The 138,754-nt window shown below is 56.8% G+C and overlaps 1 protein-coding gene across 3 annotated transcripts; it reads left to right on the forward strand.

Moving 5' to 3' along the window:
• The first annotated feature begins 4,245 nt into the window (after positions 1 to 4,245).
• ACTN1 (actinin alpha 1) lies at positions 4,246 to 106,451 on the forward strand. 3 transcript variants are annotated; one of them, XM_062181686.1, is made up of 22 exons: positions 4,246 to 4,580; positions 59,027 to 59,141; positions 65,086 to 65,205; positions 74,838 to 74,924; positions 76,227 to 76,314; positions 77,127 to 77,205; positions 79,920 to 80,001; positions 82,337 to 82,422; positions 89,279 to 89,371; positions 90,263 to 90,493; positions 93,309 to 93,456; positions 97,017 to 97,167; positions 97,616 to 97,724; positions 98,201 to 98,341; positions 98,820 to 99,002; positions 99,277 to 99,411; positions 100,516 to 100,695; positions 101,259 to 101,405; positions 102,254 to 102,334; positions 102,721 to 102,786; positions 103,767 to 103,925; positions 105,728 to 106,451. In XM_062181686.1, exons 1-22 carry the CDS (start codon positions 4,476 to 4,478, stop codon positions 105,884 to 105,886), a joined length of 2,745 nt encoding a protein of 914 aa, XP_062037670.1. In that variant the 5' UTR covers positions 4,246 to 4,475; the 3' UTR covers positions 105,887 to 106,451. The 3 variants fall into 3 exon arrangements, with proteins under 3 accessions (XP_062037670.1, XP_062037672.1, XP_062037671.1); XM_062181688.1 differs by lacking the exon at positions 102,254 to 102,334; XM_062181687.1 differs by lacking the exon at positions 102,721 to 102,786 and having other exon boundaries at positions 4,248 to 4,580.
• The last annotated feature ends 32,303 nt before the right edge of the window (positions 106,452 to 138,754 follow it).

Raw genomic sequence — 138,754 nt, forward strand, 5'->3', positions numbered from 1 at the left:
GCCTGTGTTGCAAGTATGCTCAGCATCACATGACCAGTGGGAGGGTCATCACCTTGGGTCCATCCCTCAGGGCCTCCTCCCTTAGTGTCAAGACCAAGGTCACGAATTGTTCCAACCTTCTGCCCTCTTCCCACACAGCCTCGCCTGGCATTGCTCCTCCTCCTCCTCTCTCAGAAGATGGGGGTCTCATTCTATTCATGGCCCATCCTATAGCTGTCAGGGGTCTCTCTCATTACTATTCATGGCCCATCCCATAGCTGTATCCTCCCTCCCCAAGATTTTCCTATCATTTTCCACTTTCTTCCACTTACATTTTCAGCTCTTTTGGACTCCGAGGACAGACAACTCAAGGTTCTCCTGTTTCAAAAGAATTCCTTTGGCCCCAGGTCGCCTGCCTCTGGCCACCCCCATTATTCCTCTTCCTGTAGATTCACTGTCACTTACTCACCTCCTTGTGTCTTTTTTTTAAAGATTTATTTTATTTATTTGAAAGTTAGAGTTACACAGAGAGAAGAGAGAGAGAGAGAGAGGTCTTCCATCCGCTGGTTCACTCCACAATTGGCCGAAATGGCCTGGAGCTGCGCCGATCTGAAGCCAGGAGCCAGGAGCTTCTTCTGGGTCTCCCACGCAGGTGCAGGGGCCCAACGACTTGGGCCATCTTCTACTGCTTTCCCAGGCCATAGCAGAGAGCTGGATTGGAAGTGGAACAGCTGGGACTAGAACTGGCAACCATATGGGATGTTGGTGCTTCAGGCCAGGGCAATAACCCGCTGTGCCACAGCGCCGGCCACTCCTCCTTGTATTTTAAACTCACAATGTTGCCTGCATTGTGGTGCCACAAGTTAAACCTCTGCTATGATGCTGACATCACCAGTTCTAAAGTCCCGGCTCGCTGATCCAGCTCCCTGCTGGTGCGCCTGGGAAAGCAGTGGAAGGTGACCCAATTGTTTGGGCCCCTGCAGCCACATGGGAGACCCAGATGGAGTCACACAGGCTTCTGGCTTTGGCTGTTGCAGGTTATTTGGGGAGTAAACCAGCAGATGGAAGATAACTCTTATCTCTCTCCCCCCACCCCACCCGCTCCTGCCTTTCAAATAAATAACATTTCCAAAACATTAAATTCTGTGGTTGAGAATCACTAGTTAAAGGCGGGGCCTGAGAGTCACACATACACGTGTGACTCTGGATTGGCTACTAGCTCCTGGAGCCGGAGTCTGATTATTCTGTAGGATGCAGACAGTTCTCACCTCCTGGGTGGAGCCTACTCCAATAACACAGTAGAGGTGAAGTCCCACAGTGGAGCTCTCAGTAAACCCTGGCGCCTGGCAGGTGTATCTCATGAGTATATCCTTTCTTCCCCATTCCCACTGGCTGATGGTCGCAGCTTTGCGCTTGCTGTCCTAGCTTCCAGTCGCCCTTGCTCCCTTCAGTGGCACCTTCACACAGCACACAGCCTCTGTGATCTGGCTGCTGCCCGCCTGTCGGCCCCGTCCGCCCCCAGGGCCTCGGGCCTCCCGTCCAGCCACATGGAGACGCCAGTGTTCCTCTGCACCATGCAGTTTCTTGCCCTTCTGTGCTGGCTCATGTATTCCTTCTGCCTGGACGAGCATCTGAGCTCTTTATCTGGCTGACTTGCTGCCTTTAGGCTTATTCAAGTTTCGCTTCCAAAAAGTTAAACCTGGAGCTTCCTTTCCCACGCACGCTCAGCGCTCCTCCTCTGGGTTCCTGCAGCGCCTGGACCAGACCTTTCTCCCTGCTTCTGTCTCATTGCATAGTGGGTTTTGTTTTTAAAGATTTATTTGATTTATTTGAAAGCAGAGTTGCAGAGAGAGGTAGAGCCATAGAGAGAGGGCTTCCATCCACTGGTTCACTCCCCAGATGCCGCAACGGCCAGCGCTGCGCAGATACGAAGCCAGGAGGCAGGAGCCAGGAGCTTCTTCTGGGTCTCCCACATGGGTGCAAGGGACCAAAGACTTGGGCCATCTTCTGCTGCTTCCCCAGGCCATAGCAGAGAGCTGGATTGGAAGTGGAGCAGCCGGTACTCGAACTGGCACCCATATGGGATGTAGACACTGCAGGCGGCAGCTCTACCCGCTGGCAGCAGCTTTACCTGCTACACCAGCCCCTGCATAGTGTTTGTGTGTCTGGGTTTGTCTCTCCTGAGCTGTGTGGGTGCAAGGATTGTAGCTTTTTCCTGTCTATATACGTAACATCTAGCACTTTGCCTGACACACAAGAAGGTGCTTAGCAAATATTTATTGAGGGACTGAATGGATGCGGTGCCATCATTGCCCTTTATGTTGGGTTTAGAGCCATAGTTTAGAAATGGTTATAAAATAGTCCATAAATCTGCTCTCTGGCTCGGAAGCAGCGCTCTCTGTGCCAGGGAAAGGCACGGAGCTGACGGGTGACACTTGCAGGAACGTGCATGGCTGACTAATGATTCAGGGAGAGAAAACATCACCCATCTGCTTACAGCAGCAGCCGCCGGCTCTTCTGAGAACAGAGGCACCTGTGGCCTTCCCAGGCATCCTCTTCAGGGCCCTTCCTGCGGGCGAACCTCTTTCCCTAATTCCTCCCCTCACTTGTGGATTGACATATTTGCAGGATTCCCTTAGGTACCTGTTTACTTTTGCCATTGACTCACCATTCATCCTCCAAATACAGTCGGGCCTGACTGAACCCACAGCAGACGGAACGTGTTGGGGAGCAAAGATGAGGGACATCTACCTACTCTTCTATTCGTTGCCATTATCCCCTAAAAGTAGAGTCTAACAACTATTCCCGTTGCACTGGCATTCTAAGTCATCAGGGGTGACTTAAAGCACCCAGGAGGACTGTGTCTGTGCAAATACTGTCATTTCAATAAGGGCTTTGAGCATCCTAGGATTTTCATATCCTCGGGGTCCTGGAACCAAGCCCCGACCCCATCCCCCAGGACACAGAGAGCCCGCTGCGGAAACCCAGCGCTCCTGCGGTGCACAGCAGTGTGCATTAACCTCTGGGCAGCTGGCTCGCTCCTCTCCTTCAGACCTCGCAGACCTCGATGCCCGCCCTCCCACCCCATCCCCCCTTGTGATGCTGGCTTCTTCCCCGGGTCTCTCACGGCCGGTGCAGCACGGTTGAGACCTTCCGCTTCCTACGTCCAAAGAAGGAAGTGCAAGCAGGTAGAAGCAGAAGTTGGAGGTGCTGAGTCCATCTTGACCTCTTTCCTCCTCCAGTAACAATGAGGCTTTGTTGGTCAGGCGTTAGGTTGCAGGACCGGCTTGCGGAGTTCGAGCCTGCTAAAGCATTCTCTCTGGGAGCTTAGCTCTCGCAGCCTCGGTTTCTCCATCCGTGAGGTGTGTGCTGGTGGCAGGGGGCGTAGATAAGGGAGGTCCCTGCGGGCTCTCGCTCCCAGTTTTCAGGACGGTGCTGGGGTCTGCGGGAGGACGCTGGCCACACGCTGGTCGCCCCCGCCAGGCCAGTCTGCGGGGCGTGCCCGGGGGTATTCCGGGAAGCGGCCACCTGGGAAGAGGCCGGGGGCAGAGGGGCTGCAGCGAAGCCACTCGCTGGCCTCTAAGAGCCGCTGGCCGGCGCGAAACCTGGTCCCGCAGGGCGGGGACCAGCCGGGGCGGGGCTGGGGGGTGGAATCAGGAAATTCCCAGGAAATTCCTTTCCGTGGCAGCCCCTCCCCGCCCCCCTTCTTAGGGGCCCGACCTGCAGGGACCCAGGTGCCCTAGGAAAGAGAAAGTGAAATGCTCGCGGTGGTGGTGGGGGGTGGTTCCCTCGCACCTCGGGGCCCCCGCCTCGCCTGGGCTGGGAGCTCACAGCGCGCGTGGGAGCGCACGAACGCCGGCTCGCTCCAGCCCGGGGCCTCCCCGCGGGTGGCTCCGGGGGCTCCCCGCGGGCGGCCCCGGGGGCTCCCGAGCTCCGAGAGGCGTCCCCAGGCATCGGTCCCGTTCAGCTTAAGCTGGTGTCACATGAGCCGCGGGGGAGTGGGAACCGGGGAGTGGGCGGGGCCTTGCGCGCCGAGAGGGGGGCCGCCAGGTCCACCTATGTGCACCGCGGCCCTGCTGACGGATGCCAGGAATTCCCAATGAGAGGCGATGGGGGGAAGTTTGGGCAACTCGGCCTGGCCAATGGGGAACCTCGGGAGGGCTCTGCCCCTGCCCCCGCCCCCGCCCGCCTCGGCTCCCGCAGCGCGAGTGTGTCCGCCTTGCTCAGTGTGCGTGGGGATTTGGTCCGAGCGCCCGCGCCCAGGCAGGCAGGCAGGCAGGCAGCCCGCGGGCTCCGGAGATCCAGCCGCCGCCGTCGCCGCCAGCAGCAGCACCCTCCGTGAGCAGCGCCGCGGCAGATCCGGGCTTAGGGGAGCCAGCCCAGCCCAGAGCCCGGCTAGACGTCCTCTCCACGCCGGGGCAGCCGCCGCCGCCTGGGTCCCCCGGGGAAGAAGGTGGAGGAAGAACTCCAGCCCCTAGCACGCGCGCACCATCACCATGGACCACTATGATTCCCAGCAGACCAACGACTACATGCAGCCGGAGGAAGACTGGGACCGGGACCTGCTGTTGGACCCGGCCTGGGAGAAGCAGCAGAGAAAGGTGAGCAGCCGCCCCCACTCGCCGCAGCCCCCAGCCTAGCCGTGCTGCGCCCGCCGCGCTCCCGGCTCCCGGCTCGGAGCGGGTTCCGGGCGCGCACTGGCGGGGGCGGCGCGGCGGCGGCGGGCTTGGGTGTTGGGTTACAGGCGCGGGGCGGAAGGGGGAGCGCCCAAGCCCCAGAGCCCGCGAACGCCGAGCCCGAGCTCGGGGAGCTGGCGTAGCCGGCGGGCAGGTCGCCGCGGGGCCCGCGAGCCAGGCCGCCCCGCCGCCGTCGCCGCCAGCATCCCTGCGTGGGCAGGGCGCGGGGGCGCCGCTCTGGAGCCCGGGGCCGGGACCCCGGCTCGAAGGCTGCTCGCTCGGGATCGATTTTCCATTCCCTCCCCCGCCCCCTGGCCGGCTCTCCAGATGGCGTGCGGTGGCTGCGCGCTTCCTGGGCAGCGGTGGGTTCAGTACCTGCGGGGCCAGCCAGCTGCCTGGGACGCTGTGTCCCCAGCCCGCGGGCCGGAGGGGCTGGGGTCGCCTCGAGACCCGCCCGGAGGTGAATCCGCTGTGGTGGAGACCCCCGGGGGGCGGCCGCGGGCTCCGCTGAGGGCCCTGTGGGGGCGGGGTCAGGGCTGCGAACGGTTTGGTTGCCTCACTCCGGAGGCTGGTGGCTGCGAGCCGCACATGGCTTGCGTCGGCGTCCTGCTCCCCCGGCCCCCCGCTCTTTTCCCGGCTCGATCCGAGCGGAGGGGCTGCGGTCGGGCGAGGGTCTGTCCCCGGGGGATGTTCGGGGTCTGTCAGTGGGGATCCGCGCTTAGCCGCGTGCGGATTGCTCGCTCCTCCACGGGGCTGGCAAGGGGACCCCCGCAGAGTGTCCAGGGGCAGGAAGAGGTCGGAACCCACTCTTGTTGCGGGGGGCGGGGGGCGAGGAGCGGAGAGGGCGCCCCAACCCTGCTGCGGTTTCCTGTCCGCGCGGTGAGCCCTAGCCTCGGGCAGCCACGTACCCTGCACACCCCCCGCCCGCTGCCCGCTCCCATCCGGTCCCCCCCCCCCCTTCACGCCGCCGACCCGGGGATGGGGGGGGGGGCAGGATGGCGCGTCCCTTTGGATAGCGCGGTTAGGGCTGGGCTTGTGGGAGAACGCTCATGTCCAAAAATGGTAACATTCATTCCCTTTTTTAAACTTAAAAGGGGGGGAGTTTAGAGAGCCGACTGAAGTTTTTTTTTTTTTTTTTTTTTTTTTTTTCCTTCGGCCGAAGGCATCCTGTATTAGCTCACTCAGGAATCCTAAACCCTGAAGTGGCGCCCTTTTACTCCCCTCATCAGACAAGCAGAGGTAATTTAAAACACACGCACGGTGGGCTTCCTCACCGGAGACTACCTGCGGCCGCGGGGCCAGTCCTCTGCAGCGACCGCGCAGGGTCCCCTGGCCTTGAACTGCCTGCTTCCCAAGGTGGCAGTTGCTTAAACACTCCCTCCCTGTCCTCCTGTGGTCCCTGCGGGAGAGCTGGGCGCTGGGGGTCTGGGCACAGCCTCCCAGCTAGGTCACATTGTTTCCCGGGACCACTGAGTTGAAACTTGAATGTTGATGTGAGATCCCTTTGGGGGACAAGCCAGAGGGCTCTTCTCCCCCCCCAAAAAAAAATCGAGGGTGACACTTTTTGACAATGATCTTCAATTGGATGGGAAAAGTGAGATGAGCATGGTGATGTCTTGGGGGTCTTCCATGGAAGGAGAAGAGAAAGAGAAGTCCCAGCTTAGGATTAGCCTGCCTGTGCCCGGAAGGGGCCTGAGTGACAGAGCTGCCCAGGAACCAGGCCCCCATGAGTACTGTGAGGTTGAGCTCCCCCAGGGACACAGTCGGGCTTGCACACAGGTGCACCCTGGAATGAATGAATGGGCATAATAAATGTGGTTGGGGGGAAACATAGATTTCCAGAACTCTGCCCACATGGTGATAGGTATGAGGGGCTCTGCACAGCCAGGTGGTCGCAGACCACCTGGGGAACTGGGTTCTTTGGGGAGCAGACCCATGGAGCCGGCACCTGCTGGTGAGTGAGTCCCAGTCGCTACTGCCCACAGCTCTGTGAGTCAGGCCACATGAGGATGCAGTAACCAGGGCCAGAGAGGGGAAGTAGCCTGCCCAGCGTCCTGTGCTGCTGAGCCATGGACATGTGCAGGGCAGGCAGCTTCCCCTCACTCAGCCCTGTTTGCTGAGGGAGGCAGGCAGGGCTGGGCCTGGCACCCAGAGCCAGAGGCTCTCCAGACCAGGCTGAGCTGGCACCTGCTCGCTGGGGTTGCTGGAGGCAGATCTGGCAGAAGGAGCCATGGGTCTGTTTGGAAAATCGGCTCCACAGTTTCTTCCCGACCGTGGATTCCCTGTGTGACCTTTCGTGGGGTTCACTTTCCCTGTCTGTGGCGTTTCTGCCTTGCCTGGTTCTCATCAGGGTGGTGATGTTATGTGCCCGGGGCGGGGGGGGGGGGGGGGATAAGACTTAAAGAAACTTGTGGATTTCTATTCCCTCCTTCCTGACTGTGGGAGGCTGGGGTGGAGTGGGACCAGGGCTGACAGAGTGAGAGGAGGAGACAGGGGGATACTGGGTGGAAGGAGAAAGAGCCTTTAATTTTTTAAAAAATTTATATAGGAGGCAGAGACAGAGAGAGCTGCCATCCACTGGTTTGCTTCCTACCTGCCAAGAACAGCTTTGACTGGGCTAGGTGGACATGGGGGAAGCCAGGGACTCAATTGGGTTGGCAGAAACCCAAACACTTGAGCCACCATTGCTACCTCCCAGGGTGCACGTACGCAGGATCCTAGAATTGGGAGTGGAACGACTTAAACCTAGGCACTCTGACATGGGTTGTGGGCATCCCAACCTGGCTGTTAGTCACTCAAACAGCTACTCCGAGACCCTGTGTTTTTTTTGCCCTGGCAAAAACCACAGTTATTTGTGAGACTTTGGGCAAGTCATTTCCGTCTCCTAAGCTTGTATTAGAGCCTTCAACGAATACAAGGAGCGTCCTGTGCTGCCTGCCCTGCCCACGCACTCCTGGGGACTGCAGAAGTGCTTGGGAGATGTGCGTTAAGAAAAAGGAAGCATGGGTTTCCGATTTCTCTATAAAAATAAGCCTATCTTTCTATTCCATTTTCTGTGAACTCTTTGAAGTGCCCTTGTGCTTGGTGAGCTGCTGTGCTGTGCTGGGCACGGTTCAGGGTGTTGATCCGAGGGCAGTGAACCAGACAGGCCAGGCCTTGGTGCTCATGGAGCTTCCATTGTGTTTCCTGCCTGTAAAAGGACACATTCCTGCCGCTCCCTCCCTTCAGGGCTCCTGATGAAATGACACAGGAGGAAGGGCCTCCTGGGGGAAGGCAGGGCCTGATGCAGATGAAGGTAGAAGTCTGAGCAGGCGGGAGGCACGCATGAGTCAGGACGTTGCGGCAGGTGAGCTGGTCTCTCTGCTTCCAGATGTGAGATGCAGTTATCTTAGGGCCAGAACCTGTGAAGGAGCAGTGACCCACGCATTCTTCAGCCTTTGCCGTCTTTCTGATCTTCTGGACTGAGCCCCTGAGCCACCTCTGGCAGGGTCAGTGCTACTCTTCCAGGATGACCATGGCTTCCAGTATGTCCCCTCCCCTGGGTCTTGCCCAGACTCTTGGGCATTTGTGTGTGCAGGTGTCGGGCAGGTTGGAGAGAGTGTTGACTTGGGGTAGGATCGTCGCTCTGTACCTTTAGCCTGTGACCTCGGGCAGGTTCCTCTAAGCCCTGATTCCTTGTTTGTAATAAGGAACTGAGACCCACCTTGCAGGCTGGCGTGAGAATCTGCTGCTACTTTTATTTATTTATTTATTTATTTATTTATGGAAGGCAGAGTTACAGAAGGAAAGGAAAGAGAGAGAGAGAGAGAGAGATCTTCCATCCACTGGTTCACTCCATCCACTGGTTCACTTCCCAGATGGCTGCAATGACCCGGGATGGGCCAGGCGGAAGCCAGGAGCCCATCAGGCACAAGCTTCTTCTGGGTCTCCCACGTGGGTGCAGGGACCCAAGCATTTGGGTGCTGCTTTCTCAGACCATTAGTAGGGAGCTGGATCCAAAGTAGAGCAGCTAGGACTTGAACCCATGGCCATATGGGATGCTGGCACAGCAGGTACTTTTAACCCACTGTGCACAGAGCCAGCCCCTGCTGTTAACTTCTGTTCTCTGCTTCCGTTTCAGACCTGGGGATTCTGGTTGAATGTGTATTCCCACAGGTGCCAGCCCTTGGGCTTTTTACATGTAGGAGCTTCATCAGTATTTGTTGGGTGGCTGAATGTTGAAACAGAGAGGTGGCCTCAGCATGTGACTAAGGGTGGCTGTGAATAAGGCCCAGATCCTACACTCACGTCAGGCCGGGTCCCAGGAGGACAGGTTGCTCTGTGCACACTCGCTTCTGGACAGTGAGACCATCACAGGCTGGAGGACTACCAACTACCAAGAAGCGGGGATGTGTTGGGGGAGGCGCGGTCTGCCGTGGACAGGTTTACTTGGGGAGGTGCAGGGCGTCCAAAGCCAGAGAGGTGCCTGCTGGGAATTTAGCTGGGGGGGGGGGGGAGGTTACCAGGCTCTTGTCTCTACCCCCAGACGCCTCACTGTTCTGCCCTCTTGCCTGTTTCACTCCATGCTAGTGCCCATGGAGCAGGGGCCCAGCCTGTTCTGTTTGCGACTGAATTCCTGGTGCCTAGCACAGGCGCAAGTGTGTTGTAGGTGGCCTGGTCAAGAAATATGGCTGAAAACTTAGATAAATGGCATTGTGCCTGGCTCCCATCTCCAGGGTGGGGGTGGGAATGAAATGATGAATCCCCATCCTGCCCTGTGCTGCACCTGTGTCCTGGCTGGAGCCCTGGGCACACTGGGGCCTGGATCTTGGCCCCTCCGCTGACTAGCTGTGTGATCCTGGACAAGTCACTTGCCCTCTGTGGCTGGTGATAGCAGGGGGACATGGGGATAATAATACTTCCTGCCCGATGTAGTTGTGTGGAGGTTTAGATGAAATAATGTATGTAGGGTACTATATTGTTAGCACCTAGTATACAGTGAGTGCTCAATAACTGTTTATTCTTTGGGGGACTCTGCCTGCCTGTGACCTTATCACAGGCTTTGAGACAAGCTGCAGTTATGAACCCATCTTCCAAGGAGCCATGGTAGGCTGGGGGTACACAGGAGGCTTGTTTTCCTTCTGACTTCTGACCTCTGACCCTGAGCTCAACGCTGGTTCCTTCTAAGTCACTTCACCTCTGATTGCCAAGTTCCTTCCGCTGGGGAATGCTAGTGCCTGCCTTGCCTACCCTCTTCCCGCTGCCTGGGCATCCTGGATGAAGGGGTGTATGCTGAAGCGCTTACAAACCGTGTCAGCTGGATGTGGTGCAGGGAAAATGACTGCACCGTATGAACGTGCTCGAAAAGCGATTTAGCCCCGCAGTGTCTGCAGACCCCATCATTAAACAGCTCCGGGCGTGTTGGGCCCTGCCCACTCCTCCCGGCAGCTTCGCCAGCCCTGCTGTACCCCAGGACCCGATGTAGCTCCTTTCTGTCCAAATCCTGCCCCACGTGGGTGAGCTGTGAACAGATGCCCCGCTGGCTGGTGAAGCCGTTGATACAACCTGAAGGAGAGAGATGGACCGGGGTGGGGTGGCGGTGGGGGAGCAGAGGCTGGGCTGCTGGGCTCCAGAGGCCAGCAGGCCCTGGTCCAGGCAGGTAAGGGCTGCTTGTGGCTGCTGCCTGGACTGCCCTTGGGCAGGAGCGCATGGGTTTTTCGGTCTGAGTAGGAGCTCAGGCTGCACGCTGATGATGGGTCTGTAGGACTGAGAGACTAGGAGGCTCCAGCGGCCTTCTGAGAGCAGTAGGGGGACCCTGCTTCCTCATGGCTGACTTGGTGGGGAGGTGCTGCCAGCTGTGTTGCCTCCCCTTCCATCTTCTCTAGGAAGGCCTGGGGCTGGGCGTCCGGCCAGTGGCCACAAACCATGACTCTGGCTTGAGGACTTGTCATATACAAGACCTGGTGCTCCTTGTGGGTCTGGAGCCAGGGCAGGCGGCTCCAGTCACCGAGGTGACCCAGTCAATGGGCCTGCTACTGGGCATCTCTGGGGCAGAGCCTAGCCCCTTAGTGGAGCGAGATTTGCCCTTGTGGAGCCTGGGGCTCTCTGTGGGGTCATGGAAAGCAATTTAGGTGGAAAGGGGAGACACAGGGTCGCCCCAGGCTGCGCCAGTGCTGGCTGGGGGTGTGGCCATGACAAACACGGGGGCCCTGGAGGGCAGCGGCTACCCCTTGGCCTATGGTGTGGAGAAGGTGGGACAGCTGTGTCCCAGAGGATATGTGGGATTTGAAGCCGGATTCGCTGGGATGCTCAGTTTTCCCTGACATTTAGGCTGTGTGTGCGTGCGTAATGGACAACAGGACAGGGGAGGTGGCTGGAGGCCTGAGCAAAGCCACAGTGCGTCATACCCCTCCTGTGTTCTCTCTCCTGCTTTCCCTTTCTTCTGGGCCCTGTCGCCTGGCCGGGAGGATGGCCAGGCCGGGCTGGCTGTGCAGGTGGCTGGTTGGGCTCTCAAGGCCCACACCTCTGCGTGGGTGGTGTTGGGATATCCTCACCAGCTAACCCCATTTGAGCTGTTGCCAGCGTGTAGCCCAAGACCTGGTGGGGTGGAGGGGCACCTTCCTCACCAGCCCTACTTATGTCCCCCTTGGGAGTGGTACATGGGCCGCATCTCTGCAGGAGTGGCCCATCCTGGGACTCCCCAGCGGGCAGCGGTTTGGACAGTGCCAGTCTGTGGCTCCCCAGTGAGGTCATGGCTGAGAGGCCGCAGGCAGAGGAAACCCCCTGAGGCCTGGTTCCTCAGTTGTGGTCAGAAGGGTGAGCCTCCTTCAGATTCCTGCTCCAGGCTTTCCCCTTCATATGCTAAGTCTGTTCCCCCAGGCCCAGCCCTGACGGAGCCTTGGAGGTGGCAGGGGCAGGAGACCCAGCCTGCCAGGGTCTCGGCCAGCCCAGAAACCCACCTGCCATCTCTTCCTAATGACACAGTTTCCCACCTGTTCACAGGCTGGGCATCAAGCCGTGCTCCCTGGAGTCCCAGCAGGTGGAGGAGCCCAGGGCCTGCTTGGAGCTTGGTGGGCAGGGCACTGTGTGTCCTGTCTAGGGAGGCTCCCAGACCACATGTGGCAACATTCATGACCCCAGCCTGCCCCTCTGCGTGCCCCCTTCAGTCACCCTGAAGTGGCGGCACCATTGTAGTGGGATGGGCAGATTCAGCCCCCTTCCAGACCAGTGAGTGAAAGCTGAGGGTGTCCCCAGCACCATGGGCAGGATCATCTTCACAGATCAGAGATGGCAGTGGGGCCGAGTTTTTATAGAAGTTGAAAAAGATTTCTCAGAATAATTATAGCGTCTCCCCTTTCCTGAGTGTGTGCTAAGTACCAGCGGCTGTCTATGTGCGAACACAACTGACCCCAGGAGGTGGGTACCACCATTAACCCATTTTACAGTTGGGAAAACTGGCTCCGAGTGGCTACAGAGGACTTCCAGGATCGCGTGGCCAGCGAGTGGTGGTGCTGGGCTCCAACGCTGAGCTGTCTGGCTCCAGCATTTTCACTCCTCACTGCTTTGCTCTGCTGCTTATGACACAAACGCATGTATGTGTAGGAACATTTAACCAAAGACAAACGTATGCAAACAAAACCCCAGTGATGGAAGGGGTCTGGAATTCGGTAGTGGTGACAGTTGCACAACCTTGTGAGTGTATGCAAAGCCACTGGGTTGTGTACTTTAAACCGTGGCCTTTGTGCTATACGAGTTACATTTTTTAAAGAGCTTAAGAGAATACTAAGTAATAGAAAGAAGGAAATGGCAATCGCCTGTCAGTGCATCTCCCAGAGTGGCGGTCACTCCCAGGGGTCCTGATGGTGTCACGCTGTGTGTGCATGTGTGTGTGCAATGTGTGTGCACATGCCCGTGCACGCACACACATACGCGTGTCTTGCTCATCTCTCCTGCTTACTGCTCGGGCCGGGGATCTCTGTTCCTGGGGAGTGAGCAGAGCCTAGAAGAGGAAAATGGTTAAGAAGAGTGGCTTTTGTGCAAGGCGTGATGTCTGAGGTGGCCCTTCCCTTGGAAACTGCCTGGGCATAGATGACTGAGCAGCCCAGAGAGCAGCCTGGAGAGGGGTTGGTCTTCCTCATTTCTCCAAGTCCCAGTCATCGGGGCGCGTCCCAGCAGCCCTGCCTGTGCAAACGCTGGTGGCTAGCATCGCTTCTCTCCATCTGCCAGCCCCAGGGCTCCTGGGGGAGGGCCCGAGGCGTGGGCAGGGTCCCCCGCCCCAGGAGGCAGCCGCAGGTTGCCTAGCAATGGTGGAATGGTGGGGGAAAGGTGACTTAGCCCACTCTCCAGGCAGCCGAGATGCTGAGATGCAGAGGATGCTGTTCCCCTGGAAACTGCCTGCTTGGTCCTTGGCTACAGCCGTCTGCTTCTGGGACTGGGGTCTGTTCTCCGTGGAGAGGGAGCGGCCTGTCCCCCACAGGGTCGGGGGTGGGGGACGTAGAGACAGCCCTGCATGGGGTGTGTGTGTTAGGTGTGTTCTGCCGGTGGCTCCATTTGACATTCACAGCAGCCTCGTAAGGTCTGTGGGATGCTCACACTACAGACGAAGCCCTGGGCTCGGAGAGAGAGGGCAACACGCTCATGGCCGCACAGCGAGAAAGGACTGAGAATGAGGGTGCTGGTTCCTGGGACCCTGAAAGGGAGCCATTGCTCTTGGTTCAAAGCGTCTCACACGCGTAAGACACTGGGGCCTGAATGTAAATGGTGTCCATGGCCGGGAAGGGTAGGGAGGAGGACGGACGGGAGAGTGACAGGAGGCTTTTCTGTTTTATGTCAGTCGAGCAACCAGGCAGGACTTATTCACAATGTCCTGGTGCTCCCGTCAGTGTGAAGACGAATCCTTCATGCTGGTTGGAGGCCAAAGGACTTGTTTTACCTTAGTCAGGCGCGCGGTGCTTTGAGGAAGGTACTCTTAAGTTTTCTTCTTATGGATGGGAATTGAGGCTCAGAGAAGGTAAGTGACTTCCCTGAGACTGACCAGCTCATTAAGCAGGGTCATGAATGAGCCGAGGCAAGTGACCTCAGAACCCTGCTGTTTACCTTCCAAAAGCTCACAGAATGTACATATTATGAAAAGATTATGCACAGATTTCAAAGTTGGGTTCCTGCCCCCCCCCCCATGGGAGTAGGCATTTGGGTTAAGAAGCTGCTGGGGGGGGGGGGCGGGCGGCGGCGCTGTGGTGTAGCAGGTAAAGCAGCCGTCTGCAGTGCCGGCATCCCATATGGGTGCTGATTTGAGTCCCGGCTGTTCCACTTCAATCCAGCTCTCTGCTGTGGCCTGGGAAAGCAGTAGAAGATGCCCAAGTCCTTGGGCCCCTGCACCCATGTAGGAGACTCAGAGGAAGCTCCTGGCTTCAGATCAGTGCAGCTCTGGCTGTTGTGGCCAACTGGGAAGTGAACCAGCGGGTGGAAGATCTCTATCTCTCTCTCTGCCTCTCCTCCCTCTCTCTGTGTAACTCTGACTTTCAAATAGACAAATCTTTAAAAAATAATAAAATAAAGAAGCTTCTTGGGACACCTGCATCCCATACTGGAGTGCATGGGTTCGAATCCCGGCTCTGCTCTTGGGAATCGTGGGAGGCAGCAGGTAAAGGTCAAGTGGTTGGGTCCCTGGAAGACCTGGATTGAACTCCTGGTTGTTGTGGGTATTTGGGGAGTGAGCAAGGGAAACATGTCTGTCTCTGTGCCTGTCAAATAAATAAATAATATTTACTCCCAAGTAAATTTACCGATGAACTTTTTGAAGTGCTCGTGTCCATATACACTCTTGCTGTTAAAGCAGTCTATGGTTTATTTGGGAGACAAGGCTTATATATAAATGAAATAAGAACACCCCGAGGCGGTGTGCAATCAAGTGCTCAGGACATGATTCATGGTTTTTAACATTTATACATTCACGTGTGGTTTTCTGCCCATTAATCATGATGAGCAAACTTGTGAGGTCTTATCCCCATTATGTAGACGGGGAAAGTCAGACTCAGAAAGATGGTTTGACTGTACTGGGCTCTGTTGCAAGCCAGAATGGGATGGTATGGGATTTGAATCTGGGTCTTTGCAGGGTCTGGAGGCTAAGGGGGTGGGCATTGGCCTTTCTGAAGTGGCTTTCCTTGGTTGAGAAGGTAGCGGGGATACTGGTTGTGTCTCTACCCATTGTTCAGTAGAAGTGGGGGTAACTGTCGGGAGTGGACACAGAGCTGCTGAGCCAGGAGGGCCCCGGGTCCCTGTTGGCTTCTCCTAGCACTGACCCCAGCTTTTGGGTCTTGAAGCTCTTTGGCTTTGAGATTCAGCAGCACCCCACTTCTGCTGTTTGGGTTCCTTCAGTTGCACCTGCTCTGTCCTTCCCCTTGGAGTCACCAGGGGAACCAAGCCGACTTTGAACCAGGTGGCCCAAGGCCAGCTTTGTTTTGATCTTTAAAAGCCTGTGCAAGAGAAGCCCTTGGAGTTCCTTAAGCCTCACGACTGTTCAGAGAGTTGGCAAGGGTCAGTCTGGGTGCAGAGCTGGGGGTTTCCGGCAAACTGCACCTGGCAGTGCCATTTCCTGGGCCCCAACTTTGAATGTTAGGGGGAGGGGTGGTGCCAAGAGACTAAATCAAAGGCCCCAAGTGGCTGGGCCCAGGCAGGAAAGCGAGGGGTGGGGCGGGGGGGGGGCAGGTGGGGCAGGGCGCTCCTCCGCTCCTCCTTCTCCCTGTGTCTTGGTGGTGGGTGCTGAGGGGCTGCCTGGAGCGTGGTCACAGCACTGTGATTTGAGGCCAGGCCGGGGCTTGTAGAGCAGCATTTTTATGGGCCTGGAGATTTATTTTTTTCAACGCCCTCTGCAGAGCTGATTATAACTGACGGGAGTGAGACAGAGCGGTGCCCGGCTCTATTTTCAAATCATCTGTAGGTGCAGTGACATGAGGGGAGGCAGCCTCGAGGTGGGTGGCCTCCTTCAGGCTGGGATGGGAGAGAGGCACCAAGGCGCGCACGTGGGTGGGAAGGGTGCTGTTAAAACCAAGCTCGCTCTTTCCTCCTCCCGATGGCCCATGTCGGGCTGTCCACGTGGTTCGGGGAAGGAGGCAGAAGGAGGAGTTCTCCCTTCTTCTATGTCAAGTGCAAACCAGGGTTAGGATCCTTGGGCCCCTCCCAGTGTGCCGAGGGCCTGCTGTCTGCGGCCGGTCCAGTGTCTGTCCTGGTCTGCCTGTGCGTGGGGGTGTCTGTCGGTGTGTCTGGCTGCGTGTGTCTCTCCGGCTCCCAGAAGCCCCTCTGTTGTTTTTGGCCCCCGCCTTGACCTTGGCCGAGGAGCTCCAGATAACACGCGGGCGTGCGCCAGGCAGTTCCCGCTATTTCAGAAGGGCCTTTTTTTCCAGGAACCCAAAGTGCTTTTCCAGACTCAGCCCTGGGAGCTGGGCCGTGGAGGCGGCGGCCCGCGGAGCATGTTTTCCTGCCGGGGAGGAAGTGGGGCCAGGCCCCTGGTTTCCTGCCCCTTCCTCCTGGATGCTGGTGGCCAGCACAGTTTGGGTGTCTTTGCGAGCACAAAGTCCTGAGGCCTCTCTGGAGAAATTCAGGTATTTTCCCAACTGAGGCCCAAAGAAATCCTATCATTTTTTCCTTCTCCTTCCCTTCTTTCTTAAAGGTTCACTGTCCCTTTGTTAATTTTGTAAAGATTTATTTTTATTTATTTGAGAGAGTTACAGAGAGAGAGGTAGAGAGAGAGAGAGAGAGAAAGAGAGAGAGAGAGAGAGAGAAAGAGAGAGAGAGATAGAAAGGTTTTCCATCCCCTGGTTCACTCCCCAAATGACTGCAATGACTGTAGCTGAGCTGATCCAAAGTCGGTGCAGGGGCCCAAGGGCTTGGGCCACCCTCCACTGCCTTCCCAGGTTCATTATCAGGGAACGGGATCAGAAATGGAGCCGCCTGGACTCAAACCGGTGCCCATATGGGAAGTGGGCGCTGCAGGCCAAGGCTTAACCCGCTGCACCACAGTGCTGCCCCCCACCCTCTGTTAATTTTTAAAAGCATTAAGGAATGGCACGTTGTGGCCTCAGTTTGGTGTGTCTGGCACCTTTGGGTGCTTGGCGTGGACAGTGATGCCACACTGGCACCCAAGGGTGCCCATCTGAGGATGCTGCCTCTTTCCTTGGAAGCCACTGGGTAGAAGGCCCAGGTGAAAGGTCGGGCCCACCTTGCCAGCCTGGGGACCGAGCCTCGTCCCGCCCTCTCCTCGTCCCCTCCCCGGCCGAGGCAGCCCGGTGCTCAGAGCTTCACGTTCAGTGATTTATTGCATCCTTACACCCCGTGTGGCTGAGCAGGAGGCAAGGGGCAGCTGAGGGTCTTCGGAGACCTGGAAGAGTCAGGTGCCTACAGCAAGTATCGTTGGGTCGTCTGGTCTTGAAGCCAGTGCACAAAGCCCATGCTGCCTTCTGGCTTTTATTCTAAGGAAATCGTGCATTGCAGAGGTGAGGACTAGGTGTCCCCTCCCCGGTTCTACTGCCTTCCCTAGCTGGAGACCCCGAATTTGGTGTTCTCCACCCAGGGTGAGTGTTGATAGCGCTCCTGCCTCTGTAGCAGGCTGTGATTCTGTGCCTGTTTTAAAACCTCATATAGGAGCAGGCGCTGTGGTGCAGCAGGTTAAAGCCCTGGTCTGCAACACCGGCATCCCATATGGGCACTGGTTCAAGTCCCAGCTGCTCCACTTCCCATCCAGCTCTCTGCTGTGGCCTGGAAAAGCAGTAGAAGATGGCCCAAGTCCTTGGGCCCCTGCACCCATGTGGGAGACCTGGAAAAAGCTCCTGGCTCCTGGCTTTGGATCAGCTCAGCTCTGACCGTTGCGGCCATTTGGGGAGTGAACCAGCGGATGGAAGACCTCTCTCTCTGTCTCTACCTCTCTCTGTAACTCTGTCTGTCAAATAAATAAAATAAATCTTTAAAAAAAAAAAAAAAACCCTCATGTAAACGGTGTCACGGCCAGTTCCTCTGCTCCATCGCTCCTCTCGCTCACACCCTCCTGAGCCCTGGCTTGTCCCGATGGACTTGGCGGGAGCGCTGATTGGTGGTCTCTGATTTCATGCAGAGACCACTGAGGCCTGGGGGGCCTGCCTGGGAGGACACAGCTCCTTACAGGTGGCAGGGGGGGCTAGAAGAGGCAGCTTCCTGCCTCTGCACCAGCTGCACCCGCTGCCCTGCGCCCCACCCTGTCGGAGTTCAGAGACCCGCCGGCCTTTGATGAGCAAGGCAGAAGTTCGTTGCAATGTTATTTTCTTTCTTCCCATGTGAGTTCTTGGCGTGTGGCTCCTGTCGCCTGTGGGTGTCTGCCCCCTGGCCTGCTTTTCCTGAGGTTATGAGAGCCAGGTTCTTAGGGACACACCCTACTTTTTCCATTTTTTTTTTTCTTCCTAGGGTAGCAGTTGGGCTTTTATTACCTTATTTGTTTATCTGAAAGAGGAAGACCAAGGGAGAGCTTTCATTCACTGGTTCACTCCCCAAATGCCTGCCAAGCCAGGGCTGGGCCAGCCTGAAGCCAGGAACCTAGACCTCCATCTGACTCTCCCGCAGGGGTGGCAGGGACTCAAGTCCTTGAGCCACCACCTGCTGCCTCCCAGGGTGTGCATCAGCAGGAAGCTGGAGTTGGAAGCCCGGCCGGGACTCGAACCCTGGCACTCTGATATGGAATGCTGGCATCGTCAGCAGCTTCTTCACCGTGTGCCAAATGCCTGTCCCTCTTCCTACTTCTTGTGGAAGCAAATACGTAATGACAGAGCTGCTGGGGGCTGGGAGTGCTTCCTCTAAGTGAATTTATATTTTCTGTCTCACAGTAGCATCTTGCAACACTTGGAAGCTAGTGTGGCGTGCTGGACAGAAGCTGTGCTTTTTGGATGTGGGACTTGGGCTGCATGTTGAATTTTGGAAGAGGCCAGAGGTGGGGTTGCTGACGGGGTGGGGGGGAGCTCTTTCAGCCAGGCCCATTCCCAGGCCCTGAGGGCAGCCGGCGGGGTCATGGTCATGCTGCCCTTGTCGCTGCCTTGTCCTGTCTTCTCCCCTGGCTCTCAGCCCCTCAGTGAGTGCCTGGGCAGGATGATGGGCTGGTGAGAGCTGCAAGGGACAGATGTGCTGGCAGCTGGCTGGCAGCCCTCACTTCCCTCTCGTTGGGCACTGTTGCGAAACTCTTGGCTCCAAAGACATTTGGAGGCTCAGGGATGTCCCCGATCTGTGACTGACAAGAAGCTTCTTGGATGGTCCAAGGTGGGCTTGCGGGGTATTCTGGGGTCCCTAGGAAATGTGCCCTGAGCAGCTCATTCTAGCTCCTTGCAGAGCAGGCAGGCAAGCTTGCACATAGTAGGAGCTTCTTGGATAGCCGGGGAGGGGGTGGTGCTGGTGGAGGGACAGGGGCGTGGGCAGCCACGGTCCAGCAGGAGATGTCTGGCAGCCGCTAAGGGGCTGGGTGGCAAGGCTCTGAGTCACCAGGGGATGCTCCAGCAATGGGGCTGCTTCCGGGGCCTGGAGCTGAGGCCTGGCTGGCTCCTCCTGGAGTCGGGAGCTGTCAAGTGGCCTTGTCAGAATGGGGTATGGTGCGAGCCTGGGGTGGCCTCCGTCCCTGCCATGCCACTCCGCGCCCCTCCCCTGGCTGGCTGGCGGCTGCGTGGTGCTGTGGAGCCAGCGTGGGCCTCCAGCCCTGCTAGGCAGGCCAGCTGTGAGTGTCCCTCCTTGGGCTGGCTGCCTGCCTCGCATTCCTGTCCCGAGGTGCTGGCCCCGCTGACTCCTCCCTCCACACTCTGCTCCTGCCCCCGGAGGTGGGGTTGTTACACTTGGCCTGGGGCTCCTGCTTTGGCAAGACTTAGAGAGCTTCTGGTTCTCTTGTGTGGGTTTGGGGACCTCAAAGGAACTAAAACTTGGGCCTGGGTTTTCCTTCTCCTTCCTGTCCGTGGCGGGGGTGGGGGCTCTCTCTCTCTTTAGGGCTGGGCATCAGCAGCTTGGGGGAGCCAGCTCTCCAGCACGTGGGGTCCAGCAGGGCCGTGGTTCACCTGCCTCCTGCTCCCTTTCTGTTGGAACTTTGGGGGTGCCCTTTGGGACAGGGGATGGGTATGGAAAGTGTCCTGTTTTAGTCCTTAGGACCAGAGACTTGTCTGGTTGGAGCAGGAAGGATGATCGAGTGTTATACACCAGGGCCTCACGAGACATGTGGTCTTGTCACAGAGCTGCCTGTGGCCACCAGGTGATGCTGGACCAGTCACACCTGTGCCTCCCCTGGAAGCCCAGTGGGGGCTGGGACCACCGGGAGACCACCGCTAAGGTCTGAGGCTGCCGCCTGGGCCTGCAGGCCGGCCTGGGAACACAGGCTCTTATCTTCCGGAGGCTTTGTGTCCTCAGCTTTCAGGAATTTGCTGCTGCCTGCTCAGCGGGCGTGGGTGGGGTTAGGTGAATGTACTCCCCTTCCAGGCAGACCCAGGAGCGGGGCTGTGTGCATCCCCGGGGCCCTGCCTCTGTGGGGTTCTGGAAATGCCTCCCCAGGGTGTGGCCCTGAGCGGGAAGCCCGTGGCTGAGGAGGAGGAGGGAGAGCAGAGCAGGTGGCCACCTCCTCTGTCTTCCAGCCCCTGCCCTCCAGGGAGGAGTGGGTCAGTGGCCTGGGCCGGTGCTTTGGGTTGGCTCTGCTGATCCGCAGACTCGGAGGAGGGAGCTCAGAGAAACTCCGACCAGAGTTGGGGAGTGAGGCTTCCAGCCTGGACTCTGCCCCGGGACCTGCTCAGCGGGCAGCCTGGTCTTTCATCTGTTTTCTTCCAGGGTCCAGCCTTAGCCCCTTCTGCCCCTCGCCGTGGCTTGAAGACGTCAGATCAGCATGCCCAAGGCAGAAGGGAGCCACACCGTCCTAACTCTCCCCACTTAGATGAAGACGCTGGGGTCCCTAGTGCTGATCGGATTTGTTCGTGAACTCACTCCTGCGGGGCCGGACTTGCTAAGGGTTGTTTATTCTGTCTGCTGACGTCACCCTTGCAGGAGGGCTGCAGACCTCCTGCAGAACCGCTGCTGGTGGGCGCACGTGGTGGCAGCTGCTCCACAGGCAGATGGAGCCGCTGGGGTCTGGCTTCCGCGTGGGTGGTCAGTCTCACGTGAATTCCACACTTGGAGACAGCTGTGCCCTGACAGGTTGGAGGTGGTGATGGACAGGTGGGCCCTCCTGGGATTGGCTCCTGAGCTGGCATTTTTTTTTTTTTAAGATTTATTTATTTATTTGAAAGGTAGAGTTACAGAGAGAGAGAGAGAGAGAGAGAGAGAGAGAGAGAGAGTCTTCCGTCTGTTGATTCACTCCCCAGTTCCCCAATGACTGGGGCTAGGCCATGATGAAGCCAGGAGCCAGGAGCTTCTTCCAGGTCTCCCACGTTGGTGCAGGGACCCAAGCACTTTGGCCATCTTCCACTGGGACTAGAACCAGTGCCCATGAGATGCCAGTGTCGCAGGTGATGGGTTAACCCGCTGTGCCACAGTGCCGGCTCCCTGAGTTTGTCTTTGAGGGCGGCCATGAGAAAGGATCCTGAGGGTCCGTGGCAGCCCTCCAGTGGTGGTGGTGGTGGTGGTGGTCCTAGTATGAACGCCTCACACTCACTCCCCCGTGTCTAGCCCTGGGGTGCGTGCGTCCCTTGCGTGCTCTGTGTCAGTGATCAAGCACAAGGTGCTTTGACATTTCACAGAAGGAACTGATGCCTAGGGTGGGTCATTTGCCCCAGCTCACACAGCTCTTAGTGGAAAGCTGGGCTCTGACCCAGGCTGCCTGTTTGGAGCCTGCTTTCCTAAACCCTACTCCAGCCACTTCCTCTGCTGGGTCATCCCAGCTGGCCGGCGGAACCAGAGGCCAGCCCCTGTTAGAGATGGAGCGGCTTCTGCACCCTCCCAGGGCCCTATACGCTTCTCTCCTGACTCCACATTCCAGTGCATTCCTGAGGAACCAGGAAGTGGCCCCTCTCTGGTCCTGGTCATGAGGCTGAAGTCCCAGTGCTGTGTTAGCTAGCAGAGGTGGGAGCGTCTCAGGGCCAGGTGGAGGCTTTTAAACAATGATTTAAGGGGCCAGCGCTGTGGTGTAACGGGTAAAACTGCCTGCAGTGCTGGCATCCCATAGGGGCGCCGGTTCGAGTCCTGGCTGCTCCACTTCCAATTCAGCTCTCTGCTATGCCCTGGGAAAGCAGTAGAAGATGGCCCAAGTCTTTGGACCCCTGCACCCACGTGGGAGACCTGGAAGAAGCTCCTGGCTCCTGGCTTCAGATCGGCGCAGCTCCGGCTGCTGCGGCCATCTGGGGATGGAAGATCTCTCTCTCTGCCTCTCCTTCTCTTACTGTGTAACTCTGACTTTCAAAAAAAATCTTTAAAAAAATGATTTAAATACATTTTTCTTTATTAAATTTGTTTATTGGATAGGGAGAGAGAGACAGAGACAGAGATATTCCATCTGCTGGTTCACTTCCCAAATGCCTGCATTGGCCAGGGCTGGGCCAGGCCAAGGCCAGGATCCCAAAACTCAATCTGAGTCTCCCATGTGGGTGGCAGAAACCCAAGTACTTGAGCCGTCGCCTGCTGCCTTCCAGGCGCGCAGTATCAGGAAGCTGGGATCAGGAGCAGAACCAGGACTCAAACTCTGATTAAGGAACCCAGGTATCCCAAGTGATGCCTTAATTGTTGTGCCAAATGCCTGCCCCTTAAAGTTTTATTGATTAATTTGAGAGACAGAGAGTCAGGGTGCTGAAGCTGGGAGCTGGGAATGCCATCTAGGTCTCCCAGATAGGCGACTGGAGCCCAGATACTTGAACTGTAGTTCAAGTTCACTGCTGCCTCCCATGGTCTGCATTAGCAGGAAGCTGGAGTCAGGAGCGGTGCTGGGACTTGGACTCCGGTGCTCCAGTGTGGGATGCTGGAGTCTGACCTGCTAGACCCAACTCCCAGCCCAGCTTGGGCTTTTGGCCACCCTGCATCTTTCTCTTCGCCCTTCTCCCGTCTGCCCTGGTCTGTTCTCTTGTCCCCCATTGACATCCCAGGCACTGGTCACCCCCAAGGATGGCCTTGGGAATGAGACTCTGCTAGGCCTAGCCTCTGGGCCTCCCTGGGATCCTGGGGTTCTGGCCCTGCCTTTGTTGGCTGCCGCTAGTAGGGCACCTTCCCGGTCATGTCAAGGTCAGGTTCAGGGTTGACTGTGGGTCTGTGCAGGTGCTCCAGGCTTGCATTCTCTGATGCAGCTGCATTGCCCTTCTTTCCTGCTGTTTGTCACATGTCGTCTTGTGTTTCCCCACAGCGAGGCAGGATCTATCGGCCTTACTGATTGGTGGGAGAAATTAAGTAGCTCGCTGAGGCTAACGTATGGCAGACTGAGAGCCACACGCTGCTCTGTGGGACTAGTGTGTCACCCTCCTGATGCCTGGAGTGAGCACAAGGCCCCCAAACAACCACAACACGCCACTCAGCCTGGCTACGCATCCAGAGCCTGGGAGGGCTGGGGCTATCTCCCCAGGGAAGGGGGCGCTGCTGGCCTCCGTGGACAGAAGAAACCTGATGGAAGGACTCAGGGCCACCTCCTGCTGTAGTGACAGTAATGACACGAGGAGCGTCCCAGGGCTTGCTGTTCTGATGCCATGTGCCACCGTCCCCAGCTCATGGGTGAGCCCTGGGACGAGGGCCTTCACGAGGTAGCCTGTATGATCCGCACGGCAACACTGGGAAGTGGGCACCAGCACCCCCCACTTCTCAGATGGGCCCTCGAGGTCCAGAGAGGTTGAGCAACCTGCCTAAGGTCTTGCAGCCAGTCAGTGGCTCACCTGTGATTTGAACCCAAGGATTTCTAGCCTGTAGGATCAGACATGTTTCAGATTTTAAAGTATTTGCGTGTAAATAATGAGATATCTTGGGGACGAGTCCCAAGTCTAAACATGAAATTCCTTTGTATCTTATATGCATTACACACAGAGCCTGAATATAATTTTATAGTGTTTTTGGTGTACATTTTTAAATTAAATTAGCTTATTTGAGAAGCAGAGAGAAAGAGCTTCCATCTGGGTTCACTCCCCAAGTGCCCATTTGGGGCATTCCAGCCCAGGCTGGGAGAAGAAGTTGGCAACGGTGAACTCAATCCTGGTCTCCCGCGTGGGTGGCAGGAACTGGATCACCTGAGCCATCAACGCTGCCTCCCAGGGTCTGCCTTCCAGGAAGCTGGAGCCAGGAGTGGAGCCAGGTATCAAACCCAGGCACCCAGAGCTGGGGTGTGGGCATCTTAACGAGCGTCTCCATCACTAGGCCAGACGTCCACTCCTGCACCTGCGTTTGACTGTGATCTGTCACTGGAGGTCCAGTGTGGCATTTTCCACCTATGGCATCCAGTAGGGCTCAAAAAGTTGCCGATTTTGGATTTTCAGGTTAGGATGCTGAGTTTGCATCTGGTACCCCAGTGGGCTCTTGGAAAGACCGTAATTCTGGAATAGAGAGCCCTCGGACTCTGCCTTTAAGTCTTGTGGACCCTGGCATGGCTTCTGTGGGAGAGCAAGGCCAGCAGCGTCCGCTAGGACTCCCAGGCCACTTCCTGTCTGGGGGGAAGCCCCTGTGCATGGCGTGGCAGGGCTGAGAAGGCCCCTGCACCCCACAGTGTGGGAGACGCAGTGCCAGAAGCCCCTCCTTCGGGGTTTGTCCCTCTGGGGAGGTCAATGTTGCTTTTGTGTCACCAACGCCAGCGCTGTCAGATCTTTAATTCCTGGGGAGGGATAAGAGAGCAAATAACTGAATTTATTCAAGTTGTCAGCTCAAGAGGCGAGGTTGATTCTTATTTCTGTGTTTATTCACAGTGCATTTTAGTTGCATGTGTGAACGGATTTTTAAAAACTTGTAGCATTTGTGCATGGGAGTAGAGAGAGCAGTGTAATGAAGTCTCATGTACCTGTTACTGGGCTCCAGTCGTTAGCAGCTGATCCTGCCTGGATAGTACAGGTGCTCATCTGAGGTTTGAACTCCCTGGAAAACTGGCCAGGTGATGTTGGGCTCCAGGCCCAGGCCGGGAGGGCCGTGTCTGTAGCGTGAGTTCGGGCAGAAACTGGAGATTGTTGACATACACGTAGGGCTGAAGGCACTCGGCCTGTGTTTATTGTAGATTATGGTTCTCTCTCCTTTTTTTTTTTTTTTTTTATGACATTTCAAACAGAAGAAAATGTTCAGAGAATAGTGTAACAAAATCCTTGGGCTCAGCGGCTGGATTTCACATGTCCACGTGTCACTGAGCGATGGGATGCTCTCCAAGAAACGCATCGCAAGGCGATTTTGTCACTGCGTGAGCTTCATGGAGGTGGACTTAGACAAACTAAGAGGGCTGTAAGGTCACAAAGTGGAGGGAGGATTTTAGCTCCGTGATAATCTTAAGGCACCACAGTTGACTGCACACTCTTTTTTTTTTTTTTTTAAAGATTTATTTATTTATTTGAAAGTCAGAGTAACACAGAGAGAGGAGAGGCAGAGAGAGAGAGAGAGAGAGAGAGAGGTCTTCCATCTGTTGGTTTACTCCCCAGATGGCCACAATGGCCGGAGCTGGGCCGATCCGAAGCCAGGAGCCAGGAGTTCTTCCAGGTCTCCCATGTGGGTGCAGGGGCCCAAGGTCTTGGGCCATCTTCTACTGCTATCCCAGGCCATAGCAGAGAGCTGGACAGGAAGTGGAGTAGCCGGGTCTCAAACCGGCTCCCATATGGGGCTTCAGGCCAGGGTGTTAACCCACTAGTGTTGTTGACAGAAATGTTGCTGTGTGGCTGGGGACCGTATTAAACACTTACACGTCCAGGGTCAGCTGCATGACCTTGGCCTTGGAGCAGACCAATGCACTAGAGACCCACGGCTGACCTGTTGTGTGCAGAGGTGTTGGGGCCAGTGTATAGTGAAGGAAGCCCAGAGGAAGACCACAGCCCCGCTAGGAGGAGCCAGGTGAGGCTTCCTGGAGGAGGTGACAACGTGAGCCAAGAATCAGACCTAGACTATGTAGAATGACCAGAGGCTGGGACCGGGAGTGCAGTGTGGACATGAGTGAAGGAGGCAGTGGGCCGGTGCAGCTGCGTGTGGGATGCCTGGGGGTGGGTAGCGTGGGTACTGGGTCTATCAGTGGAGGCACAAGCTCTGGCCATCTGTGCGGCAGTACAGGCACCAGGCTTGCCCTGGGAGCTGCTCGGCGGGCGTGTGGCTGTCTGAGTCGGACACCACACGTGGAGAGGCCCGTGTGCAGGGCCCACGTGGCAGGTGGGGAAGGTGGAAGCCAGAAGAGCATTTGAAGGTGCAGAGAGAGGGCCCAGGGTTGTGATATGGGAGAGGGACTGGGTTGACTTGCCCCAGGGCCAGCAGTAGGACTCGGTGGCAGCTGCGTGGCCAGGAGTCCCTGTTCAGTCGTCCTACCCGAGAAGGGATGGACCCGGGGGGCATGCGTGGTTCTGCCTCGCCCAGCCTGCCCAGGCCCCTCCTTCTTCTGTTCCACACGCTGAGGCTGGGGAGGGCGGCTTAGTGACCGTGGGCACAGGCACAGGCGCTCCGAGGAAGGCGGCTGTGGAGGAGGTGCTGGCTCGTTGCCATGGGAACCATCTCGGCTGTGGGGTTCCAGTTCCAAGGATGCCCTGGCAGAGATGAGCTCACTCCACCTGCACCTGAGTCAGCCCGGCCTGCCTCTGCTGCTGGCTTTCCTAGGCCGGGCAGAAACCCAACCCCAGCCCCAGCCTCTGTAGACTGCTCGTGCTGCCCTGCCCTGGGCGGGGCTGTCGGCCTCAGGGAGGAGGCCGGGCAGAAAAGGCAGCCCCCAGCCGTTCTGGCTGCGCTGGAATCCGCTTCGGAGGGACCCTGCAGCCCAAGCAGCCAGCCACTTGGCCGATGTGGCCTGGGCACCAGCACCTCCTGGGGTGTGTGTGTGTCTGCCGGTCTGGTGGGAGCAGTCCTGGCGGTGGCTGGGGACTTCCTGGCAGGTGTGGCACCGGCGTTACCTCCGTGGGCCTCCATTGTCGTTGGGGGACAATAACTTCAGTGTGGGATTGGGGGGCCCTGGACCCAACGATGTGTGTTTTCAGAAACCCGTTTTTTGTGTGTGTGTTTATCCTCACACACCCATTATTTTGATAGTGACCTATACAGTTTCATTCTGCTTTTCCATTTCCCTACTTGGCATTTTATCAAGCTGATTTTTGCTCATGTAGCCACACAGCCTTAATGGCCCTTCCCTGGAGACAGGCATGCAATGAATGCGCATTGATTTGCACACTTCCCTGCCTCTTGCCACAAAGCATGTACAGTGGACATGTGAAAAGCCTCCTCTAGGGTGGGCCCAAGTCCTTGGGCCCCTGCACCCACGTGGGAGACCCAGAAGAAGCTCCTGGCTCCCGGCTCTGCCTGGCCCAGCCCAGGCCATTGCAGCCATTTGGGGAGTAAACCAGAGGATGGAAGATCTGTCTCTCCTTCTCTCACTGTAACTCTGCCTTTCAAATAAGTTAAAAATGGTAATTAAAAAAAAGCCTCCTCTCCAACAGAGTTTTAGACTGAAGCTAGAAGATCTAGACCTTTTTTTTTAAAAAAAGATTTATTTAGTTAGTTGAAGGTTAGAGTTAGAGAGACAGAGACACACACAAAGAGGTCTTCCATCTGCTGGTTCACAGCCCAAGTGGCTGCAATGGCCAGGGCTGTGAAGCCAGGAGCCAGGAGCTTCTTCTGGGTCTCCTATGTAGGTACAGGGGCCTAAGCATTTGGGCCATCTTCCGCTGCTTTCCCAGGCACATTAGCAGGGAGCTGGATCGGAAGTGGAGCAGCTGGAACTCAAACCAGCACCCTTATGGGATCCCGGCACTGCAGGTGGAGGATTAACCAAGTGAGCCACGGTGCCGACCCCCAAAATATTTCATTTTCCATGAATTTCCTGAAGTACCCTTGTATATATTTAAGGTATAGAATGTGATGAGTTGATACATTATAAAATGATGATCACAATTCAATTGAGTAACACATACATGATCTCGCATAGTTACCGCGTGTGTGTGTGTGTGTGTAAGGGGGGGTAGGAGAGATGAGAGCATTGAGCTCTGTTCTGTTAGCAAAGTTCAAGTAAGCAGCTGTGAGCAGCTACAGTCGGGCACCACACTGTCCATTAGACCCTCAGGACTTTTTCATCTGAGGACTGAACGTTTGTGCCCCCTGCCTTAGTGCCTGGTAGCCACTGTTCTGCTCCCAGCTTCTATGCATCCAGCTTTTTCAACTTCCTCATCCAAGTGAGGTCCTGCGTCATTTGTGTTGCAGAAAAGGTTAATTTTTGTAAGTCAGCGCTGACCCTTGTTCTGAGCTTCCTGGCCACCAAGGCAAAAAGGGAAACTGGAAACAGCACAGTGTTTTCATCCCGGTAAAAGGAAGTAAACCAGCTCACGGGAAAGAGATGCTTTTCGTCAGCACTGAACACTGAGGGCTTTGCCACGTAGGAGGAGCAGTGTGGTGCATGGTGCTGCCGGTGTTGGTTTCCCAGAACACACAGACCTTTCTTGTCTACTCGGTTCTTAACGCGTGTAAAAGCCGGAGGCTGGGTGTTACACCACACTTGTACGAGGGCGTTCCTGTGGGGTGCTGGAAGAACGAAATCCAGCCCTTCTCTTTCTGGAGGTCTCAGAGAGAGCCCAGTCCTTGGAGACAGTCTGTAGCCTGACCCGCAGCCTCCGGCCCTGCCCGGGTTCGACAGGCCCTGGTGAGCAGGCTGTGTGGACTGGCGGCTCGCGGCTCCCAGGTTGCCTCGGGCCTTTGCTTATTATGAAGAGCACTGGTCGCTGCGGGTGCCGGGCATGTGTGGGGCAAAGCTGCAGTTTTGCTATGAAAACGCGAGCTGGGCCCCTGCCCCTTTGCAGAGGCCAAAGCTGTCTTCTAGAAGCGGTTTCGGGTCTACCGTGGTGTCGGCCAGGTGCAGCTGGAACCCGGCTGCTCCAGGTGGGAAGCAGGCATCCTGCCAGCGACTTCCTGGCCTGGCCAGGCCTGGCGCCCACCCCTCCTGGCATTTGCACTTTGGGGAGGAAATCGTGCAGCTGGTGCACCATTCCACGCCTCGCTGGAGGAGCTTGCACGGGCGAAGCGGTCAACAGGTGCATGGGGGTCTGAGGCCGTTTTGCTCGGTTCTGGCTCCTGGCCAGTTGCCTAGGTTCCTGCCTGCGCGAGGCGCCTCTGAAGAGCTCGCAGCAGAAGGGAAGTGGGAGAAGTCACAGCGGAGAACCTGAGGCTGCCGTCTGCGCCCTGTTCTCACTTCCTCATCTGTGCCTCTCACCAAGTCCTCCATGGCGCCGGTAGCCGCTCTCGTGCACTCCCCATCCCGGCCTCTAGGGCAGGGCAGGGAGAAGCCCCTTCCAGCCTTGCTGGGCAGGGAGAAGCCCCTTCCAGCCTTGCTGACTCTTGACCTCCCCAGCCCAGAGTGTGTCGCCTCCGGGACCGAGCAGATCCACTGTAGCATGCGCGGTTGTTGGCCGTCTGAGTTCTCAGCTCCGCCAATTACCTGGCCTCAGACAGGGAGTGAGGGCTCAGCATCCCTAAGAACCTGCTGGAGATTTCTGAGGAGGCCCTCGGATGCTGAAATGGGCGAAGACGTTGGGTGGGTTGGTGCTGTGTGCACGGCAGCAGTGCCCCTGGGTGGCTGGGTCACTGGTTAGCACGCAGAGCTGACACACACGTGGCCCTGTCTCCGGTGGCTCTGCCCGTGTCACCGCCACTGTGGGTCTGCAGGTGTCTGGGGAAGGAGATGAGCACTTCAATGATGGTACCGTGGAGTCAGCCACCCCCCCACCCCCACCCCCACCCCGTGCACCACGGCAGAAACCTCAGGCTCTCTTTCTTGGAGGTTGCTGGGGCCCCGCCCATCTGATGCACAGCTGGGAGCAGCCGTCCCCTTGGCCAGAGGCTGCGGGCGATCAGTCCACCGGAATGTCTCAGCTGCTGTTGGCATAGTTTGGGTGGAGAGCTCCCTGCTGGGGCTCACGATGGCCCCGGCCTGTGGTCGTGTGGCGGGGCTGGGGTGGGTTCGTTCCCTCTGGTTTAGGAGCCACTCTCCCCTCACTGCCCCTCACACCCACAGAGCTGCACCGAATGCTGGCCCAGCTCCAATGGCTGCCTCTCAAGGGGAGGTTCCGGCGTTCAGAGTAGACACTTCTACACTCCAGGGTCCCCTGGGCGCCCGTGGGTGTCCTCGTGCCCCTGGGCACGTCCACCCTGTGCCACGCAAGTGCTGTGTCCCTGAAAGGTGGTTCACGAAAACTGTAGCCTTCTGGGCCTGGCCCAGTCCCACCAGACAAATGCTCTAGCCAGAGCCCCGGGGATCTGCATTCCAGCCAGCACCTCCTTTAACTTTTAGATGCATCTGGAGAACTCTAGAACCCTCTAGAAGAGTAAGACCCTCTGGAGCAATGCATTGCTTAAGTCTGAGTAGGAGGAGCTTAATTCGTGTTCCGGAACCTTCTAAAGAAGTGTTGTCCCCTTGAGACTGAGACCAGCCACCCACAAGAGGGACACAGTTTCTCTCTTAGCCCCTAATGCGCGTGCGCGTGCCCACACACGCACACACACACACACACCGTCACTTACAAGGAAGTAAAGAAAGGCTGGCAAGGCTGGTACTGCTTTGCTGGTTGTGGGCTGCTTTTCACCTCGGGGTGGGTGGGCTGGTTGGCTACCGGCAAAGCTGCTTTGGGTACTTCTAAAGGCCCACGGGAGGGGCCAGCATCGTGGTGCTGCAAGTTAAGCCCCTGCCCGCAGCGCCGGCATCCTGTATGAGCACCAGTTTAAGTCCCACCTGCTCCACTGTCGATCCAGCTCCCTGCTAATGCGCCTGGGAAAGTAGCAGAGGATGGCCCAAGTGCTTGGGCTCCTGCACCCACATGGGAGACCCAGATGGAGTTCCTGGCTCCTGGCTCCTGGCTTCAGCCCGGCCCCAGCTCCGGCCGTTGAGGCCATTTGGGGAATGAACCAGTGGATGGAAAATTTCTCTTTCTTTCAAATAAAATAAATCTTAAAAAAAAAAAAAGCCCCTGGAAAATGCCTGTCGTGACACCCCAGCAACCGGGGTTCAGTGATTCTCCGTGTAGCACCTCCACCTTTACCATAAGATTAAGTAAGCCTCCCTCTTCATGCACTACAAAGGAAAAAAAACTCTTATCTTTCAGTATTGCTATTTTTAAATTTTCAGAATCTATTTTCATTTTATTTAAGAGAGAGAGAGAGAGAGAGAGAGAAAGGGACAGGTGGAGAGAGATCTAGCCACTGTCCACTCAGATGCCCACAGCAGCCCAGGCTGGCCCAGGCTGAAGAGCTGAGTGCGGGTCTCCCACGTGGCGGCAGGGATCCAGGCTTGAGCCATCATCTGCTGCCTTGTCCCGTGGGCATTAGCAGGAAGCTGGATTGGAAGCAGAGCCAGGACTTGAACCCAGGGACTCCAGTGGGGGTTGTGGGCGTCCCAAGAGGTGACTTAACTGCAGTGCCAAATGTACACCTCTAGTTTTTTATTGTTAAGATTGCTTTGTGTCTTGTTTTTTTTTTTTAAGATTTATTTATTTATTTGAAAGTCAGAGTTACACAGAAAGAGGAGAGGCAGAGAGAGAGAGAGAGGTCTTCCATCTGATGGTTCACTCCCCAGTTGGCCCCAACTGCCAGAGCTGCGCCGATCTGAAGCCAGGAGCCAGGAGTTTCTTCCGGGTCTCCCATGTGGGTGCAGGGGCCCAAGAACTTGGGCCATCTTCTACTGCTTTTCCAAGCCATAGCAGAGAGCTGGATCGGAAGTGGAGCAGCCAAGACTAGAACCGGCGCCCATATGGTATGCCGGCGCTTCAGGCCAGGGTGTTAACCCACTGTGCTACAGCGCTGGCCCCTTGTGCTTTGTTTTAAAAATGATTACCAACGTACAGTGTAAAGCAGTCAAACCAGGCAAGTAGCCTATATCCCAATCCTTTCTTTGTGTGTGGAGGCTACCAGCTACCTTTTTTTTTTTTTTTTTTGACAGGCAGAGTGGACAGTGAGAGAGAGAGACAGAGAGAAAGGTCTTCCTTTGCCGTTGGTTCACCCTCCAATGGCCGCTGCGGCCGGCGCACCGCGCTGATCCGAAGCCAGGAGCCAGGTGCTTCTCCTTGTCTCCCAAGGGGTGCAGGGCCCAAGCACTTGGGCCATCCTCCACTGCACTCCCGGGCCACAGGAGAGCTGGCCTGGAAGAGGAGCAACCGGGATAGAATCCGGCGCCCCGACCGGGACTAGAACCTGGTGTGCCCGTGCCGCTAGGCGGAGGATAGCCTGTTGAGCCACGGCGAGGGCTACCAGCTACCTTTTAATTCTTTTTTCCACGAACTCTTTGAAGAGCCTGCACAGTGTGCCGATAGCGGTCAGGGTCATCCTGGTGGGGATTCTGAGGGCCCAACCTTCCCCTCGGTGATCCCCCAGCCTGTTTGATTTCCTACAGAGAAAGGGATTTCAGCTTTGCACGGCCTGCCTCGTCCGAGCTCCTCCCTGGCCCACTTTAGGGGCTCTGGGCCTCCTGGGGTTTAGCTTCCATGGGGCAGCGCCACGGTGGGGCTTGGGGCTGGCTCTGGATCTGTGCACACCTCCTCATTGTCTTGAGACAGAGCCGTATCAGCCTGGGGGCCTGCCTGCAGCCGTGCTTCCTTGGGACAGGGCCCCCCCTCCCCCGCAAGGCCTGTAATGATCCATATCCACCCCCCCACAGAGTTCAGTTTGGGAGTTATAGTTCAAGAAAACTTCTGGTTGCTTCTTGGTGTGGCAGGAGCTTTGAGGGAGAGATGTGGCATGCAGTGCAGATGGGGTCTGGGAACTAAGATGTGCACTGAGACTGGGGATGGGGAGAGGGGATTCAGGGGCACCAGGAGTCCACTGACAGAGTGGACTAGAGTTTTGGGTAAAGGTGAGGTAGGGCCTGGAGCCAAGATTTCAGAAAAAGGATCTCCCCGGCTTAGTCTGGAGGCCCAGAGAAGGTGAAATCTTTCTTTCAAAGCAACTTACCTGAGAAACAATTTCTAAAAAGAAAGTGATTGGGGCCGGCACTGTGGCGTAGCGGGTAAAGCCTTGGCCTGCAGTGCCAGCATCCCATATGGGTGCCAGTTTAAGTCTTGGCTGCTCCACTTCCAATCCGGCTCTGGGAAAGCAGAAGATGGCCCAAGTCTTTGGGTCCCTGCATCTGTGTGGGAGACCCCGAAGAAGCTCCCGGCTCCTGGCTTCAGATTGGCACAGCTCCGGCTGTTGCGGCCAGCTGGGTAGTGAACCAGCATATGGAAGCCCTCTCTCTCTCTGTCTCTGTATCCGTCTCTCTTTCTCTCTCTCTCTCTGCCTCTCCTTCTCTGTGTAACTCTGACTTTCACATAAATAAATAAATCTTTAAAAAAAGAAATGGTTGAGGGTGGGCACGTAGCTATAGCAGCCAACATGCCAGCTGAGGGCCTGTGTCCCGTGTCAGAGTGCCTGGTCCAGAGTCCTGGCTCTGCTCCCAATTCCAGCTTTCTGCCGGGGTGCACCCTGGGAGGCAGCAGGTGATGGCTCAAGTACTTGGGTCCCTGCCACCCATGTGGGAGACACGGATGGAGTTTGCCCAGCCTCAGCTGTTACGGCCATTTGGGAAGCGAACCTGCAAATGGGAGCTCTCTGTCTCTTTCTTTCCTTTTCTTTTCTTTTTTCTTTTAAATAAAGGAATAAGTAAACAAATAAATGTGTGTTTTTAAAACAGTGATCCAAGGCAGTTTCTAATGGAACCAGTAAATGCCCTTATTTCTAAGGGTGTGGCAGGTTGGTACAGCCATGGGGGGTTAGTGTCATGGCTGTTGATGTAGCAAAGCCATGAAAATGTTCGTATCCTTGTTTAAGTGATTCTACCCCCACCCCATTATCACGTTCTAAGGAAACTTCCAGCAAAATGAAGTCGCACTTACAAATGCTCTCCGGGCCCTTTCCACAGGGCCAGCGCAGGGGGAGGAACGTACTCCTCGTCTAACTGTAGGGGAGGAATTTAACCAGCCATCATGATTCATCGTGGTGGAATAATTCTACAGTCTAATTTAACAAGGATGATCAGGAAGACTGCAGGAGCAGAATATTCAGTAGGTTGTTGGAAGTAGGAGAATTACTGATTCGAGTGGTCCCTCCATCCAGGCTTTCCCCATTCCCTGATTTCAGTTAGCATGGCCAACCACCGTCTAATAATATGAATGGAAAATTCCAGAAAGAAACAATTCAATTCAATTCAATTCAATTTTATTTTGTTTTTAAAGATTTATTTAGTTATTTGAAAGGCAGAATTGGGGGGGGGGGATTTTCCATCTGCTGCTTCACTCCCCAAAGGGTCACAACAGATGGGGCTGGGCCAGGCCGAAGCCAGGAGCCTGGAACTCCATCTGGGTCTCCCACGTGGGTGGCAGGGGCCCAAGCACTTGGGCCAGCCTCCGATGTTTTCCCAGGAGTATTAACAGGGAGATGGATAGGAAGTGAACCAGCGGGTGGATGATCTTTCCATCTTTCCCTGTCTGTAACTCTGACTTCCAAATAAATAAATAATTTTTTTTAAGATGGGTAGCATTACGTTTGATATTTACATGTAGGAGAAGCAGCACATGTGGGCTTGGTACTTTGTGGCTTCAGGTGTCCACTGGGGGATCTTGGGAAATGTCCCCTGTGAGTAGGCGAATGATGGTGGTATGGACATGACTATCGGTTACAGCTGTCAAACTAGTGTAAATGAGCCAGGTAATATGCAGAACTGAACATGGCTATGTTACGGTTACAAGATTAAATACTTCTTAGAGCCGGCACCGCGGCTCGCTAGGCTAATCCTCCACCTGCGGCGCTGGCACACCGGGTTCTAGTCCTAGTTGGGGCACTGGATTCTGTCCTGGTTGCTCCTCTTCCAGGCCAGCTCTCTGCTGTGGCCCGGGAGTGCAGTGGAGGATGGCCCAAGTGCTTGGGCCCTGCACCCCATGGGAGACCAGGAGAAGCACCTGGCTCCTGGCTTTGGATCGGCACAGCGTGCCGGCCGTAGCGGCCATTTGGGGGTTGGGGGTGAACCAACGGCAAAGGAAGACCTTTCTCCTTGTCTCTCTCTCACTGTCTAACTCTGCCTGTCAAATAAATAAATAAATAAATACTTCTTAAAGAGTATCGGAATTTCATAGCAGGGAGCTGGCGTTGTAGCACCCCGTACTGCAGCGCTGGTTTGAGTCCTGACTGCTTTGCTTGTCATCCGGGTCCCTGCTCCTGGCACCTGAGGAGGTGGTAGGTGATGGCCCACGAACCTCACCCCTGCCACCTATGTGAGAGACCCAGATGCATTTCCTGGCTCCTGGCTTCAGCCTGGTCCAGCCATGGTTGTTGTGGCCCTTTGGGGAGTAAACCAGCGAGTGAAAGATCTCTCTCTCTCTCTTTTGCTCTGACTTTCAAATAAATAAACAGAAATAAATACATCTTTTCAAAAAGTCATAGCAACATGGAAGATGTGTATCTGCAGCATCATCTTGGTGAGATTGAAGCATCAGATCTCAGCACTTCCAGGGTGTGCTGTGTTGGCCGCTGGGCTCTGCGGAGCACACTTGGGGTCTAAGACGTGGGCCCCTGAGCCTGAGTCCAGGTGTGTCTTTAAGCTGGGTGCATGGTGAGGTAAGGGGTGGTATGTGGGGTGGGAAATGGGTGGCGGGACCTGGGCCTTGGGCCTCTGGGGTTGGAAGGAGCTGTGGGACGGGGAGAGCTGTCAGGACGACACAGCAGCCAGTGCGGCATGGGGGTCCGGGTCCTGTAAGGTGGATCCTGTTCACATCATCACAGCCATGAGAGGTCAGAGGATAGTGAGGTGCCTGCCCCTCACCCTGGAAGTCCAGGCCTCTCCTGAGTCCCCTGGGACAGGAGCAGGGTGCGGGTCCAGCTCCCTGCAGACAAGCTGTGGTCCAGGGGGCAGCCGTGTGCATGCCAGCCCCAGGGACACTGTATCCCTGAGCCCCCCACCCCGCCCCAGCACTGTGGTCCCTGTGGGCTGATGGCGATGCTGCTGGTGGGAGATGGGCCTTCGTTCTTCCTCTTCCTCCGTGGCCTCTCCTTTCAAGTGTGTCCCCGCCCTGCACGGGTGCCAGGCGCTCCTGGGGTGGGGGGAGGGGGAGGGAGGCCTGCCACACTTTCCCTTTGGGGCACTTTGACACTTTGTTTAAGCAGGGACGTGATTGAGAGTGTGAGAGGGTGCGAACCGGAGGCTCTGGCTCTTTAAGGCCCAGCCTTCCAGTGGCTTTTGGCAGAGGAGATACTGAACGTTTAATTTGAGGGCCAAGAAGGGGGGTAGGGGGAGAGTCTCCATTGCATCTGGTTTGTGTTAAGCCCTTGCCTTCAGAGAAAGGCTGTGTTTATGGTTAAAATCCGGCGGAGCTGGGGAGGGGGCGCGTGTTTTGGGGGTGGAGGTCACTGATGTCCCGCCTCTGGGCAGTTGCGGCACAGGGATGGTGCACGAGCTGCCTTCTTGTCCCTGCAGCCTGGGACCCCGGGAGCCTGGTGCTCCCAGCTTAAGGAAGACAGCCACGTTCATTTTATCCCCAAAGTCAGAGCGAGACGTCCGCCTTTAGACAGCCCCCAGCAGCTGGCCTTGGGCAGGCAAGAGCTACCACGTCCCTGGCGTCTCCGAACTCCCCGGAGTTGGCCATGGGTCAGCTGGGCCTGGCTGCAGGCTGCAGGGTCCGGGCTGGGGCCCTCCCTCAGTGATCCTCGATGGAGAGGTTGAGTCTAGACGGTCAGAGCTGCAGGTCCCCAGTCCCCGCTGCCAGACAAAGCGGCAGGAGCTCCTCCGGGGCCGGGACAGACTCTGGTTCTCTGCTCTTCCGCTAGCGCCGTGGGGCTCCCCTCTCCACGCCCCTCTCCCTCGCAGGGCCAGCCTGGGGACAGCGGTGAGGGTGGGAGGCCCTGAAGCTCAGGGGAGGCGTTCAAGGCTGCCGGTGTGGCGAGGGCTGGCCTTGCCCGCTGTTCCCATTGCTAGCGTGGTGCCTGGCGTACCGAAAAAGTGGGGCGTTTCGGAGATGAAAGGAGACTTAGCAAACGTCCCAGCCCCTCGAGTGGATGAGGAAACCCAGGCAAGGCATGCAGCTTGCATCCCTCCGGGTCAGGGCCTGAGCCTGCTCCACGGCTGAGCCCCCAGGCGTCCCGCGCTGTGGACTTCTGCTGGGGGTGGAGGTAGGAAGGAAGGCCTGTCCCCCCACCCCCATGCCTCCCTCCTTCTCCTGAGTGAGCCCCTTGCCTCTGGCGTCTTCTCCCCCTGTCGCAGAGGGTGATGGGAGGCGTGGCCAGCGCAGTCTGTGTGAGAAACCCGGGCCTCTGGGGTTGGGCCAAGTCATGCCCTGTGCTTTCCTAGAAAGGAAAAGCCAGCAGACTGGCCCGCTTCCTTCCGGGGACACCAAAGCTGAGTCACCTTGGAGGCAGGGCCTGGGAGGGGCCCCCAGCCGGCGGTCGCCTGTGGCCATGAGGATCGCTTCCCTCCTGTGTTTCCTGGAGGGCCGGGGCCCCACCCAGAGTCTGCCTTGGGTGGTGGTGGGGTCTCATCCTCCGCAAGGCAGGGGGGCAGGGCAGGCACGCGCGCGCTCAGCACCCGTGGGAGGCAGGGTTTGCAGTGCGTGTGGCTTACAAGCCTTCAGTGTCTGTTTTGTTTTGCCTTCAAAATGAGACCTGTTTATGGCAAAATGAAAACAGCTGCCCATAGGGAATTCTTTGATGCCACAGATCGGATTTTTACTGTCTGACTTTAATACATATGCATATATAATGTGTATATGCAGTATATACATGTTTGTACATGATGTATATGATATAATTAACAATTTTTAAACATTTATGTTTTATTTATTAGAGAGAGAGAGAGAGATTGATCTCCTGCACTCTGGTTCACTCCCTAAATGCCTACAATAGCCAGGGCTGGGCTAAGCTGACACCAGGGGCCTGGAGCCTCATCTGGGTTTCCCACGTGCGTGGTAGGGACCCAACTACTTGAGCCGTCATCTGCTGCTCCCGGGGCAGGAAGCTGTAATTGAAGAGGAACTGGGACTCAAACCCAGGCTCTCTGGTGTGGGGTGTGGCCCCGAACAACTGTCCCGAGCGCCCAGCCCACGTTAAGCCTTTGTGAGTTCAGGGGCAGTGAGCACAGGGACGGGCTGCGCAGCCATCGCCACCGTCCATCTCCAGAACACCTCGTCTTGCAAAGCTGGCTCTCTGTACCTGCGAAACGCTCTTCCGTTTCCCCAGCCCTGGCGGCCACCAGGCCTACCCTCTGGCTGTCTGATCTTGGCTGCTGTCATGAGACTGCGAGCAACTCTTGCTTGTCTCTGTGAGTGACAGCTCGCGCTTGGCCTGTCTTCATCATGATCCGTGTTGCGGCATGTGTCGGATCGCCTGCCTTTTTGAGGCTGGGTAATATTCCACTGTCTGTCTCACCACGCTGGGTGTATCTGCTCCTCTGTTGGTAGACACTGGGTTGGCCTATGTCCTTTGGCTGCTGTGAAAAGGGATGTGCCAGTACCTGTTGCAGGCCCTGCATTCCATTCTTTTGTGTCTGCACGCAGAAGTGGGCTTGCTGGATTGTGTGTGTGTGCTGATGGTGCCGCGCCCTGCAGGCACTTTGAGCCCCGGAGGCGGGAGAGGCAGGACAGCAGTGCCTCGGGTGCTACCTCGCCTCCCCTCACCCTCCTGCTCCCCTGGCCAGGGGCTGCCTCAGCAGCTGTCTGCAGAGGCCAGCGGCCTGGCCACCTGTGTCCCCAAGAAGGCATCGTGTCCCATGCTAGCTATGGCACGGTGCTGGGTGGGTGGGGGGAGTGTCTGGGACCACAGAGCTAATCAGAAATTCTTTCCAGAATCTTCTGGCAGTAAAGGACCTCTTTGGTCCAGGTCCCCATCTCCCTCTTGATCTGCTTCAGCTTCCTGGTGTCTTGGGGAGGGATAGGGACCCCAGAGCTTGCTGGCTCCTCCCTCCCCAGCCTCCACAGCCCCACTTCTCCCTGCCCCAGGTCGTTCCTCACCCCGAGGCTGCCCCAGAGGGCTGGTAAATGATCCATTCCTGACCAGTGAGTTACAGAGCTCAATGCAAAACTCGGTAGCTTCCTTTGGGGACCAGTGCTGGCCATTCCTTGCTAAGGGAACAGGACGCCTGCCATGGCCATGATTTCTGTTCTTGGCAAGTCTGCTTGCCAGCAGTTGGCCACTGTGCCCAGTGGGTATGGCACACGGATCTCTGCTCACGGATGCGGGCTGTACTCTGAGCCACGGTCCCGTGGCCGGCAGGGATCCACATGTGGTGGCTGTGTGGGGGCTCTGTGCCACACAGGAGTGCCTACCTCTTGGGTGGTGTGTGTTCTGCCAGCTGGGTCTAGTTCTTTCTTGGGGCCTGGTAGTGGCTGGTCTTGTCCTCTGTGCTCCTCCTGTTGGGCTAGTGAGAGCCGGAAAGCAGAAGGAAGCATTGGGATCTGGGGTTAGGGGACTCCTGGCTTTGGGCCTGGGGCCTGCTCTTTGCAAGCTGTGGCACCTAACAGTCCTGTGCCCTCAGTTTTGCCATCTCTAAAATGGAGATCCCACAAATCTGCCTCTTCATCCACTTGTTGTGAAGAGAGAGTGATCAGTGTAAGCTGCGTGGTAGGGAGCTGGCATTTAGCTTAGCAGCTGTGAGCCCACGTCCTGTGTCAGAGTGCCTGGGTTCGAGTCCTAGCTCCGGCTCCTGACTCCAGCTTCCTGCCAATGTGCACCCTACGAAGGAGCAGCTGATGACTCAAGTCCTTGGGGTCTTGCTACCTGCGTGGGAGACTTTGATCGAGTTGCTGGCTCCTGGCTTTGGCACTGGCCTAGCCCCTGTCTTTGTAGGCAGTTGGGCAATGAAACAACAGATAGGAGCTCTCTCTGGTTGTTTGGTCTCTGTATGTGTGTGTGTGTGTGTGTGTCTACTTCTCAAATAAATAAAATTTAAAACTAATAGAGTACCTCGTAAACAAGTATTCCTGGTGTCAGCTGTTGTCTCTGTGCCTTGCTCCTGGGCGGGCAAGGCCTGGGAGGGCCTCTAAGTCCTTTCTCTGTGCCCCTCCGAGGTCTGTGCAGGCCCAGCTCTCCCTAGAGAGGCCGAATGCCAGGAGGGAGGGGCTGGAGGCTGTCTGGGTGGTGGCGGCTTCCTCCCCAGGGAGATGGGAGCTGCCGGGCTCTGGCGTGGGGCCAGCTGTGTGTCCTGAGCAGGGGTGACGGAGGGGAGAGGGGCTCCCGGGTACCTTGGACTTCCTTCCAGATGCGCTGTGTTCTCTGATCTCGGGCCCCTCTCCCTGCCAGACCATCTTGGAGCCCCTCACTCTCACTGCAACATCAGGCTTTTTTTTTTTTTTTTTTTTTTTTCCTTTTTTAAACTCAAAAGGCAGACAGAGATCTTCTGTCTGCTGGGTTCTTCCCCAAATGCCCACAACAGCCGGGGTTGGGCCAGGCTGAAGCCAGGAGCCTGGAACTCCATTCGGGCCTCCCATATGGATGGCAGGGACCCGATGAGTTGAGCCCTCACCACTGCTTCCCAAGGTGAGGGAAGCTGGAGTCGAGCAGAGCCAGGACTGAAACCGGGGCATTGTGGTATGGGGGGCGGTGTCCCAAGCGGCTCCTTAACCCCTGCACCCGGTGCCTGCCAGGACCTCATCTGAGCCTCTGTCTGCACTTGTAGGCAGAAGGCACCCTGTGTGCAGGGCTGTTGGCAGGATGGATATAAGGGGCCAGGTTGGTGACCCGGCCCTGGGGGCCGCTCCTAGGCATGGAGCCAGTGTTGTTACTTTGTGTGTGAGGAGCCAGGGACCCCCTTCAGCGAGCCCTGCCTGCCTTCTCTGTGTGGAGGGCGAGGTGATGCAGACTCTCTCTCTGCCTTTCTTGAGCTCTGTGTTGCCCTAACTTGCCTGATGATAGGATTCACCTGCAATGCTTGTTACTTGTTAAAATACCAGTTTGTGGGCCCCACCCCAGAACTCCCGAATCACAATGGCAGTTGTTGGGATGGGGTCTCTATTGTCAACGATCAGGCCAGTTTGGGAAGTGCTGCTTCCTTAGACGGCTATCCCGGTGGCTCTATCATTTCCTTTTAACAGCACCCACTGAAATGAGGCTGGTGCGACCCCACGTAAGGTACTGACCCGAGGCCCGCAGCTGCCTGGCGGTAGAGCTAGAATTAGAACTCGGATCTCCCAGTGCTGGGCACCCATTGTGCCGGCAGACATTCCACTGGAGCATGGACATGGTGGGGGATGGAGAGAGATGGACCGATAGGAAGGAGGTCAGTTGCATGGGCTGATGGGAGACACAGAGACTGGCTAGGGGCCACCGGGTGGGTGTAGCATTGCTTCTCCACTGGGAAGCCTCCCCACGTGTGACTTCTGAAAACCAGAGCCACATGGGTCATGGGCTTCTTCCCACAACCACTGGCAATGAGTAGGTGTTACAGGTAGCCAGGCTGGGAAGGTATGGTTTTAGGTGGTGCGGGCTGGGTGGGCAGGGCCGGGACACCTTCCCTGGGCTGTTGGTGAAGTCCTAGGGGGCCTGTGGGTAGGTAGTGTCTGCTTCTCCCTTGCCCTCTTTCTGGTTGGCCTGGGGCACCTTCTAGAAATAGGACTGAGGCAAAGGACTTTGGCCCTTCTTGTAGCCACGAGGAGCTGCTGCAGGTGTCTGGGCGGGGTGGGCGTGTGGCTGGACAGCTGCGAGTTGGCGAGGGCATCTCCACCTGTTTGTTCATCTTGTTGGCTCAGGCCTGAAACCTGGGTGTGGCCTCCAACCCCTCCCTCCCGCCGCTTGCCTGAGTCTCATACCCGCCTACTCTCCTACTCGGCTCTAGCGCTGCCTGGTCTGAGCCGCCTTTGGGGCCTGGAGCTTCTTTGCACAGGCTCCCCACTGGGCTCTTGGCGGCCTTCCTTGTCCGCCTCTGATCTACTCTTCCAGCTGCCCTCCAAGTCTCTCTCCAAGATGCAGGTGTCACGATGGGTTCACCCACGCCCGATCCCACGCCCACCTCGCCACCCCTCATGAATTTATCTTAGCTGAAATCCAACTAGATGTCCTCAGTGGCATTCGCTGTGCTCAGGAGAAATTAACCTAACAGCTGGCAGGCACTGAGATGGCCAGTGGCCTGCTGACTCCTGCCCCAGCCCCTCCCAGGGTCATCCTCCAGGTGTGGTTTTTTTTTGTTTTGTTGTTTTTTTTTTTTTTTTTTTTTAGCAAGCCTTCTGCCCTTCTCTCTGGGACCATTGCTGATTGGTTTCCTCTGCTGGGGGGCGGGGGCTCCACCCTCCTAGGTGCATCCAACCTCGTTGTAGGGCACACGCAGCGACCAGTTTGCACCCGTGTCCCGGTGTAATTGTTCCTGGCATCTCTTTGTATGTCTCAGTCGCCTGGTTTGGGTGGTAGATTCTATGGCTCCCCTCTGGCCCATTGGCAAGTTTTCATCCTCAGCCTGTGAGATGTATCGACTTTCTTAGAGCGGTGATCAGATAGGACCAGGTCAGCACCTGCTGGGGCCTTGTGCCACCCTGGGCTTTTCCTCTGTGCCTTGGAACTCACTGGTGGGATCTTGGATGCCCGTTGCCTCCCCCATCTCGACTTAGGGAGCGTGCCTTTGTGTGCCCCGCTGCCTCCAGTGCCTGACACCAAATCCGTGCTCCGTGAGAATTCGCTGGGTGAATGGGCCTGGCCGGCTGCAGCTGGTTGGCAAGGGGGCATCTGTGGGCTGCGCGGGAGGCTGCTGCCAGGGGCCGCCCGCGCCCCGACACGCCGGTGCCGCACACACTGGCACCTGCACCAGCAGCTTGGCCGCCCCTTGCATTATTCATGCTCCCTCTCAATGGGCTTTGTGTTCTGCCTGCCGCCCTCAAGCTGAGACTAGGAGGAAAAAAACCTGTCCTGCCCATTCTGCCTCCCTGGGGAGCCCGAAGGGTCTCCTGGTGGGGGTTAGGGTGGTGCCCTCCCCATTCCAGGCCCAGGGACTGCCTGGGGACAACAGGCTCCCTATGGCCTTCCTGGGACTGGTACCCAATAGTTGGTAGAGTTGGGTGGTTGGTGCTGAACCCCTGATCTGAACAGAGGCTGAGGGGCTTGCCTAGAGAGGGACCCAGTTTGGACCCCAGTTCAAATCTCTATTCTGCCTTTTGCTGTGTGACCGTGGGGAGGTTGCTTGACATCTCTGACCCTCAATGTCGATCTCCTTTAATGGAATTGTTGAGTGGGTTTGTTGAGACGGCGCATGCCTCACTGAGTGTTGGTGATGGTGACAGTGAGAGTGACGATGGTGACAGAGAGTGCTCAGGGGTGGGGCTGACTGTGGGGCTTCAGTTTGTGGCCCACTCTCACCCAGGGCCCACGCAAGGCCACTATCTTAGAGCAGTGTGGGATGTGGTTCATCCCAGGAAGGGTGGATTCTGTTTCCGATTTTGCACGTGGAGGGCTCATACCTCCAGTATGTGAGGGGTCAAGTGAGGGGCTACAGCCTGCTGGACCCCAGGGCCCACTCTGGTCAAATCCCGATCCTCTGAGGAAGTTCTCTGTGGCATCGGGTGGCCTGTAACTGTTAGTATCTGTGCCAGAAAAACCAAATGACCTCACTTTCGGGTGGCTTTTCCTTCTTTGGGGAAGGAATGTGTGGGCTACCCCTGTGAGTTGTGGCCCGCCAAGGCCTGTGTGCTGTCAGACCTGCCAGGGCCAAAGCTGGGGGGACCCAAGTGTGCTGAGGGGCAGGCCCTCGCTGGCCTCTTGGCCGAGGTGCCCCTGGGGAAGACTGGCCCCTTGTCATCTCAGCTAGGTTCGGGGCCACTGTTCGGTAGCTGGGCCAGCTCAGGGTAGCGCAGTTCCCTAAGAGTGTCAGGCGCCACGGCCTGCCGTTGAGGCTGGTCTCTTGCCATGGGTTACAAGGATTGGAATAACAAAACAAGGACAACAAATCTTTTTGTTGCTTTATTAATTTTTGTTTATTTGAAAGAGGGACAGGTAGAGAGAGAGAGAGAGAGATTCCATCCAAATGCCTGCATCAGCTGAGGCTGGGCCAGGCTGAGCCAAGAGCCCGGAGCCTGGAGCTCCATCTCTCCCACATGAGTGACAGGGACTCGAGTGCTTGAACTGCTGCCTCTCTAGCTGCACATTAGCGGGAAGCTGGGTCGGAAGTGAGTGGGGACTCGAGCCCCAGGCGTCCTTACATGGGATGTGTGTGTGTGTCCCAAGCAGTGGCTTAAGCACGCACGACAACGTCCACTCCAAGACAACACATCTTGCTATAAGGGGCTTGGTGGGGATCTGGAACACTTTGTTGTTTTTTTTCTGAACAGCTTTCTAGAGATGTAATTCACATACACCATACAGTTCACCCTCTTAAAGTGTACAACTTACTGGTTTTTAGCATATTCACAGAAAGGTGTCTCTGAACATTTTTATTAACTCCGAAAACGTCCTGTGCCCTTGGCCATTGCCCTTCTGCCCCGTCCCCTGCCCTCCCCCCAGCCCTAAGCCCTCGTCGGCTTTCTGGCTCTGTAGCTGTGTCTGTTTTTTGTTTTTTTTTGTTTTTTTTGACAGGCAGAGTGGACAGTGAGAGAGAGAGACAGAGAGAAAGGTCTTCCTTTGCCGTTGGTTCACCCTCCAATGGCCGCTGCGGCCGGCGCACTGCGCTGATCCAAAGCCAGGAGCCAGGTGCTTCTCCTGGTCTCCCATGGGGTGCAGGGCCCAAGCACTTGGGCCATCCTCCACTGCCTTCTCGGGCCACAGCAGAGAGCTGGCCTGGAAGAGGGGCAACCGGGATGGAATCTGGCACCCCAACCGGGACTAGAACCCAGTGTGCCGGTGCCACAGGCGGAGGATTAGCCTAATGAGTCTTGGCGCCGGCCTGTGTCTGGTTTTTTAACATGTAGGGAGCGTTCATCTCTGCGTGTGTGGCCCTGCACTGGGTCCTTTGCACAAGCTTGCTAACCCACCTTGCAACAACCCTAAGGAACAGAAACTCGATTCTGACTTGGTTGTCCTGACGCGGGTGCCAGGGATAGTGAGGCCAAGCCACGGGCCGGGGCGAGGAGGCCAACACTGGCGGTACCTGCTGGTGGCAGGCAGTGGTGGCGGGCTCTGGGGTCTGGGGAGCAGTGAGGCTGTGAACGGTGGCAGATTGGTGGGGGCAGTGGACTTTCAGGGACTGTCTCAGGCATGTCCTGGGGCAAGCTGGTAGTGCAGGACAGAGAGATGCATTGAGATCATTGAGCTTGGAGGCCGAAAGTCCCAGCGGCACAGGGTGGGCTGTGGCCGAGGGTGGGTGGCAGAGTTTGTACAGGACACTGCATTACCCCTCCCCCCCAGCAGGCCAGGAAACAGAAGAATGACACAGACCTTCTTGGGGGTTTCTCACAACCTTCTCCTAAGAACCACCTTTAGAGGGCGTGTCCCTAAGCCCGCCCCCCCACAAGGCCCCGCCTCCTGTACATCAAAATCCCATTGTGTTTCCACCCCTCTTAGCACCATTCACGGTGACTGTGGGGTTTGAAATCCTGCTTAAGTCCCGGGCCAAATCATAGTCAACCCATAGCAAGGACAGATCTTGCTTCTACACTGGGGTCATGAAGTTTTGTCTTAGTTCAAATTTTTATTTACTTATTTGAGGATCAGGCAGACAGACAGATCTCCCATCCGCTAGTTCACACCCTAAATGCCCTCAATGGCTGGGAGTAGGTGGCAGGAACCCAGCTGTTTGAACCCTCACCGCTGTCTTCCCAGGGTCTGTATTAGCCGGGAGCTGCAGCCAGGAGACAGAGCCGGGAACTGACCTAAGATTCTCTGATGCGGGATGTGGGTGTCTTAGCAACAAGGATAGATGCTCTCCTAGGAGCCCCCTGGGCCAGGTGGGAAGACACTGAACCCTCAGGCCGTGATCTGCCTTCCCAGAGCCTTGGTAGGGAGGCCACGCCAGGGCCTCATGGCGGGTGGGCCTGGGAGCCACTCCCAGTGGGGTGTGCTCATCAGGCCAAACAGTCTCCCCAGATGAGCCATTGGCCCCTTGCTCCTTGGCCCTGGCGACCCTCTGGGTGTGTCTGGGCTGTGAGTCCCGAAATGGGTTGTGAGTAGGCAGGCAATGCAGCGCCCACTGTCCCTGTCCGCTTCTTGGGCCCGGCCAGAGGCTGGTCCACAGCGCTTCTGCATCACCGGGGAGAAAACATCACCTGGCCTTTCTCGCCAGCGCCAGAGCCCTGTGGACCGTCCACTTGGCTGAAACGGAAGGCATGGGGAGGGAGCAGATGCGATGGTGGATTCTGCCGGGCCTCTTGCCGGCTCCTGTGCGCCGTTGTCCTGATCTGACTGCAGCTCCACTGAGCCATGATGTTTCTCCCCATTCATCAGGTGGAGCTCGTGAGGTCACACAGCCAGTGCGAGGGAGGGGCCGGCGGAGTTCACCGTTCTCAGGCGTCGGCTGTGGACACGGGCCTACGCCTTCCAGGAGGGAAGGTCTCATCGGGTCCTCTCTCCGTGCTGTTCTGAAGTCTTGTCATCCCCATGTTAAAGATGGGGATGCTGAGGGTTTGAATCCTGTCCAAGGATCTCTGATTCGAGATGTGTGGAATCTGAGCTAAAGCCCAGCTCCCAGATGCTGAAGCCCATCTGCTTGTACCCGGAGTCCCGGGGTCCCCAGCATCTTCGTGTGCCCAGGTAGCTGTCAGCATTGTCAGCAGCCACACTCTGGTGGGTGGAAAGTCAGTGGATCTGGGGGGAGAGGTTCTGGAAGATTCTGCCTTTTCGTGCACGAGTAGACCAGCTGACGGCTGGCTCTGGGAGGCTGGCACCAGCCGCTGATAAGTTAACCAGATACTCCTGTTTACGTGACCAGAACACCGGACGGCTGAGATCACTTGTGGGCAGGTCTTTGCTTAGACAAACCAGCCAGGGCTCACGCCCCGGCCAGGCTGGCCCGAGGGAGCGAGCACGCTCCTGGCTTGCTCCACAGTGACCTCCCTGTCGTCAGCGGATGTTGCTGATTGCTCAGCCTGGCTCACCCGCGCCGGCCCTGCATGGCCAACCCAGCAAGGAAGTGGGAGGGCGCTGGGTCGGTCCTGGTAGCTGTGGTCCAGGAAAGGGGACACCCCTGAAAGAGACGGTGCCGTGGGGGGGTTTTCTGGGGCCACACAGTCCTCTGTCATTCCCCACAGAGAGGCGCTTGTGGGCTCAGCCGTGGGATTGTGTGTCTTGTTGCTGGTTTAGCCTCTTGTCCTGGTCCCTGATTAGGACTTTCTTTATATGTTTCACGGATAAAGATCTTTAAAGTCCTTTGGAGTTCTTTCTCTAGGTGTTTCAATGGATGGGCTAAGGTTTTCCAGCTTCATCTGTTTCTTGTCTTTTACTTTGGGAACATCTTTCCACCCACCCCAACATACAAGCACTGCCCCCACCAGCCCCACCCTCATTAATAGTCCCAGTGCTCTGTGTCCCATCCCAGAGCTCTAACAGTGACGCTTACACACCGCCAGACACACTTTCTTGATGTTTGCACAGAACACAAAATGCAAAAGACGCAGCAGGGGATTCTGTGACAGACACCTGCCCCTCCCTGCCGGAGGCACCTCTGTCCCCAGATCCTGTGTGTCCTCCTGGGATGTGCTGGCACCAAGCTTTTAGGGCCGGTCTAGCAAACTGATCCCCAGGATGTGCTGGTGGGAGGCTCAGGAGCCAGCACACTTGACGCTGAAACCCTGACCGTGCTCTGAGTCCCCGGGCGTGAGGCTGTCCCTGTGACATTTACCCACTGCCTTTGCAGCAACTGGAATAAACACCACCCAGGGACAAAAGGCTGTTGCCGGCTGTTCTTTCTGGGGAGTCGTTTAATTAGGCATGTCACAAGGGGTCTTCAGAAATTTCTTGGAAAGTGCAAAATTAAAAAAAAAAAAAAGTTGGACTTCAACGTTTTTTGCATCTTTTCATTCCATTTCCCATGAACTTGTAGAAGTACCCACAGAGACCAGAAACGTTGCTGGGGGCAGGTGTTTGGTGTTGCAGTTAAGCCGCTACTGGGGATGTGTGCATTCGATATCAGAGTGCCTGGGTTCGAGCCCCAGCTCTGCTTCTGATCCAGCTTCTTGCTAATGTGCACGCTGGGAGGCAGCAGGCCAGGGCCCAAATGCCACCCATGTGGGGGAGTTGCCGGCTCCCAGCATTGGCCTGGTCCAGCCCTGGCTGTTGTGGAGTGAACCAAAAGATGGGAGATCTTTCTGCTTTCAAGTAAATTTTAAAATAAATAAATGTTTAAAAAAATAGAAAAAAAAAAAAAAACCCAAAAACCAAAGGTGCTGGGTGCCAGCCTCTACAGTATGAGGGATTGTTGATTTTACAGAGCTGGGAGGGGTGGAGGTGACTGGCCCGAGGCGACCTGCTGGGCTTGGGCAGAGCCAGGGCAGGACCCAGCCTTCCTGGCCCCTGGTGTCCTCAGCCCCGGGAGAGGGCGGATGTGCCGGCAGAGGTGTGGTCGCCATGTGAGACGGGGACCTGGTGGCCTCCCTGTGCCGCCACCCGCTTGGCTGCAGGCGGGTTTTCTTGTTTCCCCCACTGTGTGCTGGAAAGAAAAGCACCTTTGTCTGTGGAGGCTTCTCTGGTGAGTTCAGCCAGGAGTGGACACTGGAGTGCTCAGGAGGCGGGCCAGCGCCACAAAGGGGAGCCGGAGAAGGGGGCGGGAGGAGGCCATTGTAAACCAGTATTTAGGGGCCAGCGCTGTGGCGCGGGCGTCCCGTACTGCAGGGCTGGTTCCAGTCCCAGCTGTTCTGCTTCCGACCCAGCTCCCTGCTAATGAACCTGGGAGGCAGCAGAGGACGGCCCAAGTGCTTGGGCCCCTGCCACCCATGTGGCAGACCAGGATAGATGGAGTTCCTGGCTCTTGGTTTGTTTTTTTTTTTTTTTTTTTTTGACAGGCAGAGTGGATAGTGAGAGAGGGAGAAACAGAGAGAAAGGTCTTCCTTTTGCCGTTGGTTCACCCTCCAATGGCCGCCGCGGTAGGCGTGCTGCCGCCAGCGCACCGCGCTGATCCGATGGCAGGAGCCAGGTGCTTCTCCTGGTCTCCCATGGGGTGCAGGGCCCAAGGACTTGGGCCATCCTCCACTGCACTCCCTGGCCACAGCAGAGAGCTGGCCTGGAAGAGGGGCAACCGGGACAGGATCGGTGCCCCGACCGGGACTAGAACCCAGTGTGCCGGCGCCGCAAGGCGGAGGATTAGCCTAGTGAGCCACAGCGCCGGCCTCTTGGTTTTGACCTGGATCCGCCCTGGCTGTTACGGTCATTTGGGGGCTCAACCAGCGGATGGGAGGTACTTTCTCTCTGTCATTCTGCCTTTCATAGAAATCTTTAAAAAAAAAAAAAAATTATAGACAACTGGGCAAGGAGAGCCGCGAGAGGTCAGGCCCTGTTCAGTGACCGGAACTCAAAGCCCCCTCTGGACGTGTTTTGCTTTGAGTCATTTTGTTGTGCTTGTGCAATTGCTCACCTAGTTTGAAACCTGCGGTACATGCCAGTGTGTTTCCTGCTTTTTCTTTTTAGGTTAATTAAGTATACACTTTTCCCAGTTTCAGAACCCATCCTTTTGGCCATGTACTTTTCCGTGAAGTGGACGAACCGTAATAAGCTTACACTGTATTAATCCAATTTGGGGAGGGTGCTGCTCTTCCCCTCGCGAACAATGCTGGCCAGCACGCTTTCGCGCTCACAGCCTTCCCTTTATCTGGCGTGCTGTTTACCCAGGTCAGAGTCCCGGGGTTGGGCAGCAGGTGTGTGCCGCGTTAGTTCCCTCCAGCTCTTGTGCAGAACTGGATGGAAGCAGCCCGCTTTGTCATCGTGTCCCCTCTAGCAGCGGGAGTTAGCAGAAACTTACTTTGCAATGGAACAAGTTCCTTTGTTTTAATTCACAGGCCGTGGTGGTGTGTGCCTGCAGCCCGTCTAACTCTAGTCCCTTGTGACCCGTATGAGAGACTTGCAAAAGTTTGTCAAAAACGGAGTTAAGGCCGGCGCCGCGGCTCACTTGGCTAATCCTCTACCCGCCAGCACCCTGGGTTCTAGTCCCAGTCGGGGCGCCGAATTCTGTCCCGGCTGCTCCTCTTCCAATCCAGCTCTCTGCTGTGGCCCGGGAAGGCAGTGGAGGATGGCCCAAGTGCTTGGGCCCTGCACCCGCATGGAAGACCAGGAGAAGCACCTGTCTCCTGGCTTCGAATCAGCGCGGTGTGCCTGCCTCAGCGGCCATTGGGGGGTGAACCAACGGCAAAGGAAGACCTTTCTGTCTTTTTCTCTCACTGTCCACTCTGCCTGTCCAAAAAAATAGAAAGAAAAGAAAAGAAAAATGGAGTTAAAAGATGAGCTTCATTTGATGCAAAAAAAAAAAAAAAATGAAATTCATGCCTATAAGGGATTTTCAAAAAGTTCACAAAAGGGCCAGGCACTGGGGTTAAGCTACCTCTTCCAACCCAGCTCCCTGCTAATGCACCTGGGAGGCAGCAGGTGATGGCTCATGTTCTTAGGTCCCTGCATCCACATGGGAGACCCAGAGGAGACTCCTGGCTCCTGGCTTTGGCCTGGCCCTGCCCCGGCTGCTGTGGGCACTTGGGGGAATGAATCCGAGGATGGAAGAACTCCCCCTCCTCTCGCTCTTGCTCTGCCTTTCAAATAAACAGCAGCGTTTTTTAAAGTTCATGCAAAATATGTATTCTGAGAACACGATGCATGGATTTCACAATGTTTTGCACCAAAATAAACTTCTCCCTTAATCTGTTCATGAACTCTTTGAAGTGCCCTCCCAGTGGGTATCTGCCAGGCCCAGCGGAGAGCAGCTCCTGTCACTCCTCCCAGTAAGCCCCTTTGGCTCTTGTGACCCGATTCCAGATGGCTGCTGCTGCTGCCGGCCTGGCAGGAGTGTTAGAGTGGTAGGCACGAGGGTCTGAGTCCTGGGTATGTGTTTAACCCCCCATGTGTTACTGTGCCTGCCTTCTTTTGTGAAGTCTTAGGGAAAGATTTCAAGTTTGCCACCGTAGAATCAGAGCCCCGATGAGTCTTAATGCAGACTTAGCCTCCAACATCTTGTTGGGGTACCTGTGGGTGTCTTGCTTCTTACATTGTGGCAACCTTTAAAACCTGGGTGATTTCACAGAGAGGTCTGGATTTCTGGCCTCTCTTCGTTGGCCCTCTGGCAGTGAGGACCTGTGTCCCCAGCTGGAGGAGAGGAGAGGTGGCGTCTGGCACTTGCCACCTCCCGCCCAGATGCTGAGCTGTCTTCCAGCTGCCATTCATCAGCTCATGTATACACTTGCATGTATGAGGGTACTTCAGAAACTTCGCAGGAAAATGGAATTCAAAAATGAACTTATTTTGGTGCTAAAAATTTTTGAGATCTGTGCATAGTTTTTTCATAATAGACATTTTTCATTTTTGAAAACTCTGTGTATGTGTGAATTTCGAAATTTTTGAGCACCAAAATAAGCTTGCCTTTTAATCTCATTTCTCATGAACCTCTTGAAGTGTACTTGTTTCTCTAGCATTGTGGTCTCCTGGGTGAAAACACAAAGGCTATCCCAGGAGGGCTACTGCTTTGAGAAAAATGCTAACTAGCCCTGCCTTCTTCTACTCGGTTTCTTTTGCTTGTTATATGCTTTGGTTTCCACATCAGTAAAATGAGGTGAATAATGGTAGAACCTGTCTCATGGTGTCATTGTGAAGATGGGGTAAGTTGAAGGAGGCTAAAGAGAGAGGGCCTAGCACACAGAAAGTGCCCAATGAATGCCAGCTGCTGTTCTTATCATCAATTGTGGCATATGTGTTTATGGCTGTTGGTTATGGCGTATGTGTTTGTCTCCTGTAGACCAGGTTCTGCACTTGGTAATGACTTTTCATTGTCACATATTGGGGTGGGGATTGTTAGTAGCATCTAGTGGGTCAGCCCCAGGGAGGCTGCTAAACATCCTATGATGATGCAGCATCCCTAACAAGGAACTTTCTGACCCAAGCTGTCAAAAGTACCAAAGTCGAGAAACTGCGGCTTAGACATTGAACTTTGTGTCTCTTGGTCTGATGTATCAAACAGGTCTTGTGACCAGCATTTTCAAGGACTGCCTTGGGCTCTCTAGGATCAGAAGTATGACGGACCTGGGTTAGCTCAGTCCGCAGGAGGTACCCTGAGTCCCCTCCCCAGCACCCGTGCCACACTCTACCTTTCCTGGCAGGTAACTCCGGTGCATCCAGCTTCGGGTCTGAACCTTATCACTTGAACTCTGCCTCTTCCCTGTCCTCCATGCTAACAGTGGGAGCTGCTACTTGTTGAGCCTTACGAGAGGGAGAGGGTGCTTGGCGCTTTCCACGTGTTGCTCTATTGATCCTCACCACTTGGCAGTTGGGCTTTGTCATTACACACCTGTGTTACAGATGTGGTGGTGGAGGCCCGGGGAAGTGAAGTCACCTGCGTGCAGTCTCTCGGGGCAGAGCTGGGGCTGGAGCCAGGGGCATCTTGCTCTAGAATCCAGCGTTCCTCACCTCTGGCCTCTTCTGCCTGGGTCTGCACCCTGGTGGAAAGGTCTCCTTGCTCATCCGTGGGAGGGTCTTTCAGATGTTGGAGGTGAACCCCTCCAGCGTCTCTTCTTTCTTCCTGGTCCAAAAGTTGCCGTTCCCAAAGTTCTCTTCCAAGGTGTGTTTCTGGGCTGCTTCCATCCAGAATAATCTCTCCCACCTCCTGACATCCACCTGCCTGCCTCTCTCTGCCCGTACTGCCCCAGAGAGTTTGCCCGCCTCCTGCCGACTCTACAGTTGTTCCATCAACCCAGACCCTCTATGCCAGTGCCGGCCGGGCTCTCCCAGATCCTGCGTGGTGGTTGTTTTCAGTTCACAGTGACCCGTTCGTGAGAGTCAGCTCAGCTGCGTGGCTCTTTGGAATTTCAGCCTTGGGAGTGCTGTTCCCTTCCGCACCCTCTCTGTTCCCACGTCGGTACTCCATGCCACCCAGGTACAGCGTAAAGCATGAATACCTAGAGTCAGAAGGCCTGCTGTGTGGGCTGGGGAAAACAACACACCCTCTCTGGTCCGTATGAATGCAGTGGTCAAGTGAGAGTTCCGCTTGGGCGGTGTCTAAATCTCGTTCGATGCAGTGTGTGATGGCTCCACCTCGGACTGTTCCGGTAACACTGGTGGAAGATGTCCAGTGAGCAGTCACCCCGTTCTAAGCCCTTTTCGGTGTTTTAAGGGGACTGTCCTGTTGACTCCTGCACACCCCGGGTCAGTGCCGTCGCCACCCTGTTTACCAGAGGGTGCTTTGAGGCAGAGCTGTGTCAGGTCGCTCACCCAGCCTGCGAGACTGGGATCCGGGCTGTCTTCTTTAGAGGGAGTGGGCCCTTCTGTTCCTGTGGATCCTTGCTCTGCAGAGCGATCCGGGCCCAGCCTGGCACCTCCCGGTGCCCCAGCCTCTCGCCTTTCCCGCCCCCTCCTCCCACGCAGATCGAGGCTGGGAGTGACACTTGATTTTAACTGCTCAGCCTCTGACTCCTGATTGTGGGGGAGTCCTTTGTGCCCCAGATGCCAGCTGGGTCTGACTGTACGGCTGTCGTTTTAGAATCTTAAAATTTAGATGGCGGGGGTGACGGTAGGAACCACTGTGCATAGAACCGCGTTTCACAAAGTCAATGTGATATCACCATTCTTTTTTTTTTTTTTTTTTTTTTTTAGACAGGTAGAGTGGACAGTGAGAGAGAGAGACAGAGATAAAGGTCTTCCTTTTCCATTGGTTCACCCCCCAATGGCTGCTGCGGCCGGTGCACCACACTGATTCGCAGCCAGGAGCCAGGTGCTTCTCTTGGTCTCCCATGGGGTGCAGGGCCCAAGCATTTGGGCTATCCTCCACTGCCTTCCCGGGCCACAGCAGAGAGCTGGCCTGGAAGAGGGGCAACCAGGACAGAATCCGGTGCCCCGAACGGGACTAGAACCTGGGGTGCCGGCACTGCAGGCGGAGGATTAGCCTATTGAGCTGAGGCGCCAGCTGATATCACCATTCTTAATCTAAATTAACATTATTGCTGTATGGCATGTATTTATTTATTTATTATTTGAGAGGAGACTTCCGGTCCACTGGTATACTTCCTGCATGTCCACAACAGCCTGGGCTGGGCTGGGCCAAGCCAAGAGCCAGGAACCCAATCTGTGATCCCACCTGGGTGATAGCACTTTAAGCCCTTGAGCCATCACGGCTGCCTCCCAAGGTGTGCATTAGCAGGGAGCTGGAGCCAGGAGCTGCAGCTGGGACTAGAATCCGGGTACTCTGATGTGGGACCAGACGCCCAGCCCAGGGTTGTGTATTCTTTTCAGTTGTGCCCAGTAGACGCTGTTGTAGCCCAGTTCACAGATGTGAAAGCTGAGGCTCGGAGAGGCCTGTGTGGCTGAAGTCACATTGTAGAGTATCTGAGCTGGGACATGGGGATGGGGAGTGCTCTCCAAAGGCCCTGGACTCTTTCAACCCAATTTCAAAGAAATGTATCGACGTGATAGTTGTTAAAGAGATACCGGTAAGATCTGGGAGGAGCCTGTCGGACCAGGGTGAGACCCGTGGAGAAGGCGGACGGACAAAGGTGCTTCTCTCTCTCTGGCCAACTCTGTCCTCCCTGGCCCTGCTGGTGCCTGGCCAGGTCCTTTAGCAACCCCCAGCTCGAATGTGGCCACTTCCTCTTTCCTTCCGCAAACACCTGTAGAGCAGATGATGGGGGTGGACTTCAAGGTCAGGGAGACATTGAGTGGGGGAGGGGGCCAGGTTCTCTCTTGGCTCCTCCCTCTCTGTCCAAGTCCCTCCAGGCTGTGCAGGACGAAGCTGAGAGGGCTGCTGGGAACGGAGCTAGCCCCGGCCAAGCTCTGAGCACATCCCAGCCTGGTGGAAGAGGGGACCCGAGAAGCTCCATCCTCTCTAGTGTGGCTCCAGGAGGCAGAGGGCTCCCGGGGCAGGAGGGAGTTCAGCTAGGACGGGGCCTGGCTGGGCTGCAGGCAGGCAGCCCTTTGGCCTTGACGTGGATTGAGCTGCACCATCAACCCGCTGGGGTCGTGCTGCCCACCACACAGGGCACCAGGCTGGAGGCTGAGGGGCCATGGGCATCCCTGATCCTTGTTGGCTTTTCCTCCTTGCCAGACCCTGGGACCTCTGCTTCTGATCCCAGCTTCCTGCTAACGGGCACCCTGGGAGCAGCAGGTGATGGATGGCTCAAGTATTTGGGTTCCTGCCATCCACATGGGAGGTCCAGATGGAATTCTGGGCTCCTGGCTTTTTGGCTTGGCCCAGACCCGGCTGCAGCAGGCGTTTGGGAGGTGAACCAAGGGACAGGAGATCTCTCTCTGTCTGTGCCTTTCCGACTAAAAAGAGCTAATCCCATGAGCTGGCACCATGGCTTAACAGGCTAATCCTCCGCCTTGCGGCGCCGGCACACCGGGTTCTAGTCCCGGTCGGGGCTCCGGATTCTGTCCCAGTTGCCCCTCTTCCAGGCCAGCTCTCTGCTGTGGCCCGGGAGTGCAGTGGAGGATGGCCCAAGTGCTTGGGCCCTGCACCCCATGGGAGACCAGGAGAAGCACCTGGCTCCTGCCATTGGATCGGTCGCAGCGCGCCGGCCGCGCCAGCCATTGGAGGGTGAACCAACGGCCAAAGGAAGACCTTTCTCTCTGTCTCTCTCTCTCACTGTCCACTCTGCCTGTCAAAAATTAAAAAAAAAAAAAAAAAAAAAAAAAAAAAAAAAAAAAAAAAAAAGGCCGGCGCCGCGGCTCACTAGGCTAATCCTCCGCCATGCGGCGCCGGCACACCGGGTTCTAGTCCCGGTCAGGGCACCGATCCTGTCCCGGTTGCCCCTCTTCCAGGCCAGCTCTCTGCTGTGGCCCGGGAGTGCAGTGGAGGATGGCCCAAGTGCTTGGGCCCTGCACCCCATGGGAGACCAAGAGAAGCACCTGGCTCCTGGCTTCGGATCAGCGCGGTGCGCCGGCCGCAGCGCGCCTACCGCGGCGGCCATTGGAGGGTGAACCAATGGCAAAAGGAAGACCTTTCTCTCTGTTTCTCCCTCTCTCACTGTCCACTCTGCCTGTCAAAAATTTAAAAAAAAAAAAAAAGAGCTAATCCCGTTGACTTTAATGAAGTGCTGTGACCCATTTTAAGGCTAAGGGAACTGAAGGTCCAGGGGGTTAATCTGAAGGTCACACAGCCAGTGAATAGTGGAAGTGAAGACCGAGCCCAGCTCTGGGGCCTCCCGTGCGTGCCTGAGCGTTGTGGGGCTGCTGCCCGGGGCGGGGGGGGGGGGACTTGCCTACTTTGGAGGTGCTGGGGGGCATCGAGGCAGGACCCAGGACCCGGTGCGGCACAAGGATTAGGGAAGGGGGGTTGAGAATCTTAGCAAAACCTCAGAGCCGGGGCTCAGAGCCGCGGCTTTGTCCCGGGAGAGCTGAGCAAACACAGGTGTGTTTTTGTCTCCTGGGGCCCAGCTTCCCCCGGAAATGGGGCTGGCTGCTGTCAACAGCGCGGTTCCTCTTGCAAAAGCAGTGTCTTTTTACAAAAGTGGCCTCTTCCTCCCTCCTCCTCCCACTCCCAGTCCCCCCCACCCCCCCACCCCCCACCCTGGGGCGGCTGAGACTCCTCAGCCCCCCGCCGAGACCCCAGCCACCGTGGACCTGAACCTGTCGCTTTGAGCTGCTTAGGCTGACCAGTCCCCCTCCCAGAGCAGGAGGAAGCCGTAGGTCATAGGCCCATGGAAACAGCGACCCCGCCCCGATGTAAATGGACAGTGCGGTGACACTGGGCCAGCTGACATGGACGGGCGACAGCTGGGCGAGAAGGTGCAAGGCCAAAATAAAATGTATGAGGGATCTTCAGAAAAAGTTAGAATGCAATGGAAATGGCAGCCAGGGACCCACCCGCCCCCCGCCCCCCGCCCCCCACCCCCCGCCTGCCCGGGCTGGAGAAGGGACGCCGGGTGCACCTCTCTCCTGCCCTGCTGCCCCTGTCCATCTGAGCCGTCTTCCGCCATCCCAGGGGCCCTAAGTGCATTGTTGCCCCTTTACTTCCAGCCCCAGTATGACACAGCCTCGCCCACGAGGTGCGCCTGGATCTCCCGGGGCTGTCACGGGAGCTTCAGCTGCTCCCCCAGTTGCCCAGTTTTTCCACCTTTGCTTAGAAGGCCTGCTGAGCAAGGCAGGGACCTGCTGCCCTGTTCACTGCTGTAGCCTGAACTCTGTCCTGTGACTCAGGGATGCAGTGGTGAGCACCAGGGGCTCCCAGTCCGGGGGTGAGGGGTAGACAGGTGCGGGCAGTGACAATGAATGGAGGGTGCCATGGGTCCTGTGCCCAATCCAGGCAGGCCTCCTGGAGGAAGTGATGTCTTTGCTCAATCTTGAAAGATGACTGTAAGTTACCCAACAAGACCCATGAGGGGACTTCCAAAAGTTCATGGCAAGTGCGATTGAAAAATACACATTTTTTGGTGCTTACGTAGGGTCTTCAGAAGGTTTACAGACAATCATATTATGGAAAAACTATGCACGGATCTCAAAATTTTGTAGCAAAGCAAACATCTTTTAAATCACATCTTGAAGCTGTCTTGGGAGGACGTTGCAGACTGAAGGTTCTGGATACGCCCCCTCCCGCCCTGCACCCCATGATCCGTGTGCTGGTCCTCCTGGAGCCTGGGAGGGCATCCATGGCCCTGTCCTCTGCGTCCTGGCAGTGGGCTGGCCTCCAGCGTAGAGAGGTTCTGTAGTGGGAGAGATGGCTCGCAAGTTGGGTCAGTTGCTTGTGAGACATTTAAAGACAGGGCGGGCCAAGGGTGGGCATTCGCTGTAGGGGTTAAGAGCCCTTTGCGGTGCTTGCATCTCATATCAGGGTGCCTGGATTTGAGGGCTCCCCATTCCAGCTTCTTGCTGTCACACACCCTGGATGGCAGCAGGGGGTGGCTCAAGTACGTGGGTCATTGCCACCCACACGGGAGACCTGGATGGAGTTCTCCTGGCTCCAGCCTGGCCCAAGCCCCAGCTGGTGCAGGCATCCGTGGAGGGAGCCAGCAGATGAGTGATCTCAGTCCGGCTCTCAGCCTTTCAAATAAATAAATAATAAATAAATAAATAGGTAAGTGAATGAATAAAAATTCAAAGACAGGGCCCAAAGTTGGGGGTGTGTGTGTGTTGGTACTGTTGGTACTTCCTGTCTGCGTGGAGTGACATCGCCCCTCCCTCTGTTCTCCAGCAGCCATTTCTTTCAACCTGATACCCGCTGGGGCTGTCTCCAGCCCCTGTCCACTTGTGGACACGTCACCTCGGAGTTCCCCAGGGAAGGAGGAAGGGGCGGGGGAGGGGCATGGGTCTGGTGACCTTCCCTGGGGGAGGAACACTTCTGTCCTGGCTGCTGCCAGGAGGATGAAGAATGTGCTGTTCACCTTGGACTTGGAAGGGCAGGTCGGAAGAAAACCGATGCCCTGTTGTTGGGTGAGCCGAACACTGGCTCGTGGCTTCACTGGGTGCAGAGGTCTGACGTTGCCCAAGAATGGTTTGGATCTAAAGCAAGCGGGCTCTTTTCTCTGACTGGCGCAGACAGAGACGGCTGGGGAGACACTCTGGTCCAGGTTTCAGATGGACATGTGACATCTCCTGTTTGCTGCGTCACCCTGTTCCTTGTTTGAGCCACCAGGTGGCGCTATTGGCAGTTGACAGCTTGGTGGTTGTCCTGCTCCGTCATTGCCGGCCTTCCTAGAGAAGTAGCTGCGAAGTTGATGTCTTTGCATCTAACTTCCTTAGGTTCCCTTTCTGCAGGGTGAAGTGTCCCTGCCCTGCCCCAACACACACACACACACACACGGATCCTTACCCTGCCTGTCCCGACACTGTGCCTCTGAAGTGTGCCCGCCTCAATCCTTTGTCTCGGCCGGCCACCAAGTGGGAAAGGCTCTCATAAGCTGGTTCATCCTGGGGTGTCAGTGGGGCTCAGCGTGTTACCTCTCGGTTACTCTGTCTTAAAACTGCAGAACAGTGAAACAAAGCCGCCTAAGCTAAGAGGTGACTTGCTCGGAATGGAATCTCGGTGCTTGGGAATGTGGTGGGGAGGGGGCTGGGAGGGCGGTGTTAAGGGTGGTGCCCCTTCACCCATCGCGCTGGTGCCCTCTGCGTGGGCCGCCTCAGCTGCTGCCCACTGCGGTCCTCACCGCGTGGCTGATGGGGTGCAGCGAGGCTCTCGGAACGGTCGTGCTCGGAGGTTGTGTGGCCCCCCCTGGGCCACCGCTGGCCCGTCCAGCCTCTTCTACAGAACCGCCGGAGGCAGGCGGGTCTCGGGTCTGTCGAGGGTCTCGGGGCCCGTGTGACTCGAGGCAGAGGCTGACCCGTGCTGTCCTTGCCTTGCCCAGACGTTCACGGCATGGTGCAACTCCCACCTCCGGAAGGCGGGCACGCAGATCGAGAACATCGAGGAGGACTTCCGGGACGGCCTGAAGCTCATGCTGCTGCTGGAGGTTATCTCAGGTGAGGCGGCGCCCGGCTCCCGTCCTGAGCCCTCGGCCCCCGGCTCCCGTCCTGAGCCCTCGGCCCCTGTGCTGAGCCCTCGGCCCCCGGCTCCCGTCCTGAGCCCTCGGCCCCTGTGCTGAGCCCCCGCACCCCCCGGCTCCTGTCCTGAGCCCTCGGCCCCCGGCTCCCGTCCTGAGCCCTCGGCCCCCGGCTCCCGTCCTGAGCCCTCGGCCCTGTGCTGAGCCCCTGCACCCCCCGGCTCCCGTCCTGAGCCCTCGGCCCCTGTGCTGAGCCCCCGCACCCCCCGGCTCCCGTCCTGAGCCCTCGGCCCCCGGCTCCCATCCTGAGCCCGCAGCCCCTGTGCTGAGCCCCCGCACCCCCCGGCTCCTGTCCTGAGCCCTCGGCTCCGGGCCCCTCAGACGCGCGGGGATGATGTCCGTGAATTCCAGGAGAACGGGTCTTGCTCCTGGTTGGCTCTGCTACCGTCTCTCCACGTGGCTTGCATGAGTGCTTTGCCTTTCTTTCTCATAGAGAGGTTCTCAAGCATGGCTAGGAGGTTCCTTTTCCTCTGACATGCCAGGATGTCACCGGGGGAGACCAGCTCCACATCGTGGCTCCATACTGCCTAGCAGCCACTCCGCTTCCCCAGATGTCTGCAGGGCCGGCTCCAGCCTTCTGGTGGACACTTGCCTCTCCCGTCCCTGGAAGGCCGGTGGTCCCGGAGAGCCTGGCCTTGCCTTACCCACTGGGTAGTCTCGGCCACTGTCTTCCCTGAACCTCCCTCCTTGATGCTGGTGAGCCTGAGAGCCAATCAGCCTGGGCCTCTCCCCCGAGGTCCCTCTTTTTTTTTTGACAGGCAGAGTTAGTGAGAGAGAGACAGAGAGAAAGGCCTTCCTTCTGTTGGTTCACCCCCCAAATGGCCGCTATGGCCGGTGTGCTGCGCCGATCCGAAGCCAGGAGCCGGGTGCTTCTCCTGGTCTCCCATGCGGGTGCAGGGCCCAAGCACTTGGGCCATCCTCCACTGCACTCCCGGGCCACAACAGAGAGCTGGACTTCAAGGCCCCTCTTAACCGCCTCCCTGGGGGGCACGTCCACTCTGATGTCCCGCACCAGGCCTGGCCCTCACCACCCTCTGGTCCCCTAACCCTAATCTGGGAACCGCCCACCGCCTTCCTTTGTTCCTCTTTCCAGCTGTCCCCATTCTGTCCTGTTCACAATCCTGTTTTTAACCCCGCTGCCTGGGTCAGCTCCTACCTGGATGACGCCACCGCCGCCACCGAGGCCTCCAGTGCCCCCGCTCCTCCTCCCTGCGGCCCCTCCCCTGCCTGCGGCCAGAGGGATCGCGTGGCAGCCCAAATATGGTCAGGCTGTTCCTCGCTCTTGGTCCTTGCCGCCTCCCCAGGGCTTTGAGCCGGCCGGCTGCATTCCTTAGCAGCTTGCAGGATCCTGTGGGAGCTGGCACCTGCTTTGTTTTCCACTAACTCTTCCCAAAAAGGTATGGGAGCTCAGACCCTCTGCCACACTGGGGGACTTGTGGCTCTCCCCAGGTGCGCTTGCACCCTGGTTCCCCATGCCTCTGCGCAAGCGCTAATTGCCTTTTACTTTAACCTTTTGAAAATTCAGGTAGTCGTGTGTGTGTGTGTGTGCATGAATGTGTGCGTTTTACTGTTTGGACCATTTGTGAGTGTGCGGTCCAGTGGCGCTAAGCGCAGTCACGTTGTCCTGCAACCGTCCAGCTCCAGGTCATTTTCCGCTTCCCAAAGTCAAGGTGTGTCCCCACGGGACACTGACTTCCCGTGCGCCCCGCTCCCCCGCCCCGGCACCCTCCATTCTACTTTCCGTCCCCCGCCCACTGCAGGGGCCTCCACAAGTGAGCGCACAGGGCTCGTCCTTTGCATCTGGCTCATTTCACTGGGTCGAGTGTCCCCCAGGACCATGGGTCAGACTTTCCTCTCTGTAATGATGAGTGATGTTCCATTGGAGACGTTACCACACTCTGTCCATGCACCTGCTGATGAATACTTGGCTTGTTCCCCCTGCCCTGGACCTGGACGTACAGCTACACGTTTTGAGGCCCTGTGTTGAGTTCTTCGGGGCACGTACCCAGAGGTGCAGTTGCTGGGTCACGTGGGAATTTTGTGTGTCATTTTTTTGAGGCACTGCCACAGTGTTTTCCTCTGACCGCCTTTGAGAAACTCCTTTCCTGTCTCTTCCTCCAAGAGTTCCCAAGTGGAAGCCAACGAGCCAGCTGGGCGCTGCTCACTTTCATTCTGTAAAACTCGGCATGCAGGGGGCCAGCGTTGTGGTGCAGTGGCTTAAGTCGTTGCTGGAGACGCTGGTTCGAGTCCTGGCTGCTGCACTTCCAATTCAGCTCCCTGCTAATGTACCTGGGAAAATAAGGGAAGATGGCCCCAAGTGGTTGGGCCCCTTCCACCCACATGGGAGACCACGATGGAGTTCCTGGCTCCTGGCCATTTGGAGAGTGAACCAGCAAATGGAAGATGTCTTTCTCCTCTCTGTCTCTTCCTCTCTCCTGTCAATCTGCCTTGTAAATAAATAAATCTTAAAACACAACAGCAGGGGCCAGCGCTGTGGCACAGTGTGTTAAAGCCCTGGCCTGAAGCGCCGGCATCCCATATGGGCACTGGTTCTAGTCCCAGCTACTCCTCTTCTGATCCAGCTCTCTGCTATGGCCTGGGAAAGCAGTAGAAGATGGCCCAAGTCCTTGGGCCCCTACGGAGACCCGGAAGAAGCTCCTGGCTCCTGGCTTCAGATCAGCACAGCTCCAGCCATTGTGGCCATCTGGGGAGTGAACCAGTGGATGGAAGACCTCTCTCTCTGTCTCTCCCTCTCTCTGTAACTGTCTTTCAAATAAATAAAATAAATATTTAAAAAAATACACACAACAGCAATAACAAAGAAACAACCCAGAAACCCAGCTTGGGGGTTTCCTCCAGGAAGACCTCCCTCACCTTCCACTGCCTCCCCCCACCCCCGGCCTGTCTCAGCACCTGGTGGCCTTCTAGTGTGTCACTCACCATATGGTCTCATCAGTTGTTTTTTTTTTTTTTTTTTTGTTTTGACAGGCAGAGTGGACAGTGAGAGAGAGAGAGACAGAGAGAAAGGTCTTCCTTTGCCGTTGGTTCACCCTCCAATGGCCGCCGCGGTTGGCGTGCTGCGGCCGGCGCACCGTGCTGATCCGATGGCAGGAGCCAGGTGCTTCTCCTGGTCTCCCATGGGGTGCAGGACCCAAGTACTTGGGCCATCTTCCACTGCACTCCCTGGCCACAGCAGAGAGCTGGCCTGGAAGAGGGGCATCCGGGACAGGACCGGTGCCCTGACCGGGACTAGAACCCGGTGTGCCGGTGCCGCAAAGCGGAGGATTAGCCTAGTGAGCCGCGGCGCTGGCTAGTCTCATCAGTTTTTAAAATCAACTAATGGGGGCCAGTGCTGTGGCCACCACCTGTAGTATATGGGGTGCTGGTTCCAGACCCTGCTGCTCCACTTATGATCCAGCTCTCTCCTATGGCCTGGGATAGCAGTAGAAGATGGCCCAAGTGCTTGGGCCCCTGCACCCACGTGGGAGACCCGGAGAAGCTCCAGGCTTCTGGCTTTGGATTGGCCCAGTAGCATTGGCCATTGAACCAGTGGATAGAAGATCTCTCTCTCTCTCTCTCTCTTTCTCTCTCTTCTGCCTCTACCTTTCTGTAATTCTCTGCTTTCAAATAAATAAATAAATATTTAAAAATAAAATAAAATCAACTAATGATCCCGAGAGAGAGACCTCCCACTTGCTGGTTCGCTCCCCAGACACCCACAGTGACCAGGGCTGGGCCAGGGAGTCAGAAGCTCAATACAGGCCTCCCGCGTGAATGGCAGGAACCCAATTACTTGAGCCATCAACACTGTCTCCCGGTTTGTGCATTGGTGGGGAGCGGAGCCAGGCCTCGAACCCAGGCACTCTGATGTAGGATGCAGGTGTCCTAACCGCTAGGCCACCCCAAGTGTATTTGCTCTGGGCACAGTTTGTTTTCTTCCCACTCCACACTGAGCCCCTTGGGGTAGGGCTTCATTTCTGTGACGTGGGTGCTTAGAGCTGTACGTGGCAAGCGAGTGACACTCCAGAGACCGGAGAATGGCTGGCTGTCCAGAGCCCCAGCTACATGACCTCCAGTGTGTGACTGACCAGGTGCAGCCTCAGCCGAGGGTCAGCCAGCCCTTGTGTGTGTGTGTCTTCCCCTGGCTGGGGGAGATCTGGCCAGCAAGACACTGCCTTCTGCTCCCAAGCGTCTTTGGAGGCGGGCAGGTGGCCAGGGACAAGGGGAAGGAAGAGGGATGCTACCCGCAGAGGTTCTCCAAGCCTGGCCCCCGGACCACCCACATCAGAAGCAGCAGGTCCGCCGGTCAAAATGCAGGTTCCAGGAGGCGGGGGGTGGGGGTGGGGAGTGGTCCAGAGTTGAGCGAGTCCTCCAGGTGGTTCTGTGCCCACTAAAGGTTGAGTACCACTGACCCAGGCCTAGGAATGTTCTCCCTCCCTGTCCACTGTCCTCGCGGCGGGGTCCCGCCCAGCCAGCACGCACAGCCAGCAAGTGCCCACGGAGCTCGGGTTTGGCAGCGCCCGGGGACTGGGGCCGCAGCGAGAGTAGCCTTCCAGTGCGGATCGTGTTGCCGCCCCTGTCTCTGCCGCGGGTCTCGCCTGCTCTGGGTCTGGGGGTGCTTTCCTGAGCAGTGGCCCCAGCTTTGGGAGAGCTCCAAGTGCAAAGTCTTGATTTAATAAAAAGGCAGCTGTGCTTCCCCGGGAGCTGACAGCCAGATCCTCTCTGGGGCAGGAAGTCTGCCGGCTCCCAGAAGCTGGCTGGCCGCTGCTCCGACAGGGTGGGCCTGGCCCGGCCTCCCAGCTGCTGGACCAATGCCATGCTGTGGAGGTGGCTGGGCCAGGCCGAGACTGGGCGGGCGCGGGGGTCCTGAGGGCCCGGCTCTCGGTGTTCTGGGGTCCTTGCACCCTGACAGCTCGGCACACCCTCACTGGGGTGTGGCCGTGCGAGCTGCATTTAGAGAGTTTCCAGTCCTTTCTAGAGGTCCCTGGACGCGCTCTGCTGTGGCATAAGCGTGCTCTTCATGGGGACTTGCAGAGCCGCTCCCGCACCTGTTTCCCCACAGTTTCAGAAACTCCTTTGTAGAAGCTGGCGGTGGGGAGGGGGCGGTAAGGGCTACAGGAGGGCTGGTGTTGAGCTGGGCTGTGGGTGCTCCGGGGGGGGGGGGGGCAGTGTCCCAGGACAAGAGCGCTGTCCTCCAATGAGGAGGGGGACACTGTAGGCAACTCCATCTAAACCCAGGGAACTTTCCCAGGATGCTCCATGGTGACCTGCGCCCCCCTCCCAGGACAGAACAGTCTTTGCACATGCTGTTCCTTCTGTGATCACCGTTCCTGTGGCGGCTGCCCGGCTGCAGAGACGCAGGCCCTTCCTGTTCCTCCTCCTCCCCTCCTCCCCCTCCTCCCCCTCCTCCTCCTCCTCCTTCTCCTCCCCCCTCCCCCTCCTCCTCCTCCCCCCTCCCCCCCCCCCCTTTGGAAGAGCATTGATCCTTCTTGGTGAATGTCACTGTATGTATGTATTTGTATGTCTCTGCTCCTGGGCTATAATTACGTAAACGCAAAAAGCCACTGTTCAGCGCCCTCTTGCTAGTACCCAGCCAAATCCCTGGCGTGCATGGGTTTGGGGGCCTGCTAACACATGAGGAGGGGATGCAGGTGGGTTTAGATCTGGGCCCACCCTTGCGTTCCCACCAGGGAGGCTTTCTGTAGTGAGAGAGAGAGAGAGAGAGAGAGAGAGTGAGGCACGCACGCACGCACCCCTGCACCTGCACCTGCCCAAGGTGTGCCCGGGATGCAGGCCTGGCAGGAGTAGCCCTGGCTCCTGGGGGATGGGCTCTCACCTCCCTTCTGCCTTCTCCATCTACTCAGGCGAACGCTTGGCCAAGCCGGAGAGAGGCAAGATGAGGGTGCACAAGATCTCCAACGTCAACAAGGCCCTGGATTTCATAGCCAGCAAAGGCGTCAAATTGGTGTCCATCGGCGCCGAAGGTGAGTGCGCACTGCCCCCAGCCACCTCCACTCCTGCACCTTCTGGTTGTTCCCCGGGGCTTTTCTCCATCGAATCCTGGGTCCCCTCGTCGCTGGTGGCGTTTGGAAGCGGGTGCCCAGCACCTCCATCTGCTCAGCCTGTGCTGCCTTCACACAGCCCTTCCAGCCTCCACCCTGCCCCGAGCAAGGACTCTCGTCCCGCTTCCCATCTTCCACTTCCTCTGCCAATTGCTGGCGCCGTGGAGCCCTGCAGGGGCGGATGCCGCCTCTTGCACAGGCCTGGCTGAACTGTGCTGCCTGAAGCGGACAGCTCTGTGCCCGTGAGGGAGGGCGAGGGAGGGTGTGTGCCGTCATGGCTGGGGCGGGGCGGCTGCAGGGTGCCTAAGGCCCTGGGAGCCCCCAGGAGGCTGCTGGACGCAAGTCCTTAGGGATGGCCTGACATCCTCAGTAGCCCTTCCCTGCAATGCAGCTTCTTGAGGTTTTTTTTTTTTTTTTTTTTTTTTTTTTTTGCTTTCACTTAGGAACACTTTTTCTAAAGCTGTTTAAACCATTACAAGAAGTCTTCAAAACATTCATGGAAATTGGATATTGTGAAAAAAAAGTATGCTTGGATTTCAAAAAATGTGCACCGAAATAAACATGTCTTTTAGTTCCATTATTCCTTACACTTTTTGAAGTCCCTTCTTACTAGCTTTATGATTACAAGGAGGTAGAACAGTTGCCTTTTTTTCAACGGTTATTTATTTTTTTGAAGGCAGACAGAGAACACAGAGAGCTCTCCCGCCCTTTGGTTCACTCTGCACATGCCTGCAACAGCCCAGGAACTCAATCCAGGCCTTTCGTGGGGGCGGTAGGAACCCTTGCACCTGCCGCCTTCCAGGGTGCACGTTAGCCGGAAGCCGGAATCAGGAGCAGAGCCAGGACGCAGGCACAGGCACCCCAGTATGGGATGCAGGGGTCCTAAGCAGTGTCTTTTTAATTTTTTATAACATTCATTTATTTATCTGAGAAGTAGAGTTATAGACAGAGGGAGAGACAGAGAGAAAGGTCTTCTTCCATCTGTTGGTTCATTCCCCAAATGGCCACAGTGGCCGGAGCTGAGCCAATCTGAAGCCAGGAGCTTCTTTCGAGTCTCCCATGTGGGTGCACGAGCCCAAGAACTTGGGCCATCCTCCACTGCTTTCCCAGGCCACAAGCAGAGAGCTGGATCAGAAGAGGAGCAGCTGGGACACGAACTGGTGCCCTGGTGGGATGCCGGCACCACAGGCAGAGGCTCAGCCTACTACGTGCACCACAATGCCAGCCCCCCTAAGCAGTGTCTTAACCCCTGCTCCAAACACCTGCCCCAGCACAACTGGTTGAGCGCAGGCGTTGGGGGTGGGGGTGAGGGAGTTCGAATACTCCAACCCTTGAGAAACTTGGCTATGGATTCATCAGTTACCTGCTGGGCACCTGCTGCGTGATGCCAGGTACCTGACACACAGCCTCACGCACGCATTCATTCAGGGCACATCCGTGGCTGGGAGTTCTCAACACTCAGGCTGGCAGGTACTTGAACCCTGTCCACCAGCCTTGCCGTCCCTAGGAGGTGGCTCTACGTTTGGTCCTCGTTGGACAAAGAGGCGAACAGCCACTTGCAGAGGTCGCGTTCCCTGCTCAGGGTCGGTCAGTGGTCAAGCCCGAGCCAAAATGCAGGTGTGTGTGTGGCACCAGAGGCACGCACCAGGAAGTCCGTGGGAGCAGACCTCTCCTCTCCAGTCCATGAGAGTCCCTTTCTTGTAGAAATCGAGGGTCTTTCTTTCTCAGTGCAGGAACCTGCAGGCCGGAGCTCGTGGGGTCGAATCTGGCTGATGGTTTTCTGTAAACACTGGCTCGCTCCCTTACGTTGTATCCGTGACTGCTTTTGCACGGCAGGGACAGAGTTCAGTAGCTGCTGCAAAGACCGTAGGGTCTGCAAAGCCAAAAGTGTTTCCCATCAGTGGGGCTGGCATTGTAGTGTAGCAGGTAAAGCTGCCTCCTGCGATGCCAACATCCCTTATGTTACAGGCACGGGTTCAAATCCTGGCTACACCACTTCCGATGCAGCTCTCTGCCGTGGCCTGGGAAAGCAGCGGAAGATGGCCTGAGTCTTTGGGCCTGCGTAGAAGGACATGCTCTGTCCAGTTTAACTCAGACTCGACCCATCCCTATGGCTCTCCCAGACCCACATAATGTATTCGCTCTTTCCCTGTCCCAGTGGGCATCTGAGCTGGCACCAGACCACCTGAACGGCATTTTCTTTGGCTTCTGTGCCTGCTTAGGTACAAGTTTTTCTGCCAAGTGTTTATTCCTCCTTAATAGAGCAAAACGTCCTTTCTTATTAAAAAGCAGAGAATTGCTCCCCAGTCACAACGCAGAGCACCCCGCTACCTGCAACTCCTTTGAACGTTTACTGGAACACCTGCGGTGGACCTCACGCTGTTAGGAACCATGGTGGGCCGCAGGGCGTAGAAGACGTAATCTGTGCTCTTGAGAGGCTCACGGCTGGGTGGGTGCAGGGACCCAGGCAGAGTTCCCTGTCAGGTGGGGCTCAGCCAACTTTTTTTTGCATCTGATAGGAAATTTTTAAAAAATGATTTATTAATTTGAAAGGCAAAGTTACGGAGAGAGACAGGAGAGAGAGAGAGAGGTCTTCCATTGGCTGGTTCACTCCCCAGATGGCCTCAACAGCCAGCACTGGGCCAGGCCAAAGCCAGGAGCGAGGAGCTTCTTCCAGGTCTCCCACATAGGTGCAGGGGCCCAAGCACTTGGGGTGTCCTCCTCTGCTTTCCCACATTAGCAGGGAGCTGGATTGAAAGTGGAACAGCCGGGACCTGAACCAGAGCCCATACGGGATGTCGGTGTTGCAGGCGGCAGTTCTACCTGCTACGCCACAATGTTGGCCCCCAACGAAATTTTTAAAAAGCAGTTTATTTATTTATTTTTTTAAGATTCTAACAGCAGCAGGTGTTTAGCCTAGTGGTTAAGATACTCATATCCTACCTTGGAACATCTGGGTTCAGTTCCCAGCTCAGGCCCCTGGCTCCAGCTTCCTGCCATTGTAGACCCTGGGAGCCGTCCATGATGGCTCAAGTAGTTGAGTTCCCGCCACCCATGTAGGAGATCTGGTTTGAGTTCCAAGCTCCCGGCTTCGGTCCCCACTAGTCCCGGCCATTGTAGGCATGGGAGGCCTCTGTCTGTTTCTCTGTCTCTTCCCAGTTAGATTTGTGTTTGTTTGTTTGTTTTTGACAGGCAGAGTGGACAGTGAGAGAGAGAGACAGAGAGAAAGGTCTTCCTTTGCCGTTGGTTCACCCTCCAATGGCTGGCGCGCTGCAGCCAGCGCACCACGCTGATCCGAAGCCAGGAGCCAGGTGCTTCTCCTGGTCTCCCATGGGGTGCAGGGCCCAAGGACTTGGGCCATCCTCCACTGCACTCCCTGGCCACAGCAGAGAGCTGGCCTGGAAGAGGGGCAACCGGGACAGAATCCGGCGCCCCGACCGGGACTAGAACCCGGTGTGCCAGCGCTGCTAGGTGGAGGATTAGCCTATTGAGCCGCGGCGCCGGCCCCCAGTTAGATTTTTTAAAACAGACTCTACCAGAGGGCAGGAGGAATGGAAAGAGAAGGTGGCTGGGAACAGCCCCACCTGGCCAGCCGGGAGACTTCACCCAGTTGTCCCCTGGACCCTCACAGCAGGCTTGTTGGGTGGGTGTGACCAGCCACATTCTACAGTTAAGTAAACTGAGGCACAGAGCAGTTGCCAGGATGGAGCCCAGGCTTGGCTGCCCCAGGGGCAGAGCCTGCACATCTGAGTTCCCTCTGCCGAGAGGTGGCAGAGCAAATCTGCCAGGCCCCCCACCTCCACCCCAGCCCCTGTAACACGAGCTCTGCAGATTTCCAAAGCGCTCCTATAAAAATGAGATATTCGTTCCTTTCTCACCCCTGTGGGGAGCCAGGGTTTGTGGACGCTGCCTGCTTTGAATCAGCCTACCCCACTTCAAGCCCCAGCACCACGCTTGTGCTGAGCGAAAAGCCAGTGGAGCCACCAAATGGGGTTTGCTTCTTAATGAAATGAAGTTTCCTGCCGCAGGTTATAAAATGAACGGCAGCGGCGTGATCCCCAGCAACGAGCCGTCCTGGAAGAGGGCGTGGGGAATGCTGCTGGTTGTCCTGGAGTCGGAGCAGCCCGGGCTGCTGAGGGCTGGTCCTGTGCAGGGACTGCTCTGCGGGCCACCCGGAAGCACAGAGCCAGGCTGGGGAGGGGGACGCTCTAGGCAGCCGAGTTCTGGAGGGAATGGAGCCGTGTTCTCCTGGTCCCTGAAGTAGCCACATATCTGGGAGGAGTTCGACTAGAGCCCTAAGATTCCTCCCAGTAGATTTGGTTCTAGAATGTTCTAGGCTTCATGAAGTTGAGACTTGACCTGAGTGAATGGTTGGGATTTTTTTTTCCCCTTTGGTAATGCAGAGACACAGACACAGGGAGATGTTCCATCTGCTAATTCATTCCCCAAATGCCTGCAGTAGCCAGTGTTGGGCTAAGCCAAAGCTGGGAGCCTGGAACTCAATTCAGGTCTCTTACGTGGATGACAGAGACCCAACTATTTGAGCCATGCTGCCTCCTGGGGTGCATGTTAGCAGGAAGCTGGAATTGGAAGTGGTGCCAGAATGTGAACCCAGGCGCTCTGCTATGGGATGCGGGTGTTACAAGTGGGATCTTAACCACCACACCAGATGCACAGCTCAACGGTTGGGATTTAACTCCAGAGGGGACATAAGAAAGGTTTTTTATTTTGAAGTTTGATGGCTTAGGTGTCAAGGACCTGGGAGTGGTCCTGATGATGTAGTATCTCTCAGCACAGAGAGGGCAAGGGGTGCAGCCGTCAAAGCGTTGGACTGGGAGGTGGCCCCTGGGGTTCAAGTTTCTGTCACGTGGGACCCGTGCAGCATTGTTCATTCTGTCTGGATAATGGGCAGCTGACTGCCTCCCTGGAGTGGGGAGACGGGAGAAGCAGTGGAGTGTTGTCCCAGTGAAAATAGGACACACGCAAAGCGCTTTGTAGCGCCTCGCAGGCCAGGAACGGGAAACACGAGCCACCACTGCCTCCCACACCCAGGGCAGACATCAATAATCTATCATCACAGTTTCTCCCATGGAGCCCACTTGTGGCCTTGGAACCTCTGGGCGCAGCCTTCTCAGCAACCTCCTGCCATGAAGCTGCATCCAAGAATGGGGCACCCCTGGTGCAATGCCTGGTGCAGTGGGGCTGCCTCCCTGGGGCCGGGGCTGCGCCCTAGATGGGGGGGGGGGTGGTGGAGTCGATGGTGCACAGCTGGTAACTCCCCTCTCTCTGCCAGTCCCTGGTGCCTGGTTTCTGGAATCAAACACTTAGGTGTGAGAATTCAGTAGCAAACTCCTTGGGTGAGATTTTGGGGTGTAGGAGGGAGAGGAGTAAGCAGGAAAAACCCCAAAAAGAAACTGCCTGCTTCCTTTAGAGCTGGGAGCCATTTCTCCTTATATTTGAAATGCTGCGCATAAACTTGCTTGTGAAGTTTTCCCAAGCCTTTGGAAACTCCCGAGTGTCGCCTTTAGCTGCAACTTTAACTGTCTATTGGTTGAGCATAGCTGTGCACCATTCCGTACCCGGGCCCTGCCCCGGAACTGCCTGAGTACTGTTTTCCCAGGGAGCGAAGGGCTCTGCCTCCGTGGGCCGGTGTTGCCAGTGTGTATGCATTCATTCAACCAAAGCACACGGAGGGCTTTCTCACTGGGCCTGGGCAGTGGTAGGAACCGGAAAAGATTCTTGGCCTCAGTGGAGCTTATGTTCTGGAAGAGGAGGAGAAAAGAACCGTGCACAGTTTCTTTTTTTTTTTCTTTTCTTTTTTTTTTTTTTTTTTTTTTTTAGGATTTATTTATTTATTTGAAAGGCAGAGTTACAGAGGCAGGGAAAGAGAGAAAGAGAGGGAGGTCTTCCATCCCCAAATGGCTCCAACAGCTGGAGCTGAGCCGATCTGAAGCCAGGACCCAGGAGCTTCCTCCAGGTCTCCCCCATGGGTGCAGGCACCCAAGGACTTGGGCCATCCTCCACTGCACTCCCGGGCCACAGCAGAGAGCTGGACTGGAAGAGGAGCAACCGGGACAGAACTGGCGCCCCAACCGGGACTAGAACCCAGTGTGCTGGCGCCGCAGGCGGAGGATTAGCCACATGAGCCACGGCACCGGCCTGGGCACCTTACTCTTAACTTGAGCCTACCCTACCCTGAGCCAGGTCACCGTCTCCTGGTCTGGGAAAGAGGTGAGGGTGAGGAGTCCACATTTCAGTGTCAGCTGTTCAGCCTGTCAGCCTGGTCAAAGCGTAGGTGCGTTAGAAAGGAGCTTTGTTCTGTTTGGATTCCCTGCGTTTGGCCCTGGCTCAGAAGAAAATGTAATAGAGTTTATAGTGCTTAAAAGTCCAGGAAGTGGGGCCGGCGCTGTGGCGTAGCAGGTAAAGACGCCCCCTGCAGTGCCGGCATCCCATATGGGTGCCCATTTGGATCCCAGTTGCTCCACTTCCGATCCAGCTCCCTGCTAATGTGCCTGGGAAGGCAACGGAGGATGGCCCAAGTCCTTGGGCTCCTGCACCCATGGGGGAGACCCAGAAGAAGCTCCTGGCTCCTGGCTTTGGATCAGTGCAGCTCTGGCCATTGTGGCCATCTGGGGAGTGACCCAGCGGATGGAAGACCTCTCTCTCTCTCTGCCTCTGCCTCTCTGTAACTCTGCCTTTCAAATAAATAAATAAATCTTAAAAAAAAAAAAAAAAAAAGCTAGAAAGTGCTTCTTAGGTTAAATGTAGCAGTCTTTCTTTCACTCATGGACTTAAATCTGTTGCTTGATATTTAAAGTAGTGAATCTATTTGAATCTGCAACTGGTAGTGTCACAGGGTGACTTGGGAGTGGGTGGATCGTCCGCGGTGGCAGGTCACAGAACTGTTTAGTGGATGACCTTCTGCCACTCGCGCTGGCTTTCCCTGTGTGGTGGCTGTTTGCCCAGAGAGCCCCAGCTGCTGGAGTCACCAGAACATCTGTGTGGCTTAGACGGCCTGCCCCTCTTCTTCGTGAGGCTGGGGAGCTCCGGTCAGGGTTCAAGACACCCACTTCTGGGGCCTTTCCCGAGGCTCCCACTGTCCCCACGTGGAATTGACTCCATTTCCTTGTAGAGGTCTCTCCTGGCACCCATCACAGGCTCTTGTACTTCTAACACCCTGCCTTCCCCTGGAAGTGGCACTCCGCTCTCTGCTTCCTAGCGCGGTGCGTGGCGTGTCGGGGCCCCAGGTGCAGCTGCGTCCAGACGCGCCCCGCGCTGTCCCTGCGTTGTGCGTGGTGTGGCCGCTGCCCCTGCGCGGTGCGTGGTGTGGCCACTGTCCCTGCGTGGTGCGTGGTGTGGCCGCTGTCCCTGCGCGGTGTGTGGTGTGGCCGCTGTCCCTGCGCGGTGTGTGGTGTGGCCGCTGTCCCTGCGCGGTGTGTGGTGTGGCCGCTGCCCCTGCGCAGTGCGTGGTGTGGCCGCTGTCCCTGCGCGGTGTGTGGTGTGGCCGCTGCCCCTGCGCGGTGCGTGGTGTGGCCGCTGTCCCTGCGCAGTGCGTGGTGTGGCCACTGCCCCTGCGTGGTGCGTGGTGTGGCCGCTGTCCCTGTGCGGTGTGTGGTGTGGCCGCTGCCCCTGCGCGGTGCGTGGTGTGGCCACTGTCCCTGCACGGTGCGTGGCGTGGCCGCTGTCCCTGCGCGGTGTGTGGTGTGGCCGCTGCCCCTGCACGGTGCGTGGTGTGGCCGCTGTCCCTGCGCGGTGTGTGGTGTGGCCGCTGTCCCTGCGCGGTGCGTGGTGTGGCCGCTGCCCCTGCGCGGTGCGTGGTGTGGCCACTGTCCCTGCGCAGTGCGTGGTGTGGCCACTGTCCCTGCGCGGTGTGTGGTGTGGCCGCTGCCCCTGCACGGTGCGTGGTGTGGCCGCTGTCCCTGCGCGGTGTGTGGTGTGGCCGCTGTCCCTGCGCGGTGTGTGGTGTGGCCGCTGCCCCTGCGCGGTGCGTGGTGTGGCCGCTGTCCCTGCGCGGTGCGTGGTGTGGCCACTGCCCCTGCGTGGTGCGTGGTGTGGCCGCTGTCCCTGTGCGGTGTGTGGTGTGGCCGCTGCCCCTGCGCGGTGCGTGGTGTGGCCACTGTCCCTGCACGGTGCGTGGCGTGGCCGCTGTCCCTGCGCGGTGTGTGGTGTGGCCGCTGCCCCTGCACGGTGCGTGGTGTGGCCGCTGTCCCTGCGCGGTGTGTGGTGTGGCCGCTGTCCCTGCGCGGTGCGTGGTGTGGCCGCTGCCCCTGCGCGGTGCGTGGTGTGGCCACTGTCCCTGCGCAGTGCGTGGTGTGGCCACTGTCCCTGCGCGGTGTGTGGTGTGGCCGCTGCCCCTGCACGGTGCGTGGTGTGGCCGCTGTCCCTGCGCGGTGTGTGGTGTGGCCGCTGTCCCTGCGCGGTGTGTGGTGTGGCCGCTGCCCCTGCACGGTGCGTGGTGTGGCCGCTGTCCCTGCGCGGTGTGTGGTGTGGCCGCTGTCCCTGCGCGGTGCGTGGTGTGGCCGCTGCCCCTGCGCGGTGCGTGGTGTGGCCACTGTCCCTGCGCAGTGCGTGGTGTGGCCACTGTCCCTGCGCGGTGTGTGGTGTGGCCGCTGCCCCTGCACGGTGCGTGGTGTGGCCGCTGTCCCTGCGCGGTGTGTGGTGTGGCCGCTGTCCCTGCGCGGTGCGTGGTGTGGCCGCTGCCCCTGCGCGGTGCGTGGTGTGGCCACTGTCCCTGCGCAGTGCGTGGTGTGGCCGCTGTCCCTGCGCGGTGCGTGGTGTGGCCGCTGCCCCTGCGCGGTGTGTGGTGTGGCCGCTGTCCCTGCGCGGTGTGTGGTGTGGCGCTGTCCCTGCGCGGTGTGTGGTGTGGCCGCTGTCCCTGCGCGGTGTGTGGTGTGGCCGCTGTCCCTGCGCGGTGCGTGGTGTGGCCGCTGTCCCTGCGCGGTGTGTGGTGTGGCCGCTGTCCCTGCGCGGTGTGTGGTGTGCCGCTGTCCCTGCGCGGTGTGTGGTGTGGCCGCTGTCCCTGCGCGGTGCGTGGTGTGGCCGCTGTCCCTGCGCGGTGCGTGGTGTGGCCGCTGTCCCTGCGCGGTGTGTGGTGTGGCCGCTTTCCCTGCGCGGTGCGTGGTGTGGCCACTGTCCCTACGCGGTGTGTGGTGTGGCCGCTGCCCCTGCGTGGTGTGTGGTGTGGCCGCTGCCCCTGCGCGGTGTGTGGTGTGGCCGCTGCCCCTGCGTGGTGTGTGGTGTGGCCACTGTCCCTGCGTGGTGTGTGGTGTGGCCGCTGTCCCTACGCGGTGCGTGGTGTGGCCGCTGTCCCTGCGTGGTGTGTGGTGTGGCCGCTGTCCCTACGCGGTGTGTGGTGTGGCGCTGTCCCTGCGCGGTGTGTGGTGTGGCCGCTGTCCCTGCGTGGTGTGTGGTGTGGCCGCTGTCCCTGCGTGGTGTGTGGTGTGGTCACTGTCCCTGCGCAGTGTGTGGTGTGGCGCTGTCCCTGCGCGGTGCTTGGCGGGACGGGGCGCCCGAGGTGCGGCCGCGTCCTGAGGCGCCCTGCGCTGTCTCTGCAGAGATCGTGGACGGGAACGTGAAGATGACCCTGGGCATGATCTGGACCATCATCCTGCGCTTCGCCATCCAGGACATCTCGGTGGAAGGTGGGCCTCCTCCCCCACCCCCGCCCCCAGCGGCTCACCTTTCTCCCCAGCCTGGGCTCGGTTAACTCCTCACCTTGGGCTATGGCCGCTGTGTCATGGGCCGTGTCCCCATTCCAGGGCGTCTGCCCTGCCTCCTGGTCTGTAAGGACTTTTCTGGGCTGCCAGTCCCCATAGGTGTGCAGGGAAGCCACCTTTGGCAGAGCCCAGAGGCCGCGGTGAGGGAGTGTCTTGTAAACCTTCCTTGGCTTCTGAGCACGGGCGAGCAGCCCCAGTTGGCAGGAGCTGACCCAGGTCCTCCACGTTGCTCCCCTAGCTCCCTCTGGTGGCCTCCTCCCGGACCTGCAAGGGCTACCGTGACGGGGTAATGCCCGATCGGGCTTTGGAGTCCACATTGCAGCAGTTTTTGAGCTTATTTCTGATAGGCATGCACTTATTTTGTAACATTTGCACGTTGATATGCACATGGTGAGGCACACCCCCCAAAAAATTTGTAATCCATCCAGTGAAAACAAAGGAGCCTTATTTTTTAGATGACAGTAAGATCCGGATGGGAGTCTCCATGCTTTCTTCCCACTCAGCTGTGTGCACTCTGCAGGCTGCCGGAGGCCCTGTCTGGAGACTCCTGGCCTGCAGATTCCCTGGCCCCATCCGAGCTTCCTCCCCAGATGGGCCGCCTGATGCGGTTGCCGATTTCCTATCACTTCCATTTCTCTGAATCCAAAGGAGTAGGGAGAAATAATTCTGAAAACTAGAATCGCTGTTAGGTCAGGATTTTAAAAAACGTTTTATTTACTTATTTGAGAAGCGGAGAGAGAACTCACATCTGCTGGTTCACTCCCCAAATGCCCAGAACAGTTGGGCCTGAGCCAAGGCCAAAGCCGGGATCTGGGAACTCAATCCAAGTCTCCCATGTGAATGGCAGGATCCCAAGTACTTGAGCCATCACCTGCTGTCTCCTAGGGTGCGCACGGCTAAGAAGCTGGAGGCAGGAGGAGGGGCTGGGTATGGAATCCAGGTGCTTTGATTTGGAACCTGGGCACTTAACTGGTGCTGCCATCACTCGGACCGACGCCTGCCCCATCTCAGAATTTAAATAAGCCACGCAGCCAGCTCTGAGATGCGTCCTAGGCTGCTTTTCCGGCTCTCGGATAACTTCTCTGACCCTGTCAAGTCCTGGGCTTGCTGGCAGGGGCTTCTCCCCTCCCTGGCAGCAGCAGGGCTGGGATCCAGGCGTCACGTGAGCCAGTGCCCTCCATCCACGGGCTCAGCCCGCTGACCTCTCTGCCTGTCCCCGTCCCACAGAGACTTCAGCCAAGGAAGGGCTGCTCCTGTGGTGTCAGAGGAAGACGGCCCCTTACAAAAACGTCAACATCCAGAACTTCCACATAAGGTGAGTGGCCGGGGGCTGCCGGGCTGCCTCCCTCCCGGCCGCCTTGGCGGGGTCAGTCTCGGCTCTGGAGCCGAGTTGGGGCCCCAGGGGGAAGAAGCACCTTGCCTTGAATAGGAGGTATCGCTGTCTCGCACACAGCTGCTATGTCTGGGACACTTCGGTTTGTGTTCGTACCACCAGGGAAGTCCCCCAGGGGAGCGTCCTGCAAATCCCAGCCTGGGCTCCCGAACAGCTGCGGCCCCCCACAGCGTCTGGGATTGTGGCAGGAAGGAATGTCCCTTTCCAACCTGCCTTCTCCTAGCTCCATCTCCAAAAAGTTATAGCTGAGGGGGCTTCCCAGAAGTTCATGGAAAAATGCATATTACAAAAAAAAATTGGGCTTGCTTTTCAAAAAATTTTGCATCAAAATAATTTTTTTTTGAAAGAGTGAACATGCACCTGCTGTTCACTCCCCAGATGCCCATGAGAGCCAGGACTGGGCTGGGCCGGTCTCTCATGTGGGTGGCAGGAACCCAGTGACTTGACACCACACCTGCTCTTCCCAGGGTCTGCGTTGTCAGGAGTCAGAGCTGGGTACCCAGCCCAGGTGCTCTGATGTGGGATGCAGGCAGGCGTCCTAACCACCAGGCCAAATGCCTGTCCCTGGACTTTGCTTTTGATGCCAGCTTTCCACGAACTTTTTGAAATCCCCTCCTGTTTATCCCCAGAATAAAGGTGGCCCTCGCCTCCCAGCCCAGCTTTGGTTAGCGCCTGGCTGCCTGGCCGGTGGGCCGCCCTCACCAGCTCGCTCTGCTTTCTCTCTCCCTGGGCAGCTGGAAGGACGGCCTCGGCTTCTGTGCCTTGATCCACCGACACCGGCCTGAGCTGATCGACTACGGCAAGCTGCGCAAGGTGCGTGCCCTCACCCGGCCCCACTGCTGGTCCCTGCTGGGTGGGTGGGCAGGGGGACAACGGGCCTGGGCCCCCTGCTCCGAGAGGTGTCTGCCTCTTAGGCCCGCCAGGCCTGTGTCGAAGTGAGCAGGAAAACCCCTTGTAGGCTCCTTCATGCCCGTGGGCGCACAGCAGGTGCGTCTGTGTGCACAGTCCTGGCACACCTAGAGAATACCCCTGTGGCCACAGTTGGGGGAGGGGGCGATGGGGTCCTAAGTGCCATTCCTGCCTCGTGTTCCTGTGGGCTTTGCGAGGTGGCACCATTACCGTGTGACTGACAGAGATACCGTGTGTCTTCTGAGAGAGGTTTTCTCCCAGCCGCGCGGTCCTGAGTGGGTTCTCCCGCCCCCCGTGGATTCCATTGCCTTCCCTGCTCCAGCTTGGAGGGCTTTCTTCTTTCCCTTACACTTCTGGCATGTGGCGTGCGGCTGGCTGTGTGCGTGGCAGGGCAGACGAGCGGCGATGAGGGCTGTCTCCAGCCTCAGGCTGGCTCTCGGCGTCTGAGCTGGTGAAGGGGTTCTGACCGAGACCTTGGCAAGGCCTGTCCTGAACCATCCTAACCGTTCGACTGGACTCAGCAACATCCCCTCCACCTGTCCCAGTGCCAAGAGGCCTCATGGCTGGGCATCTTGGAAAGGCCTCCAGGAGGGCCCCTGGCTGTAATGGCCAGAGCCAAGAACTCCCATCCTGGGTGCAGGGGCCCAAGCACTTGGGCCACCTGACGCTGCTTTCCCAGGCACATTAGCAGGAAGCTGGATCCAAAGTGGAGCAGCCAGGACTGGAACTGGTGCTCATCTGGGATGCTGGTGTCACAGGCCAGCTCCTGACTCAGCTGTTTATGACATGTGTGCTGTACCTGTTGTCCCCTGCTTGAGTGAACAGGGTGACAGTGGCCAGGTCATCCCTAGCCGTTGCCCATCCCCACCTAGAGCTGGACCAGTGCTGACCGACCCATTCCAGAGGCTCCTGGTCATTTGGGAGGCAGGAGTGGGGGGAGCAGTGGGTGGGGGGGTTGCCTGACACCAGGCTGGTGCTCGCCCCACCCCATCCCTCTCTGCAGCTTTTTATCAGCCCAGCCCATTTCCCCCAGTGTTACTCTGTGTCGTCCCCTCTCCCTGCCCCAGTTCGCTTTAATTCAGTTCTCTTAGTGGATCCAGCCCAAATGCTAACCTGGACCTTGGTCTCAAAGAACTTGGGGCTCTTCCCTCCTGAAGAGTCTCGGTGAGAGGGTGGTGGTCCGGGAGGTGCCTGCTCCCTGCGACAGCAGGCGAGTGGGCGTCAGGGTGACGCTGGCAGCCGCCGCGCTAGGCTCCGGTGGAAGTGACTTGGAGTGCTTGGCGGTGTTTTCCCGTCACCCTGGCTCCTGTCAGACTTTCCCAGAAGGGCTCCGCCTTCTATGTTTTGAGCAATTTCCTCCTGAAAGTGTCCCAGATGGGCGTATTTACCCCTCAGTTCCCTGGGTATTTAGCAAGTGCAGGAACCGAGGCAAAGTCTGCCTGTAGCAGGTTGCAACTCCTCCCCCTCCGGGGCGGGCCTTCTTCACTTTACAGGTTTTTTTTTTAATTTCTGGTAAAATACACATACAGATAAACCTAAAATGAACCGTTGTAACCATGGTCAAGTGTACCATTGAGAGGTGTTAGCTTCATGCACATTGTTGCGCACCCATCACCATCCATTTCTAGAACTTTCTCAGGACCCATGAAACACCAGTTGCCCGCTCTCTCCCCCTGCCCAGCCCCTGGTCACCACCGTTCCGCGTTCTGCCCGTACCAGTCGAAGCTCGGGAAGGGGAGCTCTCCGGCCTCTGTCCCCCTGTGCCTGCCTGGCCTATCTCACTTGGCAGAGTGCGCCCGTGTTGTGTTGGGGGTCAGAGACTTTTCCTTCCTGAGCGAGGCTGAACCATGCCCTTTCGCATGTCTGAACGCATTTACTTGTCCTGTCGTCCATGGACGCACACCTGGCCACGTCTGTCTTTTGGCCACCATGAGTAGCCTGCTCTGGCCGTGGGTATGCCACTGCCCTTCCTGTCACAGATCTTTCCATGGAGAGCCAGGAATGGAATCGCCGGATGCCACGGCGATCGCCCGTTCTGTGTCCCTTGTGCCGTTTCACGCTCCCACTCCATCTGATGCCCCCCAGTGTCTCCCCATCCTCGCCAGTCCCCGCTGAGCTTCCTGGAGAAGGTACCAGAGGCCAGCACAGTTCACAGGACGGGGACCATTTTGGGGAGCCCCAAGGCCTCACCTGTTCCAACTCTTGCTGAGTCTGGAGCTCCGAGCCTCCTAGTCCCAAGTCTTGTGTTACACACGGGAAACTGAGGCCAGGGTCCTTGCCCTGGAGCTCTGCGGGCTTGAGGCCGGGCTGGAACCAGAAGCCAGGAACCAGGGTGCCGGCCCCAGCATGCATTTCTCAGCAGGCCTTTCCCACCCCACCCAAGATCTTCACCCCATTTTTCTGATGAAGAAACCTAACTTTGAGAGGGAAAGAACCCTCTGACTGGCAGCCAGTGAGAGCAGCGTTCTGTGCCCAGAGCTGTGCCCTGGGGATCGAGCCTGGGAGGGGCTGGTGACAGTCCCCTGTGTCCCCCATTCTGGTGACCTCCCAGCTGGGGGCGTCCCCGGGGTCCCTGTCACCACTCTCACCTCTTCCGCCTTCTTCCTCTTCCCCCACAGGACGATCCCCTCACGAATCTGAACACGGCCTTCGATGTGGCGGAGAAGTACCTGGACATCCCCAAGATGCTGGATGCCGAAGGTGAAGGGCGTCCCCCACCTGCCGGCCGCGGCTAAGGCAGGGGACGGGGGCGGGGGGCGGGAGCTCGGGGTCTCCTGCCCATCAGGAATGACGCAGCTCCCTGAGCTTTGAAGGGAGAGGGGACTTTGAGGCTCTTCTTGCCCGGATCGCCTAAGGACTGCTCTCATGTTTGTCTTGGAGTCACAGTTGCAGGTTGGGACAGGAGGTCCCCCTGGCTGAGATCCATCCTGCAGGGGCCATGGCCCTTGGGCAGGGTGCAGCGCCCTGGCCGCGTTCCCACTGTGACCAGGGACTGTGTGTGCTGCTAGCTCTTGTCACCTTCATAGTCCTTGCAATCCTGGGGACCCGCCTTGTGCCCTGCTCCATGGAGGGGGCCCTGGGCTAGAGCTCCCTGGTGGTGCAGCTTCCCCATCTACCCTGCCTGCGCGGCAGACCCAGGCAGCATGGGGACGGAACCTGGCTAGGGACAGGTTTGGGGTTTGATGCAAAAACATCCTTACCAAAGATGAGGTCCCGGGGCTGGGCGTGTGGGCCACGCGATGGCCGCCGAGCCCTGCTGTGCAGAGCAGCTCTTGCAGGTGCACAGAGGTGGGTGGGTATGTGGAGAGGTCTCTGGGGAGCTGGGCAGACCCATGGGCCTCAAGACTGAGCCCTGTGTCCACTGCTGTTCTTGCCCCTTTGGGCAGCCTGGCATGCCTTAGCCACCTGCCCTCTGGGACTCCTTGACCTTGAAACGTGCCTGCTCCCTGAGGAGGGCTGGGGGGTGGGCGTCCAGGACCATTCCCTTCCCCCTGCTCCCTGCCCCACCAGTAGCTTCTCACCCGTTTTCAAATTGCCAGCAACAGAGAGAAAGTTCTCATCGGCTCTGTCACTCCTCAGAGGCCCGCAATGGCCAGGACTGGGCTGGGCTGGAGCCCGGAGCCAGGGACTCAGTCCCGGTCTCCCATGTGAGTGGCAGGGACCCAATCACCTGGGCCATCAGCTGCCGCCTCCGAGGCTCTGCAGTAGCAGGAAGCTGGAGTTAGGAGCCGGAGCCCGGAATCGCACTCAGGCACTCAGATGTGAAACTTGGCATTCTAACTGCCAGGCCGAACGCCCACCCCATCCCTTTGTTTTTAAATTTCGCTGTCATGAGAACATTTTCAAGTACTTTCAAGCACCCAAAAGCAGAGTGATGCTATAATGAGCTTTTGTGTATCCGTCATCCAGATGGAATGATGAGTGAGACCTTGTCACACTGTATTTTTTTTTTGTTTTGTTTTCTGTATTGAAATGTCTTAAAGCAAATCTCAGCTATGTACTTGAAAAAACCTTGCCTTGCAAATACGGGTGTTTTCTTCTGTAACCATGGAACAACTTTCTTTCTTTTTTTAAGATTAATTTATTTGAAAGAGTTATGGAGAGAGAGAGAGAGAGGTGTCTTCCATCCGCTGGTTCACTCCCCAGTTAGCTGCAGTGGCCGGAGCTGCACTGATCCAAAGCCAGGAGCCAGGAGCTTCTTCCAGGTCTCCCATGTGGGTGCAGGGGCCCAAGGATCTGGGCCATCTTCTACTGCTTTCCCAGGCCATAGCAGAGAGCTGGATCACAAGTGGAGCAGCTGAGACTAGAACTGGCACCCATATGGGATGCCGGCACTGCAGGCAGTGGCTTTACCCACTACGCCACAGCGCCAGCCCCCTGGAACAACTTTTACACCTGGCAAATCGACAGAAGTCTTGGTTTATCTACCGCTGAGTTCAAGATCAGATTTCCCCAGTTGTCTAGGAGAGTCTTTGAGAGGTGCACCCGTGCCACTGCCTGCCGTGTACCATCCCTCTCTTCTCACATCTCTTCTCCCCCTTGGCCCTCCCCTCCTTGTTCTGCCATGGACTTGGAGCAGAAGCCAGGCCTGCTCCCTTGTAGGGTGTCCCTCCATCCGGGACAACCAAAGAGAGACAGACCAAGAGAGCTCTCCCATCCACTGATTCATTCTCCAATGAATGAAGCAGCAGCTAGGGCTGGGCCAAGCCAAAACCAGGAGCCAGGACCTCAATCCAGGCCTCCCACATGGGTGGCAGGCACCTGACAACTTGAGCCATCGCCTGCTGCCTGTCAAGGTGCACGTGAGCAGGAAGCCAGAATCAGGCACCTGTGATAGGGAAAGTAGGCGCCCTAAACGGTGTCTCCACTGCTGTGCCCAGCGCCCTCCCCGCTTAGCGCTGTGGTGTCCTGCGTGGCCGCATAGAGCCAGGCTCCCCGTCTCGGTGCTGAGTCGGCAGGAGCTGCTTTCTTGGTTGCTTCGGGAGGTGGCGCCACGTGCACCCGGCTGCCTTTAACTCCTGGATGTCGTTGACAGACATCGTTGGAACCGCCCGGCCCGATGAGAAGGCCATCATGACTTACGTGTCCAGCTTCTACCACGCCTTCTCTGGAGCCCAGAAGGTACCCGGGGCCCCTGCTCCTCCCACGCCCAGCACACCTCATGCCGGCCCCCAGCCACGCTCTCCTCCCCTCCTGCCCGCCCTGCCTCTCCCCGGGGCAGGTGCCTGGATGGTCTCGTCGGTAGAGTTAGCGCCTGGTTCTGCAGTGGCGTGTTGGTCTTGTCTGGCTCCTCTCCCACCCCGCACCCCTGCTCGCTCTCTCTCTCTCTCTCTCTCTCTCTCATCTTTCTCTCCCGTGACTGAGAAAATTGGGCAAGGGCTCATGACCTTCTGGGTCAAAGGTGCCTGGCATCAGCAGGAAGGGCTGTGTGTGTGACATCAGCAGGGCTGGGCTGGGCCTCCCTCTGTTGCAGCTCCAGCCCTGGCCAAGGGAAGGACTTTCTATTGGGAGGCGGTTCTGGGGGGGCAGCACCTGTCTTCCTGTACCCGTTGTGTGCAGGTGTCATCAAGCCCCTCACCTTCGCCCCACTCACACGCACGTGATTTAGCAGGTCTGTGCCCAGCCCCTGTGGGCCTTGGCGCCCTCTGGTCCCTGTCCAGGACCCCTACGCGGTCTCTTTGTACTCTGTTCCCAGAGAGACACAACCCCTGGTGGGGGCGGGGAGGGAGTGGGCAGCTGTGAGTCTCTTCAAGTGTCCTGGCCCAGTGTCGCTCAGGGAGTGTTAGAGTCCAGTTGTGCAGGTTCTGCGCTACACAAGGGCACCACGCCCACTGCAGACAGAGGTGTAGCCTGGGCAGCAGACGCCCCTTCCCCAGAGCCCCCTTCCTGGGCGAACACCCAGAAGCGGCAGCCTTGACCGCGGAACTCCATGGCTTTGGTCTGTGGGCCTGTCCGATGCTCGTGCAAACGTCCCGCTCTGCATGGCGCCCCAGTGCCCCGTGTGAAGATGCATGCCGGGAGCCCCTGCCCCCCACCCCCACCCCGCGCCCTCCCCGCCTGTCTCCGGCCCTACCTGGGGCTGTGCCCAGCTCCCACCTGTCCCCTGTCCCCCACACCGTCCCCTTTTCCTCTCTCTGAGCCTTCCCTCTGTGTCTGTCTGTCTGCCAGCCTGTCCGTCCCGTGTTCTCTCTCTGCCCACCACAGCTGCTTGGGTTGATTCTGTGCCGCCGCCGCCGCCGCCGCCTACTTTCTCCTCTCAACCTCTTCTCTGCACAGATGCGTAGGCACGCTAAGGCCGGATGGGAAGGCCATGTGACCTAATGTTTCATGTCACTGCCACGCCTTCTCGGGTGCGCAGAAGGTGAGCTCTCCCTCGGCCTCGCCCACTCTCCCTGCCGCCCTCTCGCCCTCTCTCTCTCTCCATCTGCCCTGGACGCTCCAGCGGCAGGCCCTGGAGTGAAAGGAGGGGTTAGCAAAGGGGCAAGACGCTCTGTGAACCTTGGCCAGGACACTTGAGGATGCCAGAGAAGCTCAGCCTCTGATGGCCCCTGGGGGCTCCGTCCCTGTGCACTGGGCAGAGTGGGACACCAGGACCGGGAAGGAAGTTCCTGGTCTCCACTTCTTTCCTTCCCCACCCCGTCCCCCCATCGAAGCCCTTGTCCCGAGCAGTGTGGCTCTCGGCTATGCTTCCTGACTGTTCCCTTAAGCGCACTCTCTCCTTGCTTCCTGCTTGAGCAAGGTCACCCTCCAAATACAGCCAGCAGCCAGGGCAGGGAGAAGTCCAGGCCAGAGCCCTGCCTGATGCTTCCCAACCAGGCCTGCCGTGGATGGTTGTGCAGGTTGCACGCAATACAAGTGCACCCTATGTGTGCTGTAGACAATGAAGATCTGAATGTTTATTGCTAAAATTATTCTGCAGGTGTCAGTAAAAAATATCTCCTAACAAAATCAGTTGACATCTTTCCAACGGATGCAACTTGGGGGAGGAGGTGGCTTTAAGGAGTTAGACAAAGATACTCCCTGGGCTAGCAGCTGCCTTGTTCCCTGCCTGTCACCTCTGAGCTCTGTCCTCCTCACCTTCCTCCCAGGGCCTCTGAGCACTCAGAAGGCAGAGGAACCCCTCTGGAGGCTCCTGTCCCCCAGGTCCAGGCTGCCCAGCCCTCCCCCGTCCTGTCTCCTGCTTCCTTTCTCCCTCTGGCCCACCCCCCTGCCGCTGTGCTCGCCCTCACCCCCACCTCGTAGCTACGAGGGCAGCATCTCTCTGCTTGCCTTGGCTGGCCTGCCACCTCGGAGCCCTGGAGAGCGCACCTGCCCGTGTCCCTGGCTTGGCTGACTGTGGTGGTCTGCCCCTCTTTCCACTCTCCTTCCTCCTCCTTCTCCTCCTCCTCCTCTTCTCCTTCAGGGCTCTGTCCTGGGTTTCATGCCCACTGACTCTGGCCTTACCTGTCTCTGAGGCCTTCTCTGTGTCCTGGCTGATCAGTGCTTGGAAGGGAGTGTGGTGTGTGTGTGTGTGTAGGTGGGTGGCAACCTGCTCCTCTTCTAGAACCTCCACCCCTCCCCTGTGCCCTGTTCCCCTCCCCTCATCCCTGTTGCAACCATTTCACGCTACTTTTGTCCACATCCGAGGACAAGGTCACCAGCTGGGGTGGGGGGTGGTGGCACTCCTCTCCTGTCCTAGGGCGGGGGTCTTAGTTGCTGCCAACCATGAGTTTGGTGGGTCAGATGGAAGGGAGCCCCACCCCTCCTTGGGGGGCAGGGGCTCCGGGAAGGAGGGTTCTCTGCCTGGCAGCACCATGGCTGGTGCTGATGGGGGAAATCAGCCTCACAAAACCTTGGACCGTGGGACCAGAAAGGCAGGAGTCTTACACTGTGTGCATGTGTGTGCACACGTGTGTGTTCAGCACGTGTGCCTGCCCACAGCCATGGCGCACACGTCCGTGTGACTGTCCATGGTGGAGGCAGGTGCACTTCTGTAGGACAGACTGGTTCAGGTTCTCACTCTTTCTCCACTTCCTGCTCCCCTCCTGGTCCCCTACAGGGATGTGGGATGGGTGAGTGCACCCAGACTGGGCTAATGTAGTCCATGCTTTGAAGTTCATGGTCACTTGGGAGCTGTCTCCGAGAAGCAGCCCTTGACAGCATGAACTTGATCCGGATGCTTTCGGGGGGGCAGATGCATCCATTGATTTGTCCCTCAGTGTACGTGGGGAGAACAACGGCCCGTTCCTGCCCTCGAGTTCATGGTGTGTCTTGGGGAGCCCTGGGAACACGAAGCCGGCAGTGGCTGCAGGAAGCAGTGCCTGCTCTGGGCTGGGTCTGAGCGGGGGCTGGGGTGGAGGGGAGAGCCAGGGGGCTGCAGGACGCACTGGACCTCCAGCAGGGGTGAGTAGGGCTCCACAGCCTGTGTAGAAGCTCTGAGCTGTGAGAGTGCAGCACGCTAGTTCCACGCAGGTTGCCTGTGGAGGGGAAGATGGCAGGAACCAGAGGCGGTCCAGAGTGACTACAGGGGAGAGGGCCTGTGTCACACCGGGGCTCAGCTCTTCCCTGGCCCCATGCCCAGCCCGCCCCCCAACTCCTTGGGGAAGCCGGACCCTTGGGCTGAGATCCCTGCAGAGGGGGGAACCTTGTTGGCAGAAGCACCAACACCGGGGGCTGACTTGGGACAAGTGGAAAAAGTCGGCTTCAGGTAGCTGTGGGAGGGAGGAGAGGCCATTCCGGCTAGATCTGGGAAAGCTTTGTCGGAGAATGTCACCCACGAGAACCTCGTGGCAGTCATGTGGATCTGTAGGGACGTGTTACGTGGCCACATTTAGATATCTGACGTCACCTTAGTGGAAAATGGTTCCTCTGTAGGTGCAGTTTGGCTTGGAACAGCTAAATCCTCCAGGAATAATAGTCTGTAACTTTTGAAAAATTCCTCTTTAATAGCGAAATGTAGTTGCATGTTCGCTGTATCACAGTACAGCTTAAAGTAGGTCAGGAAACAAATACGCACACGCAAACTGCAGCGCAAACCCATATTTCTCGTAGCCTTTACTCTTAATGCTCAGAAGTGGGCGGGTTGCCTGTTTCTGCAGAATAAATACGAGGCTACTTCGAAAAGTTCACGGAAAGTGGGATTAACAGATGAGCTGCTTTGGGTGCAAAAGAAACGTGTGAAAGCCACGTACGATGTTTTCGCACTCCACAGCTTGGGTTTTCTCAGCCGGTTGAAGATCGCACATCGAGTGCTCGCCTCCATTACCTTGTGCGAGTCCCATCAACTCCAGCAAGCTCTGGGCTTTCTCGTGCTGCTTGCTTGGGTCCAGGGCAACCCCTCTTGCACAAAAACTCGAGGTCAGGCCCCTCCCAGCGTGGGCTTCTGAAACCACTTCAGTTTCCAATTTCCTCCCAGGGACTGCATCTTTCTCCTGTGGGAGAAAATGTCCCCTTGGAGTTTCTACCTTGTCTCCCAAATCCCCCACAGTGCATGAGGTTCTTGGAGCTGTGGCGGGGCCAAGCGTTGCCAGAAAGCTGGCATCCACAGGGTAGGCCCTGCACCTGCCGTCGTCAGCGGTCTCCACTCCGGGCTGGTGTCCTGGAGCCCTGCTGGGCTCGTGCCTGCCAAGCTGATCTCATCTGAGCTCCATGGCTGAGGCCGCTGGAGGCCGACCCATTTTCATCAAAGAGCCGCTGTGGAAGCAGGTGCATCCCACCCTGCAGCAGGCTTCCTGGGGGTGCTGCCTGCCTGCGAGAGGAAGCCGGACAGTGAGAGTAGGGGAGGGGTCAGAATTCAGTTTGCTTTGCTTTTTTTTTTCCCCCCTAAAAAGCCAATCTGGATTCCAGGAACCTGCTCCTGAGGGTGGTGGGGGGAGCTGTTCTCCGAGGCAGCCCCGGTAGAGTTGGCTGGGCCTTTCACAAAGAAACGTGCCCCTCTGTCCCCTGATGTCCAGGTCCCTCCCAAGGGCAGGGCTGCTGGATACAAACCTCACTGTTCTCAGCCTGTTGCTGAGGCCAGCTGGGCAGGGGCAGGCTGAGGTGCAAGAGATTCGCTCTTTATGGAAAATCCCCAGAGGCCCTCCTGAGATCCCCCCCTCTTGTCCCTGGAATGCTCAGCAGGCTCTAGGCGCTGGGCGAGGGTCCAGAGGCCCACAGGCCGCATCCCCTGCAGTCCCGTGAGCTCAGATTCCAGGCCACCCAGGTGGATAAATGGACACATCCGTTTGCGGTCACTGGGCCCAGGGTTTTCCAGATGAATTGGGGATGTAAGCAGAGCAAGGTGGGCCTTCTCCATTCACTATGGCACCAGCAGCTGTACCAGCCTGCAGTGGGGGAGGAGGGGGGGAGGGGCGCCCTGCGAGTCTCATCTGCTGGCAGGCAGGTTTGGGGCAGGGTCTGCAGCCACCCCACCTCCACACATGGTTGTCAGCCTAGAGGGGATGCCCCTTGGCTCTCCCCTGCCCTGGCCCGGCCTCCAGGGAGGTAGTTGGATGCTGCAGGCAGCCTGATGGGGATGGGGGGTACACAGCGGCCTGGTTCCCGGGACCCTGCCCTCTCTGGAGCCCCCGACTTCTGGGACAGGCTCCAGGCCAGGAATTTCCCTTGGAATTCCCCCGAGTGACCCCTCACTCAAGGGGTGAGGACCAACCTGGAGTTCTGTGTGAGACGAGGCCTGGCCCCTCCAGGACAGCGATGGTTGGGAGCAGGGGCTGAGGCCTAGGGATGCAGCTCCTTGTCTCCATTTCTTGAGACCCGGTGCTCCAGGTCCCCACCCAGAGGACTCGGATCAGCCTGTGCCATTCCCGTGTCACCTCCTTACGGAGCCCCAGCCCACTCCGACCCCTACAGTGCTGTCATCAGCCCCGCCCCCAACACAGTCGCCCCCAGAGCACACGATCCAGTGGGCGGGCGTCCTGTTTGGGAAGTTCTTCAAGGAGCAAGCGTGGCTGCTGTGGCCTGCATCAGCTTCCTGCTCTGGGTGCCCACAGTCTCAGGAAGTTCGTGGTGCTGCCCCCAAGACCCGCCGTGGCTTGCTCACCCCCCAGCCCGCCTCTCTCCGCTTGCCCTGGGCATCCTTTTTTCTTCCCCAGTTGTGTGCCTGTCTTCTCACGGGCTTCCTTTCCTCCCAGCCCGCTCTTTTCCTTTCCAGCCCACGGCTCCCAGGAGGCTCTGAGCCCGCCTCCCTGTGGTGTAGGGTTAGACAGGCACAGAGCACGGCTGCAGAGTGGATCTCCACGGCCCACGGCCACGGGCAGTGCTGTCCCCTGGGGGATCCAAGTCCTTGTGTCTGAGCACCGTTCCATCTCCACTTCCTCGCGGCCGAGGCCCCCTCGGGTCTCTGCTTGTCCAGCGCTCCATGCATGATGAGCGTTGTTTTCCCAGGGGCGTGCACGCTGGGTGTCCTCCCTCGCCGGGCTGATCTGCAGGGCTTGCCTTTGCTTTAGCTGAGGGTCCCTCGGTTTTCGCCCACGTGATCGCGTCCACGGGAGAGTCAGCAGGGATCCTGAGGCCCCGAGGCCTCTCTGTCAGCACCTGCTTCCAGACTCCCAGATTGCATCTCCAACATCCTGGCTGATCCAGGCCTGAGGCCCTGAGCCTTGGGGTGCCAGTGCTGCCTCTGGGAATTCTGGGACAATTTTCTCCGCCTAACCAATTTTCTCTGCCTAACTTCCGCCTAATCTGATCCTGTCGGTCATTGGGTTAGTTTCTTCCCAACATGCAGTGTTGGGCCTCAAACTCAGGTCCTTTGGCAGGGACCCAGGTCAGCCACCAAGGCCTCCGTCCAGGCTCACTGACCCACAGGACCTGGGCTGACAAAGTGGGGGTGGGAGGAGGACTGAGGAGGACCTAGGAGAGGAGGTGGCTTCAGAGCCGTGGCAGCTCCCTCCAGGCACTTTGGAGTGCAGGAGTCGGGGAGGGGCTTTGGCGGCACAGGTGTGTGCCAGGTTCCCCCGCCACCGGCACCGGCTGGCCCTGACACTCTGCGTCTTGTCGCCAGGCGGAGACAGCAGCCAACCGCATCTGCAAGGTGCTGGCCGTCAACCAGGAGAACGAGCAGCTGATGGAAGATTACGAGAAGCTGGCCAGCGATGTGGGTACCCCCGGGTTCTGCTGCCGTGGCCCCAGCAGCGCCCGCACAACCCACCCTCAGAGCAGGAGTCCTCACGTGTGTCCTGGGAGCCAGGCTGGGTGTGGTCCACAGGCCCGGCTCAGTTAACTCAGTGCAGTCAGGCCGTGCTACAGATCTCCCAGGGAGGAGAGGTAGGCGCGGTGAGCACAGGAAGTCCTTGCAGCTCCTGTGAGTTGAATTAGGAGGTCTCCAAGCCCTGGTACACCGGTGGTCTGTGAGTGAGTTCCACGTAAACTGGGAAAGTGGTATGCCTGGGACTGGCCATAGACCGGGCAGGTGTCAGGGCTGGCTGGGGCTGTCTTGGTGCTGGGCCCAGCAGGGGACAGGATGGGCCAGTGCTGGGTGTGCCGTTGGCCACACTGGGGTTAGGGCTTCCCTGAGAACAGCCAGCCTTGTGAGCTGCCCAACCCAGCCTGGGGCAGTTAGACCACGTACCCAGGGCTCCTGTAGGGGAAGTGGGCACCCCACACCTTGCAGGCATTGGGTAGGTTTCCATTCCTCCCGATCTTCTCCATCGCCTTGGCTACTGGAAAACAATGCAGGCTGGTCCCTGCCTGGGCTTCAGGCCAGCGCTCTGCCTCAGAAGCAGCCCCTCCCCTTTTGGGACAGGGACCCACGTTCTGGAAGCCTAGCAGGTCAGGGGACAGAAACCTCAGGGAGCAGCTGTTAGTCGCTTGCCGTGGTGTGGACGGGATAGTGAGGGGCAGGGAGGTGGAGCCATGCCTCCCTGCGGAGGGAACGCCCTGGACCCAGGGAAGGCCCTGGTGCGGGTCTTGGGAGCAGAGCCCTCGCCCGCTCCATGCCGGCGCCAGCTCCAGCGTCCACTCGCTGCCCCTCTGCCCTGCCCCGCAGCTGCTGGAGTGGATCCGCCGCACCATCCCGTGGCTGGAGAACCGGCTGCCCGAGAACACGATGCACGCCATGCAGCAGAAGCTGGAGGACTTCCGGGACTACCGGCGCCTGCACAAGCCGCCCAAGGTGCAGGAGAAGTGCCAACTGGAGATCAACTTCAACACGCTGCAGACCAAGCTGCGCCTCAGCAACCGGCCCGCCTTTATGCCCTCCGAGGGCAGGATGGTTTCGGTGAGCACTGTCGCAGCCGCGGCGCCTCCCGCCCAGAGCGGCTCGAGATCCGGCGCCGCGCCGGGGGTGGGCGCTTCTCTTCGGGTGCATGCGCCTCTCTGGGATTCGATTCTCTGCCCACAGCCCTGCCTAGGCCCCAGCTCCGCTGCACCCCATGGGTGCCCGGTCTGCTGTGACCACACGGGGCCACGCTCGCCCTTCCACCGCAGCCCCAGCCTCCTTAAAATTGTCTTTAAAAACACAGTGCCTCTTGGCTTACTGAACCAAACAGATCACAATTCAGCAGCGGTAAAGTTCGGTTTACTTCTGTGGAATTTTTTTTTTTTTTTTTTTTTTTTGACAGACAGAGTGGACAGTGAGAGAGACAGAGAAAATCTTCCTTTGCCATTGGTTCACCCCTCAATGGCTGCTGTGGCCAGTGCGCTGCGGCCAGCTCACCACACTGATCCGAAGGCAGGAGCCAGGTGCTTCTCCTGGTCTCCCATGTGGGTGCAGGGCCCAGGCACTTGGGCCATCCTCCACAGCCTTCCCGGGCCACAGCAGAGAGCTGGACTGGAAGAGGAGCAACCGAGACAGAATCCGGTGCCCCAACCAGGACTAGAACCCCGGGTGCCGGCGCCACAGGCGGAGGATTAGCCTATTGAGCCGCGGCGCCAGCCCCATGGAATCTTAAGTAGTTAAAAAGCAAGCACATTTATTACCTAATCAAAATCTAATTTTTTTTTGGTGGGGGGTTAGGATATTTGAAAAATACAAATACACAAAATACAGAAAACAAATTACTTAACACTTATCACCTAGTTTCAACTTTAAAAAAGGTTTTTGAGAAGATCTTTTTAGTCTTTTGGCATAATTTTTATTTATTTTAAATTTTTAAAAAAGATTTATTTATTTGAAAGGTAGAATTACAGAGAGAGAGGCAGAGACAGAGAGTTTGTCCATCTACTGGTTCATGCCCCAAATGGCCACAACAGCTGGGGCTGGACCAGGTGGAAGCCAGGGGCCAGGAGCTTCTTCCAGGTCTCCCTTGAGGGTGGAAGAGTCCAAGCACTTGGGCCATCTTCCACTGCTTTCCCAGGCACATTAGCAGGGAGCTGGATCAGAAGTGGAGCAGCCAGGTCTTGAACTGGCACCCATATGGGATTCTGATGCTAAAGGCCGTGTCTTTATCTGCTATGCCACAGCGCCAGCCCCCCCTTACATACTTTTTAAAGGAAGCATATTTTATATAGTAACTTTTGCTTTAAAACATCTGAGGCAGGCGTGTAGCTTAGTGATTAAGTGGTTAAGACATTCATGTCCCACATCAGAGGAACTGGGTTCACGTCCCAGCTCCACCTCCTGACTCCTGGGGACCCTGGGAGGCAGCAGATGATACCTCAAGTACTTGGGTCCCTCAGCCCTCTTAGGAGACCTGGATTGAGTTCCTGGCTCCTGGCTTCTGCCCAGCTTAGCCTGTTGCAAGCATTTGGGGAGTGAACCAGTGGACAGGAGCTTGCTCTGTCCATGAACAAAATAAGACAAAAAAATTTTTTTTAAAAAGTCCCCAAACCCCACATAGCTGACATAGCCAATGTGACCAGCCTCCTTTTTCGGGAAATACTCCCCTTTCATGTCATTTTTATGCCACTGGTCCCCCTTCACTCTGTCTTCAGGGCTTGGTGAAGCCAGAGAAATATCAGCAAATGTAGCAGGTTCACCACGGCAGAGCTTGTCAGCCTTTAAAATGAGCAGTGGCAAGCACAGGCAGGCGTGCTGAGCGGGACTGGCAGGGATGAGCAAATGCGGATGGCACTGGGGGCGGCGGCCTCGAGGGTCTTGAAGGGCGAAAGAAGGCCTTGACCTTGTGTGTGCCGTTTGGAAGACTGATGCTTTTACAGTCCCAGGCTGCATGGGGAGCTCCTAGTGGCCAGAGTGCTCTGTGAGAAGTAGAGCCAGTGCCCACCACGGTAGGGTGGGTGACGCGCAGGCTGGCCTCAGTCCCACTGCTCAGCCAGGGACCCTTGTGCTCACTGAAGGGGTGGCCTTGTCTCAAAGGGTAGGTGGGTTTGTGCTTAGCACCTGCCTCTCAGAAGCTTGGCCAGCTCACGCAGGCCAGGGTCCTGGCCTGAGCAGACCCAGGAATGCGGGGAGGTGGGGGCAGCTCGCTGCCTGCTGGCCTCCTGCGTCGTAGCTGTTTCCCTGGATGCCCTGTGGCCCTTGTGATTGACCAGTCCTGGGCAAGGAGAGCCTTGGGCTCTTTCCTCGCTCTCCCGTGACCAGGAAACCGATGAGGAACAGAGGTCGGTTTCGCTCCGGGTTCAGGTCCTGGAGGCTGGGAAGTGCAAGTGCACGGTGCTAGTGTTCGCGCAGCCATGTTTGTGCACACTGATGCGACAGAGCAAGCCCGCTAGAGTGCACCTGGCCCGTGTAACAGAGCGCTCGCACAATAACCCGTGAGCCCTTGAATCCGTGAGTGCATTCACCCACTCAGGCGGGCAGAGCCCTCGTGACCCAACCCGCTCTCGGAGGTGCTCCCTGCAATACCCTGACGTCTGAGTTGGGGGTTTAGTTTTCAACATGGGAATTTAAGAGGACACATCCAAGCCCTAGTGCCCACCGGGCTCACTCTGAAAGGCCCAGAGCTGGCACCTGCATGGACTCTGGCCCCACTCCTGGGAGCCGGGGCTGGGGAGGGACGGCTTAGGTGGTAGGGTGGAGCTGGGGATGAGGCCCCGCCTGGAAGGTCTGGAGCCAGATGCAGGGGTCTCCAGCCAGAAGCGCTGGGGCCTGGGGTCCCAGGCAGGCCCTGACCTTGCGCCTCGCATCCCCACAGGACATCAACAATGCCTGGGGCTGCCTGGAGCAGGCCGAGAAGGGCTACGAGGAGTGGCTGCTGAACGAGATCCGCAGGCTGGAGCGGCTCGACCACCTGGCGGAGAAGTTCCGGCAGAAGGCCTCCATCCACGAGGCCTGGACCGACGGTGAGACCACCGGCCCGCCCCGGCCACAGCCCCTCCTCTTGTCTCCTGCCAGCTCTCCTAGGCAGCTTTATGAGCCTCTGGTTGCCACGGTCTCCTTAGCTGGCTGGTGGGGAGGGTTTTGGGGACCCCGTTAGTGAATTTGGAAGTGTTCTTGCCACAGACGGCGTCTCTCCCTCGCCAAGCCAGTCAGTCCGGCTTTGAATCCCGACTCGGCCACTTCAAAGCCCGGTAAATCCGGCCTGCGATGCCTTCACCTGTTTCCTGCTGCTTTAGGGTCCTGGGCTTCAGGCCGGAGAGGTTGGCTCCGTCCTGGGGCGGAGGCAGCAGGTGCCGCCTGTGGTGTCAGCAGGAGGCGACGAGGCGGAGGCCCTCTGCGCTGTAGCTCTGGTGGCCACCGGTGGTGCAGGTGCTCCTCCACCTGCCGCGTCCCTGCCTCCGTCCCCACGGGGCTTCTCGCTGCCTCTGTGTCTGTGACTGGCTCTTCCTTTCTCTCCGTGATAGAGGCCAGTCATTGGGTTAGGCCGCATCCCAGTCTGGGATAACCTCATCTTAGCCAGTGACGTCCGTGCTAGGATTCCGGGTTGACCTGCGTGTGGGGGTGGGGAGCCTATTCCGGCCTGCACAGCCCCTTCGCAGGGTTGGAGAGCGGCTGTTTCTGCACAGCTCAGTGCCTGGCAGGTGGAATGCATTCAGGCACGGTGGCTCTGGGTGTTTTCCGGCAATGACCGTGAGCCAGGGCCCCTCCCCTCGCTCTGACTGGAGGCGTCTGGGGGCCGTGTTTAGTATCTGTTTATTGGCACCTAGGGTGGCTGCAGAGAGACCTGGGATGGTCTTTTCCTTTAGAACCTGGGCAGAGCCGGAGGCGGGGTTGGGCTGCCCATCTGCTGGGGCGCCGACCCCTTAGCCATGGAGCTCGGTGCCTTAGAGCCCCCCTTTCAGTCCTGAGTTGTGCTCCTCAGACCTTAGACTGGAGATGAGCAGAAAGGGATGTGCCCCAGGGCCATGTGGGGTGGCCTGGGGTGGGAAAAGGCGAGCACTTGACTCAGCTAAGGGGGAGTGGGTTTAACTTCCTGCTGCGTGTGCAGGTTGAACATCCCTCATCCAAAAATCTGATCCGAGTGCTGACACGACTCTCAGGAAGTTTCAAATTTCCGAGCTTGTTAGGTTCTGGATTTTCGGATTAGGGATGCTGCGACAGCCAAGTCTATGCAAATCTGAGAAACTCCAAAATCAGGAGCGTGCGCGTTTTGGAGAAGGGGCGTTCACCCTATGCGGGATGTGTGCTGCAGGGTGGAAGGGGATGGCTGCTTCTGGGGTATCCTCTCCTGGCCACAGATAGGTCACGGCCAAGGTACAGAGGAAAAAGGCCCCAGCAGCTTGCCGGCCACCAGCCAGGCCTTGTGAGTGCCGGCATGCCGGCACACCCTCTGTGGACGCGGTTTGGCTCTCCATCACCTGAGCCTTTACACTCTAACCTAGCAGTTCCATTTCTTCAGACTGTCTGGAGGGAATCACGTGTTGGGTTGGAGACATTTGTGGGGAGACATCTATCGTAGTGAAATCCAAGGGGCCTGCACCCCCACAGCAGGGCAGTGAGTGGCTACAGAACATGGTGTAGCCGGAAGAGTACACCCCAGGAGGATCACAGAGGAGAGACTGGCCATGGTGGTGTACCCCTAAGTACCTTAAAAGCAAGATGGGGGCCAGTGTGGTGATGCAGCGGGGTAAGCTGCCACTTGCAATGCCAGCATCCCATACGAGAGCCGGTTCGAGACCTGCTGCTCCACTTCCCACCCAGCTTCCTGCTGATGTGCCTGGGAAGGCAATGGAAGATGGCTCAAGGGCTTGGGCCCCTGCTACCCTGTGGGAGACCAAGATGGAGTTCTAAGTCCCTGGCTTCACCCTGGCCTAGCATGGGCTGTTGTGTTGTGGACACTGGGGAGTGAGCTGGTGAATGGAAGACCTCTCTCTCTCTCTCTCTATCTCTCTCCCGATGCCGCTCTGTCACCCTGCCTTTCAAATAAATAGATCTTCAAAAGAAAAGGAAGAAACATAATTCATATACACCCAGTGATTTTTTTAAAAAGATTTATTTATTAGAGAGACAGAATTACAGACGGAAAGAGGGAGAGGCAGAGAGAAAGAGAGGTCTTCCATCTGCTGGTTCACTCCCCAAGTAGCTGCAATGGCCGGAGCTGGGCCGATCTGAAGCCAGGACCCAGGAGCTTCTTCCAGGTCACCTGCATGGGTGCAGAGGCTCAAGCACTTGAGCCATCTTTCACTGCTTTCCCAGGCCATTAGCAGGGAGCTGGATTGGAAGTGGAGCAGCCGGGACTCAAACCAGAGCCCATGAGGGATGCCAGCACTACAGGTGGAGGCTTAGCCCACTGCACCACAGCAGCGGCCTCTACACCCAGTGTTTTAACAACATGTCCATATAAGGAAACAGTGAACAGGAGGAGATAGGTAGGCTTATCTGTAATGCTTTTTCCAAAGTTGTGATATTATTATATTATACTAATTTAAAGAAAAAAGAAGGGTGGGCCTTGTGGCACAGTGGGTTAGGCCACTGCTTGGGATGCCCACTTCCCATACTGGAGTGCCTGGGATCGAGTCCCACCTCTGCTTCTGATCTGGCTTCCTGCTAACACACCTGGGAGGCAGCAGATGATGGCCCAAGTGCGTGGGCTCCCGTCATCCACACAAGGAGTCTTCATGGAGCTCCTGGCTCCTGGCTGTGGCCTGGCCCAGCCCCAACTGTTGGGGCTGGGCCATTTGGGGAATGAACCAGTGGAAGGAAGTTCTCTCTCTCTCAGTGTCTCTCTACCTCCCTCTTTCTGTGCTACTCTGCCTTTCAGATAAATGAATGAAAACTTAAAAAAAAAATTAATATACACATTTTCATGATTTTTTAAAAAACTCTTCATATGCATGGATTTTAAAATCTTTTCATACTCGGATAAGCTTATCTTTTTATCTTTTAATTCCAGTTCCCACGAACTTTTTGAAGTGCACTTGTACTTCTGCAGAACTAGTTTTTGGAGGGATATACAGAGCTATATCCACTGGCTCATGCCCCAGATGGCCAGAATGGCCAGGACTGGGCCAGGGCCAAAGTAGGGAGCAAGGAACCCAGTCCAGGTCTCCCGTGTGAGTAGCAGGAAGCCAGTTACTGGAGCCACCACTGCTGTTGACCAGGGTCTGTGTTAGCAGGAAGCTGGAGTCCGGAGGCAGCAGGGAGCCAGCGGGTGGAACCCAGGCACTGCCCTGTGGGATGCCAGCATCCTCACTGCGGTCCCAACCGCCAGACCAAACTCCTTCCCGTGTGCCCCAGAAATACTCCATGGCGAGCAGCGACTTTGCCGAGCCATAGCATAGTGTTCTGGCCACACATCTGCTTTCTTGCCCTGCAGATCCCTGGGTGGGAGACACGTCTGCAGGAAGGACCCCACCCCCAGAAGTGGGGCTCTTAGGGCCCTGAGAGGTGCATGCTGGGGGCGGGAAGGCGGCCCCTGCCCCCCTCTCCTGCTCAGTCCTGGGCCCCTCTCTCTCTGAACCAGGCAAAGAGGCCATGCTGCGGCAGAAGGACTACGAGACGGCCACGCTGTCGGAGATCAAGGCCCTGCTCAAGAAGCACGAGGCCTTCGAGAGCGACCTGGCTGCCCACCAGGACCGCGTGGAGCAGATCGCCGCCATCGCGCAGGAGCTCAAGTAGGCCTGCGCCCGGCATGCCCGCCCTTCCGTGGCCTCGCACAGGGGCCCTGCTTGCCCGGCTGCTGTGGGCGATGGGGCTGTGCCGTGGGATGGTCCTGAAGGGTGGGGAAGGAGGCCATGCCTCCCGCCCCCTGCTTCCTGTTGGGTCTTTGGTCCTCGCCTGTGAGCAGTGCGGGACCAGACGATGACCACGCATGCCTGAGCTTTCTCAGTGAGCCACTGGGCGTCGAGGACACAGCTGGCATCACCTTCAGCCTCAGTTGGGGCAGGGGGCCTGTTGGAGAGGAGGATGGGCTTTCTGTGGTCTCCTGGAAGCCGAGGAGCGGGGGTGTGCAGGGTGCCTGGAACGTCCAAAGGGAACAGCGTTCGCTCTTCCACCACCCCAAGTGCCCCCTGCATCCCAGCCCCGGAAGTCACCTGGTTTCCTTGTCTCTTTCTTCTCCAGTGAGCTGGACTATTTCGACTCACCCAGTGTCAATTCCCGTTGCCAAAAGATCTGTGACCAGTGGGACAATCTGGGGGCCCTAACCCAGAAGCGGAGGGAAGCTCTGGAGGTGAGGGCCCGGGAAGGAGGGCGAGGCCTATGTCCACAGCCCTGTGCGAGCCGCTGTCTGCCTCGTGGCCCCCTTGGCTTGGGCTGCAGGGCTCCATACATTTCCTGCACGTCCCCCACCCTGGCCTGATTAGGGGAGCTTCCCTGTGGCCCAGGATTTGGACTCTGCCCCGGCAGAGGTGCCTCCCACCCTAACCACATGTCATTCACCCAGTTCAGTGCCCTCGCCCTCCCCACTCCAGCCATTGAGAGCTCCCCTGACCCACAGAGGCCAGACTGTCTGGTGGCCAGGCCAGGGGAAGACATCCCTATCCCAGACCTGGAGAGCCGGTGCCCTTTCTGCCTGCTTAAGTTCAGTGCCTCCAGCTCTCTCTGGACCCCCAGGAGAGGTGGGGGATGGTCAGCAGGAGGACCTCAAGGGGGGGCGGGCGTGATTCTGGATGTCCGCTGATCACCTCGCCCTGTCGGCACCCCCAGCGCACGGAGAAGCTGCTGGAGACCATTGACCAGCTGTACCTGGAGTACGCCAAGCGGGCCGCCCCCTTCAACAACTGGATGGAGGGGGCCATGGAGGACCTGCAGGACACCTTCATCGTGCACACCATCGAGGAGATCCAGGTGTGCCACTCCACCTGCAGGGCCGCCCCTGGGCCCTAGAGCACCCCAAGGCCTTCACAGATCTGAAACCTCTGCCTCGTACACTAAGCTCTCCCCACCACTTACCCACCCCCACCGCGCAGCCTGCATAACCAGCAGATACTCGGATTTACCCCTTTTCTGCACAAAAGCTAGGACGTATGCATCCTGAGCCCTGGCTTCTAAGTTAGCGTTTATCTCGGAGCTCATTTCGCATCCGTTGACGGCTTCCTTGTGGCTGCAGGGTGGGATATGGAAAAGTTCTGGCAAAGAGCTGAAGAAGCAGTGCTGGGGTGGTCACCTGGGAGCACACCTAACAAGGGCACCCCTTGTCTGTGCTCTGACTGTGGGGGCGGAACTCCCTGGGGTGGGACCTGGCCTCCTGTGGCCCTTCCACCGCCCTGGCCCCTCTGGGCCTCCCTTTGCTCATCTTGTCTGGGGCTTCCCCATCTCTGTCCAGGGACTGACCACAGCCCACGAGCAGTTCAAGGCCACCCTCCCCGATGCCGACAAGGAGCGCCTGGCCATCCTGGGCATCCACAATGAGGTGTCCAAGATTGTCCAGACCTACCACGTCAACATGGCCGGCACCAACCCCTACACAACCATCACGCCTCAGGAGATCAATGGCAAATGGGACCATGTGAGTTGAAGGGCCCCGCTGGCCAGTGGGAGGGGGTGGACAGGGATTATTTGTTGTTCATTGATTTCCTTCTGCTTCATTTTCTCCACTGTGATGCAGTGGACACTGAATATTTGTTCAGAGAGGGAATTTCTGAACAGGTTGACATCTTCAGTCTTACTCTGTTACTCACCAGCCCCTCCCACTCCTGGGCCCTTGGTTTTCTCGGTGCAGGGTCCATGGGGCAGACAGCCGGCCCCTCCCCCAAAATCTGATGGTTGTTCCTGCCCCCCAGGTGCGGCAGCTGGTGCCACGGCGGGACCAGGCTCTGACAGAGGAGCACGCACGCCAGCAACACAATGAGAGGCTACGCAAGCAGTTTGGGGCGCAGGCCAACGTCATCGGGCCCTGGATCCAGACCAAGATGGAGGTGGGTCCCGTCCCAGGAAACCGAGAGCAACTGGCCGGGTTGCAGGACGCGTGAAGGACTGAGGTGCAGAGCCCGTGGCCCACGGGCTGCCGGCCAGGGAGTGCAGAGCCCTGTGTGTGGGGAAGGCCCGGCGCCTTCGTCCTACTTTCTCACACGGCAGCCAAGCCCAACACAAGGGCGAGACTAAGGAGCTGCCTAGGACAGTTCCACGGGAGGCTCCACTCCCTGAAGGCTGCTTCGGCTCGAGCCCCTGGGCTTATCTCATTGACCAGGCCTCCCCTTCTGTCCTCAGCCAGGAGCTTGGCCAAAGAGGACCATCTGCTTAGAAAGAGAACTGAACCCCGGCTGAACATAGTTTCTTGCCGAATGTGTGGGCTGGATAGTGGGGTGCTGTAGAGGAGTGGAGCGGGGCAGGAGTGTGGCCTCTGAGCCCCTTGAGGGGAGAGACCACGTCAGACTCACACTGGTGTGCCCCCACCCATCCCCACCCCCCGTTGGCATATCGTGCCTAGTAGAGACAGGAGATGTTAGCAAGGTTGAGTTGAATGGATGGACAGTGCTTTCACAGCACAAGGTTTACCTGGTTAAGTTTACCTGGTTTAAGTGGCAGGCAAAAATGCAGTGGACCCCAGGCCTGGCACGCTGGGGTGGCTGGGATTCGGGGTGGGCCAAGGCAGATATCCTAGGGGGAGAACCTGGCCACTGGCCGCTAAGCAGGGTGTGCTGAGGCTGTGGGGATCCTGGCTCAGAGGGTACAGCAAGGGGCCCTGACATGCACCAGGGTTGGGAACAGTGTTTGGGAAGGGCATTTGGATGGCAAGCACGGGAGTGACCTTGTGAGTTAGCGGCTGACCCCGCCTCTTCTTACTGAGGCTGACGGCTAAGAGCCAGGAGATGTTGCGTGCCGTGATAACGCAGCTACACACCTGTACGGTGCTGTTTCCGCACCAAGGGTGCCTGATTAATGACCAGTCACGGTCTCCCCAGGGCTGGCATGGGAAGGGAAAATGCTCTAGGGGGTTAGCCAGTGACCGAGGGGGCCCGTGGTGCCCCCGCGGGTGCAGAGTGTGGGGGTCTGACGAGGCGCCTCCGCCCGCCGAGCAGGAGATCGGAAGGATCTCCATCGAGATGCACGGGACCCTGGAGGACCAGCTCAGCCACCTGCGGCAGTACGAGAAGAGCATCGTCAACTACAAGCCCAAGATCGACCAGCTGGAGGGCGACCACCAGCTCATCCAGGAGGCGCTCATCTTCGACAATAAGCACACCAACTACACCATGGAGGTGGGTGGCCAGCCTCGCTTCTCGGGGAGGGAGCCTGTGCCCCAGCCCTGTCTGTTCTCCCCTCCTGAGCCAAGGTGGGGGGCTGAGAAGGGAGGTGACCCATCTCCCAGGGAAACAGGGCACAGGAGGAAGAGAGACTCAGTCCTTTTTCACCCCCAGAGCTCAGTCTTCAGTGCCTGCCAGGTATACTCCAGGGAGCGGGTTGACAAAGGTGTCCTGGCGGCGGCATGGTCGCTTGGTGATGGGCCACTGTCTCATAGATGGTGCCCCGCTGTGCGTGCTGTGAATGTGTGGCTGTGCGTGGCCACGTGTGGTTGTGGAGTAAGGGACTCACCCGCTTTTTTGTCCCTTCCTGACCTCGGCAAGTCCTGGTCTCTGCTGTCCCTTTCATCATCTAGGGCCCTCTGTCCTGCTCTGGTCTCCTCCCTCTGGTGGCCCTGAAAATCCAGCCTGAGTTTGACCGCTTTGGCCATTTCTGTGGCCAGGGACAGAAAGAGCTGGGGGCAGCCGGGAGCCCAGGCCCAAGAGCCCTCGGCTGACCAGCCCCCTCGCCCGCCCCCCAGCACATCCGCGTGGGCTGGGAGCAGCTGCTCACCACCATCGCCAGAACCATCAATGAGGTGGAGAACCAGATTCTGACCCGCGACGCCAAGGGCATCAGCCAGGAGCAGATGAACGAGTTCCGGGCCTCCTTCAACCACTTCGATCGGGTGAGAGCCCACCCTGTGCTGGCCAACAGCAGCCCCAGCCCTGGCCCCTGCCCCTGCCCCAGGGTCCTGGAGGGCACAGCCCTGGACATGGGCCACCACGCAGGGCCCAGTTCTTGGGCAAGGAAGAGTGGGGGCAGTGGGAGGAAGTACCCAGCGTGCACCACGAGGCAGCCTGTCCTGACGCCCTGGTCCTCTCTGGAGAGAGCAGGTGGAGGAAGGGCCTTTGACCCTCACCTTTGACCTCACGTTTGCTCTCCCACCTGGACCACTCAGCCCTCAGGAGTGAGGGCCTGCTGCCCCCCGGCTGTGGGGACTGTCCCTCACCTCTGCAGAGGAGCGATCCCTGGGGCTGTCCCTGTCCTCCATTCTGGGTCCCCATCCCAGCACCAGGACAGGCCCCATGTTCAGTTGGCCACCCCTTCCCAGGGCCCTGGGGCTTGGTGGGGAGGGGGTGCATGGGGTCAGGTGCTGCCCACCACCCTCGCCTGCTTCACCGCCCTCCAGGCACCTGGGTGGGGGAAGCCCTCAAGGGGACACCAGGGTGTGGCCTGGGCACTTGTGGGCGGAGCTTCTCACCTGCGTGGCTCATCGCTCCCGCCAGCCCTGCTTCCCCGGAGCAGGGCTGCGAGTGCGGGGCAGGGCACCCTGAGAGCCCGGCCCGTGTGTCTAACCGTGTGCGTTTTATTTCCCCTCCCCCTCGCCCTCCACCCCCCGCCCCTCCATCCGCATGCCTCTCCCATGTTTCCCACACACGCCTCCCTCCACCGGGCATGGCCCACCCCTACCCCCCTCACGGCCTCACCTCCCTGGCACCGCATGGCTCACTGCCTGGCGCACCGCGGCCCCAGGATCACTCCGGCACGCTGGGTCCCGAGGAGTTCAAAGCCTGCCTCATCAGCTTGGGCTATGATATTGGCAACGACCCCCAGGTACTCGCCTCCTGCATGGAGCACGCTCGGGGTGGCCTCCGGGGCGAGAAATAACGCGTTTCTCCTTTTTCTCTTCTCTGTCTGTCCACATCTCGCTGTCCCCCTTCCTGTGGGCCGTGGGGCTCTCGTCCTCTCCTCCTGTCCCTGCCCGCCCCGTGTTGGGCTCCTCCTCCCACTCCTCCGCCCTCGGTCGTCTTCCGTGGGAACCTGCTGGGTGCCCACCGTCCTTCTCCCTGTGGATGGCCATGTGCCTCCCCCTGTGTCTTCCTCCTGCCCGGGGACGTCTCCCCGGCCCTGTCCGTGTGTCTCCTCCTCCTGTGGTCCTGTCTGTGCCCTGTCCTCCCGGCCCACGCCGGCCCCCGCCCCCCGCCTCTCTGACCCCACAGAAGAAGACAGGCATGATGGACACGGATGATTTCCGCGCCTGCCTGATCTCCATGGGTTACAACATGGTAATGTAAACCCCGCCCTGTGTCCGCCAGGCCTCGCCCTGCGCTGACTGGCTGGAGAGGCCATGGCCTGGCAGGGGCAGGCCCGTGTCCCACAGGCTGGGGGCTGCCCTCCTGGGAGGAGCCTCGCGCCTCTGGGCCTGGGGGAAGATGGCACCTAAAGCCAGGCCTGGCCCTGGCCGCGGGTCGCCTCCGGCTCTGTGCCTGCTCAGCGTCTGGCACTGCGTGTGCAGGCGGGGCATCTTTGCTTCCACTGCGGGTGCTGGGCTGACCTGGGTTGGTGGTTTGGATGTGCCGGGTGCGGGCTCAGCTCTGTTCCTCCCACAAGAGGCACAGACATTTCCATTCTGCCTCCACCCTGGGATGGCCCTGTCCTGGGCCCCTCCCTAGCCACCGTGAGCAGGGCAGGGGCTTCACTGCACGGTCAGGGACTGCAAACCACAGAGCCCACGGCAGCCCGGGAAGGGCTGGGCTGGACGCAGTGACCCTGGGAGCAGATTCCAGCTTTGCACCCCAGCCTGCAGCCTGGTTGTCAGGCTTCCATGAAGGAGCTTAGGGGAACTCTGTGCATGGCTGGCACATAGGAAACACTGCACGGAGGGGAGGGAGCAGACTGGAGACCCCAGCTCCGCTCCTGGCTGGCGGCCGTGGGTGAGGCACCTGTCCCATCGATATCATGCAAATCATGTAGTTGTGAGGACGGAATGAGTGAGTGTATATCAGGCAGTGAAGTCATACCTGGCATGTAACATTAACATCAGCATTGTCTGCTCCAGCAGGGGCTCAGGCCTCGGTGGGGCTGGGGGTCCCCACTCTGGAGTGCTGTGTCCCTGTCATGCCCTCGGGACAGTCTAGGTTAGGTCAAGGGGCTACTGGGCCTCATTCCGTCCAGCCTACTCTGAGGCCTCAGAGGCTCGAGTCTACCAGAGCTAACTCCGGCAGGCCGTGGGCTCACAGGGCCTGGGGCTGGCTGTTCCCTCCAGGGAGAGGCAGAATTTGCCCGCATCATGAGCATCGTGGACCCCAACCGCCTCGGGGTAGTGACATTCCAGGCCTTCATCGACTTCATGTCCCGGGAGACGGCAGACACCGATACGGCGGACCAAGTCATGGCTTCTTTCAAGATCCTGGCTGGGGACAAGGTGGGTCCCTGCGGCTTGGGGCTGAGCTTCCCGGCTCCCAAAGGGCCTCTGGTGGTCGTCCATGTTTCGGGCTCAGCTCAGGTGTTAGGCTGAAAGGGGTCTCTGCCAGGACACCACCTCCAGGGGAGGGCGCCTCCTTGTGGTGATGTGGCAGGGGCGCAGCTGTGGGGTCTGTGGGGTCTGAGGTTGGACGGTGGAAAGTCCATCTGAGAAGCCCTGGGCCTTTGCCCTGAAATCCTCCTGGGCTCAGGCATGGATTGCAGCTGGGGAGCAGGAGACACCAGGGCGCTCTCATTTTTATACCCTGAGCAGTGGGCCACTGCCAGTTTCCAGATCTCCTGGGTACTCTGCTCTCTCCTGCCTGGCAGGGAGGAGTGGGAAGGGAGGATGCAGGTGGCGCCGTCTCGGGAAGCCGGGGCCCAGGCTGGGACCCGACAGGTGCACCTGGATGTCACTCAGATCCACAGCCATCTCTGGCCCAGGCACCTGAGGGATTAGTAGGAGCCCCAGTTCCCTGTAGTGTTACAGAAGGGACTCAAGTAGGATCCAGAATAAAGTGGGGGAGGGGAGGACGGGGTGTTGGGGGGCAGATTGCCTTTCCGTAAAACCCACAGAATACTCCTACGCCGCCCTTCATCCAGAACTGCAAAGACTTAGTAAACAGCCAAGACCAGTAGGGAGTGTCGTTTATGAGATTAATCTCAATCTGTAAGGGAATTAGGGCGGAAGCTGCTGAGGTCCCTAAAGCTCAAGGACACCCCAATTAGCTGCAATCTCCTGGAGCTGGGAGGACCCTCAGAAGCCACCCGGCCGAAGCGGCTGGCTTTATAGAGGAGGGAGACAGCTCCAGAAAGGGGCCTGGTCCCTCCCACCGTTTCCCAGGGACTCTGGTAGAGGCGGGACATGGGGTGGGGGACAGCCCGGGGGTCAGAGCCCCTGCGTGAGCTCCCCTGGACCTTCCAGGTCCTAAAAGAAGCAGCTTTCAGGCACACCTGTCATGAGTGAGCCCCAGGGGGAGGGGCAGGCAGAGACCTGGCATGGGAACTGGCTGGGGTGGGACAGGGTCCACACGGGGCTGAGACAACACAGCCAGGTTTTGGATGCTGTTTGTGGCAGCGATAGCCAAACTTGGATGCTCGGTATCATCTCCTGAGGGTCCATAGAATTAGATTCTCTGGCCTTAGCCTCCGGAGGGCCCAGCTGAGTGAATGTGGGGTCCCCCAGGAATCTGTCGCACCAGATTCTGCCGAGCGGGTGGCGGGATGGTGGGCCACGAGACACGTATGGGTGTGATGAGCACGTAGAAGCAGCTCGGGAAGAGGCTAAAAGTGACAGTGAAGTGGAAACATGAAATGATTTTTACATACAGATCACTTAGAAATAATGGGGCTCCAGAAGTTCACGGGAAGTGGAGTTGAAAGACCATGCCAAGTTTTCACCGAGTTTGAGAGGCTCCCTCATATATGTGCATTTGCACATTCGTGTGGATGAGTCTGTCGGTACCTAAGTGCATGCTTCCAACAGGTTGTGGAAAACGGAATTAAAAGTACCAGTCATTTTGGTGCGAAAATTTTTGAAATCATGCGATTTTTTTCATAATATACACTTTGTATGTATTATGATTAAAAAAAATTCTTGCACCAAAATCAGCTCATGCTTTTAATTCCATCTTTCCCCAAGAACTGCTCAAAGAATCCTCTTAAGCCCAGGAGGACGAGGTGGGAGCCCAAAAGGGGGTGGGCGGGGCTTCTTGCAGGACAAGCCGGGTTCTTGCTACCGCCTTGACCATGCTGTCTCCACAGAACTACATCACGGTGGACGAGCTGCGCCGCGAGCTGCCGCCCGACCAGGCCGAGTACTGCATCGCACGCATGGCCCCCTACACGGGCCCCGATGCCGTGCCCGGTGCTCTGGACTACATGTCCTTCTCCACGGCGCTGTATGGGGAGAGCGACCTCTGATCCGCCCTCTCCCGCCCCGCCCTCGCCCGCGCCGCCGCTGCCCCCCATCCCCTGCCCAGGACATGGTGTCGCATCCCAGCCTCCGACCGACCGGGTGAGCCGGGACCCATGTGGCACCAAGCCTCCCAGCCTACAAAGTGACAGTTTACAAAATTATTTTCTGCAAAAAAGAAAAAAAAAGAAAAAAAAGAAAAAAGCTATGTTAAAAAAAAGTAAAAAAAAAAAAGCCAAAAAACAAAAAAACTACATATTTTATTATAGAAAAAGTATTTTTTCTCCACCAGACTTCAATGGAAAAGAGGAAAAATTAACTATTTGCACCGAAATGTTTTGTTTTGTTGTGACATAGGAAAATAACCAAGCACAAAGTCGTTTCATCCTTTTTACTGATTTGTTCTCTTCTCTCTGTTCCATCTGCTGTATTCATTTCTCCGCTCCCACACCAGCCTTGGTGTGGGAGGGGGTAGGGGTCGGGGGAACTCTTGTCAAGAGGCACATTGGTGCATGTGTTGCTAGATCACTTGTCCATGGAAATATTTTATGATATTAAAGGAAATCTTTGGAAGTGGCTTGTTTTTTAAGGAAGAGAGTTTATGTGGCTTCTCATTTTGAAGTCCACTTGGAGGTGTGAGGAGGCGCTGTATCAACATGGGCTCTGAACAGGGGACCTGTCATTGCCGGCTACGACACAGGACGCCAGCGGCGAGCAGGGACCGCGGGATGTCTCTGCTGGATGATGCCCCCTGACACTTCGCTGTTGGCAGAGAGGAGGGGTCCGGGGTGGCGTGGGGTGCCTGGACCCGCCCCTGCTACATTTTTGACCCTGGTGTGTTCAGTCTCCTTACACTTCAGTTTCTTCCTTTAGACGGATGCGTGGTGACGGGCCCCGCCCCTACATGCCCTCCACAGCCTCCACAGCTCTCTGACATCTGTGTGGCCGCTACTCTATGTTTGCTGCAGAGACCAGCCTGAGTTGTCTCTGAGAGTCATCTGGCTATAGCAGAACGTTCCACTGGGGGTGGGCATTGAGCCCAGCAGTTAAGTTGCTGGTTAAGGTGCCCAGGTCCCACGTTGGAGTTTGTTGTTTCCATCCCTGGCTCCAGCCCCCAAGTCCAGCTTCCTGCTCACAGACCCTGGGCGGCAGCTGGTGACGGCTCAGGTAGTTGGGTCCCTGCCAACCCCTTGGAAGGCCTGAGTTGAGCTCCTGGCTCCCAACTTTGGCCCAGCCCAGCCCAGCACTGGCCATGGCAGGTGCACTTGGGCGAGTGAACCAACCCACGGGAGCGCTCTTTGTGTCTGTCTCTTTTTCTGTCTGTCTGCCTCTCAAATCAATAAATTATTTTTAAAGTTCCACAAAGAAGAGCTGCCCAGCATCTTCTGGGGGCATGTTGGACATGCAGAATCCCAGCTAATGATGTGCGTGTATTTCTGGAGCTTTTTCCCTTTTTTTCTTCTTCCCTGAAGCCATCGTTCATGCAAATGAACTCTTCATTAACAGCACAGTGGGTTATGGAAATGATGTAATTTAGCAACTGAAGCCAGAGGTCTGTGTTCGGTTATGGCTCTGTTAAAACTGGTGTAGTAGTTTCAGGGGTGTGGGTCTATGGAGTGAAATTGCCCAGGGTTCATATCCAGAACTGCCCTTCCCCCGAATGGGCAGGACTTCTACACCAGCCTTCCCTGTTGGTGAGGATACTTGTGCCGTTGTAACACTGATGGGACAACACGGAGCTCCTAGAACTTTCGGGAGATGGAGGTGTGATCAGTCTTCAGTTGCAGGGGCTTCCTTCCGTTGAGGGATCTCCTCAAAACAGGAGGACCCGTCACATGGTGTGTCCCCCCATTAAGAGGACAAAGACTGGGTCAGAATGCAGGACCTGGGACCAGGGTTGAGGCCTTCTTGTTTAGAGATTAGTTCAGGAAGTTTCTGGAACACCTGTAGACCTGGGAAAGAGGGTCTGGACGAGAGGGCTTCAGGGGAAGGGGGATGGAGAAAGAGCTTGGCATCTGTCTTGGGAAACTGCTGTGGATTTGACCCCCAGCGGGTGAAAGGGTCAGGTGAGCTGAGTTTCATGGAAAAAACCCCGGGACAAAGGCCAGGTCCTGGTCTTCCCAGGATCAGAGTCTTGTGCTCAGTTATTTCCATGCAAAATTGTTTGGGAGTTGGGGTGGAAGGAAACTTTTGCAGCCAGAAAGTTTTCGAAACAAACCCAGAGCAAATACAGAGGCCTATGGTTAGTGTGGCTTCTGTCCCTGCCAGCTTGTTGTTACAGGTGAATACTTTAGCTGGGAAGGAAGGAAGTTTATTGCAACTCACAGTTTGGGAGGTTCACGGCCCAAGACTGGGCCATCGCGTTGGTTCAGCCATCTGGGTTTAAATTCCTGAGTCGAGGAGCCAGATCCTTTGAAAACTATAGCAGTGTCCTTGTCTGCTCACTTTTTCTAAACGTGGAAGCTGTTTGAACTAAGGCGTGTCTATACCGTTACTGCATAAAATTGACTTTCAATCTAGGGAGTAAATTGTATGTTTATTTCATTTATTTAAAAGTGACAGAGGTCTTCCATCTGCTGATTCATTTCCCAAATGTGTGTAACAGCCAAGGCTGGGCCAGGCCGAAACTAGGACCCTGGAGCTCCACTGTGTCTCCCGCAGTGTAGCGGGAAGTCAAGGACTGGGACCTGCAGCTGGTGCCTCCCAGGTCCATTAGCAAAAGGCTGGATTGGAAGTAGAGGTGGGACGTGACCTCAGGCGCTGTCCTGAGGGCTGTGAGCATCCCAGGCTGTGGCTTAGCCTGCACCACGGCACCTGGCCAAGGGAGGAAATTTCAAAAACCTAGGTCAAAAAAAACAAAAACAAAAACAAACAAACAAACAAAAAAACACCTAGGTTCTTAAGCTTTAAGGTCTTGTGCACCTCTTGTGTTGATAACATGTTTTTTTTTCCTGTAAACACTCTGGCTTTTCCTTTCATTATTCATACATGTAGCAGATTAAATTCTTACTAACATTCGGTTTCCCTACACCTCCAAGATTAAAATCACATGTCTAATTTCAGTTACATTTCAGACTGAATGAAATGAAAGCTAATACATGACAGATTGTCTTACTGCCCCTGGGAGGCAGCAGTGGTGGCTCAAGTCACTGGATCTTCCCACCCACGTGGGAGACCCAGATCGAGTTCCTGGCTCCCAGCTTTGGCTCTGGCCCAGCCTTGGACCATGGCAGGCATTTGGGGTGTGAACCAGCAGATGGAAACTCTGTCACGCAAATGCATTTTTCAAATAATAAACAGACATTGGCTTGGGAACACCAGTTCCGTGAAGAAGCGGCTCTGCTTGTGTAGCTGTCCTCTCTGGGGTGGGATGCCAGGCTCTGTGGAAGGAGCTACATAAAGTTGTCTCGGAGGCAGGCGTTGTGCCGTGGATTACGCCGCTGGTTGGGAAACCTGCATCCCACATTGGAGTGCGGGCACTGCTGCTTCCTGCCAACACACATACAGGGAGACAAGAGATGATGGCTCAGGGCTTGCTCTGCTACCCAGGAGGGAGACCGGATGGAGTTCCAAGGCTCCTGGCTTTGGCCTGGCCCAGCCCTGGCTGTTGCATTTGGGGAATGAAGCTGCGGATGGGAGATTTCTGCTCTTTCAAAGAGATGAAAATAAACATAGAATTCAGACAAGTGGCATCTCCTTGAACGCTGGTGGGAATGAATGATGGGGAAAGGGGTAGGATGGCGAGTCCCGCAGCCGAGGTGGCCTGTGCCCAGAGTCCCTGCTGGCTTTGGATGACAACGCACAGGTGTTTCCTTCTCCCCCAACTTCCCCCTTCCTGCTCCGCCCCACCACAAGCAGTGACTGTGTTAATGGTGCTGTGAGGGTGCAGACTATATCCGATTCCGGTGAGTACGAAGGTGGTGGTGGGGCGGGAGAGGAAGTGTATCGGAGGTTGCCTTGGGTGCTGGGACTGGCTAACCAAGGGCCAGGGGGAGAAGACTCAGAAACTGTTGGTGCCCACGTTGTCTTTGTGAGGTTGACGTTTCACAGGGTTGAATGTGAGACCCTGAAACCAGGTCTGAAACTTGGCTCCAAGGTGGGACCAAGTGGGAGCAGCCCATGGAAAGAGACCAAGAAGATTCCAAGCTCAACGTGGGGGTGAGCATTGGGCCTAGCAATTGAGGTGCTGCTTGGGCTGCCTGCATCGCATGCTGGGGTGCCTGGGTGTGAGTCCCAGCTCCGCTCCCAATTCCAGCTTCCTACAGATGTACATCCTGGGAGGTGGCAGGTGATGGCTCAAGTACTTGGGTCCCTGCCACCCTCATGGGACACCCAGATTGAGTTTCCAGCTCCTGGTTCCATTCCAACTATGGCAAACATCTGGGAAGTGAACCAGTGGAAGGGAGAGTCTCTCCCTCCCCACCCCACCCCACCCCCGTCTTTAAAATAAATTTTTACAAAATTTAAAACAATGTGAGTCAACATTGAAGAAACAGCTTAAAAGTCAGTTTGTGGGCTGGACAGCAACTCGGGGACTTAGTGCCTACATCTTCTGCTAGTGCGGACGGCAAGGCCAGCAAGTTGGTCGTTGAGAAGAACACAGTGATGCTCACCATGGAGACGAACCCCAGCCACACAGTGCCAGCCTGGGTGTGAGACGAATTGTCTCCCTGCTCCCCGTGACACTTTTCCATCCTCCAGCTCAACTTAGGATTTGGGACACTTGTAACCCAAACCCCCATCCCAGGGGAAAGGACACCACCAGGGACTCTAAGTTTGATGAAATCGGGGGCCTGGGACTTGGTCTGAGGGTCACAATTCAGGGAGCTCTCCCCTTGTCCTTCCAGAAATTTCAAGGGAGTGGGGCAGTGGGTGGGGGTCGCTTCCGGGCTCTACTCTCTGCAAACTCCTGTCTGGTGTTAACTTTGGCCCACACGGTGAGCACAGGGTTTCAGGAAGGCATGGGCTAGGGATGTCCTTGGGCCCGGGCTGGCTGGCTGAAGACCTCTGAGGTCCGGGAGTCCAGCCTTACCACTCAGCAGGGGAAGACGAAGGGAGCGCTGGCTGCCCTCCCCGGCTGGCGAGGAGGGGGAGGGAGAACTAGGGGAGAACCGGGCCTCCTGACTCAGCTCTGCCCACACAGTAAAGTGTGGGTCCACGGTGGGTGAGAGGGAAGAGAGAAAGATGAAGTGGCTTCAGGGTGAGGGTGCCTCGAGGTTGTGGGGAAATGAGAATAAAAGGAATGAGGAGGCAGGTGCTTGGTGCAATGGTGAAGTCTGGTTGGGACACTCGATCCCATCTTGGGGCACTTGAGTCCCAGACCCAGCTCCACTCCCGATTCCAGCTTCCTATTAACGCGCACCCTGGGAAAGAGGTAGTGATGGCCCGAGGACTTGGGTCCCTGCCACCCACGGGGGAGACCCGGGTGGAGTTCCAGGCTTCTGAGCGTTTGAGAAACCAGCGAGTGTGCTGTCTCGTGTGTGTTCTCTCTGCTTCTTAGATAAGTTGTAAAAAGATAATGTTGGCAGCAGGCAGTTGGCCTAGTGGCTAAGCCTCCACCCCAAATCAGAGTGGCTGGATTTCACTCCTGGCCCTGGCTTCTGATTCCAGTTTCCTGCTAATGCAGACCCTGGGAGGCAGCAGTGATGTCTCAAGCATTTTGAGTCCCTGCCAGCCATGAGGGAGACCTGGGTGGAATTCCTTGCTCCTGACCTCAACCCAGCCCAGCCTGGCCGTTGCAGGCATTTAGGGTTGGGAGTGCAGTCTCCCTGTCTCATATAAAAAAAGTGAAAAGGTCTTCTTATTTTTGTTAAAAAAAAAAAAAAGACAACGTGCATTTTCCATGAGCTTTTTGAAGATCCTGGTACTCAGGGAACGAGATGGCGTGGTTAGCTCCGGAGTGCGCCGGATGCAAGGTCACTTGTGGATAAGGCTCTGCAAATATTGGGTGTGTACTGGCCGGGACTCTTCCAAGTACAAGAGACACCAAACCCAGCCCATGCTGGTGGAGCCAGGGAAGTGTCCAGCTCAGGTCACTGAGGTGTCCGGAGGAGACTGCTCCTTAGCTTAGACCTGGCCTGGGTCATGTGCTCACCCTCGGCCGCCTGGGTTCACTGCCTCCTCCCAAAACTCATCCAAGCCCTGGGCTTGCACCTGCAGTTGCTGGCCAACAAGAAGGACGAGCAGCTGTGAGAGTGGCGGAGGGAGGGCCCCCAGCCCTCACCCCAGGCCAGGTTGCTGCTGGAGGAAGGGGTGTGGCCCGTGCTGGATCACGACAGGCAGCTCCAGCAGCTGCCATCACTCCCTGCCCCGTGCCCTCCCACTTTCCACCTGCTGGTACCTGCAGCTCTACCTGGGGCTCATCCCCAGCCCCCTAGAGGCCAATCTGCTTTAGGACAGGGCAGGCTGCCCCTCGGCCCTCGGGCTGGGTGGATGAGCCCCTCAGCCAGTGCATGGCCCTCAAACAGGTCTAGAATCCTCAGACCACAGGCCGGAGACACTGTCCCTACTGCCACATTGAAGAAGAGACACGCTGGTCTGGAAGGGAGCTGCCACAGGCCCCTCAGCTGCCTCCATGCACCTGCATGGGTGGCCCCAGCAGGCAGGGAGGGAAGCAGGGGGCGGGCAGAGCACCGTCCCCAGGCACTGTGGGAGACCTCGGGTTTGGGAACATGATTCTTGGAATTCAAGGCTTTGTTGTATAGCTTATTTTTACACAGCCCACTGTAGGTTGTAACACTGCTTACAGCTATTCATGAGGGCTGCCAGGAGTAGTGTATGAAAACGAAATGCCAGGGTAAAGCAACCCATCCAGTGTCCAGTAAGCTCCCAAGGATTTATTCTTTCCACCGCCCTGCCAACTACGCTAGAAAATACAGCTGGGCTTTAAAATTAGCTGGGTGAATGCTGCACCCCAGTGGCCAAGCATGTCATTACAGCATTTTCACAGCGGGAGAGGGAGGGGAGGAAAGGCCAGCCCCTTCCGGGCACCCAGCTCCCAACAGTCCCAGGATGCTGAGGGGCAGAAGCATCCAGGCACACTTAGCAAGAGGAAAATCATGGCTAACCTTTGTTGAGCGCTCACTGGGGTGGCACACATCTGAAACAATGTACACACATTTGATCCTCATGTATACTGCGATTATCTCCATTCAAAACAAACAGGAAGCCAAGCCTTGATATCTCAAGGTAGTGGCAGAATTGGTGTTTGAACCTAAATGTCCCTATTCCCCAAAGAAGTTCTGTACCCAGCTGGCCAGAGCTTCTCAATCTTTGCTCTGCCCAAGAATTATGTAGGAAGCTCGTTAAGACCCAGAGCTCAGGGCTCTGTCCCCAGAGGGGTCTAAGACCACTGGGAGTGTGTCCCACCGACGTTCTGGGAGGGGTCCAGTGAGCCACATATGACAAGCACTAGATGAAAAGTTCATTCTCACCACGAGGGAGGTTTGGTCTGGATAGAAGAGAGCTTTCAGAAGGCCACCCCACCACCTGCAGCGCTGCCATCCCAAATGGGCGCTGGTTCCAGTCCCGGCTGCTCTACTTCCCATCCAGCTCTCTGCTCACAGCCTGGGAGGGCAGTGGACGATGGCCCAAGTGCTTGGGCCCCTGCCACCCACAGGGGAGACTCAGATGGAGCTCCAGGCTCCTGGCTTCATCGGGGCCACTTGGGGAGTGAACTGTGTATGGAAGATCTCTCTCTCTCTCTCTCTGCCTTTCAAAGAAATAAATGAATCTTTTCTAAAAAGAGAGATTCCTAACAGCCATTCTGATTCAGCAGCTGTCGCCTGCATGCGTTCTGGTGGGGACTGCCCGGTGCTCTGTCCCGTTTCCTGCTTTGGCTCCCGGCCTTGAGAATCCCCACCCTCTGCAGACGAGGTGTGCGAGCTTCCCATGGAGCCCAAGCCCTGGGAGCGGGTCGGATGCGGGGGCCGCTGACCCCGGCCCCTCGGGCCAGAGACCAGGGTCCCTCAGGAGGGACAGTGCCTGTGAGCTTCTGAACCCCAGCAGGGCCCCGCCCCCAAGGGTGCCAATTGCTTTCCCCTCAGTTTCCTCTGAGCACCCTTTTGTGTTGACTGATTTGTTTGCCTTTTTTTTTTTTTTTTTTTTTGCATGAAGCAAGCTTTTCTTTTATAATATCCTATGCAATCAGCTTTTATGTTTGCAGGAAACGACCCTCAGGGAAGCAGGCTCTCGGGGAGATTGGTGGCTGAGACCCTTATCGCAAAAGGTACGGGGCAGGCATTCGGCAGGGGGTTCCACCCTGAGACACCACCTCGCACGTGGGAGTGCCCGGGTTTGAGTCCCGGCTCTGCTTCCGATTCCAGCTTCCTGCTACCGTGCACCCGTGGTGCAGGTGACGGCGCAAGTATTCGGATGCCTGCCGCCCATGTGGGAGACACAGACTGAGTCCCGGGCTCCTGGCTCCGGCCTGGCCTAGCTCCAGTGGTGGTGGGCATTTGGGGAGTGAGCCAGTGCTGGAAGCTCGCTCGCTCTCGCTCTCTGCCTTTCAAGAAAATAACTGAAAACAAAACAGAAGACAGATTAACAAGAGAAAAGCATTACGTCTATTGAACCCCCGTGTTCTGTGTGGGAGCCTTGGGAAAGGAAAGGCCCGGAAGGCCAAGGAGCCGTGTGCCTCGTGATGAGGAAGGGAGAGTCATGCAGCTGTGACATTGGACGGGACGGGATCGTGAGCTAGTGGTGTGGACGGGGGGCTCAGCAGCAGCTGGGCCCGGAGGGACACCTGCCGCGTGACGTCTTCAGGGGTGAAGGGTGGAGCTCTGAGAGTCACCGCTGTAGGAGTTCGGTAATAAATCCTAGTCTCTGTGACCTGAGTTGGGCTGCTCCTTCTGCCTCCCAGTCTAGCCCAGAAGGCTGCACCTGCCATGTCCCCACCACCACCACCTCCTCCACACACTCTGGGGCACTGCAGGGGAAAATGATCAGCTCTCAGGTTCACAGTTGGAATAGACTCCCGTCACAACAGACAGGCGAACAAGAGAAAAGCAAACAGTAGTTTATTTCCTTTTTAAAAAAATATTTATTTATTTGAGAGAGTTACAGACAGGGAAGAAGAGACAAAGAGACGCTTCCATCCCCTGGTTCACTCCCTAAATGGCTACAGTGGTGGCATTTATTGGGGCCAGCAGTGTGGCATAGTGTGTAAAGCCACCACCTGCAGTGCTGGCATCCAAATGGGCACCAGTTCAAGTCCCGGCTGCTGCACTTCCGATCCAGCTCTCTGCTATGGCCTGGGAAGCAGTAGAAGATGGTCGAAGTCCTTGGGCCCCTGCACCTGCTTGGGAGACCCAGAAGAAGCTCCTGGCTCCTGGCTTCGGATCAACCCAGTTCTGGCCTTTGAGGCCAACTGGGGAGTGAACCAGTGGATGGAAGACCTCTCTGCCTCTCCTTCTTAGTGTAACTCTGACATTTAAGTAAAATTAAAAAAAAAAAATACTCAGAGAATTCCGGCTCCTGGACGTGGGCAGATCTGAGAACTCCAGCTTGAGAAAGGCTACAGCACAACATACATGGATGGCGAGAGGCCCCGCCCTGAAACCTGTTGCCTGGCAACCACGAAGAGGGAGACAGCGTGCAGGGGCGCTGGGAATCTGAGCATGAAGCCGGGTACCCAGGACACACGGCAGGGTTGAAAGTTCAGGCTCCACTTGTTTGTATTCAAATCTCGGCTCTGTTCTTTCCCAACTTTGTGACTTGTGCAACTCAAGTCTCCAAACCTGTTTCCTGATGGAGTTAAAAATACCCGTGTTTTAAGCCCAGCTGGAAGACTGAGCCCTGGCTCCTGGCTCACGCAGCCTGCATTCTGGAGGGGTGAAGGGGGGCGGGTTCCTCTCCTCGATCAGTGCAAGGTGCAGGGCCAGCACCCCTGCAACAGAGACAGGTCAGCAAGAGCAACGCAGATGGACTGTTCTGGGTTTTATGTGACATGGAGGCCCCAGAAACGAAGGCCCAAAGCCCCGGGGGAGTGGCAGGTGCAGGCCTGGGTTCCGGGAAGACGGGACAGCCCTGCAGCAGGGCGAGCGGACCGAGGGGAGCAGACGGCGAGGGGCCGGCAAGGCTGGACTGTGCACGCTGCTCCTGGCCCCTGTGCAGCACCTCTGCCCCCTCCCCCGGGGGCTGGGGCAGGACTCCAGCAGCTTGCTTTCGGGGAGGGTAATTCTAGCCTCCATGGCTGACGTGGGGGACAAACGAGGGAGGAGAGAAGAGCAGAGGACAAGGCCCTTCAGTCTCCTCATCAAGGCACTCAGCTCAGCGAGGCGCCAGGCTGGCAGAGTCAGGTTCTTAGCCCAACACTTCAGTAATAAATACATTCCATCCCAACCTCCTGCTTACTATGTCAATGACTGGAAATGTCAGAGACACACCCCAAATGTCCAGAGTGGTGTGTCCTGTGGACTCTCCTCTTTCTTTAAATTTATACTTTTCCAATTTCTCTATCAGAAAATGATAAAAGGGCCTTTGGTATTAATAAGGGGAAAAAATTTTTTTTCTCCGTAGGAGGAAACACAAAATATTGTGGGGCATGCAAAGAGGGGTCACTTTCCCTGGGCTGCCTCAACTGGGGTTGGAGCCAAGGTTTTGGAGAGTGTCCTGGCTTCGAACCCCAGCCATTTGCTTTATGTTTCCCATTTCCTGCTGTCCAGAATGGGCATAAGAAAAATAAGAATACCTCTGTGGGGCTTCCCAGGAAAGTGAAATAAAATGCCCTAAGAAAGCCATCAGCCTGGGTGTACGTGCAGGCCCTGTTTTTTGGTTGGTTTTGGATTTTGGTTGTGTAAAAATATATATTTATTTGTTTGAGAGGCAGACAGATCTCTCATCTACTGGTTCGCTCCCCCAATGCCTGCAACAGCCAGGGCTGGGTCAGGCTGAAGCCAGGAGCCAGGAACCCAGTCCAAGTCCCTCTCGTGGGTGGCAGGGACCCACTAACTGCAGCTTCCCACGGCGTGCGTGAGCAGGAAGCGGGAGGCAGGAGCACAGCTGGGAACGGAACCCAGGCACTCGATGCGGGACGCAGGTGTCCTAACTCGGCATCTTAACTGCCAGGCCGAACGCCCACGGCGCACCCTGATTGGTTACGATCTCAGCCCTGCCTTCTGCTCGTTTGTCCCCATGGCTCGAGGCCATGGGGGCGTGGGTCATCTGGCCTGTTCCTGTGTGACTACTGGAGGCAAGCATGCGAGAGAGGCCGGTCCGCTCTGTGGGGCTGGGGGCTGACACCAGCCGACTCTGCCTCCTGTGCCGCCTGCGGGCCGGATGCTCCCGCCTCTGGGTGCACAGCTCACACCTCCAGGCTTGGCCTGGGGAAGGGGCTGGCCTTGGGGACCCCCTGACCCTCCCCCCAGACAGCCACGTCAGCCCCCTGAGACAAGCTATTCTATCCCAGAGAACTTCAACCAGTCTGCGGAGAAATGGAATTAAAGGTGTTTCTTGGGGCAAAAAATGTCGAAATCCATGCATAGTTTTGCATCACATGAATTTCCCATGAGCCCCGTGGAGACCCCATCAAGCAGCTGTGTGGGAAGCTGCTGCCGGCGGTACTGATTGTGTGCCCCTGTTCTCCTGTGAGCGTGGCCTCCTGCCCCGTGCTTGAGAGAGCATATGGAACAGGACACCTAGCACGTGAGGGTCTCCGGGGAGAAGGGCAGGGCAGTGTTTCTGGGCCCCAGGAATCCCATGGGTTTCCTAGAAGAATCCCAGGGACCCAGTGGACAGGAGACCCGCAGAGCTTCTGCCTGAGGGCCTTTGCAGCCAGTCTCTGTGGGCCCCTGGTACAGACGGTACAGGGCCCGCCCAGCTGTCCTTGGCAGCCACATCTCTGAGTGAACCTGCGGTGAACGCTGGGCTGGGGGATTTTTCCTGGAGGCAGGACAAAGCCGGGACCAAGCACAGAGCCTGCTGGAAGTATCTGGAGTCACTGCCCAGGGTGGGGCCAGGGGCAGGGGCGGGGGCACTCGGCTTCCTCCTTGCTCCGGGAGATGATCTCAGAGTGGCTCTGCCTGTGTCTCCCACCGGGTGGAGGAGCTCTGACTGCGCGGGGTGGTAAAATGGCTTTGATAGTGCCCCCCCAAATACGCTCCCTCCCTTCTCCCTGTCGCAGGGCCAAGACGGCCATTTAGCACCCTCTTCTCTAAGGACAGGGGGCTGCAGGGGAACCTGCACAAAGGCCCCTGGCTAAGGGCACCCCCCCCCCCATGACCCTCAGGTCCTGCCCCCTTTGTCCATCACACTCTCAAACGCACAGCTTCCTGTGGCTCTGAGCCTTCACTTCCACAGGCTGTCATGTCTCTCTTGGGTTAATGACACTTCTGGGCTTTTCTCCTGTTAGCCTGTCCTCAGTTTAAAGGCCTGTTAGCCATGAACCCTGTGAAGAGGGAGGCTTGTGCTGTCAGGGATGCCTGCGTGGGCTCCTGCCACCCGCGTGGGAGACCTGGGTGTCCCTGGACTCCTGAGTTTGTCCCAACCCAGGCCTAGCTGTGGTGGGCATTGGGGGAGTGAACCAATGGATGGAAGATCTCTCCTCCTTTTTCTCTCTGCCTTCCGAATAAATATATCAGTAACTTAGCCAACAGCCATGACTGGGGCTGGCATTGTGGTGTGCAAGTTATGCTGCTGCCTGCGACACTGGCAGCTCTTAGGAGAGCTCTGGTTCGAACCCCAGCTGCTCCACTTCCCATCCAGCTCCCTGCTCACATGGGAAGCAGTGGAAGACGGCTCAAGTGCTTGGGCCCCTGCACCCATGCGGGAGACTGGGATGGAGTTCCAGGGAGTGAAACCGACAGATGGAAGTTTTCAGTCTCTCTCTCTCTCTCCCCCCTCTCTCATTCTGTTTTTCCTTTTTTTTTTTTTTTTTTCTTCCTTTTTTGGACAGGCAGAGTGGATAGTGAGGGAGAGAGATAGAGAGAAAGGTCTTCCTTTTTGCCGTTGGTTCACCAATGGCTGCTGCGGCCGGCGCATCGCGCTGATCCGAAGCCAGGAGCCAGGTGCTTCTCCTGGTCTCCCATGCGGGTGCAGGGCCCAAGGACTTGGGCCATCCTCCACTGCCTTCCTGGGCCATAGCAGAGAGCTGACCTGGAAGAGGGGCAACCAGGATAGAATCCGGCACCCCGACCGGGACTAGAACCTGGTGTGCTGGCGCCGCAAGGCGGAGGATTAGCCTGTTAAGCCACGGCGCCGGCCTCATTCTGTTTTTCAAATAAATAAGTAAATCTTTAAAAAGACTACTTTCTGGCCGGCACCGTGGCTCACTAGGCTAATCCTCCGCCTGCGGCACCAGCACCCCAGGTTCTAGTCCTGGTTGGGGCGCCGGATTCGGTCCCAGTTGCTCCTCTTCCAGTCCAGCTCTCTGCTGTGGCCCGGGAGTGCAGTGGAGGATGGCCCAAGTGCTTGGGCCCTGCACCCGCATGGGAGACCAGGAGGGAACACCTGGCTCCTGGCTTCGGATCGGCGCAGCGCACTGGCCGCAGTGGCCATTTTGGGGGGTGAACCAATGGAAGGAAGACCTTTCTCTCTGTCTCTCTCTCTCACTGTCTAACTCTGCCTGTCAAAAAAAAAAAAAAAAAAAAAAAGGAAAAGAAAAAGAAAAAGACTACTTTCTCTCTCTGACGTCACCTTCTAAACAAACTACCTGCCCCCCAATCCGTATGTCAGAGTCTGTGTTAAGGGAGAGCCGAAAGCAGCCGTTGCCCCCACCCCGCCCTGCGCTCCTGGCCCTCAGAGCTGCTCCTGCAGGGGCGTGGCAGTAAGTGTTCAAAGATTTGCTGGCTGGGGGTGGGGGTGGCCTGGGGGTCCCAGGCTCGCCCAACCCCACGCTGAGAAGAGCTACCAGCTACCAGCTACCAGCACCGGCTGTCTCTCCCTGTCTATCACTCTTTCAAAATAAATCTTTAAAAAAATGTTCAGAGTGACAGAGAGAGAGAGATCTTCCATGTGCTGGTTCACTCCCCAAATGGCCACAACAGCCAGGACTGGGCCAGGCTGAAGCCAGGAGCCTGGAACTCCATCCAGGTCCCCTCCATGGGTGGCAGGGGCCCAAGCTCTTGGGCCATCTTCCTCTGCTTTCTCAGGTGCACTAGCAGAGAGAAGATTAGCTGGGTTGGAAGCAGAGCAGCCAGGACTTGAACTGGCACTCTGATGGGAACCTGCCACACCACAATGCCAGCCCAGCACAGAGGAACATGCAGGGGTCAGGAAGAAAAGGCCAAGACCAGGGAGGACGTGTGTGGAGCACATCAGGGCCTTGAGGGGCAAAGCAGCTTTGGCATAGAGGAGGAGAAAGGGGACGTGTCCCTCTGACAGGTGACCTTGGTTTGGCCTCTGAACCCTGGCCCCTCCCGGGCTGGAATCTAGGCAGGCGCTCCAGGTGGCCCCTTGTCCTGTTTGGAAAGCGGGCGCCCTGGCCTGGCCACTGGGCTAAGCAGTTCAGTTTGATGACAGAACTTGCAATTAAGAGTCTTTCCCAAAACCGCTCCCCTGGGGAGGAACTTCTGCCTCTCTACGGGGGACCTTGGGTGGGAGGAAGAGCGGCTTGGCCAGTCAAGAGCCCAGAGGGCCCGGGACGGCAACAGGAAACCACAGCCAGAGCTGAGGAAGGCGGGAGGTGGAGACAGGAAGCCAAGCTTACCGAGCTGCTCAGGGCCAGGGCCAAGGCCAAGGCCAGGAGCCGAGAACCGGGGCTTCCCAGCAGCTCCTGGGCTTGCTGCTGAGTGGGAAGCGTCGGAGTCTGCTGGGGTGGCTGCAACAGCAGCATGGACTGGGCGGCTCAAAGGCCCAGGTCAAGGCCAAGGTCCCAGCAGAGCCTGTGACTGCCGCCCGCTTCCTGGCTCCCAGAGGTTCCCTTCTGTGTCCTCATATGGCAGAAGAGGCGGGGAGCTCCCTGGGTCTCTTTTGTAACCTTTTTCTTTTTAAAATGTATTTATTTGAAAAGCAGAGTTTACAGAGAGAGAGAGAGAGAGAGAGGTCTTCCATCTGCAGATTCACTCCCAAAAAGGCTGCAATGGCTGGAGCTGGTCCAGTCCGAAGCCAGGAGCCAGGAGCTTCTTCCAGGTGTCCCACGTGGGTGCAGGGGCCCAAGGATGTAGGCATTCTGCTGCTTTCCCAGGCATATTAGCAGGGAGCTGGATCAGAAGCGGAGCAGCCAGGACTTGAACCAGCGCCCAGATGGAATGCTGGCGCCACAGGCAGAGGCTTAACCCGCAGCGCCACAGCGCCGGCCTCTTTTTTAACCCTTTTCAGGAGGGTTCATGATTCAGTGTCCTCCCCAAGGCTTCACCTCCAGGTCCCATCGCACAGGGAGTTAGGGTTCAACGAATGACTTAAAAAAAAATGTTCATTCCGCAAACGCCCGCAATAGCCAGGGCTGGGCCAGGCTGAATCCAGGAGCCTGGAACTCCATCCTGGTCTCCCACGTGAGTGACAGGGACCCAGGCACTTCGGCCATCATCTGCCACCTCTGTGGGTGTGTGTTAGCAGAAAGCTGGGTGGAAGTGGAGGTGGAACTCGAATCCAGGCACTTTGATATGGAACACAGGCACCCCAACAGCTGCTTAACCGTGCCTGCCCCTCGACCCGAGCTCTGGGAGGGGCATTCGCTCTTGCTCGAGCCACGCAGCCCTGGCCGGCAACGCTTCCAGGACCTCTCCCTGCTGCCAGCTGCTTCCTCCGCTTCTTTCCATAAACTTCCTTTGCTTTGCTCACTCTTCCTGTCCATGTGCCTCATTCTTTGTGGTCAGGAGACAATGAACTTGGCAGAGAAGAGGAGCTGCCACCCAGAAGACGGCAACTCTCCTTGACAAACTCAGCAGAGGGGCCTGGTGTTGTGGCCTAGTGGGTAAAGCCACCGCCTGTGATGCCAGCATCCCCTGTGGGAACTGGTTCGAGTCCCGGCTGCTCCACTTCTGAGTCAGCTCCCTGCTAATGCGCCTGGGAAAGCAGAGGATGGCGGCCCAGGTGCTTGGGCCCCTGCACCCATGTGGGAGACCCAGAAGAAGCTCCTGGCTCCTGACTTTAAATCGGCTCAGCTCTGTCATTGCGAACATTTGGGGAGAGAACCAGTGGATGGAAGACTTTTTTCTCTCTCTGCCTCTCTCTAACTCTTTCAAATAAATAAAATAAATTAAAAAAAAAAAAAGAATCCAGGGAAAGAAGACTGCTATATCGCTTGGGGTTGAGACACAGACCCCGGTGTCTGGAGCCACAGACTCCTCCTGGTGCTACCCTGGCAACACCAGCACTCCACGTGAGTGCAGGGACTTCTGACCCAGCTCCCTGCTAATGTGCCTGGGAAGGGAGCAGAGACGGCCCAAGTGCAGGGGCCACTGCCACCCACAGGGGAGACCCGGATGGAGCTCGAGGCTCGGGGCTTTGGCCTGGCCCAGCCGGGCTATTGTGCCCACTTGGGGAATGAACCAACAGATGGAAACTCCCTCTCTTTCTCTCTATCTCCCTTTTTCTCTGTAACTGTATTTCAAACAGATTTTTTAAAAAAATCTTTAAAAAAGAATATTGTCTTATTGAATCTACTTTGCCACTAATTTAATATTTTTTTCAAAAATTTGTACTAATTTGAGTTCCTATCCACTTGTTCACTCCCTAAATATCTGCACCCCACATGCCATTAATTTTTTAAAAAGATTTGTTTATTTGAAAGGCAAGGTTAGAGAGAGAGAGAATCTTCCATCTGCTGGTTCACTCCCCAGATGGCTGCGAAGGCCAGGGCTGGGCCAGGCCAAAGCCAGAGGCCAGAGCTTCATTCAGGTCTCCCACGTGGGTGCAGGGGCTCCCACTTGGGCTATTTTTCACTGCTTTCCCAGGCTCACTAGCAGGGAGCTGGATCAGAAGTAGGGCAGCCGGGACTTGAACCACATGCCATTAATTTTAAGTGGCACCTTTCCTTAACACTCTTCTAAGAAAGAGAAAAGTTGCCAAATAAATTAACCTGCATTAGTTGTAAGGTGCACCCAGATTTCCAAAATGTCAGAAAAAAAAAAATCACACCTCTCTCTGTCTCTCTGTCTCTCTCTCTCTCTCTCTGATGAGACACAGTGCTGAAACACTGTCTCTACTCCCCCCCCCCCCCATCTTTTTCCATTCCTGGCCCACTCTGCTCCTGAGCTATGTCTGCGGGTGTCTGTTTGCTTTCTAATCTTTTAATTAAACGTCAGCGCTCTGTGCGCATGCGCACACACACCTTAGCCTCGATGAGCTGCACTCGCCTTTTCCCTGTGAGTTGTGGCTTTTCTGCCACAGGAGAAGAGAAGGACGCAGTGACCCGTGACCACGACCTGTGACCAGCTGAAGTCCTTTCTGAGCCGCGCCTCCCTCTGGCTCCTCTGCACTGTTGCTGCCCCTGGGCCGGGGGTCTTTGAGGGTCTCCACGGTGCCTGTGGCTGGGGCTGGGGCTTCTGTCAGAGTCTCTCTTGAGTCCGCGTGGCTAGCCAAGTCTTCTTTTAAAAAAATATTTATTTATTGAGAGAGAGAAATGAGAGAGAGAAAAAGATGCTTTGCCCACAATGGCTGGAGCTGGACCAGGGCTGGTCCCAAGCTAGAAGCTGGGAACTCCATCCGGGTCTCCCACGTGGGTGGCAGGGACCCAGGCACCTGGGCCATCACTGCTGCCCCCCAGGGTGTGCGTTAGCAAGAAGCGCTAGTCCGGGGTCAGAGTCAGGAACTGAACCAGGCAGCCCACTGCGGGCTGCGAGTGTCTTCAGCAGTTTTCCGACACTCCTCTCCCTGTTCCTGTCTTTCCTTCCGCACTTGCTGGGGGCAGAGCTGAGCTACAGCCATGCAGGTGGAGACTCATCCTGCGAGGCGCACGCACTGTGGGATAGTGGGGCAATGGCGTCCTTCAACAAGCAGCACCGGGACAAGTTTCGGCGAACTGTCCGTTTATTAACGAGCAAGCACACCTTTTAAAGGGCAGGAAGAGGGGGCGTGGCTAATTCAGGGCCACACTGATTCTATAGGGTAAAGCCAATCGTGGCGCCACTGTGCTTCTCCAATCAGTTTGAAGATCACGTAGCCTAGTAGCCTGGGCCACACCTGGAGCCTGGAGCTCTTTACCTGATTGGCAATTACAAGACCCTTCAACAGGGAGCAGGGGCAGAGGAAATGTACCTGGGGCTCCCACCATCCTGGCAGGCATATGTGCCACGCCCCCTAACCTCCTTCGGGGGCTGGGCAGGCAGCCCCCCAGCCAGGCACAGGATCACCAACGTGCTGAGAGCCTGCTACCCTCCTGGTCTCAGGAGATGGGAGGTGAGTGACCTGGCCGAGGAGGAAGCCCAGTGTCCCGCCCCTCACCTCGCTGTGAGGCTTTTGGATGGAATCCTTTCCACCACCACCCTCCCACCTACCCACCCCAGAGCCTGGGCGGGAGACAGAGACGCGCTTGGGCTCCTGTGAACAGACGGGAAAACAGAGTCAGGGTACACTAAGTGTTGAGAGGGCGTCGCCAGGCTGGGGCCAGGGGAGTCTCGGGGACTGCTGTTCCTACAGGGCCCAGAACAGAGTGAGGATGTATACAGACAGGATGGGCCAAGCTCTGTGGTAGCCATCAGCCATGCGTGCCCAGTGAGCATGGAAGTGTGATGAGTCCCAGTGAAACTGTGCAGTGCCTGTGAGCTACTCCCTGGGCTCAGGCAGTAGGAAAGGAGGATGTAAGATATCTCAGTAAGGGCCGGTGTTGGGGCATAGCGGGTAAAGCCGCCGCCTGTGACGCCAGCACCCCATATGGGTGCCTGGTTGTGTCCCGGCTGCTCCACTTCCGATCCAGCTCCCTGCTAATGCTCCTGGGAAAGCAGCAGAAGATGGTCCAAGTCCTTGGGCCCCTGCACCTGTGTAGGAGACCCGGAAGAAGCTCCTGGCTCCTGGCTTCAGCCTGATCCAGCCCTGGCAGTTGCAGCCATCTGGGGAGTGAACCAGTGGGTGGCAGCTCTCTTTGTCTATGTCACTCTGACTTTAAAATAAATAAATCTTTGAGTATCTCAATAAAGCTACAAAAATATCTTATTAGTGCTTTTTACATGAAACACATGGTATGCCAATAATCATTTGATTATATTGGTTCAATTAAACACATGAAGATTAATGTCACCTGTTTTCACCAAGATATGGTTACTACCTGCTGTGCCCAGCTGCTGTGGGACCTTTTTTTTTTTTTTTTAAATTTGCTTATTTGAAAGGCATAATTCCAGATAGAGGGAAAGACAGAGAGAGAGAGAGAGAGAGAGAGAGAGAGATCTTCTGTTCTCCCACGCGCATCGGCAGGGAGTTGTATTGGAAGTGGGGCAGCAGGGATTTGAACCATTGCTCTGATATAGGATCCTGGCATCACAGGTGGCAGAACCTTTAAGGGGTGGAGCCAGTAGGAGGTCCTTGGTGAGGTTGCCCTCCGAAGGGATTAACTCTTGTGCGGACCCCATGTAGTTCCCATGAGAACATCCCATCAACAAAAGCAAGGCTGACGCCTCCCTGCTCTCCGGCTTGTGTCACACACGCTCCAGCCAGGATGCCATCCACCATGGGCGAGGAAGGGACGTGGGGTCCCTGAGCTTGCGGCCCACCCTGTGATTTGGCTTCCCATCAACCCTGCCCTGTTGAGTATTTTCCTCTAAAACACGGTCTGACTCTACTTCCCTCTCACCACACTCTGGAGGCAAAGCTGATGGCTGGGAAACAGAAATTTGTTTCCGGAAAACTATAGCTATTGTTGTAGATATCCTGGCTAAGTGGTTGCTAGCTGTTTTTCTTTCTTCTTTTTTTTTCTGGGCAAAAGTTATATTTGCCTTCTTATTGAGCAATTCTTGGACTCTGAGTTTCCCCTGAAACCCTAACTGAGGCCCTGGGCCCTCAGACACCCAGAGAAGCGGTTTTCTCTGGAAGCTGTACCATTGCCTCCCCCCATAATTGAAGAGTCTGGATTTAGAACTCTTAGAACCTGTTTTTTCAGCACTGGCTTGACGCTAGCTGGAGACGGTACGTGGGCAAGTGCTTGCCTCTCTGGTGAGAGTTGAGTGGGATGAGCTACGTGTGCATAAAGTACCCGGCAGAGCGCTTGGTACCTAGCAGGTGTCCCCTCCTCCTCCTGAGCACTGGCTCACCTCTCCTGCCCGGCTCATCTGACGGGAATGACCCCGCTGGAGGGGGCACTGGCAATGACCCCAGGCTGCTCAGACCCACCTGCCCCTTGAAGGCCCAAGCGCTCCCTCTCAAGGAGCAGACCGGGAGTCATCAGAGAGGTGCACGGAGATGTTTCTCGGGGTCACCAGAGCACTGTTCCTAAAGCAGATGGCTGGGAACTGCCACCAACACAGGCTGGTGAGGGGCCAGCGCTATGGCTCAGTGGGCTAAAGCCCCAGCCTGCAGTGCCGCATCCAATATGGGTGCTGGTTCGAGTCCCGGTTGCTCCTCTTCTGATCCAGCTCTCTGCCGTGGCCTGAGAAAGCAGTAGAAGGTGGCCCAAGTCCTTGGGGCCCTGCACCCACGTGGGAGACCCAGAAGAAGCTCTTGGCTCCTGACTTTTGATTGGCTCAGCTCTGGCCATTGCAGCCATCTGGGGAGTGAACCAGCGGATGGAAGACCTCTCTCTCTCTCTCTCTCTGCCTCTCTCTAATTCTGCCTTTCAATTAAATAAATAAATCTCAAAAAATATTGAAAGTATACATACTCGTAGTAAAAATATTTATTGTACAGAGTGTATACAATAAAAGTTTCCGCTCCCCAAGAAACAGCTATTATTTAATTCTTATATATTCTTCCAGAACCTGACTGTGCCTATGAAGCCTATGTGATTACATGTGTACTTCTTATTTTGTTTTATAGACGAGAACAGCTTACATATTATCTTTTATGGTCTTCTTTTTATTTATTTAGGAAAAGCTTTATTGAGGTGCAATTTATATGCTGTAAAGTTCCTGTGTTTTAAGAGGACAATGCAATGATTTTTAAAGTAGTTTTACAGAGCCGCTCAGCCGTCACTGAAGCCCAGGCAGTTATCACGGCACATTTTCCTCTCTGGACCAGCAGGTGTATAAGTCTTTTTTCTTTTTCTGTTACTATCATAAAATTACTGAAGCTGGGCACTTTTTAAAGAGAAGAGGTTGGGGCCCGGCGCTGTGGCGCAGTGGGTTAAAGCCCTGGCCTGAAGCACCAACATCCCATATGCGCACCGGTTCAAGTCCTGGCTGCTCCACTTCCGATCCAGCTCTCTGCTATGCCCTGGGAAAGCAGTGGAAGATGGACCAAGTCCTTGGGCCCCTTCACCCATGTGGGAGACCTGGAAGAAGCTCCTGGCCCCTGGCTTCGGATTAGCACAGCTCCGGCTGTTGCGGCCAGTTGGGGAGTGAACCAGCGGATGGAAGACACCTCTCTCTCTCTCTCTCTCTCTCTCTCTCTCTCTCTCTCTCTGCCTCTGCCTCTTTGTAACTCTGCCTTTGAAATAAATAAATAAATAAATACATGTTTAAAAAATCCAATCACTAAAATTACCTAATAAGATAAAAGCTGTATCACCTAACTTGGTATGAGAAATGGCTGAGCTGTTTTACTGTGTGTGTGTGTGTGTGTGTGAAAAGACCCATTGTCAGGGTCAAGGCTGATACTCCTATAACAAAGGGGAGGATAGGGGCCTGCTTTGGGGCCGGTGCTGTGGCACAGTGGGCTAAGCCTCTGCCTGTGGCACTGGCATCCCATATGGGTGCTGGTTTGAGTACCAGCTTCTTCACTTCCTAGCCAGCTCTCTGCTAATGGCCTGAGAAAGCAGTGGAAGATGGCCCAAGTGATTGGGCCCCTGCACCCACATGGGAGACCTGGAAGAAGCTCCTGGCTCCTGGTTTCAGATCAACTCAGCTCCAGCCATCGTGGCCATTTGGAGAGTGAACCAGCAGATGGAATACCTCTCTCTTTCTTTCCCTCTCTCTGTCTGTAACTCACTTATCAAATAAATAAATAAATCTTTAAAGGAAAAAAAAGAGGGGTGCCTGTTTTGTGGCATAGCGGGTTAAGCTACTGCCTGCCACACTGGCATCCCATATCAGAGTAACAGTTTGAGTCCTGGTTGCCCACTATTGATCCAGCTCCCTGCTCATGCGCCTGGGAAAGCAACAGTTGATGGCTCAAGTGCATGGGCCCCCGCTGCCCATGTGGGAGACCCGGATGGAGTTCTAGGCTCCTGGCTTTGGCCTGGCCCAGAGAATGTTGCCATTTTGGAAGGGAACCAGCGGATGGAAGATCTCTCTGTCTCTTTCAAATAAATAAAATAAATCTTGAGCACACACATAAAGTGCAGGTTAGCAAGAAAAAAACTTAAGAATTTGATTTTTTTTAAAAAAAAGATGTATTTATTTATTTGAAAGGCAGAGTTACAGAAAAAGAGGGAGAGAGACAGATACAGAGAAAGAGAGATCCTCCCTCTGCTGGCTCACTCTCCAAAGGTCACAGTGGCTGGGGGCTGGGCCCAGCCAAAGCCAGGAGCCTGGAACTCCGTCCGGGTCTCCCACACGGGCGCAGGGCAGAAACACTTGAGCCATCCTCTGCTGCGGTCCCAGGCACATTAGCAGGTAGATGGATTGGAAGTGGAGCAGCCGGGACTCGAACCAGCACCTATCCGGAACACCAGTGTTTCAGGTGCCCGAACACTCGATTCTTGGCCTCTTGCTCTATCGTTTCTTCCTCCCAGGGATGGGCAGGACCCCGCTGGATGAGGATCTTCGAGGGAGAAGGGAGGGAGTGACCCTCCCGGGTTCTGTGGCTTCCTCTGGGGAGAGTCCTTGCAATTTCTGTGGCCCCCCTTGAGGAAGGGGGGGGAGGGGTTCCTACCACTTGCATCAGGGGAGAGAGAGGAGGAGGAGACAGGAGGGCGGGCCGGGGCAGGGGGAGACCCTGCTTCTGAGGCCTTCCAGGCTCCTGGAGGTTTGCCTGCTTCAGCTTGCCAAGGTGCCAAAATACGTATGTAAATGCTGTACTTAGCTTTTACTGATGTTTATGGAGTGTGTGTCTGGTTCTATTTTTAAAGCCCTTCCTGAAGATCACATAGTATAGGATCGTGGCAGTCAACACATTAGATATCACGGTTGTCATGGTTTTCCAAAATTAATTAATAGTTGGAAGAAGGGCAGAGCGCGATCTTCGATTTTCTAATTCACTCCCCAAATACCCGGTCCAGGTGGAAGCCAGGAGCCAGGACTCCCTCCGTGTGGATGGCAGGGACTTGGGTACCTGAGTCATCATGGCTACCGCCCAGGGTGTGCGTTAGCAGGGGCTGGATGGGAAGTGCATGTGGGATTGAACCCCGGGCACTCAGAGGTGGGTTGGGGCTTCCCAAGGGTGTCTTGGTGGTTGCACCAAATGACCTCCCTGGGGTCGGCATTCGCAAGAGGCTGGATTCCGGAGTGGAGCCGGGACTCGAACCTGGCACGCCAACGTGAGTCTTCACTGCTAGGCCACACGTCCGCTGGCTACGAAATGAGAGAAGTCAGAGCTCAACGGGAGGGCCGCGTCAGGGCCGGGGGCTGTGCGGGGCGCAGGTGGACCGCACGTCTCTCCGCGCCCGCGTCTCCTGCGATCCCGCTCGGGGCCAGCAGGCGGCGCCCGCACTCTCCGGCGGCGGCCTCCGGCGGCGACACCCGACTTAAGATAGTAACCCCGATGGTGCCAAAACGTGTAATTTTCAAACCTCCCATTCCACCGCAAGGAAAACCTCTGAGGATTTTCTTCTGGGAAGAGCAATTAGCCTAACCTCTTAGGAGGCGAAATTGCACGGCCGAGCTTGTCTGGGAAAGTCAGCTCTCCTCCCGAGAGCCCCTCCGGGAGGGTGGAGAGAAACCGCCGCGAGCTCCCGGGGGTGGGGTCGGGAACTGCGGGGCGGGGCCCGGGTGCGGAGTGCGGGGTGCAGGCCGCCTCCGGTGTGCGGGCGTCAAGGTCCCGGCCGCGGGCCTCTGCGTGGAGGCTGGGGCTTGGATGAGGGGGACTCTGGATGGGTGTGGGAGTCCCAGCTGGAGACCCCCTGCCCCGCCCACCTACACCAAGCGCCAGGCCTGGGGGACACAGCCTTGACAAGACCAGCCCATCCTGCAGTCACAGAGCCTGCAGTGCCGGGGGGTTGGGGGGTCCTGGGGCGATAGGTCAGGGGTGTGGGGGGTGGGGCACAGCGGTCTTTGCTGGGGTCTCCTTCAGGCCGGAGGGGGTGGTGGGGTGTCCCAGCCACTGCTTTGGGCTCGAGACCTCGCGGGAGGGGGGAGGAGCTTGGCGGGGGCCCCTTGCAGCAGGGGCTTGAGCTGGGTCAGGGGGCAAAGCCGGCAGGGGTCCCCAGCGGGGCAGGAAGCCCGGGGCAGGCCCTGCGGAGGGCAGACTGGGGCTGTCCGCTGGCTTCCAGGGGAGGCTGGGAGATGTGGCCTGTTGGGGAGGAGGGGGAGAGAGGCAGGGAATGGTCTTACCCTTGCCTTCGAGGACAGCGGGGTCTGCGCGCTTCCTGGAAACACGCTCATGCGCAGGTGCGTGCTGAATTGGAGGCAGGGGATGCAGGCAGGTGGCTGAGCCCCTGTCACGGGGGGGGGGGGGGCACTTGACCTCTGCCTGCCTCAGTTTCCTCATCCGTGAAATGGGAACAGTGTTTCCATCAACCTCACAGGGCCGTGCAAAGGATCAAGCACTCGGTAAAGGCTCCCACGCAGCGGCTGTCAGGGCCATTGACTCTGATGGTGTTGTCAGCTGTCTGGGCTGGAGAGGCAGACTGGGGCGAGGAAGGAGGAGGACCAGCCCCGGGCCCTGACTGCGTGGGGGCGTGGGTCGGAGAAGGCTCGCAGGCTGCAGAGCTAGCGTCAGAGGCAAAGCAGGGGAGAGGGGGAGGGCTAGCACCGGGGGCCTCGGTGCTCAAGGTGTGGTTTGGGACGGCTGCGGCAGCAGCACCTGGGAGCTTGTTACAGACTCGGAACTGTGGCCCTGGCCCAGGCCCCCATGCAGAACCTGCGGCTGATGGAGCTGTCCAGGCGATTGGATTGCCTGGTGGGTTGGGGAGCACAGCTCTGAGTGGGGGCTCATGGGAGCAGGTGGCGCTGAGCAGGGGCGGGTATGAGCCAAGGATGGGTGCTGATGAGGGATGGGTGCGGGTCATGGGTGGGTGTTGACCAGGGACAGGTGATGGCCAGGGGCAGGGGCTGGCCAGTCCGTCCACCCCTCAAAGGCTGCCACACGCAAGCTACTAACCAGGGTTCTTTGTTTGCTTATGGTGTTTTCCACTCTGAGGCAAAACTTATTTACAATGAGATAGATTTTTTTAATTTAAGTTTTTAAAGACTTGAATAATTTTAAAGGCAGAGTTAGAGAGAGAGAGAGAAAGAGAGGTCTTCCATCTGCTGGTTCACTCCCACCCCCCAAATGGCAGCAGTGGCCAGTGCTGGTCTAGACCATGCCAAAAGACCATAACTTCATCCAGGTCTCCCACGAGGGGTGCAGGGGCCCACGCACTTGGTCCATCCTCTGCTGCTTTCCCAGGCACATTAGCAGGGAGCCGGGTCGAGGTGGAGCAGCGGGATCCATACTGATGCTTATCTGGGATGCTGGTGTTGCAGGCAGCGATGGCTTAACCCACCGCACCACAGCAGCAGCCGAGGCCGGAGATACGTGACTAAGCGCCTTTGGGTCTTTCTTTTTTTTTTTTTTTTTTTTTTTTTAATTTGACAAGTAGAGTTATAGACAGTGAGAGAGAGAGAAGAGAAAGGTCTTCTTTCTTATACTAGACTGATCTTTTGTATACAAAGAGAATTGAAAATGAATCATGATGTGATAGGAAGGGGAGAGGGAGCGGGAGGGGGGAGGGTTTGTGGGTGGGAGGAAAGTTTTGGGAGGGGGAAGCCATTGTAACCCATAAGCTATACTTTGGAAATTTATATTCATTAAATAAAAGTTTAATAAAAAAAAAAAAAAGGTCTTCTTTCTGTTGGTTCACCCCCGAAATGGCTGCTATGGTCGGTGCTGAGCTGATCCGAAGCCAAGAGCCAGGTGCTTCTCCCTGGTCTCCCATGAGGGTGCAGGGGCCCAAGCACCTGGCCCATCCTCCGCTGCACTCCCGGGCCACAGCAGAGAGCTGGACTGGAAGGGGAGCAACTGGAACTAGAACCGGTGCCCATATGGGATGCCGGTGCTGCAGGCGGAGAATTAACCAAGTGAGCCACGGTGCCGGCCCTTACCTTTGAGTCTTATCAAATGCATCTACCCGTGTGACAGATTCCAGTGGAGATGTAAAACATGACTGGGATGGGCGCCTGGCCAGCTCTGACACCCGTGTCCCATGTCACTGCGTTTGGGGTTCAACTCCCAGCTCTTGCTCCGGACTCCAGCTTCCTATTAACGCAGGCATGGGGAGGCCGCGGCTAATGGCTCAAGTAGTCAGGGCCTTGCCACCCACAAGGGGCACCAAGCTGACGTCCCAGCTCCTGGCTTTAGCTCTGGCCCAGCCCAGCCCTGTGTGCATATGAGGGAGTGAACTGTGAGGTGGAAACTGTCCTCTATCTTTCAAATAAATTAATTAAAATAATAATAAAAAACCCACAACAAAAATCAAGCACCCAGAAAGTTTCCTTATTTCTCATCACACTCAATGCCCAAGTCCCTGGGGGCAGCTCCGGTTCTGACTTGTTTTCACCAACATGGATTATTTTGTCAGTTTTAGAACTCCATAAATGGGCTGGCGCCGTGGCTCACTTGGCTAATCCTCTGCCTGCGGTGCCGGCACCCTGGGTTCTAGTCCCGGTTGGGACGCTGGATTCTGTCCCGGTCGCTCCTCTTCCAGTCCAGCTCTCTGCTGTGGCCCGGGAAGGCAGTGGAGGATGGCCCAAGTGCTTGGGCCCTGCACCTGCATGGGAGACCAGGAGAAGCACCTGGCTCCTGGCTTCGGATCGGCGCAGCCTGCCGGCCGTTAGCAGCCATTTAGGGGGTGAACCAATGGAAAAGGAAGACCTTTCTGTCTCTCTCTCCCACTGTCTAACTCTGCCTGTAAAAAAAAAAAAAAAAAAGAACTCCATAAACGGAATCATTTGATGGGTGTGTGTTACGTAGAATGATTCCATCACTCAACGTCTTGCTTTTGGGTACATCGCTGTTGGGCATATCGGGATTCCGTCCCTTTTCACTGCTGAGAGTGCTCCACCATACAGAGAAGCCACAGTTTGTCCGTCTGCCAGGCTGTGCCTAGTTTTTGGCTGTGTGAATGAGGCTGTGTGGACATAGCTATCTATGTGTATATTTTCACACATCCGTCTACACTTCTCTTGGTAGGCATTCCTGGACGTGGGATTTCTAGGTCGCAGGGCAGGTGTATGTGTGGTAAGAAAGCACCTGCTGACTGCGTCCTCAGCTCTGCCTGCCGGAACAGTCGCTCCAACAGCGCGAGGTCGGTGTGCCGGGGCGGGGCTGTGCTCCTGGTGCTCCCGTGACCTCTCTCTGCACCAGCGGTAAGGTGCAGCAAGCTCCCTGGTGCTGCTTCTGACGGGGACGCTCAACCTGCTGGCTCCAGGCCCCGCCCTCCAGCTTCATTCAACTCGACCCCATCCCTGAGGACAGCCACACTGGGGTCAGCGCTTTCCCAGGCCAGAGCAGAGAGCTGGATGGGAAGAGGAGCAGCCGGGACACGAACCGGCGCCCATATGGGATGCCGGCGCCACAAGCAGAAGCCTAACCTACTACGCCACAGCACCAGCCCCATCTTCGCCATTCTGAACTGGTATTAAAGATGTTGGTAATGTGGTGCAGCCGTCGCCACCATCCGTCTCCAGAGTCCTTGTCATCCTGAAAGACAGACGCTCTGCACCCGTTAGATACTACCTTCTCGTTCCCTCCTCCCTGCAGCCCAGCAGCCCCCATGCTCCTTGCTGTCCCTGAGACTGGGACTTCTGTAGCTGTTTCAAATGCATGGGATTGTGCCGTATTTTCCCTTTGGTGACTGGCTTGTTTCAGTTACTTAAGGACCTGCGGTTCATCCAGGAAGCAGCAGCCCAGTCCAACGTCATGAAGCTTTTGCCCCGTGTTTTCCTCTAAGAGTTTGATAGTTACAGGTCGTATGTGAAGGGTCTTTGTTCCATTTTAAGGTACTTTTTTTAAAAAAATATTTTATTATTTATTTGAAAGGCAGAGTTATAGAGAGGCAGGGGCAGAGGGAGACAGAGAGAGAAGTCTTCCATCCGATGGTTCACTCCCCAATTGGCCACCATGGCTGGAGCTGTGCCAGTCCGAAGCCAGGAGCTTCTGCAGGGTCTCCCATGCAAGTGCAGGGGTCCAGGCACTTGGGCCATCTTCCACTGCTTTCCCAGGCCATAACAGAGAGCTTGATTGGAAGTGGAGCAGGCAGGACTCAAACTTGTGCCCATATGGGATGCCGGCACTGCAGGCGGCAGCTTTACCCCGCGATGCCACAGTGCCGGCCCCATTAAGTCACTTTATATAGAGTGTTAGATAAGGGTCCAGCTTCTTTTTTTGCAAGTGGATCTCTGGTTTCCCAGCACTGTTTGTTGAAAATTCCATCCTTTTCCCATTGGTTGGCCTTGATTTCCTCATCAACAATCATTTGAGCACACCCGTGAGGCTTTGCTTCTGGGCTCTCGGGTCTGCTCCACTGGCTGATGTGTCCGCCTGAATCCAGAACCACAGTTTTGATTACTGTGGCTTTGCAGCAAGTTTTGAAATCAGGAGATGGGACTCCTCCAGCTTTGCCCTTCATTCTCAGGATGATTTCGGCTATTTGGGGCCCCTTGAGATCCCGTATGAATGTGAGAATGGGTTTTCTGTTTCTGGAAAAAAAAAAACAAAAAACACCAAAGTCGTTAGGATTTTGGTGGGGATTTCATTGAATCTGCAGATCAGCTACAGCAGGATTGGCGTCTATGCGAGTGCAGGCTTCGAGCGGAAGCGCACGGGACGTGTGTCCGTTTATTTACCTGCTCTTCCCCCTCAGTGCTGTTCGGCAGTTTTCCCTGTGTGAGCACTCTGTGCTTTCCAATGCTAGTCTTTTTTTTTTTTTTAAGATTTATTTATTTATTTGAAAGTCAGAATTACAGAGAGGAAAGGCAGGAGAGAGAGAGAGAGAGAGAGAGGTCTTCCATCCGCTGGTTCACTCCTCAGTTGGCTGCAACAGCTGGAGCTGCGCCAATCTGAAACCAGGAGACAGGAGCCTCTTCCGTGACTCCCACATGGGTGCAGGGGCCCAAGGACTTGGGCCATCTTCCACTGCTTTCCCAGGCCACAGCAGGGAGCTGGATCAGAAGAGGAGCCGCCGGGACTCGAACCGGTGTCCATATGGGATGCCGGCCCTGCAGGTGGCAGCTTTACCTGCTCCGCCACAGTGCTGGCCTCAAATAAATAAAAACCTTTAAAATGAAATACAACTTGATTTTTGTGTATTAACTTTGTCATTTTTTGCAATTTACTTATTAACTAAAAAGGGGATTTTGGTAAAATTTTTACGGTTTTCTACATATAAGATACCACCTACATGAACAGCGATAATTTGACTTCTTTCTTTGCAGTTTGGATGTCCTTTGTTTCTTTCTCTTGCCTGAGTGCTCTGGCTAGAACTTCCAGGATCAGGTTGAATAGAAATAGTGAAAATGGCCATCCTTGCCTTGCACCTGATATAGAGAAAGATTTCAACTTTTCTCACTGAGTGTGGTGTTTGCTGTGGGGTTTTCATACGTGACTTATTACTATTTGAAGAGAGGAGAGATAGATTAGATAGATAGATAGATAGATAGAGGCCGGCGCCGTGGCTCAGTAGGCTAATCCTCCGCCTTGCGGCGCCGGCACACCGGGTTCTAGTCCCGGTCGGGGCACCGATCCTGTCCCGGTTGCCCCTCTTCCAGTCCAGCTCTCTGCTGTGGCCCGGGAAGGCAGTGGAGAATGGCCCAAGTTCTTGGGCCCTGTACCCCATGGGAGACCAGGAGAAGCACCTGGCTCCTGCTATCGGAACAGCGCGGTGCGCTGGCCGCAGCGCGCCTACCGCGGCAGCCATTGCCATTGGAGGGTGAACCAACGGCAAAAATGAAGACCTTTCTCTGTCTCCCTCTACTGTCCACTCTGCCTGTCAAAAAAAAAAAAAAAAAAAAAAAAAAGACCGTTGATAGATAGATATAGGTAGAGATAGATTAGAGAGAGAGAGAGAGCTAGGTAGATAGATAGACAGGTAGATAGATATATAGGTAGACAGAGATCTTGCGCCACTGGTTCACTCTCCAGTGCTTGCCATAGTGAGGCCTGGGCCAGGCTGAAGCCAACAGCAACTCAGTCCAGGTCTCATCCACTTCCGCCATCCCTGGCTGCCTCCCAGGGTGCACATTAGTAGCAGGATCCCTGGAGTTAGGAGAGCCCGGCTCACGCACTTGGATACGGGCTGAGGGATGTGGGACATGTGCTATGGGCATCCCAAGCGGTGACTCAACCCACGGCGCCACAATACCTGCCCCCAATCCCTCCCGGTAAGAATGTCTCATTTGCATTTCTGACTTTAGTAATTTGAGTCTTCTTTTTTTGTATTCATTTAGCTCAGGATTTGTCAAGTTTGTTGATCTTTTCAAAGAACCAGCTGTTGGTTTCATTGTTTAGTTCTCTATGATTTTTCAATCCTCCAATCTCTGCTCTGATCTTTATTAGTCCCTCCCTTCTTCCAGCTTTGAGTTCAGTTTGCTCTTCTCTCTCTGGTTCCTTAAGCTGTAGAATTACATTGTGGACTTCAGACGCTTCTTGCATTGTTAGTGATGAATTTCTTCCGTTGTTACTGAATCTCACGTGTTTTGCTGTTATGTTTTCTTTCCTTTGTCTCTGTTTTCTGATTTCCCTTGTGATTTCTTTTTGGATCCATCGACTGTTTAACACCGTGTTGTTTAATTTCCACAACTTTTTGCATGTTCCTCTGGATAATTTTTGATTTCTTATTGCGGTTGGAGGCGGTACTTTGTAGCGTTGTTATCCTTTTAGGTCTATTGAGACCACGTCTGGGCTCAGCGCCAGGTGGGGCTTATGTTGGTGTGGCACTAACGGTGCATACACAGCTACCTTTGCGGGGTTACCTGAGGAATGGGGCTAATCAATGTCTTTTCCCTCCCAGGGTTGGTGTGACCATGAAAATGAGACGATGCAGGTGCAAGTCCATGGTCAGGTGCAACAAGATAAGGCAGGCTCCCCTTGGATCCTTTTTACCATGGAGAAGAGGAATGGCTGACCCTCTACCTTCTCCCCAAAGTGTTGTCTCTCTTAGGAGCAGATGACAGGAGAGAAGGAGCTAGCCCTGGAAAGAGCCTCTCCGCTAAAATCTGGGCAAAGGGAGTGCCCAGGAGACGGCACAGGCTTGGCATCACACCTGGGGTGGAGTCAGGTCCTGCGGTTACTGTCTCCTGCTCTGAGCAAGCCCCCTTTCATTCATAAAATGGAAATGTAACACCTACCTCGAGGGTCACCTGAGGATTAAACTTGCCTGACTCTGCTGGTGTTGTCCTTCCTATTATCACTGGTAGAAAGAGCAGAGGATGTATACCAGGGGACTTCAAAACAGTTGTTGAAGATGGAATTGAGGGGCAGGTGTTTGGTGCAGGGGTTAAGTCACTGCTTGGGACATTCCTTACCCCATCTCAGAGTGCCGGGTTCAAGTCCCAGACCTTCCCTTTCGGATCCAGCTCCCTGTTGACGCAGACCCTTGGGGCAGCAGGTGGTGGCTCAAGCACTTGGGTGCCTGCCATCCACGTGGGAGACCCGGATGGAGTTCTGAGCTCTTGGCTTTGTCCTGGTCCAACCCTGGCTGATGCTGGCATTTGGGGACTGCACTGGCAGAAGGGAGATTTCTCTCTGTTTTTTTTTTTCTCTCTCTGCCTTTAAAATAGGATAAAGAATAAATTTTAAAGTTTTTTAAAAGATAAAAATGGAATTGAAAGATAATTTGGATGCACAAAATCCATGCATAGTTTCTCATAATATGTATTTCCCTGAGCTTTTGAACACTTCTTGTATGCATGAGTTTCAAGATTTTTTTGCACCAAAACAAACATCTCAATTGTATTTTCCCGAGAACTGTGAAGTACCCTGGAGAGTGCTCCCGGAGCTTGAAGGTTTCTGGGGTGACCTTGTTCTCACTGTCTGGGGAGAGGGGTTCCACAGAGCCTGTGCAAGGGACGGCCACTAGAGGGCGCTCGCCTCCTCCTCAGGGCCCCAACCGGAATCCTGCCCCGCCAAAGGCCGCCCGACCCCGTGTCGCAACCGACCCCTGTGGCTATTCCAGGGTGGAGGGTAGTAGCAAAAGGGTAGGGAGCTATTAGGCCTGCTCTGGTTGTCTCAGAGCAAGATGCTGAGAGCATTCGCCTTGCGCAGGTTCCCAGGAGCCTGCACGGAAAGGTAGAGGAAGGCAGCGCCCGTCTGTCCCCTGGAGGTTCCCTCCCGCACAGGCAGCTGGGGCTGCACAGGGGGGCCCCAGGCTGTTGAGCAGATTTCGTGAATCTCTCCCCTCTAAGAGGCCCCCGCTACCTCCGGGATCCCCCGGAACGCCCCCAGCCCCTGCTGGGCAGACCATGATGTCTCATTGCTGGGGAGGGGTGTGTGCCTGACCACACAGGGCCCCCATGTTGGGGCTCGGGACACAGCACCCCAAAATATGCCAACCCCAAGTGTGAGGGACCTTTACAAAGCTCATAGGAAAGCGGAATGAAAAGCTCATATGGTGGGAGGGGGGCGGCCTTCAGGGGCAGCGGGTTAAGCCGCTGCTGCCTGTGACGCCTGCGTCCGGTATCCCATGGTGTCGTGGTTGCTCCAGCTCAGCTCTCTGCTGTGGCCTGGGAGAGCGGCAGAAGATGGCCCAACTGTTTGGGCCTCTGCCCATGTGGGAGACC

The sequence above is a fragment of the Lepus europaeus genome, chromosome 22, assembly GCF_033115175.1.
Source record: "Lepus europaeus isolate LE1 chromosome 22, mLepTim1.pri, whole genome shotgun sequence".
Lineage (NCBI taxonomy): Eukaryota > Metazoa > Chordata > Mammalia > Lagomorpha > Leporidae > Lepus > Lepus europaeus.

Excerpts from the sequence above, each read along its gene's own strand:
- ACTN1 (XM_062181686.1), top strand. The coding sequence starts at position 4,476 with ATGGACCACTATGATTCCCAGCAGACCAACGACTACATGCAGCCGGAG. Across the intron at positions 4,581-59,026 it reads GGGAGAAGCAGCAGAGAAAG|ACGTTCACGGCATGGTGCAA; the intron begins GTGAGCAGCCGC and ends TGCCTTGCCCAG. Across the intron at positions 99,003-99,276 it reads TCAATGGCAAATGGGACCAT|GTGCGGCAGCTGGTGCCACG; the intron begins GTGAGTTGAAGG and ends CCTGCCCCCCAG.